This window comes from Solea senegalensis, linkage group LG6 (assembly GCF_019176455.1).
Source record: "Solea senegalensis isolate Sse05_10M linkage group LG6, IFAPA_SoseM_1, whole genome shotgun sequence".
Lineage (NCBI taxonomy): Eukaryota > Metazoa > Chordata > Actinopteri > Pleuronectiformes > Soleidae > Solea > Solea senegalensis.
In genome coordinates, this window is record NC_058026.1 from 6,358,679 (window position 1) to 6,502,290 (window position 143,612).

General features: G+C 41.7%; 7 protein-coding genes and 1 long non-coding RNA gene across 13 annotated transcripts; 4 read left to right on the forward strand and 4 right to left on the reverse strand.

The window, feature by feature from the left end:
• Positions 1–2,473: 2,473 nt before the first annotated feature.
• LOC122771132 (B-cell lymphoma/leukemia 11A-like) lies at positions 2,474–37,009 on the reverse strand. The gene is made up of 3 exons (XM_044028499.1): positions 36,587–37,009; positions 33,504–33,896; positions 2,474–8,011 (listed from the first exon to the last, which is right to left on the reverse strand). The coding sequence occupies exons 1-3, from the start codon at positions 36,639–36,641 to the stop codon at positions 6,024–6,026; spliced, it is 2,436 nt and encodes an 811-aa protein (XP_043884434.1). The 5' UTR covers positions 36,642–37,009; the 3' UTR covers positions 2,474–6,023.
• A 4,622-nt stretch (positions 37,010–41,631) lies between these two features.
• cep170ab (centrosomal protein 170Ab) lies at positions 41,632–56,452 on the forward strand. Of its 4 annotated transcripts, none has more exons than XM_044029321.1 (21): positions 41,632–41,826; positions 42,137–42,215; positions 43,989–44,076; positions 45,551–45,698; positions 45,840–45,929; positions 46,329–46,407; positions 46,625–46,683; positions 47,058–47,229; positions 47,515–47,652; positions 47,834–48,271; positions 48,569–48,939; positions 49,444–49,572; positions 49,715–49,847; positions 50,794–52,269; positions 52,402–52,645; positions 52,754–52,862; positions 52,944–53,096; positions 53,569–53,657; positions 54,059–54,152; positions 55,293–55,344; positions 55,710–56,452. In XM_044029321.1, exons 4-21 carry the CDS (start codon positions 45,594–45,596, stop codon positions 55,958–55,960), a joined length of 4,182 nt encoding a protein of 1,393 aa, XP_043885256.1. In that variant the 5' UTR covers positions 41,632–41,826; positions 42,137–42,215; positions 43,989–44,076; positions 45,551–45,593; the 3' UTR covers positions 55,961–56,452. The 4 variants fall into 4 exon arrangements, with proteins under 4 accessions (XP_043885256.1, XP_043885257.1, XP_043885258.1 ...); XM_044029322.1 differs by having other exon boundaries at positions 45,554–45,698; XM_044029323.1 differs by lacking the exon at positions 42,137–42,215.
• A 4,041-nt stretch (positions 56,453–60,493) lies between these two features.
• On the forward strand, positions 60,494–64,847 carry LOC122770588. The gene is made up of 3 exons (XR_006360533.1): positions 60,494–61,842; positions 62,601–63,012; positions 64,120–64,847. It is a non-coding gene; the product is annotated as an uncharacterized LOC122770588 (long non-coding RNA).
• A 3,064-nt stretch (positions 64,848–67,911) lies between these two features.
• pld5 (phospholipase D family, member 5) lies at positions 67,912–77,930 on the forward strand. The gene is made up of 10 exons (XM_044027528.1): positions 67,912–68,179; positions 70,686–70,822; positions 71,137–71,305; positions 71,515–71,623; positions 72,688–72,815; positions 73,818–74,015; positions 74,617–74,768; positions 75,380–75,545; positions 75,650–75,740; positions 76,413–77,930. Exons 1-10 carry the CDS (start codon positions 68,144–68,146, stop codon positions 76,664–76,666), a joined length of 1,440 nt encoding a protein of 479 aa, XP_043883463.1. The 5' UTR covers positions 67,912–68,143; the 3' UTR covers positions 76,667–77,930.
• A 19,846-nt stretch (positions 77,931–97,776) lies between these two features.
• LOC122771094 (GTP-binding protein 1-like) lies at positions 97,777–109,062 on the reverse strand. Of its 3 annotated transcripts, XM_044028433.1 has the most exons (15): positions 108,995–109,062; positions 108,529–108,725; positions 107,990–108,101; positions 106,126–106,306; positions 105,278–105,461; positions 104,842–105,006; positions 104,622–104,745; positions 103,622–103,736; positions 102,757–102,901; positions 102,162–102,344; positions 101,729–101,864; positions 101,413–101,591; positions 100,577–100,708; positions 99,798–99,848; positions 97,777–98,804 (listed from the first exon to the last, which is right to left on the reverse strand). In XM_044028433.1, exons 2-15 carry the CDS (start codon positions 108,721–108,723, stop codon positions 98,691–98,693), a joined length of 2,016 nt encoding a protein of 671 aa, XP_043884368.1. In that variant the 5' UTR covers positions 108,724–108,725; positions 108,995–109,062; the 3' UTR covers positions 97,777–98,690. The 3 variants fall into 3 exon arrangements, with proteins under 3 accessions (XP_043884368.1, XP_043884369.1, XP_043884370.1); XM_044028434.1 differs by lacking the exon at positions 99,798–99,848; XM_044028435.1 differs by lacking the exon at positions 108,995–109,062 and having other exon boundaries at positions 108,534–108,594.
• Positions 109,063–109,551: 489 nt separating this feature from the next.
• lgals2b (lectin, galactoside-binding, soluble, 2b) lies at positions 109,552–113,189 on the forward strand. The gene is made up of 4 exons (XM_044028468.1): positions 109,552–109,650; positions 111,088–111,161; positions 111,318–111,489; positions 112,781–113,189. The coding sequence occupies exons 1-4, from the start codon at positions 109,567–109,569 to the stop codon at positions 112,925–112,927; spliced, it is 477 nt and encodes a 158-aa protein (XP_043884403.1). The 5' UTR covers positions 109,552–109,566; the 3' UTR covers positions 112,928–113,189.
• A 1,545-nt stretch (positions 113,190–114,734) lies between these two features.
• uts2r4 (urotensin-2 receptor 4) lies at positions 114,735–117,838 on the reverse strand. Its single transcript, XM_044028455.1, has one exon. It carries the CDS (start codon positions 117,047–117,049, stop codon positions 115,976–115,978), a length of 1,074 nt encoding a protein of 357 aa, XP_043884390.1. The 5' UTR covers positions 117,050–117,838; the 3' UTR covers positions 114,735–115,975.
• Positions 117,839–118,194: 356 nt separating this feature from the next.
• zgc:92360 (uncharacterized protein LOC436988 homolog) lies at positions 118,195–134,985 on the reverse strand. The gene is made up of 11 exons (XM_044028452.1): positions 134,358–134,985; positions 132,629–132,759; positions 132,141–132,232; positions 129,666–129,748; positions 129,468–129,580; positions 127,120–127,266; positions 125,751–125,834; positions 125,510–125,572; positions 123,320–123,391; positions 121,500–121,731; positions 118,195–119,956 (listed from the first exon to the last, which is right to left on the reverse strand). Exons 1-11 carry the CDS (start codon positions 134,443–134,445, stop codon positions 119,928–119,930), a joined length of 1,134 nt encoding a protein of 377 aa, XP_043884387.1. The 5' UTR covers positions 134,446–134,985; the 3' UTR covers positions 118,195–119,927.
• Positions 134,986–143,612: the final 8,627 nt, after the last annotated feature.

Sequence of the window (143,612 nt, forward strand, 5' to 3'; positions counted from 1 at the left end):
CTCTTTTTATCCCCTCCCTTGTGCTTCTTTAAAACTTCCTTCTCGCTCTTGCACTTCAACTTCAGCCAACCAAACTTCAACTTAAGCCTTGTCCCTCCATCCATCCCTCTGTCCTTCACTTCTCCCTTCCCCCTTCTCTCTCTCTCTCTCTCTCCTCAGACAGACACAGCTACCCTCCTGGACGTTTCCTTTCTGTCGGCCTGCCCCAACAAAGGTGCTCAGTCATGTGAAACCTAATCTCCAGCCCCCCAAAACCTGACCCTTGACCCCTTCAGTCTTCACACAGCCAGAGGGGGAGGGGAGCCAGGGCAGGAAAGAGAGGCTTTTGGGAAAAGGTCACATTCCCTAAGACACTTTTGTATATGCACGTGTGTGTGTGAGTATGTGTGTGTGCGCGCATACCCAGTCCATTATGTGGTTTGTGTTCCAGCATCAGCATGTGCGTTTGATTCCATGTCTGTGTACAAAATGTGCATGTACTGGATAGTTCCGTGTGCTTAAAAGGTCTTTTAAGTTTTCATGTGTGTGCATGCATGCACGTATGTGTGTGTGTTGTACAGTCGGTATGTGGAGAGTGTGTGTGTTTGCCTGCAGAGACACATTGTATGTGCATTCGTGCATGTTTGTGGGAAAGCACTTTCAGCCCCGGAGCATCGCTGCCCATAGACAAAACACAGACTTTGTTTTCTGGCTGGACCAGACCTGTAAGTCTTGTATGGGCAGAGCTCCTCTCCTTCCACCCTATACTGGCAATCCTCAGATGTCTGTGTGTGTGTGTGTGTGTGTGTGTGAGAGGCACTGGGTGTCAGCTGTCCTGGGTGATTAGTGCTTTTATATTGTTCCAAGGAGCCAGGACGAGGCCCCCTCTTCACTCCACCACAGCACAGCTGCAGTCTGCCTCTCCATCGCTACTCTTCAGCCTTCTTCTGGCGCTCATGGTTGGACTCGAGAAAAAGTAAACCTGAAACAGAGGCGCGAGCGACAGAGTGTTTTTAACAAATCAAAAAAGAAGGGTTTGGAGTTAGAGAGACAATGCACTGATATTTAGGAAAAGACAGTCATGGAAGAGAGGGGAGGGGAGGCAGAGGGAGAGCAGCAGACAGAGAAGTGGCATATTAGAGAGTCATTTCAACGAGCCGACTCTCCTCTGGACAGGATTTCCCCAGCTATGCCTGGGAGGCCTTCCCTGCTTTAAACACACAGGCAAGTCAGGACAGAGAGGAAGGTGAAGTATAGGGGAAGAACGGAAAAGCAAAACCAAGAAAGGGGGGAAAAGGGGGGTGCTTCTGTGTGTTCTTTATCATTTCATGACTATTTGTGAAATAGTTTTGATAGGCATAATGAACTCGTAAATTCTTGCCCTTGAGCAGAGTCGCGGTATCCCCCTCGTGAGACCTGCCCGAAATTAAAGCAACAAAATAACGCTTCATTTTCTTCGACATCTTGTTTTGGAAATAAGAACCAAGTTTGAGGAATAAAGCTGTTCAAAGTAAAGAACTAAAGGGATTATTCCCTGCACAGGAAACAAGAACAACTCTCCTCTCAGTCAAAAAACTATGACTGTTTTCTTTTTACAGAGTTACAGATATATATATATATATATATATATATATACATATATTCATATATATATGTGTGTGTGTGTGTGTGTGTACACACGGAGGAAGGGGAGGGGGCTGGTGGTAGGGTGGTAGGTTAGAGCCCAAATCTGCTATGGGAAAAGTATGCCTGCTATGCATGGGTTGTTTGGTGGCGGGATTTGTGGGCCACAGACATTGTTGCTCTCTTGACATTGAACTTGAGAGAGACAAGAGGGTTGGGGGAACCACCCTCCTAAAACATTGGAAGTGCATATATGTGCAAGAACACACACAGGCGAACAATTTCTCACTCCAAACACCCGCCCGGCCACCCCCCACTTCCTTGCAACTCTGCTTTATCTTAACTGTCAACACCTGGCCTAAGCAGGAACCTCTCTCTATCTGTGAACTTTAATCTGGCCCTGCTAGGCAAACAGCGCCAGGCTCGGACAAGGAGAGCGATTAGTCTGTCACGTTGCCCTCCAGTGCTTCGGCAGGGAGAGGAGGAAACAGGGAAAGGAGTGGTTGGGGGAAGAGCAAGAGACTTGGGGAGGGTGAGAGGGTTGGATAAAGATAGATATAACTAAAATGAAAAAAGACAGGAGAAAAAAGAGACAGAGATAGAGCAAAGGCTGACAGAGTGGTATGGTAAGAAAAAAAGAAGTCGTGGCAAGACGGAGAGAGAAGGAGACCAGAGGGATGTTTGAGATATAACACAGACGCTTAGCTGACCTGACAAGGCCACAGACCAGATATGGTGGTGAACTTCCACCTCCATGACGGGCGACTAAAGCTGAGCCATGCAAACATACCTGGGCACCATACATCCAAACAAATATGCTTGCAGATTGTGTGTGTGTGTGCACATCCCAATAAAGAAGAAGAGGACCAGATTCAAATAATGCATGTAATACTTTTTATTTTTTTTCCAAGACAAAATGGCTGAGTGAAGAGAATAATGCAGACAACAGCTGAAAATAGAGTGGCATCTCCGTAACTGAAAAATAATGACGACGACGACAACAACAACAACAAAAATCTGTAAGTTGAGCAAAAACTCATAAAGTTTGGTCAATGACCTTTGGTCATCAGACAGAGAAAGTAAGCCATCACAATTCATCAGGAGGGAGAGAAACGGGCTGATTTGTTTTTACACTGACTCTGTTCTGAACAGAGCATGTGTGTGTGGGTGTGCATGTGTGTGTGAGTGTGTGTATAGTCAAAATAAATAATGTCAACCAATGTCACAGGTCAACTTTTCAAGTTCAGTTCAGAACAAATAGCTTGAGCGTAAATACAGAACACAGGATGAAATCAGGCTTAAAATTTTAATGTACCTCAAAACCATCAGCAATGGTGACATGTACCAAACTTAATTCTTTCTATGATTTCAGTTATATTTAGAAGATGCCTTTGCGTATGACATGTACCATATTTTAAATTATAAAGCACCATGGTTCATTTGGCAATGACAAAAACAAAGTTCAAAAATAGTGTAGCAAAGGAGGGGGGGAAAAGAACTGCTTTTCGGATTGGTGTTAGATTGATTGCATATGACGAAAGGTCTTTCTCAAAAAACGGCTGGAATGTTATCAGGTGGTACATGTTCAAGGACAGTAAAAAGTTGGCTACCAAGAAAACCCAACAATAGCTTGTATTACTGCATATAAAATGGCAGGAGAGAAAAATATATAAAACAAACTAAAAAGATATGTACAACCACCTGTTTTTACCTCATTGTGGTCGCTCCAGCGGGAATTGCCTGAAAAGGCCATTACATGACCTCTCACCCTTGGGGGGACACCACAACTTTTTTTATTTTTCAAAAACATACTTATTTTCAAGCATACAAATTATTCACACTATATTATCCTGCCAAATTAAGAAAATATACGGTGGCAGCTTGTTGGGATTTTTTTTTCTCACTACAGAAAAAAAGGGTACATTGAAACCTTTTAAGAGTACAGGCAAAAACAGTTAAAAATACAGGCTCCAACATAAATACTATAAGTGCCTACACTAAGTGAACATTAATTTCAAATACCATTTCTAAATACAGGAAAAAAGTAGACCATAAATGTGTTTTGAACATAGGAACCTACATGAGTGTGCATTTTCCTATGCTTTAAGTTCTCTCTATATATTTATATATCATAAATCTCTCCCAGATGCAAATTTTTGTTCAACCTGAAGACTTGTGTATAGTAAAGGCAAAAAAGATGAGAGACATGTTCATCACAATTCATTACATAGTGATCGAGTGCCTGATGTCACCGAGACAGAAAGCAGACACAATTGGAAAAAAAAATAGTAAAAAAAAATTAAATAAGGATCTCCCCTAAAGATATTTGAAGCATTACTTAAAGAAATTGACAACAAAATTTACTTATCTTAAATCAAAATCTGTAGAATGTTTTATCTGTAATGAGCAGTACATTTCTATAGTTGGTTTTGACGCAGGATATTTCTATGGCTGTTCCTGCATTGACACCAAGAACCAAAGTGATTCAGTTCTCAGAAGGAGACATGGCTGGCGACAATTTCTCATTCAACTCTTTTTTTTCTCTTTTTCTGTTTTTTTTTTTTTTTAAGTATGTTTTTCTTGTAATTAATGCAAAGCAATGACACCACACTAACCTGTCAGCATAAGAGCAAGTTTTCCCTTGAGCGTCCAACTGTAAACTGGGAAAATTGAACAGTGCACGTATTTAGTCCCAGATCTGAAATCCGGTTCTCATTTTATACTCAACCACTGTACCTCCGATTAGAGAGACAGATACAGAATCCAAGGCAGAGTGACAAGTGCTATATCATCAACAATGATGAGGGATGAAGATAAAGATGAAACTACCATAATAAGGTCTACAGCATGTCAACTCAAAAGAACACAAAATGTGTACGTTAAAAAAAACGTGTATGTGAGGGGAAAAAACTTTTCTTTCAGTTTCCACTAGATTCCGATTCTTTCAAATTTGAACGTTCATTGAAGATCATTTCCAACGCAAGGTAATAAAAAACAAGGTTTTCAGATTACGTAAGGGTTTCTAAGATCTAATGCAGTAAAGAGAATAAGTACTATTATGACATAAACATTTGAATTGTAGCGACACCTGGTTAACCCACTGCCCATCCACTACTCTGACCCTCTACCCCACCCTTACCCTCATACACCCAGCCAAAACCTCACCCCTAACCCACCCTCACCCAAAATTAGTCTGGCTTAGAGCAACTATAACCCACTGTGTGGTCTTCAAGTGGCTGCTGGCTACACTGCCTGCCTGGCGGACACAGACAAAATTGAAAACTGCAAACTTTTAAATTTTGAAAGAAAATTAACCAAAAAAAAAAACACTCTGGAAAATTAAGAGCTTTACGTTGGTTGAAACGACTCCCTCTCAGTATGGTACACACGCGCATACCTGAAAATAATAAACACCTAAACTGAAAACTCTACACACCGAACTCCTACTCCTTTTAGCATGTAACATGCCAGTAAACAGAATCATAATCTGGAGAATAACAATATCCATGAGTCAGGCAGATAAATGATTTACCAGAGATACACGTAGTATTTTTTTTTTTTACTTTTTCATGTCAGCTGGTTCTGTATGCTCTGCTAAGTCACAAAACGACAGGGTCGTACAGGCGCTTGATGCAAGTACCTGCTTATTCCATATGTGCACAAAAATGTCCTGTAATCTTCGATAGCTGAAACTCCGAGCTTATAGCAAAAAAGAGGATTAATTAATGCAGGTAAAATATTCAAGGCACTCTTTGTTGTCATTTCACACCATATTGTTAATTTCATTGCTGTTTGTATAAGAAATACTTAATGGCGCCAGTGCCTAGCATTTTATAGGCAGCCTAATTCTTTTACATATATATATCTATTTTCTCAACCTTGCATGGAAAGTCTTTCACAAAGATCAGTTTAACGTGTGACCCTGCTTGTTGTGATGTTTGGATAATATGACACTGTCCACTATGTTAAAACACAAAACTGTACATGATATGTAAAACAGTATGGACTGTATGCAGCATGGGTTCTCATAACTAATGTTTTTTTTTTTTTTTACGTTGAAGAAATCAAAAGTATCAACAGCAACACATGTACAACCAAAAACCCACCAGTCAAGGACAAATTTCTCTCTAAGTAGCCAAAACACACCTAGCATGCTGTCCAGTTACAAAAAAATACAAAACGTGTCAATTATTGCACAATAGAAAGGCTCAAAAAGTTTTGCGTTTGATGCAATAGTATTGCCCCATTGATGGATCATGCATTCAGCGCTTTCCAGTCAGGGATTATAACAGGGTTGTACTGTGTACTGGTGTCTAACCCTGTTGTCCTTTCCCCTCACTTATCGGCTAGTTAGCCAGGGTCACTTTTTAGCCAGAGGAGCTGAGAGAGAGAGAGAGAGCTGCCAGCATGCTGCTCTTTGCCTACTCAGTCTTAATGTCATTAGCAAGAGGGCGGTCGCTGTGCCACTTCTTCATGTGTTTCTCCAGAGTGCTGTATACACTGAAAGGCATGTGGCAGATTTCACATTTGTACACGTCCTTGCCCAACTGTCCATGGGTCTTCATGTGGCGGGTGAGCTTTGAGCTCTGGGCGCACGCATAGCTGCACAGCTCACACTTGTAGGGCCGCTCTCCAGTGTGACTGCGTCGGTGCACTGTCAAGTTGCTGCAGTTCTTGAACACCTTGCCACAAAACTCACAAGTGTCACTGCGGCGGCTCTCCTTAGAACTCGGCCTGCCATTCCCGCTGCCGCCGTGGGGAGTGCTGGCCCCACTGCCGGTGCCGCTGCGTCCCGAAGCAGCCCGCTCCCCGTCCAGCTCACCAGGTGGAGTGGAGAAGCGCAGGCTGCCGTTCTCTGACGAGTGTTCAGATGAGGAGGCGAAAGGCGATTGTCTGGAATCCCCACCTGTAAAAGTGATGAAGGGGTCCTTGAGTTGTCGTGAGGCAGCGTAGCCGGCTAGCCACTGGGAGTAGACATTCTCAGTGTTTGGGATTGTGGGCGTGGGGGGATCAAGGTCCTTCTCCACCTTGATCCGCTTGGACATGGGACTGAGCGAGCGAGGGCTGACAACTCCACTCAGCAGCTTCCGGGACAAGTCGTCAGTGGTTAAAGGTCCCAGGCCATTAATGGTGGTTGTGGTTCCATCATCTGCCCGGTCTGACTCCATGGCTGAGTCGTCATCACCAGGCTCCTGCGATGAGCTCCGGCGGCGTGGATGCAGGGCTTCACTGTTCTGGTGGTGGCGGGCCCCTTCTAACCGCAGGCTGAAACGATAGTCATTCTTTCCCTCTACTTCTTCTTCTTCTTCCACTCCAGGCTTACTCTCCATTTCCTCCTCCTCCTCTTCTTCCTCCTCTTCTTCCTCCTCCTCCTCTTCCTCCTCTTCCTCCTCCTCCTCCTCTTCCTCCTCCTCTTCTCCGTTTTCAGGCATCAGGCCATTGTTCTCACTCTTGAACTTGGCCACCACTGACTTCAGGGCATCCGTGGCACTGCCCAACAGCTCACTGGTACCAGGTTCAGGAGAACTGGTGGCCGAGAAGCCATCATCTGACTTGGCGTTAAGAGCAGACGACTTGTTCTGACAGTGTGTCTTCATGTGTCGTTTCAGTTTGCTGGCCTGGGTGCAAGCATGGTTACAGAGGTGACACTTGAATGGCTTTTCCCCTGTGTGGCTACGCCGGTGAACGATTAGGTTGCTCTGGAACTTGAAGGTCTTTCCACAGAATTCACAAGACTTTGCCTTGAGAGGTGTGCCTGGCTGGACTGCATTAGAAATGGCATTGGGAGTGGAACGTGAGCCAGACGGTGACTGAGAGGAAGAGAGGGGAGGTGTAGCTGAAAAGGGAGGCTTGGAACCTGGCTGGAATGGCTGTAGCAGCCGTTGCATAGGGCTGGGCCTGTTAGGGGAAAGAGGTGGCGAAGGCCCAGTTGCATTCCCAGCCAGTTCGCGCAGACGTCTAGAGAAGTCCATGCTTGGAGGCATTTCCAGTGGCACTGAGTTGAGCCTCATCACCCTGTCAAAAGCGCTGGGGTGGTGAGTTGCCAGGGCCAGGTCGTCTGGACTAAGGTGATGGCGCGGTGGAGGGCTGAACAGGGGTGGGGTACGGGGGTAGCGACCCTCACGAGGTGTCGATGCAGAATCCCTACCAGAGCCAGAGCCTGGCATCCGCAGAAGGCTGTAAGGGCTGCCGTCAGCTAAGTGGACAGCATGGAGGGGCGGCTGGGACGAGGCACAGTCACCCCCCATCCCGGGAGCTGTAGCCACGCGGGGAGTGAGGGGGCTGCCAGGCTCACTTTCCAGATAGATGCGGAAGCCGTGAGTGTTCTGGGCGTGCTGGAGCAGGAACCAGGCACTGGTGAAGGGCTGCTTACACGTGGTACACGTGTAACTGCTGGGCTCATCTTTATCTGCCAGAGGAAAGGGACACAAACGGAGAAACACATTTTAATTACACCCTCATTGTAGAGTTGTTTAAAAAGATGTGTGACAAAAAAAAAGGTTGAGGCGGATTGGACAGTCATTTCAAAGTTCTATGCTGTGTCAAAATGCCCTCATTCACATCACCAGTCATTTCTAGTCAAAACATTACATTTAGAGAGAATCTTCAAAATAAAATGAAATGGCACAGAAAAATTAAAATAATTTCGACATAATAGAAAGAAAAGCTCCTTTTCAATCCTGTAACTAAAAAAAAATTTAAAAAACGCATTTTGTAAAATTGCTTTTAAAAAACGTGAGCTCTCATAGTGCAATATATTACATATAGTATGTATTTTATAATTTTATCAAACCCACTCTAAATTCCAGCGAGTATATGCTTAACAAAAGAATAAATAAAGCAATAATGAGAGCTATCTCAGGCAGCAAATTCACAATTTACACAGTTGAGGAGACAGGAATATTTCAAACAATAATTGACTTTCAATAGCACTTGCACACTGACCTGAGATTTGCCTGACAATGCACGCCTAATCTCATTAAACACACTCATCTCCCCTCCAATGCCTTGTTTACAGAATTAGCAAGGCTAAAGTGGGACATGTATCTGATGCTGCATATTAACGCTGAATACAAATAAGAGGTCACATGTTAATAATTGGTACCAGCGTTTATCACAAAAAACACACATCCACAGCAAAGGGAAGCAAAGGGGAAAATTATGTATGTGTGTTTGTGTGTGGGTGGGGAGGCTTCTATGAAAATGCATTTCATGCATTACTTTTCTATTTCTGATATTTCATGCTTTATGGATTTATTTAAATCCTCTCAGGTGAAGAGAAAAGGAGAAGAAGGGGAAAGCAGAAGTGAGAGATATGCAAAATAAGAAGCATCCGCCACTTGCAAATGTGCTCCCTCTTTCATCTTTTGGCTGTCTTATCCTTTCTTCTCTTTTTTCTTCTTTCACTGGAGGGCATTTTTCTGAAGTCATTTGCAGACACTGAGCCTAAAACCATGGCCATACTGTGAGGGAGAACGAGGTAGGAATATAGGCAGAGTGTGAGCAATTGCAGCTAGGAGCGATTCCTAAGATGGTGGATGGACAGTACTGCTGTGGCTGAGAGACAAAGGGGTGAAGAAGGGGGCAGAAAGAGAAGATGGCTGCAGCGAGAAAAAAGGGATGTTGTGGATGACAAAAATAGGGGAAGGATAGGTGTTTTGCTCTTCTTGTCTATCAGGTGTCCTCTGAGCAATCTCACTTAAAGTCCAGAACAAGACACAAAATGTGAACCCAATCAAACCTGCACGCAAACCTTTTCCTCTTGACTGAAAAGAGTTGGAACGGGTGTATACTGGTAAATTATGGATCATTACAATCTGCTAAAATTACAGTTAATTGCTGCCACCTGCAAGGGGCTTTGACCCACTATGGAATTTTTCCATCATAAAAAAGCCATTTGCCCATACACTTTTTGCGCCCTTTCCCATAAGCACAAATAAAATGTGCCCATTACAGTGGTTTAGCTACATGCATGGTTCATGATTATGCGTAAGCCCCCATCCCTTCCTTGTAAAGTGGTTGTAATAACCTGGCTTCTCCTGTTCTTTTCTCTTTGATTTGCAGCCTGATGTGTAAGCAGACAGTGTATATGCATGAGGAGGAAAATGAATTTTCTGTTGTTTGTGAAGGACGAGATAGGGAGAACGGGAGTGGGGGTGGGGGGTGGGGGGCACCGAATGTCGTATTCTCTTCCAGAGACGTCCATCAGAGCAAAGAAAGCACTGAGGAAGTGAAGTAAGAAGGCAGTGAAAAAAGGGAAGGGAGTGAAGGAGGGAGAGAAGTGTGGCGTGAAGGGGACATCCCTAATGACAAGCCACCCAGTTTCTGAAGGACACAAGAGCCACAGCACAGGCACTTTAAAGGCAGAAGTCAATTCATATTCTTACATATCAAAAATAGCGTGTCTTGTGCTATGCAATCACAGGTCCATCTATGGGCATTTGACAAACAGTGCTCATGGCACAAGCAGTGACGATAATTGTTATTTCCATGCAGGCAGTGGACAGATTGATGGGCATCGGACCAACACATGCCCAGATTCACAACAACAGACAAGATAAGTCCACTATTGTTCTTAATAGCTGTCCTTAAAGGGATGGAAAGACATTTGTTCAAACGGAGAAATGACATTCTGGAAAGGCGTTTGACGGCCTTGAAGGTTCTTTTTTCTCTCTCTCTCTTGGAGCAGATGACCGTGTGAGGACGGAGGGATGATCTTATAAATAAGTCTGTCCTCAAAAGGAATAAAGGAGAACTTCATCTCACTCTCTGTCTATTTCTCTCCTTCCACTAACTGTAAGTCTGTGGTGAGTTGGGGCTGGAGAGCTGGAGCTAATGTTGGATCTCCAGGTCCCTTTGAAATAGGATCAGCAGAGAGGAGAAATCACACTGACAACCCCTTAGCTGCCATTTCATGGCAGGGGCTGAAAAGGGGGACTTTGAGGCAGAGAAGACAGAAAGTGAATAGGAGAAGTGAGAGAGAGCAAAGGGATCAGGAGCAGAAAAGTATAGGAGAACAATAATAAGAGAGAAACTATAGAGGCAGAGAAGAGAGGAGAGATGTAGCACAGTCAAAGGAAGAAAGGGGAGGGGGAGTACAGTGGGGAGGCATTGCGGTGTCTAACGGACATAGTGTACTGCTATCAGGCAGAGAATATGATCCAGGGCTCATGCAAAACGAACAAGACCAACTGACGCAAGGCCAGAGGGGAAATCATGGCACCGTAGACAACAGATACGGTCGCCTGTAGCTGCTGACACCATCTTCACACCAATGTCTCAGACGAAGCAAAACACAAGAGCAAACCTAGGAGGCCGAGGCTCTGAGTACATGTCACTTATGCAAATTGGTTTATTGTTAGTGACCCAACCCCCAAAGTCCCCGTCTTCTTCAGTCACCAAACACACACACACACTGACCCTTCCACACCATTGTTACTCTTGAACCAAACCGTCCATTAAACCCCTCAACACCATTTAGGCACATACAGTTGCCTTGTATGTTGTCTTTTGCTGCACATGTACAGTACATGTGGTTTTATTGTTGTATTTTGTGAATGTATGAGTCTCAGGCAAATGTCCCACTGGGACAATTAAGTCTAACTTATCTTGATATTGTCATCTAACACAGCCACAAAACGCCCAACGCCCGAGACAATTCGACATGAATGATGCACTAAGATCTTCTAACTATACCTCTCAATTAAAACCAATCGTTCTTCTACCTGCTCCCCCAAAAAGTTATCAAAAGTTACCAGACTTGACTTGACCTCCATTTTTTCCTGTTTTGTCCTTGACCAACCCAGATAGTCGGCTCAGGCCATACCGATGTGACCATGAAGCTCTCACTGTTATTGGTCATTTAGCTAATGGAAGAACAAGCTAACAGGATTAGCTAACAGGCCTTTCCGAAAGGAGAAGGAAGGAATATAGACAGAAGAAGCACAAGAGGATGCAGTGTGTCACTGCCATTTCCCCAACGCTATCAGCCGCCTGCGCTCATGAGCACTCACCCACACCTGAAAAGTGATTATGCTAATCGCAGGTCTTTGCCAATATTCATAAGTGTTTATAGGTGTTGGAGTGAGTGCCTTGGGAAGACGGATTGTTGTCAATACAGTGCTTCTTAAGAGTGCCTCAGCCATAACTGGCATTAATGTGATTACCACTCTGTGTATGTCATTAAGGAATTCACAGTTAGGGATGGGACAGGGGTGAAGGGTGAAGCAGGGGAAAAGGAAAGTGGGGAAGTAGCACAGGGTCCCTATTAGAGCTCTTCTTCACAACCTCACAACTATTTTTTTTTTAATTGTACACTCCTGTGTGTGACTTTCATCTGACTTAGCTGGCAAAGCTTTGGACAAACTTATTTATCACCGTTCATTTTTTTTGGGTTCAGCATTTAAAGTGTCCCAGGCTCCGTTCAGATAACCAGACTAAAGTGACCTATATCCAATTTTTTTTTTCTGTTGATGTCAATTCCATTTTTCAAATCAGATTTTTGTCATTTCAGTATGTGGTCTGAGCTCAGATGTGCAGTTTACCTAATATGGGGCCATGCAACATGAGTGATAACGGCTATATTACAATCCATATGGGTTAGTGCCTATACACATGCAGTTGTCTGTGGCGTTGACGTTTTCCTTGGCGCGAGAGTCTGCCGTCTGGATGCCATTGACCTGCACCAGCAGTGCAGCAAAAACAGGACAGAGTCATCCTCTAGAGCTAAATCTCACCCACACATCTGTTGACATTGCTTCTGTTTCTCAATTTTCCCAATGGAGGATGTGTCTTATCTTATCTATCTCCCGCTTCCAAGTGGTCTCACAAATATTAAATTTTCTGTTGCTGTTGATGGCATATACAAATAGGTATTTGTGCCTGTGCATGTCATTTGAATTTAGCCTCATACAGGTTATCACCCAAAGATGCTGTGAATGTGTTCCTGAATCCATTTACATCCATGAGAATACCTGATTGAGCAGCTGGCTGACCTTGACCTTCCACCTCCCTCTGTGTCTCACTGTTTGTCTGTGTCTCTCTGTCACACACAGACTCATACACTCAATGCTTTGTCCTGGGCCAGACTTGTTGTGGTGCTCTGAGCCACTGGCCGGAGACAAAGGCCTTGTTTGACCAACACTTGTTCCTGAGACAAAGCCGGATACAGGAAATACGGTTTACTAAACAGAAAGACAGCCAGGGAACAGATCAGGCCTAAATCCCAGCCTTTTAAAACCCCCAGGCTTTTACAGGACCGGGGCCTGTTTCACAAGCTGGTGTTGGATTCACACATTTGCACATTTGGGAGAAGCTGACCACTAACCACTACACACATCACACATGGAGAGAAAGAAGAAAAAAAATAAAATAAATAAAGAAACTAAACATGGGTAAAGGAAGACGTAACTGGCATGAACAAGTAAGGTCTCCGGATAAAGATGCATGGCAGTCTGTGCCCAGTATAAAGTAATCTGCTGGCTGTGGCTTTGTCGCCACTCGGACTTTCACACTTCTTACCTTTCCTCCTTCCCTCTCCTTCTTCTGAAAGTTGATAAGAGCAACGGTGGAACTGAGGCGTTTCTGAGACACTGAGACACTATTATGGACAGATGGTAGCCACACAGAGGCTGATGAATGCATGCACCTTACACAAAGGACAAATCATTCTGCCAGTGTTAGAGTGCGTGTGTGTGAATGTGTGTGTGTGTTTGTGAATTAGAACCTCATTTCTGAGGAACTGGTTAAGTTTAAAGCTAGAATGTGTATTGTGGTTGGGTTAATGTTAGAATAACCATGCAAGCCTGTGCGTTTGTATGTGTGTAAATTTCAATGCAATGCCGTTGCTACAATCATTTTAAAATAGAATCACTCAACATTGCCCGATTCTCTGCATAGCCTTACTCCCTTTGATCTTTTCATAGTTGAAGTGTATTTGAACAGACTGTCTACCGTTTGTCCGTCTCTATTTCTCCATCCATTTACGCTAAGCCCAGCTGGACAGCATTTGTGCTTGGGTGCGGCTGCGTCCGGCAGACCTCATCGTAGGCTGGGGCCAGTCGTGTCTCTGATGCAGATCATTATTTGCTCTCTGCTTACCAGCGACGGTGGGAGGCCGCACTCAGTTGTTTCTCATCCCAGCTCTAATGGTACAGTGAAAAGGACCTCTGGGCTTCTAAGCTTAACTAGTCTAATTAAATGGACCATTGCTTATGTAAGCATCCACAGAGATTATTTATTGAGTTGGGATCCACTTCACAGGATCAAACTGCCGTCAACAAAAGCCAACGCTCAGTAATGCAGGAATTAAATAAAGAAGTGGAATCAAAGAAACTGGAAACTGCCAAGTGTCAGTTTAAGTACACATATCCAGGTACATAAGACGACTTAATCAAGCTGGAGTATTTTTGGACTCGGGCAATATCCCAGATGGGCAAGGAGTCTCTGAGGACTTCAGAGGGGAAATGTGAAAATTGTTCTGTCAAAGAAAAGATACGTCTCAATAACCTGCAGCGTAGGGGGGGAGGAGGGGGGAGTAAATTGGGCTAAAATACAGTAGAGTTAACAGGAACACAATACAACAGAGGAGAAGGCATGGGCATTTTTTACTTCTCAAAACAGCATTCAGATGAGCGCTGACTTTCCTTACAAGCATCATCCCTGTTTGAAGTGCACAGACAAGATAGCCTCAGTGAGACATGAGGCCAGCAGCCTGAGCTTCACTATCTCGACATAGCTCAGCTTATGACAGGCTGGCGTCCCTGCAGAAAGGATGGAGGGGGACCACGGAGGTCGACTAGCTGCACATTTCTGCATAAATCTCCAGATAGATAGCATCAGGAGGAGAGAAACAGGGGAGAGGGGCAGGCAAGCAGCGAGGGATGATAAGGCCCCCGGGGCAGGGCATTCGACACTGTCAAAACTGTTTCGTCTCCAGCTATTGGATGAGTGGAGCGCATTATGAGCCTGCATTCCATTTACCAGGACGCGATTCGGCTTCACCAGAGCATACAGGGCCCTGTATCTGACCTCCATGCTTTTCCCCTCTCCAGTCTTTATAGACATGCAGGGGGATGGACAGAGCAGCACTAACACCATGGAAGGAAAAAACACTACGGTGATCTGAAGTGAAAAGCACTGCAATCACATGCAAAGGCTCTGATTATCAACAGCTTTTCTGGGGGAATAGTTGCGTAAAAGATGCACATGAATCAGGGGCCAACATGCCAGTGGTTTAATGCTGCTGTCGCATTGTCTGTTCTCACTATCAGGAAGGAACAGTAGTGGCAAAGGACAAGTTCCACACACTCATGGCACTGACAGGTAGTGAGACAATTGATAAATGTCACAAAATGTTGACTTAATGGGAAAGACTTCAGTAATAATATATTCATAAACAACAACTGCATTGTATAAGCTTGTCAATTGCCTGTATGCACCACACAAACAGTAGTTTTGGTCCATTCTTTTTGCTATTTTATGCCTTTTTTTCCAACAATGATTTCACATTTACAGATTACCAAAATTAAAAGGATGGACTCTTTTTATGCACTTTTATTTATTTATTTTCTGGACAAATAATTCATATTTTGCCCGCTGGCAGGATCCCTGTACCACGTACAAATTAACCATCTTGCTCAAAGACATTTAAGCCTCTGTTTCCTCTTCACTGGACTGTTTATGGGATGATCTGGGCCATAAAGTGTGATACAGATTTCCACATTCTCTAATACTTAATACTAAAAACAACCATCATAAACTGTGAACATCTACAGAAAACAGAGGTTTGAATTGTTTGACATTTAGCCAGCACCACGCTGGCATGTCCGTTGGAGATTTAACTTACACAAAGGAATAAATATTAAGGCAAATAAAGCATTATTTAAAGCCATGGCAGTAAATTACAGCCAGTAATAACTCATACAATTTGAAAAGGCATCAATTCTGCACCAGACACACATGCTGCACTAATTGTCCCACTCTTTCGGGGTCCTGAAAACTTTGACCCTCTACTCTTGGAAACAGAGACCTTTAAATATTACGATGCAGTTGATTCTTCTCTGCCATGACCCACCTGTTAGCTATGAGCGAACAGCTCAGTTTACACTGACTGTCAGTTTCAGTTTTGCCATGTCATCAGTCTAATATTAGCAATCCTTATTTATTTATTTATTTTTTAGAGAATCAGCTTCCTGTGTATACCAACACATGCATAAATAGTGTACCCGAATGGTACCCGAATGACTATCTTACATTACTTAAGTATGGATGCAAAATATCGAGCTACAATTCCTCGGCGGGACGCAGATTGTTTTTATCCAAAAATGGCATTTTTGGATGGAAATGTGGTCGTATAGATGTAGACGCCTGAGAGAGAGAGAGAGAGAAAAAAGAGAGGAGGACAAGGGGGAGTGGGCAGTGAGGGAGACTGGCGCTTTCGTCTGATCTGCAGGCACAGACCTGCAGTCAGGATATCTGAGCTGATGGAGGTCCAGCCACACACACACACACACACACACACAGAGATTATCCAAAATAAGTAAAAACTTCAGTTTCTGGGGGATAGTCATTCTCTCTCCCTCCTTCCTCACTCCTTCCATCATGCTATTTCCTTAACGTGCGCTGATGACAGAAATAAGAGAGGGTTAAAGTGGGTCTGTGTTTCACAGTCACACACAGACACACACACCCAGAGAGAGTGCTCTATAATACACACAACACACTCACATAGTTTCTTTAAATCTCTCTTTTCCGGAGCTCGAACAAATACTCCCTTTTGGCTGTAAAACACCTGTGGCCCGATACACCTCTCATCTCCTCCGCCCACTCATTTAGTGGCGGGCAGATCTCAGAATCCATCTATCAGGCCAGTGTGTACAAGTCTATTTTTTTTTTTCTCTTCCTTCTCCTACCTTTTGCCTGTGGTGCTCTGTCACTGTGAATAATGTTTCCTGAGAAAATGAGACGGGCAAGGGAGAAAGAGAAGAGGCGAAACAGACAGAGATACATATCGTTATCTCAACTGAGGGTGTAGCAGTTTGGGCGGTTCCAGGTGCACTTGGAAGTAGAATAGCATATTTTTGAGCATGTCCCAGTGCTGAAGAAGAGGTGAGGAAGCATCAGGAAACACTAACGCTACCACTCGTGTTGACCTCTGTTGTTTGTTACCAAACACACTTACTGTGGGCCACAAAGCTCACAAGCATGGGTCATTATTTAGATAACAGCGAACAAGGGCCGTTTTAAACATGCAGTTATTTTTCACCATGTCCTACCACCTCAGGGTGAGAAGACCAGGGCATGTGAGCTTGGGCCAACCATAGCAGCTCGTTATGCATACGAGCCTCAAGGCATTGTGAAGGGACATGGCACTTTAGAACAAGAGGACCAGTGTGCTGGAGTGTCCCGAGGCCCGGAGCTGTGGAGGCTGAGGGTTTAACACGCGTCCCATCTGGTGTGTGTGACTGTGCACACGGTGGTCGAGTGGTTAAGAAAGTATCAATAGCCATACTCTTTAGATCGAGGGGTATCTCAGGTCAGCTTGCAAATCCATTCTCCTCAGAATTGCTGAAGTGAGAGATAGCGTGAGTTATGTGTGTCCATGTGGTGACCACATAACTGGAGGTCTGGTCTTGGGGTTATTTTTTATTATTATTTCTTTTTTAAATGTTCACTTATCCCCAGTTTACCAGGTTACATTCACACCACAATGTCACAATTATTGAATCCAACGCTATGAAGTTCACTGATCCTGTAATCAGGACACCACCACTACCAATGAGACGTCACCGACTGAAACGACCACTACCCAGCCCTCGATTTCCTGTCCCATTATTAACTCATCAAGGGGAAAACTGTGCTGGGCCACTTGTCAACCCAGACACTTTCCAAATCCTGATTAAAATTGCAAAATGGCCTCCTGTTCAGCCTTATTTCAGCCCCTTGGAGACATTTTGACAGAAGCCAGAAATAACGTGGCAGAGCATAGAAGTGGTCAGATATTCAAAGTGACGTGCTCCTCATTTCAATACTAGACCCTGAGACTACCACACATATTATATTATTTCAAACAAATACCCCAAATGGTTGCCAAACCAAATGAGTTACGATTGGACGGTACCAGAGAAAAGACTACAGGGTTAGAATGGGGGTGAAGGCAGCCAGTTAATGCCTTCATGTAATGTTTACCATCAATAACAGCCTTTAAGATGAATGTGCCATATGCTTTGGCAATGTCAGGCCACGCTCCCCGCTATTCTTCATCTGCGAGACTTGCAATACCAGATTCCTGCTTACTAATTGAAGACATGTGGGCCGATCAGCCACCATAGGACGCATGAGAGGCGGATAAGATGGTGGACATTAGGACCTTGCCCAGTCTTGAGAGTTAACACCCACTCCGCTAGGAAAAATCTGCATTTATATCAGTAATATATTTACCTTCACGGCACTAAAGGTCCCTGTAAGAATCATTTGAAATAATATATAACACTCTGACCTGTGTGTCCTCCCATTTCTTCCAGCACACACACACAAACACACATACTGTCACTGGCCTGATAAAAATACAGCATGTGGACCCTTCCGCTTATTCTCCCTTGAGGTGTGTCAGGAACATGCATAGGTCCAAGCAGTAGTGAGCGTGATATTAATTAAGGTAGCCAACCTGTAGGTTCCTCTGTGCCCAGCTGTAGAGCATAAATCAGGCTTTTAACGAGGCTAGAGCCCTAAGATCTCAAACCATGCTGGAATGCTACCTGCGCAGCCGTGCCAAAAATCTGTCTGGGTCTAGGGCTCCTATAGATCACTATGTTTAAAGGGGGGGAGGGGGGCTATAGTGACCTACCCTGGGGAGGGAAGGAGGGCAGGAGCAGAAAAGGAGGGTGGCAAAAGGGGGGCATGAGCTATTTCTATTGGGTCATCAGGTTTAAGTAAACATGTGTAGTGTTGGTGTGTACATGTGCATATGTTCTTCACCACAACAAAACTGTTTTTATGAGGACGCTTTGTAAAAAGCAAAGGGTAACCGAGGAAGACGGACGGAGTTAATAGGAGACGGAGCAATAAAGACTTTAAGACAGAGGAGGGCTGCAGTAACAGGTACAAACTTCTCCAGTGGTTCAACAAAGGTCAAGGAAGCGTCGTATCACAAAAGCGATATTAAATTCCTCTTCTCGTTCTCATAGACGTGGTCCAAGAGAAACCCTCAGACGACTTTTTAGACCTGAGAGAGACTTGACGAAGGAGGATATGTAAAGACATTCTGGGTTCCTGTGGTGACAGAAGGATTTATGCCGCAGACAGCTGCAGGACAGGACCAATGCACATCCACACTGACTGCCTGGAGGACTGGAGAAGTCTGAGTCCAGCCTCCAAGCCACCATTTCTGCACAGAACGGTTCAAGAACTCAGACATTCCACAACAGGCAGTGGCACGACATGTGTACAGCCGACACACAGCTAAAGCTCAAGCCCGGGGTCAACCTATGCTGTGGGTTTGTTTTCATGTGCGCTCACTCCAGGAAAGCTTACCAGCTAACCAACCACACACAAGTAAGTCAGTGTGGAAGTGCGGAAATTTGGATTAATGGCTGATCAGGGGATGGGTAGAGCTGGTTTCTCAGGCTGCACTCTGCCGCACCACCTGAGATTTATGGGCCAGATGTTTGTGCTATTGCTTCTCTAACAGACTATAAAACTTCATTTACAGAAGGCAGCAGTGGAGAAGCGATGTAAAGCGCCAGCGGCATGCTGGAATTTTGCTGCGCCAATGCAAATGTCAAATCCGAATAAATAAAGAGTGTAATTAACAAACAGCCTTGATTACTGTGATTTCTTGTACACTGCAGCAGTTTCTCTTTCGCTCGCTTGTTTCACTTGCTCTTGCTCGTGTCACTTGGACAATGACAGCTCTGACGGGAACGGAGCTCCGCTCTCTGCCACAGTGAACTCTGGTTTTCAAGATCCACCCAATCGTTTTGAGAGGGGCTGACGACCCCTGACTGACACAGGGGTTGCCGTGGCATTGACCCCAGTGGACTGCTTGTGTTGCATTCTGAGAAATGAACTTTGTAAATTTGCCCAAGGTCAAACTGTAAAGACTGTCCAGCTGATACGGTGCACGCCTCGAGAACAGAAACGCCAACCTCATTACTATCTCGTGGACCTTTGACACCGGAGTATACTGTACATATATTAAGAGCGGAAAAAGATATGCGCGGCCTTTATTGCTCTCGCCGAGTTTCCTCACCTTTACAGTTCACAGAGCGGTAGCTGATGACGAGAGGAATTAAAGACGGAGAGAGAACAAGGACGGGCTGAAGTTGAAGGGTGTCGGGAATGGCCTAAAAAGCTGCAGAGAGGAGAAGATGGGGAAAAACAAAAGCGTGGTGGACAGCTTTACAGTGCAGCACCCATTCTAGATTACATTAGTGGCAGCTGCTTCCTTTGTGTGGTTTTATGGCCTGGCCCCAAGAAAAAGCTGCTAAAATTTCATTTAATCTGCTGCAGAAACTCAAGTGTCTGTCAGCCACTCAAACAAGGGGGCCTAAAAGCACTATGCTCTCAGATAACTGAGGCAAAATAACACTAATAATATCTCTCTCCGTGGCCATACAGGGCAGACATTTTGTGTAACCAAAGAGGACTTGCCTGTGTGGCTGGTGCATGGGAAACTGGCCCACTCTCGCAGTCCAGGGGCAGGTCTTTAATGGCCAGTGAGGGAGAGCCAGACAACATCCCCCTTCTTCCCTATTTTTTCTCCCCCCTTTATCTCCACCTCCTGTTCATCCTTCCAAGTCATTAGCTTATGTTAATCGCTAAAACTACCAAGAGTGACCCCCATTTTCATTTAGTATGCCACAACACTTAACAGCAGATGACAACGCAGCTGTTACAGTGGATTTATTAAGGTAAAATAATTATAAGGCCGAGCCTATATTTTGAGCTAATTTGAATTACTCGCAACACGCTGCAGACATGTGACACATGCAATATGTAATCATACAATATCCATTTTTTACTTATACTTATAAATATACTGAACTCAACACTCATTTACATTCATTTGTTCCTTCTCGTGAGAATGAGAAATTTGGTAAAAATGTTTGCCAAATTACTTTTGCCAAAAACTGGTCTGTTGGATCTAATAATATTACACGCTTAAGCAAAGTGAGTCAAATGCTCACGTTTCACATTAAAAACAAATGCTTCCTTGTAATGTATTGCTTAAGACTCCAAATAAATTCCCCAGAAACGTTAAAAAAGAGGGGCACAGCAGTTTGCAGGTAGTATTAGACAGAGATGGTGTTATGACAACAGTGGTAACTGACAGAAATCAGCAGCAGCTCAGGCATCAGTTAAGGCCAGCTTCCTTCCTGGACTTTGGGTTGTCACAGTGACACGTCCACAAACTGTATGTCCATATACATCTTGTTCAGATGCACACAGAGGAAGGGGAGGAGGTGTAATGCAAAAGGCCCCTTTGGACCAATCCGCACACTTGCACTCTTTAAAGCTCAATAATGAATAACGTTTCTTTGAGCCACAGTGAAAAAAAAAATGTGTAAAAGCAACAGTGTGTGTGTTTCTTTTTTATTGGAGTCTCTGCTGGATTGTCTGGCAACTTCACGAGGACCGGACTTGTGGTTTGCTGTTTTAAATCTTTACACTGAGCACACTGCAAACTGCTGCTGGCTTCATTTTCAGACGTTAAAATATTACCTATCATCTCGTGTAATTCTGAACAATAAAGCAAATGAGTATAATTCCCCAAAAAGTACACCTTAATCTTCTGCACTCTCCACTAACACCGGTCAGTTTAATTTCGGTGACATTAATGAGTGTAGTGTGGATCTGAAGATGAATGACTCAGCTTTAAAAAAAAAAAAAAAGAGCACTCAGAAACCACCAGGAATAGATCAAATATGACTCAGGAAAAAAATCCCAATGGACAATCAGCCCTTTTCCACAAGCAAGATTAATTGAAGAATAAAAAAAGACCAAACAATAAAAGAAAAGCAACACAGAAGCACAAATGACTGCTAATGAAGACGTGTCAAGCTGTAGAGGAGGGAATGCAGAAGAGATGGGCGAGGGCAAATTAACCTTTTTAATTGGAGAGTGGTAGCCCTCTTTGGACCATGCAGTTGGATCCAGAGTGCTGACAGATGATGAGAGGGAAATGGCAGGCCTATTACAGGCAATCTGGCCCTGCAACTTGGCAGACCACAGCAATACCAGAGCCTGGGGAGAACAGGGCATGTCCAGCATGGAAAGCACTCCCTGCCAGCTAACCGCTCGCTGGCAGAGCAGGGCTTGCCTCAATAAACTTGGCACTTTGAACTACGGGGTAAAGGGTTGTCATAAGGAAGTGCTGCTTTCTTGTCTGATAACTAAATACTACCTGGTCAAGAAAATGGAGAAGCGTTTGGTTTTAAAGGAGAGACAGAGAGCGAACCAGTCTGACAGGTTATGAGAGAAGACAAGGGCCGGGGGGGGAGGGAGGTTTGAGGGGGAACGCTATGCACACCATTTGAGTTGATATGATTGGAACTCAAACTTTTGGTTTTAAAATGCAAAAGCATTTGTAAGAAAAAGACATCACTTCCTCTCCTGTCTGTGTGTCTGGATGCGACAGCCATGTTTATGTCTGGCGATACAAGGAAAACAAACATCAAGGTCAAAGAAGCTGGAGTCGGTCCAAGAAATAGATAGCCCTTTCTTAGCAGAGCTGTAGGCCTGTTTTATCATACAACTCCAAGGGGATTCAAGGATTCATATTGAATATCAGAGCCTCATCACTCTCTTAGAGTTACTTCCCCTACCTGAAGACTTGTCACCTGACATGTGAAAGACACTTATTTCAAGTCATTTCCACATGCATGGACATGGCCGTGAGACAAATCATTTTGCAAGACTGCGTGCCATGTTCAGCGACAGCACGTCAATCCCTGTCTCATTGTCAAGATTTAAACATAATCCAGATGCGTGGACTTTAATGCTGACCCCCAGTTGTATTGTGTGTACAGTGGTTGAACAAAGAATTGCCATTATTCCGTTTAAAGAAATCATATTTCTACCTTCTTTATCTATTCCTCTAGAACAAGCTACTAAGGTTCTAATTACACCACGCAAACCGAATCAAGACGATGTCTCTGTGTACTATAAGTCTCACATTCTTTAGATATATGAACTTAGACACACACACAAAAACACACTTTGTGCATCTTCTGCCTGTACTGCACGCACACACACACACACACACACACACTCTCACTTGCTAATTTCTCCCTCACTCTCTCTGACTATGTATGTGTGTCCATAAACACACACACACCAGACACATGGCCGAAGAGAGCAGACTACCATCTGGGAGCAGTGGCCGGCTTTGTCTGGGAAAGGGGTGGGGGGGTGAAAACGCCAACACGACCCCCTTCATCATGCAAACACACACACACACATAAACTATACACAACCCTTGCAATGGCCCCCATCACCCTCTCCCCACCCAACTGCTCTAAGTGTGAGAGCGCTTCTCATACAATCTGCGCATATACATATGCAAATTTCCGGGGGGCATTATAAAAACAGCCATCATCACACACACACACACACGCACAGAAGCGAGATATTTTTGTTGGCTTCAGCACGAAAGTCGCCATGCAAGAGTTGTGTAAAAGAAAACATGTTTCTCACAAATAGAGCAAGAGAAGAAAAAAAGTGCAGATGAAAAGACGAACCTCCTTTTATAAATAACAAATTAATGTGAGCACGTGTGAAATACATGCAAATGGGATTGCATGCGTTTACATGGAGACACACACACACACACACATACATTAACTGTGCTTGCCCTGCAGCTTGCATGTGCTTTACCTTACATACGTGAACTCACTCTGTGGAGAATGTTACACAACGGCCCTCACAAATCAGGTCTGACCAAGCGTCCAGTGCCAGCTCTGGACAATGTGTCCAGGGCCAGGTTCCAGCGTGTAAATGAGAGGATGCTTATAGCAATCATCGCATACTCACATTCATAAAGAATTAAACTGCAGAATGTAACCTGACACAAGACTCCGCCGCTGCACATTTGGCCGGTGTTGCATTTCTCACCATCAAAAACACGTCAAGGCCTTGAGTGAAGAGAGGAAGAAAAGCCGAGACGTAGGCAGACATACTGAATAGGAGCAGAGAGGGAGAGACAGACACCTGCAAGGCAAGCTGGGAAGGTGACACCTAACACTCCTCGTGCCCTGCTCACGCACATCACGCCTTCACATTTCTCACTTTTTAACAAATCACTTATCCCGCCTCAGCAGTTCCCCCTTCACGTTCGCAAAAGGAGACGGACACAAATTAATAAATTCTTCACTCCCACAGTGATAAGCTCTAGAATTCCTTTAATGTCCGTGATGTGACAGAGCTTTCTGATCTGCCATCTTGAGGCAGGGCTTGTGTGCGAGCTGAAAGCATTTGAAGTGGAACGGCAAACAGCCTGCTCTACAACTCAAGGGACGCATCTGAGTCGTAATTAGGAGAGGGAGCCGCGTCCATATTTCATGGCTTTTACAAACACAAACACATTCACGGACATGATTTCCATTACCGCCACATGTGTACGTATGCGACGGATGGATCCGCGGGATATCTCCGCGCATGTAAAGTTAACGTAGATCGGAGGTTTTCTGCCACCGCGGCACAACAGCCCATTATGTACATGTTCCATATCAAATTCTCTCTCCCAGTTTTCACCACTCTCATGTTTGCTGTAATGTTTTCAGTACACAATAGCAGCAGCAGTGTTAAGCTCATGTTGCCCCATCAAGAGGAGAGCACCAACAACAAGCAAACACTTTTCCCTCCTCTTCCCACCCTGTTTACGACCGGATCCATTCGTCTCTCGCTGTTGTTCCCACGCTCCCTCGCTTCTTTTTTTCTCTCTCTCCACTGCATTGTCCTGTGCCCTCAGGTTAGAGGTTCTCTCTGTTTCCTCCTCTAAAGCCTGGAAAACAGAGGAGGTGAAGGAGAGAGAGAGAGAGACACAAAGAGCGAGGGAATAGGAGGGCCAGGCAACAAGGCCCTGTCCGTTTGCCTCCTTTGGCCCGACAGGCTAACCGGTCTGAACTGGTTCAGACATAGGTGAACGAGAGACGTGTCCTCTTACACCTCCGGACAAAAACGAACCATGGTGGCATTCCATCCACAGGCAGCAGGTACCAGGGAAGTATGCATCCATGCCCGCATGTGTATGTATGTGTGTGTGTGTGTGTACATGTGTCCATGCATGTGTGTGTGTGTTGTGTGCCTGTCTCCCAAGACCTTTGAGGCCTGGACCATTGCCAAGTTCATCTGTTAATGGACAGCTACGAGGAGAGCCGCCCCATCCCCCTCTTTCCCTCTGCTCTGTGTCTCCAGCAGCCGTGCCTGCTCACGACCCGCCCTTAACCTCCCCAACCCCCAGCCAGGCCTGCCCAGATACAGGCCCTCACTCTCCCTCTCCCCTTCTCCTCCACCCCCTTTCTTTCCCTTCCCCTGAAAGCTATATCATTCCCTTTCTTCTTCCTCTCCTCCTCCTCACTGCGCCCCAAACACTCACTCCTATTCAAGATAAACAGAGTGCTTCAAGTTCAGGGGACACCCTGGGACCCTTTAACAAAGCCATCTATCATGCTGTCTGCTGAGACTCCTCTGGCCATGGCCGGCATTGCTGCTGCTGCTGCTGCTGCTGCTGCTGCATCTCTCAATCTGTATGTGTGTGTGAGTGTGAACACACACAGGCTGGACATAGAGGCTGAAAACTTGTTCTCGCTGATCCCCAGGCTGGACAATTTCCCCATTGTGTTTGTGGCCCCTCCTGGCCCCTTCAAGACCGACCCCTCCTCATCTGCCAATGTAACCCCACTCCCTTCTCCTGTTAAAACGAGACAAAATCCCGACATGAAGACAGGCCACAGAGCGAGGAGTGGCACGCACATGCAGGCCACTCTCTCTCCACACTTCGGAGACGGACTCCACTGACCCCTCTCTGACTCCCCTGCAGTCAAACTGCGGGACGATTAACCAAACTGTCAACAGCTTAATAGTCTGGGAATAAGAGACTGACAGTAGAACTAAGAGCGGTGTGTAAACATTACAGAGATATGAAAGGTACATGAGAGAGGTAGAGAAAGAGAACAAACAGACAAAAGGCCCATTCATACAAACATCCTGCTGCATTAATGGTTTCAATGATATTTCCCATTCAAGCACAGGTTTGTTATTGGGAAATACTATATGTCAGCAAGTAGCAAAGTCAGGACACCACAGAGCAAGAGCATTGTGAACTGCCAGACAGGCAATTAAAGGATTCACTTTAAAACATACACTCATCTGAAACTCATTCAAAAGAGATTTTGATTTAATGTTATGATCGTGTTGAAGGCTGTGACTAGTGGAGCTGCTCAAGTGTAAAGTGTTTCTAATATCAATTCCAGTCTGTTTACATCAGCGGGGGTCAATTATTTCTACTCTTGATCTCGTGCAATTTCCAATTAATCAAACTCTGTGTCTAAATGTCAAAGTTTACGTTAAGGTGTGCCATCTGTTTAGATGTGTGCCTCCTCTACATAAAGCAAACACAACTAATGTAACAGCTATTGTCCGTTTAGTGTCATTTTGTGTTCGGGCTTATTGTTTTGTATTCCACTGGACCTGCGCTGAAATGATTTCCTGAAATCACGCTAAGTGCTGAGCAGGTAAATTGCGTGTCATTCCTGATGAAGCGACTCCAGCTCCTGTTCTCACATCCGCTGGCAAGGACTATTTCAAGAGTAGTTACATGTTATGGTGCATGTCCTTAAAGGGCCAGAGAGAGAGAGAGAGAGAGAGAGAGAGGGAGAGAGAGAGAGAGAGCATTTATTACAAGGTCTGGCTATTCAACTCTCAACACCACCATCTCACTCCTGGGAGAAGGACCAGGACTCGTGTCATGGACACACAAACACACACATACATTTTCCATCTCTCTTCCTGCCTTTTTCACTCCCTCTCTTCCTCCTGCTTTCAAGCCTCTCTCTGACAAAGAGCCACAGCGATGGCCCCAAAAGCCCAGCAGCTGCCGTCCTCTCCTGCCTGCCATAGAGTGGGACCAGTCTGCCGGTTTTAGAGTGCTAAATTATCCATTAGATGTTATCAAGTTGTAGCAGGGTGATGCCACTCTGCTAGGAGCCATTAATCTTTCATAAGTCCTCACGGCGTAGATTGGGACGCACGAGCAGACAACCCGCCCCCCCCTTCCTTCCTCCTTGAATAGCTTTATGCAAACTTGGGACATGTGCACACAGCGAGGTGGACGCCCGCGCACACAGCGACGCTAACAAACACTCGGTCTGACGTGAACGCAGCCAGGTACAAGCAATTGCACTCAAGCTCCCGCAGAAACAACTTGGACAGCGGTTGATTAGAGAACATTCAAACACAATTCTTGCCTCTTTTTTTTTTTCCTTCCAAGGCAAAAAACAGTTTAAGCACGGTCTTGAAATGTATGCTACCTGAAGCGTGCTTCCATACTCGCACACTAGCACACCTCTCTATCCCTCGCTCCCTCGCTCCCTCGCTCACTGCCTCCTTTGCTTTTGCCTCTCGCCGTGGCCTGGCAGGCAGGCAGGGCAGACATGTTCAGAATGCGCTCCGGTAATGGGCTAATCAAAAATGCAAAACAATTGGCAATTACCGCGCAGGGCCCTAATGGTCATTAGAATTTACAACAAGGTAATGAACTGAGAGTCAGCTCAGTCCATGCATATTCATAAAGCAATCAGGCCTTTGAAGATTAAAGAAGCGCTTCAAATTTAAATGAGGGCGCCAGCATGTTATCTGTGAGATTCAGCCTGCAAAAGTAAAGGGTGCCAGGGACAGGAGTGTGCATTTATGAACGCGTGTGTGTGTGTGTGTGTGTGTGTGTGTATGTGGGTATATGTCTATGTATGCCGAGGGTTGGGGGTCAGATTGGTGTGGGTGATGGAGTGGAGCTGCATGTGTGTAGTGTTTGGCTCATCGGCGTGAATTTGTGCCTGCATGCATTTTGTCCAAAGCAAACTGCAGAACGGCAAAAAAAAAAAACACCACACAGCCTAGAGTGCTTCTAATAACCAAATTAACACTCTCTTAAAAAATGAATGAAGGCCCTATCTTCTGAGCATCGTTTAAAAGACATGGGATTTGAATCTAAGATCAAATGCAGAGTTAACTTGAGCTATTAGGAGGCAATAAGCTTTTGGATACAAGCCCCCACACCCCCCCAGGAATACAGCAACCTATTAGTATACATTTATGAAAAAGTGCTGCAGCAGACACACAAGTGCACACACACACACACACACAGAGGACTGTGGGTCTTCACAAGTGCAACGTCAGACACAGGGGCCCATTCTGTGCCATATCTCTCTGGTGGAGATAAGGCTGGCGAGACACAGCTGTTGACGACCACCCACCCACATACAAAAGGTACAAATGGACTTGCACACACCCACTGACATGAACACACAGACAGGCCAAGCCCAGCACTGTGAGCTGCAGCGGGACAGATAGTGGGGGGAAAGAAACTCTAGTGAGACAGATAGTGACCAGAGTCAGTGGGTTCACACTAACATGGGGGCCCTTGTCCCTGTGGCTGTCCCATGGCCTCAGCATTATCACCATGGGTGTGAGAAAGACAAAGCAACACCACATCTACAAACACTACAGTCATAATAGAAATGCAAGAGGTTGAAGTGACATGCTGAGGAGCGCCACAGGGTTGTGATATATTCCAATAAAGACACGCACAAGAGCTAAATGATAAAAAAAAAAAAAGTTTTAATCAGTGACCTGAATCAGGACTAAAAGGAGAAAATCAAAACCATCTTGTTAAGTCTCTGTTCCTCTTTACAACCTGCCGTCCTCACTTCTGTCCATTTTTTTTTTCTTCCTGAGCTGCAGCTGTATCAAAGGCACTTTTTCTTTTTCAGTTTCTTTTCTGTCTAAAAATAAAGTCATTAACCTGCAGGTGGTGAAGCCGGCGTCTGGCGTGACAGGCCCTGACGCTGTCAGGTGACCCCTGACCCTGTGATGTGACTGCCTGCCATGCTATTGACAGGACAGCGGCAGGACACGCTTATTTCTGAGGATACTTTTTCATCCCGCGTGACGCAGCCATGGACAAACAAGGCTGTTTCTGTCGTATAGCTTTGCTTGACAGTGGGCAGAGGGGATAGAAAAAGGCTGTGTGTGCATGTGTGTGTCTGTGTGTGTGTCTTCTGCACTGCAGCCAAATTTGCAAGAGTGAGAATGAGGTCTAGAGTGGATGTTGGAAGCCTTTGAGAGGTGCAGACACGCTAATGTAGCCAAAACTTAGAGTTTCCACTCCCTCGAGACAAACTACTGGAGAGCGTGAGTGAGAGAGGGAGGGAGAGAGGGAGAGAGAGAGAGCGCGCAATGGGGAAAAACGGAGGGGAGGGGGCTAAAATAAGGATCATATGTTTCTGACAGATCTCATCAGCTCACAACACATCACGGGGCCTCTGCCAAAACACATTTATTACAGACAAAACAGTTTCACAGGAGGGGGTTTACGCTCTGTGTGTGTGTGTGTGTGTTTGTCCACGTGTACGGGTGCATGTATCTAGTTTGGGGGGGGGAGGGGTGTACATTGTTGTGTTCATAACAGGTGTGTGTACATTTGTGGGCGGGTGCATGCATTTGTTTAAGCCTTTTCTTGTGCATGTGTGTGTGTGTGTGTGTGCGTGCATACTTGAACTAGCCTCCACCTGAATGGCCCGAGGCTGTCGTACCGAGGTTGTTAGAAGACAAACAGAGACACAGGAAGCCCGCGCTCGGAGCCCCGAGGACACACACACACAAACTAACAGTCTGCTGCATACCTACCCTTAAGTACACATACACTCCCGCTGTCAGTCACACACACAGTCGCCACCTCATCTTAAGTCCTGCTTCCTATAAACCCACTAAACATCACTTTAGCACACAGATATGGCCCCTTCTACCTTGCTCTTAACACACACACACACACACACACACACTTAGGCCCAGCCTGTCCCTCAAGCCCAGCGCTCAGTGCCAAGACTGGCCTGGCATGGTCCACAGAGGGGTGTCCTCAGGCGAAGCTTGCCAAGTCAAAGACCCTTTCATGTTGAGCCTACACACCCAGGGAAGTAAAGCTTTAACAAACAGCCTGATATACACGCTCTGCCTCTGTCTCTCTCTCTCTCTCTGTCTCTCTCTCTCAAACACACACAAAAAGCTATAAATGGTTTGAGTGGTCAGAAACCACACACACACACACACACGCATGCGCGTGCACAAACGCACGATAAGTTAGTTTAGCGCTGCATTCACACTCGACGTCCACTATAGACTTCAGCACTTGAACGCAGCCAAAGCCACTGACACTCAATCCAACAACAAAGGCTGACGAATCTCCGCCGACAACATTTGTGGGTGTTTAGAGCTCGCGTCGGAATACAAAACTCTCCTCTGTGAGAAATCCATCCTCGGAAACCCCGTTCCTGTTCTCCTCGGCGGCCGAAAATAAGACTGATTTTATGAGCGGCTGTAAGATTAAATTAGAGTCGGTTTCTGAACAGACAATGGAGTTTGTATTGAAAATATTAGCCGGCATCCAATAATCACAACAGCATGCATCTGTGCCTTTTCACTGTCAATTAACGTGATCACCGAAACAAAGGCACGCGCCACATGTGAACTCGCACACCGACCCGCGTGTACGTACAGACCCACACTGCGAGTGGACGCAGGGAAAAAAGACATCACTACCAGGGAGCCTCGCACACACACGCACACACACACACGCACACACTCCCTGATGCGCTGCCCAGCCCCCCCCGCCAGTTCTGCATGACAGATACTGAGTGTGTATATGTGTGCTTATGAGAGGGAGGTGGGGAGCTGGTGGTTTGGTTTGGAGAAAGGTGGCACAGTGCCAATACGGAGCCTGCTAAATACCTTTGTCTCCACAACACACAGGGACAAACAGGACAGGCAAGCTGCTGCAAGAAGACACACTACAGCCACAGAGAGGTGTTACAGGAAATACCGCTCCCGCTATTAGAATGTTTTCCTTCTCATAGAGAAGACGGGTGGGGAAGGTCGGCATAATTAACTCGGTATCGATTCACAGTCCACGTTACAATGGAAGCAGCGCACTGGAAAGAGGCAGAAGTGTGCGACGGTGGTTGGTTTGAGCGGCTACAATGGCCTCATTATCACATGCGGCTCCGCTGGTGAGAATGGAAGAGGTGCTAATGCTGGGAGGGATAAATACAGGTCACCGTAATGGACGAACGTGAGCAAGCGAACGTGACACCGCGGCGCGCGAAATGACAAATAGAAATGAGGGACGATTTGTAAAAATACTAATTATGGTATGTAGGACGTGATGAAGCCTATAGAGTGGCGCAGTTGTGCATCCTAAATCATAACAATGAAAAGCGCCTCGCTGCCATTACTCAACGCTGGAGGACCAAACAATCATTTATTGCGCTGATAACAATCGCATTTAGTCCGCGGCATAATGAATGCAAATGTAAATTAAAACTATGCATCCACTTCACCAGCACGGCCCGTTAATAGTAATTATACACTGTGAGACAAATCCAGTTTTACACTACACTGCGATGACATAGTTGGTGTGAGAATCTGTCATCTGCTCTTTTTCTGGGCCATCCATAATCTGGAGACAAGCGACGGTGTCCCTGTGCATATCTTAAATTGTTTATCATGCAAATGATGGCGCACACGGCTCTGCCCTCTCCTAACGGCCCACAGCTCCAGACTCCAGACCTCGGCCCCAGCTGCAGCCGTGAGACTCCCAGACGGCCTCAGCTGTCCCGTAGTCAGACACTGAGAGGCAAAAAGCTTCGTCTCCAGCTCTGGGTATAATACAGACAACTGCCCCCCACCCACAGTTTAACCATCCCTGAGTCAGCTCCCTTTAAGGCCAACAGCGTCTTCTTCCCTGCACCTATCCCCCCCAAACACACAAACCCCAGCCTGTTTAAGCTACTGTCCATATAGAAATCCATCTGCGTCGATTGACATTTCGGGAGGAGGGCAGGGAGTTGAGGGGGGTCACATTCGTTTGTGTGTAGTGTGGAATGCAGCCGCATACACTAAATCTTTATATATAACACACTCCTCTGAGATGAAGTGGACGCAGGCCACTATGGCAGAGACACAGTGAGTGTGTGTGTGTGTGTGTGGGGGGGGGCAGTATGTGTTGAGATGCCTCAGCACAGTGTCAAGCCTCTAACTGAGCAGTGTGAGAGAACATGGCAGCGAGCATATGGAGTACGGGGTGGTGCGCGGGCACTGCCAGTCTGCACCAATCAATCTTGGACACGGATAACAGAGGTGGACGGTGGGGGGTCGCTGACTTTGATGCATATGTGACTAATGTGTGGCTGTACTGCGTCCCCCGTTTGTCCAAAAAAACAAAAACAACACAATCTCTTGCTCGCTGCTTTATCCTCTTCCTTATCTGAAATGCTGACCTCACACACTTGTTTACTTTTCAGCCCCCTTCACACAGGAAGGCATTGCAAACGTTGTGCCACAATCAGGTGTCGCCACAGGACACAACCTCGCAAAGTCAATCCATTATCAAACCAAATAAATCCGGAGTGTTGCGCAATGTTCGGAGACACGAGACCTATGAATAAAACTCGCAGTGACCTTATGATATCATGTGAACTCCACTGCACGATGAAACAAATAAGCAACGAAAAACATGTTCAAACAGCTGACAGGGCCAAGAGGCATGCCGGATGTGTGTGTGTGTGTGTGTGTGGATGTTTCACAAACTGCAGACTAATGAACAGTGGTCATTCTGTGCGACGCAGAGCTAACACGCTAGCGACAGATAACAGTGGTCCCTTCACGATGCCATGTGCAGAAGCTGAAGCGCTGGCTAATGCAACACAGTGCTGCAGATTGTTGAGGACTGCTCTCCGTGCATTTAGTGTCTGCATCACAAGCGAGCAGACAAGTAGGCGCAGCCTGGCACGCGATGTCGGATGCAGTTCAAGGAAATGAATAAACATTCAAATAGGCTGGTGAAAATCGAAATCCCACTCTGTAAAACCATAAAGGACGCGGGCTTGTTTGCACAGCAACTCGTTTTTTGTTTGTTTTTTTCACTCCAGCCTCATTCAGGCCCAGCGGACGACCAACAAACCAAACGGCAGCCTTAAGAAGTCCTTAATTACTCAAATCAGGAAAATACACTGACAATTAGTGGCGCTAGGGTTCCTCAAATAAATGCTTCCTTCTTGACAGATCAGCATAATTACATTCTTTCCTGTCGCTCTCTTCTTTTTTTTTTAATTTTAGCATCATAGCAAGGGACATATTTAAAGAAGAGAGCGATATGACAGTGTAATAAGCCAGAGAGGGATAGAGATACATCTCTCACCACCACATGAGACAGAGAGTGGAGGCCACAGGATCCGAGCACATCTGTGATGCAGCAACAAACCAAAAGAAATCCAATTTCTTCCTCCCTCCCTCCCCTCCCTCTCTTTCTCTCTTTCATAATCCCTGTCTTTGTCTGTCTCTCTGTGTGTCTTTTTTTAGTGTCTGCAAATGTTTCCCTTTCTCACAATCGTTTTCTTGTCTTCCAGAGTGAGTTCATGGCTCAGCTGAGCGAGATTCACAACTTCTAAATGCAGCGGCGGACATTTCGCACCTTGGTTATGATAAACTCTCTGTCACCCCTCTGTGACCCCGAGATAGTGAACCGTACACATTTGGACTTTAAATACTAAACTTGGTTTGTTTTTTTTTTTCCCTTTGTGCTCATTTCTTTACTCTTGCATAACAGACCTCTTAAGCGCAGGTGTGTTTACCTGTAATGTTCTCCAGTTTGGGGATTATTCCTTGCAAGGGAGTGGATAAACAATCCTCATCTCGCGGCGACACCTGAACAGCCACTTCCACAGGGTTACACACCTTCCGCGAGTGCTGATGCTGGGTCCGCGAGTGCGACGAGGAGGTGGAGAGGGGCGAGGCGAGCGGGGAGGACGGTGGCCTGTCCAGGGGTTTGTCCCCACAGAGGCTCCCGTGGCACTGCCTCCGTTTGTGTTCAATGAATAGCAAGATGTCGGCGAGTGGGAAGCGGGAGTGGCACTGGCCGCAGGTCAGCAGGTCCTGGTCCCCTTTTAGAGGCTCGTCCGGAACCACTCCACGCCTGGGGGAGTCCTGAGAGTCTTCTTCGGGTAAAACACCTGACAGCGGCTCAGCTGGAGGGAGACAATGCACAGAGAGAGAGCTTGTAAACAAATGCAATGTAAAAAGGCTTATTACTGGGTTTCTACTACAGTGTATCACAGTATTTAATAAATAGGGAATAAGGTGGGGTGTGTGTACGTGTAAGAAAGAAAGAAAGAAAGAAAGAAAGAACTACTTCGATAAGGACTGACACGTTCAGCTTGCAGGCAGCAGCAGCAGCAGCAGCAGCAGCAGCAGCCAAATGATTAAGTTGCTTGACCCTCTTTATTGTGCTGCCAATCTCGCTTTTTTAATGAACCTAACACCTCTGAGAATCAAAAAATAGATTCTAATTTGAGTTCAAGATGATTGGACCCCATTTCGTTAAAAGTGCTAGGATCTCGTGAACCAAGGTTAGACATTGAGGGGTTGGATGTGGAGTAGGTCCCTGAAGTACTGACAGAGAGAGAGAGAGAGAGAGAGAGAGAGAGCATTTTAAAAGAGGTAATCTAGCCACGCGGTAAACGACACTGGGCGCCCCGACTGGGATGTTGAGATAAGATGTGCTGAATTCTTGCCGCCAGTTCAACCTTTAATTCTGTGTCGGGCCAGATGAGAAGGTGGTGAGGGACTATGCAAGATAGGCCCTGTTACATGTACGTTGGACTGCATTAAAGATGAGGGAATTTGCCCATATTTTACTGGAGCTTATCTTAACCAGCTTATGCCACGGACATAGACGAGGTGTGTGAGGCTGAGTTAGGTGGAGAGATTTTCTTCAAACCAAAAAATCTCATTTTGATGCCAAGGAAGAGTGATGTGAATAACTTTGAAAACTAAAATACAATCCTTTTTTTTTCCCCCCTCAGACATCTGACTGTGCCAGAATTTAAAGTAGTTTAGGCCAATGTTTCCCACCGGGATACGGGAGTAGGTCTGTTCCACTATCAGGGAAATCATTAGGCCTCTTCATTTGCCATTTTGGTTTCCTGTGGATCAATGATCTCATCAGAATCCATTTACACCAAACAGAGTCAGAGGGTATTTTCTTCTTTTGTTTTGTTTGTTTGTTTCAAAAATGATTGAAAATAATTATGTACGTCAAACATAAGCTTATTCATTTCTTCTCTGTTTGTGTCTCTTTGCTCCAGGACAGCTCGACACTGCTCACATGTGTATTGATATTAATATGAAATGTGAAAATGAAAGAAATCTGAATCTGAGACACATACTAAATTACAAAACCTAAGATATTTAAAACGTTTTATAATAATTGTTTCATAAACAAAATCGGGCATAAAGCTGATTATCTGTATATTCCTTTATTAACATTGTATTGCTCCCTGAATGAAATGTGTATTATACACACATAAATGTACACAAATGTGTATTTAGTCTTGTTTTGTTTCTGCCCAAAACCTGCGTGTGTTCAAGCAGCACCGGGATTAAGTGGATCAAGTTCAGGTTCAGAAGTGGACCACGGCACTACAATCATGTTGCGCCCCCCACTGGCACACCTTTTCACAATTACCCACAGAAATGAAGGCATTCAGTCCATGTTGGGAGCGCATAATTGGTTTTAATCATGAATAAAATATAATTAAAAAAGAAGAGCCAGCAGGGGAAAAACAATCATGATACGAATTATTAAAGGGCATACCTGTGTCTAATACTTGAAATAAAAAGAAAATAATAATAATCTATGTTTGGAGACATGTCCACAGTCAGTGGCGCGTGCATGGCTGCAGTGATAAAGCAGGTCCCCGTGGTATGAGACTAATGGTGTGAAAGAAATTCCCCTGTGAACTTTCATCTATTTTGACACCAAAATAAAACCATCACACGATCACATGCAGTGTCCAGAAATGTTACCACACGCGCGCGCGTAAAAGCGACTCTGTTTCCCCTCTCCTGCTCCTAAAAACAGTGCCGCTGCGAGAGTTTCTATTCCGGTGCGTTTATGCAACACATAATGTGTCCACGGCGCAACACGACGCGCACCACACACACACGCACAGACAGTCATTACACTTTTCATTAGAACAGCAAAGCTACAGTAGGAAATCCGCGGGCGCAGGCACGATCCTCCTCCTGCTGAGCGCACGAGGTCTCTGCGCTGTGGACAAGTGGACATGTAAACAGCACGTCCCCTGTGTGTCCGAACCCTCTGCGGACGCACTGTTGCGGAGGTGACGGCGGACGTAGTCTGAGGTGGTGGAGCAGTGTTTTTGGGACTAAAATGCGACAGTTGTAAACTTGTCAGCGGATGTCAGCAGCAGTGAGTGTGTGAGTGAGTGAGTGAGTGAGAGTCACGCTGTCTCCACACAGGCAAAGGTCTCTGACCATAAAGCCCACGCGTGCCCTTTAATGGCGAGAGAACCCGTGAAGGCTTACGTGAAACAGCACCTCCACTAAGACACGTTGACGCTCTGTGTCGCGTTGTTTGAAAACTTTCACCGTAAAAGCAACATTTTAAAGCGCGCGCGGTCAGTAATGTGACTCAGGGGCGGCAGTGAACTCCGTGCGCCGCAGCCGCAGCCGCTGCCGCCGCCGCCGGATCCTCTACACCTATTTACACTCCGCACTGAAGTTGCCCCCACACGGATAAACAAGAACACACCGATGTGGCTCGAGAAGAGAAGGACACAACAACAACAACAACAACAAAAAGAAGATGAAGAAGAAGGAGAAGAAGCCACAAATACGAGTCATCTCCACTTACGCGAAAACTCCCGTTTGCTCAAGTGCTGGGGTTTGCCTTGCTTGCGGCGAGACATGTCGGTTTAGTGGCGGCTCTCCGGCTTCAGAGTTCACATTGGGAAATCCTGCTCCTACGAGATCGTCTCCAAAAGAATAGTCTTCATTGATGTCGTCTGGCATCCAAAATGGGAAACAAGAGAGAGAAGGGGAGGGGGGGGAGAAGAGGAGACGAAACTGCCGATCATACAGCGGCTGAGGCGAAGCGCGCAGCGGGCTGTGCGGAGCTCTTCATGACTTTCTCTCACAGACAGAGTGATGGGGGGTGAACAGCAGAGCCACAGTCAGAGTCGCACAGAGCCCAGAGCCGGAGCCGGAGCCCCCCCTCAGCTGCAAGTTCAAGTGCGGACGTGACGTCTCCGCGAACTTGAACGTCAGGAGATGGACGGACTGAGACACACAGAGAGAACATGGGCAGGGCGAAGCTGGCCAGTGGGAGGGGGGACAAGCCATAATAAAGACCAATGGACACTCATTATACTATACCTATGGAAGGGGAGGGTGCTTTGAGGGGGGGCACACACCAAAGACACCAATGGACGAAAGAGATCAAGGGGGCTGGGCTAAGGAGGAGAGAGAGAGAGAGAGTTATCAAAGGAGGCTGGTACAAAAAAAATGTTATTATGTGTAAAAACTATTGTAGTTTTTGAGAATTTCTTATGATTTTATTATTGTTTTGTTATGTTAATTGATTTAATTATAGTTGGTGGTCTCGGGTGTAAGATTTAAGTGAAATGATCTCCATATGTCAAAAGAACAAAATAATGTTTGCTAGTTTTTTTTAATCTATCTCTCAACATGTTTGTTGTGTGTTCTTCTGTTTCAGACCTCGGGGATGACCTCACTATTTTCACTATATATATATATGTAGTGAAAATAGATGTATGTATACGTGTATTGATCTTTATTGAAATAATAATACGAGTGACAATTAAAGAGAGTGAATAATAACTCATGGCAGCTGATGAGGCCATAAAGGTTATCACAATAAAAACCTTTCAAATCAGTCCATACTGTATGCATGTGGATAATTATAATAACTAGAGCAGTACCTGTTCAATATGTGTATTATTATTATTATTAGTAGTAGTAGTATTCTTTTTTCTACCAGTATTTTATCATCAAAGTCAACACTGCGCACAGTGGCGAGCACAGTAAGTTAACTTGACTTTATAGACAGATAAATGTCAGATGATTCATCATTAATTTGCACTTGAGTGTTATTTGAAGAAAACAATGAAACAATGCTGTAAATTGTGGTTTAAAACTTTTTTTTTATGGACAGAAAACGACAACAAACACGCTCAACATTTTACACATCTGAGCTAAAACATTCAATCCTAGTGTCACATTATATTCCTATGTTTTGAATCTTTTAAAGCGTCCAGCCCTAGTAAGATACTCTACCTGATGATTAGCATGTCACCATATATATAGATACACCAGCTTATTTAGAGGCTGACATGATGATGGGAATGAGTGAAAGGGAAGAAAAGATGTGTACACCTTTAACAAAACATTTAAAGGACTTGTTTTCTGAGTTTTCAGTGTTGTTTCGGGGCACAACTGGCTCTTTAGACTTGATGAGAAAATGATTGAAGACACATTTGTTTCTTTGTGTATTAGTTTTATTTGTTGAGTGGTGTCTGGTTCACCTTCTACTGGAGGGTTCTTGAGCATGTCATATAATGTTAATGTGAAATAAATAAATAAAGTTTATTTATTTCAGTTTGTTGAATTCACCAAAACTAGAGAAAGTAGAGCAGAAAACCTCGGCCAGGGCCGCTCACTCCCCAACTGTGTCAAGGTAAGCGGATGTATTCAGATCCAGAATCCAGATTCTCAAGAAAATCTAATTATTCTTTCTTTCCATAACCCACATCCTCATATAATGTCGTCCAAATCTAACGTTTAAATAGACGATCGATTGTTAGGCTGTAAAAGTTTTTGCTTTGACATCAGAATAATGAAGGATAAAACGCGTACAGCCAACTTAAGAAAGATTTACTTACATTTAAAATGACTCAGTACTGTTATGATGATGTGGTGACAAAAGCATGACGTTAAGAAGTAACGTTATGTGTGAACAATGCATCTGTTTAAATTCACCTTAAATTCCCCCTTATGTGGAACTTTACCCACCCCATTAACACCATTATTGTGTTATTTACTCCAAACGAGTGTCACTTTTGTCTGTTTTTTTTAACCTTGGATGGCAGTAAAATCACAAAATTGCCCGAGCAATCATTTGCATTGTTGTATTGAAAGTAAAGTGTGGTTTTCCTGAACTTGAATTAAACATGCAAACAGTTAAATGGCTTTGGTTTTCAAAGCTAATGTCTAAATATGTACATTCATTTAGTATTTAAATGTTGTTGTTATTTAAATGTTAAACCTATTGTGCAGCCGCTTAGTTCGCTCATGCCTTTGCACATTATACTTATACTTATTATTGTGTGATGTATCATATATGTTCAGTTTACTGTGCTTTTACAGCAGTGTAGACACTTTGTTCTCCAGATTTACAATCACACGCAGCCAGACAAAATTACGGGCAAAAAAGTAAATAATTATGACCAAAGTCATTTGAACTGTGTTGAAATATTACTCCTCCTACAAGCCTCTGATCACATTTTTGGCTGCAGTGTGATGTTTATTTTACATTAAAGCCTTAAAGTGAAAAAAAAAAAAAAACCGGCAGCACTACACCAGTGTGGATTAATGCACCGATGAAGTGTGACGGCACTTTAAATGATAGTCTGTGTAATGGAACGTCTGGCCTTAATACAATGAAAGTCAGTAGGAGCCTGAAGGTACAGGATCTCACCTGGGTCTCCGTGTTGTAATTACATGATTTACATAAACGTCTACAATATCTCAACAGAGGGACATTTTCTTCTTCTTTTTTTAAATATCTCTTTGTTTTCATGTGAGGCTGCACCACACTGAGTCAGAGCCAGATTAGTCACTGACCGTGGACTATGGGAGCTTAATTTCATACAGATGAGGCCACATCAACAACAGTCAGCTGTTGTTTCCAGTGCAGATCGTTAACATCTATGTGCATCTATGACTTCAGTAACATTCATGTCTACTTTGCTTTGCTTTCATTGATAGTTGATTGAAGTGCTGGTGATAGTGTTGGTGCCATTTAAAAGCCTCTGAATTTTATTGATCAGGCTCAGTGACGCTTCACCTGAGCTCATAACTCAATGCTGTGGCGCCATCTAATGGTTCGAAGTGGGGCTACTGCACTGTACTGAACCAGTCAAACGTTTGGACACTTCTCAGTCATTGAATATTTGGAATGATAGTTTGAATATTTGGAATGATAGTTTGAATATTTGGAATGATAGTTTGAATATTTGGAATGAAAGTGTGAATATTTGGAATGATAGTTTGAATATTTGGAATGATAGTTTGAATATTTGGAATGATAGTTTGAATATTTGAAAAGAAAGTTTGAATATTTGGAATGATAGTTTGAATATTTGGAATGAAAGTGTGAATATTTGGAATGATAGTTTGAATATTTGGAATGATAGTTTGAATATTTGGAATGAAAGTGTGAATATTTGGAATGATAGTTTGAATATTTGGAATGAAAGTGTGAATATTTGGAATGATAGTTTGAATATTTGGAAAGAAAGTTTGAATATTTGGAATGATAGTTTGAATATTTGGAATGATAGTTTGAATATTTGGAATGAAAGTGTGAATATTTGGAATGATAGTTTGAATATTCGGAATCAAAGTTTGAATATTTGGAATGATAGTTTGAATATTTGGAATGAAAGTATTCGGAATGAAAGTTTGAATATTTGGAATGAAAGTTTGAATATTCGGAATCAAAGTTTGAATATTTGGAATGATAGTTTGAATATTTGGAATGAAAGTATTGAATGAAAGTGTGAATATTTGGAATGAAAGTTTGAATATTTGGAATGAAAGAGTGAATATTTGGAATGAAAGAGTGAATATTTGGAATCAAAGTTTGAATATTTGGAATGAAAGAGTGAATATTTGGAATCAAAGTTTGAATATTTGGAATGAAAGAGTGAATATTTGGAATCAAAGTTTGAATATGCAGAATGAAACTTTGAATATGCAGAATGAAAGAGTGAATATTTGGAATGAAAATGTAATATTTTGAATGAAAGAGTGAATATTTGGAATGAAAGTGTGAATATTTGGAATGAAAGTTTGAATATGCAGAATGAAAATTTAATATTTTGAATGAAAGAGTGAATATTTGGAATGAAAGTGTGAATATTTGGAATGAAAGTTTGAATATGCAGAATGAAACTTTGAATATTTGGAATGAAAGAGTGAATATTTGGAATGAAAATGTGAATATGCAGAATGAAAGAGTGAATATTTGGAATGAAGGAGTGAATATTTGGAATGAAAGAGTGAATATTTGGAATGAAAGTTTGAATATTTGGAGTAATAGTTTGAATATTTGGAATGAAAGTGTGAATATTTGGAATGAAAGTTTGAATATGCAGAATGAAACTTTGAATATTTGGAATGAAAGAGTGAATATTTGGAATGAAAGTTTGAATATGCAGAATGAAAGAGTGAATATTTGGAATGAAAGTTTGAATAAGTAATAGTTTGAATATTTGGAATGAAAGTGTGAATATTTGGAATGAAAGTGTGAATATTTGGAATGAAAGTTTGAATATGCAGAATGAAACTTTGAATATTTGGAATGAAAGAGTGAATATTTGGAATGAAACTTTGAATATGCAGAATGAAAGAGTGAATATTTGGAATGAAAGTTTGAATATTTGGAGTAATAGTTTGAATATTTGGAATGAAAGTTTGAATATTTGGAGTAATAGTTTGAATATTTGGAATGAAAGTGTGAATATTTAGAATGAAAGTGTGAATATTTAGAATGAAAGTGTGAATATCTGCAATGATAGTTTGAATATATACAGTAATTAGGGTGTAATTTGTATATGCACAACCACTTTCTAACTCACTCACTACGTTTTGTTGTCACTGTGTACCATTACATTACTGTTACATAATGCACTGTGATCTCTTCTGCTGGATGAGCACACAGCGCCACCGTGAGACCAAGACGCAGCAGTGCAGCAGGATCAGGGCTGGGCAGCAGCAGCAGCAGCAGCTCGGTGTCCTCAGTCCTCCTCACACAGAGCGGATATGCTGTTTCACGGCCGATGATCGCGCCTGGTAAGTGACAGGACATTTGTGCTCCTCTTGTTTATTTATGTCTTTATTTGTTTGTTTGTTTTTGAAGAATGGGGCAGTGTTTTGTGCTGCGGCTGCCTCCTCCTCCTCCTCCTCTTCCTCTGATGATGATGTGGTGGTGGAAATAAGCATCACTGTGTTTGTGCGACAAACCCAGGCTCTTTCTCTCTATGTGTGTGTGTGTGTGTGTGTGTTTGGCTGCAGACAGACAGCGTCCTTAACCTAATTTACAGCAGCGCGTGACGGTGATGGTTGTAAAGCTGTGTGTGTGTGTGTGTTTGTTGTCACACAGCGATGAAGATGAACAGTGATGTCCTGCTGAGCGTTTAGGATCTTTACGCTTCACGTGACAGATCAGCATCCACGGCAAGGTAGAATGTTTTTTTTTTATCATCACTGCTATATTATTAATAATAATAATAATAATAATAATAATAATAATATCATTAAATGACATCAGAGGAACTGTGCGGTTATTTAATGGCTGCACGATAAACGCTGGACTCCGCCGTGGCCTAAGATGATGGGCTAATTTCCAGGCTCTGTCATTGGCCCACTGTCAAGCCCACGAGCAGCCGCAGCTCGCGTGCACACACAGTTCATGTGCTGTCATTTGCACTGCTTATTATTTCACTGTATATGTGTGTGTGTGTGTGTGTAAGAGAGAGAGATGGAGTGTGTGTGCAGTCGGTGGAAATCTGGACCAGAAAGGGTTAAGCACAAGCACAGCCATCTCTCCATCTACACTGGGAGAGAGATGACAAGGCTGTCAGGTCTCATTGATGCACAAACAGGAAGCCCGGATATGACAAAGTGTGGTGTAATTAAATCCCACTAATTCATCAATGGCTTCCTCAGAGCATGACTCGGCAATACCTGTGTGCTGATGGTGCAAAGTGGGCCAAGTCTCCCCAGTGACACGGTATATGTGTGCATGGAATCTAACTATAAGTGCATGGAATAACTAATGTCTGTATCAGCTTCTCTTATCGACTGCTTCAGCCTGGCCTGTGTGTGTGTGTGTGTGTGTGTGTCTTCATTAGGACACATTTATGATTCATATTGTTGTGCAGACATTTTAGCAGATACTCACTACTTCAAATGGCTTCTGTGGGGTTAAGAGTTAGTTGTAGGGTTACACATTTGTTTAGGCATGTAAATGCGGTGGGTAAAGGTTTAGGGCAGGGGTCTGCAACCTGCGGCGCTAGAGCCTCATGTGGCACTTCGGCCACTCTGCAGTGGCTCCTTGTAGCTTTGAAGAAAAAACATGTGAAATCGCATGTGTTATTTTTATTTAACACACTTTTTTTTATAGAGATAATGGCTTAAATCAAAGTGTTTTGATATTTTTCTGCGTCACATCCAATGTCTACGTCAAATGCAGTGTTACATAAATGAAGAAATGTGTACATGAAGACATACACATTTGATGTCCGGGCCAATGTTGGATCCACATATTTGGTATAAACAGCAATGAAATGTGAACAGTCTTCTTTCGTTTTGTAGCTCTTAGATTTCATAAATGTGACAAACTGTAGTTCTTTAAATATAGTATATACAGTATGTATAAAATAAACTTTATACATGATATTATCTTAATTTTGAATTGCGGCTCCAGATTAATTTTATTAGGGTGGAGAAGGGATGAAAGTTTAAAACCCAGATATTCTGTTTAGAAAGAAACAGAAATACCTGACATTTAAGATCTGGCAAATGCTACATTTTAAAACGATGAATAAGTTTGACAATTATTATTTTATGATTCCATCAGCTGAAGACTGCAATCTACACGACCATAAACCTGGTACCATCCAGTACAGAAACTCTTTTCATTCTAAAGGTTCCAGTTGCGAGAGAGTTACAGTACATGCTCGATAAATGATTCCCAACGTCATTGCACAATGCTGGAAGAAAAGAAATATGCACATTTATTTAAGCGACCTAAAAAACAACTGAAGGTTCCAATCCAGTCTCTGGGAATCACTGCTCTCTCTGAGTCTCTGTGCGACTTCCTGTGTATCAATATCACTGTCATTCTGACACCGTTTCGAATCATTTCCCCTCAGTCATTCTTATTTCCTCCTTCAGTGAGTCACAGTAAATATCTGATTCCTTCCTTTTTTTCTTCCTTTTTTTTTTTACAGTGGCCTTGGATTCGGTGACGGAGCAACGCGACTCTGCCGACTGAATTCAATTTTGAAATTCAGTAGGATGCCTGGACTTGTTTGAGCTGTGAGTGGACTCTCCTTTCATGTTTTTCTGCTGCATTACAGGCCGAGAGACTGGAGCATGTCAGCGTCCTCGGGTGATGCCCGAAATAGCCGCCGTGCCGTATGACACGCGTACGCGCACAGATGTGGAACTAATGTGTTTGTATGAGGCCGTACGCCTCATTCACACCTGCGAACACTGTAAACATGTATCTTTATAAATGACTCTTAAAGGTCCAGTGTGTAAAAAGACTGCAGATTGTTAACAACAAAGAAATAACACACACGTCGCCTCTCTTTTCCTCTGAAGGTACAAAGTAGAGCACACTGGTCAGTATATAGGTCATGAACCACCTATGTTCTCTATAAATACTGTGCTTCACACATTTATTAGACCACAGTTGCCCTTTTTTTACATGTCTATGATGGTTAATACACCAGTATGTAGAAGCTCTTTCATCAAACTGATATTTGTTAAAATATAATTATTATCTTTATCATTGAATTTCCACATTTACTGTTTTACAAAAAACATAAAAAAAATAGTAAAACACGTTATTATTTCTTGATTAAGACATCAAATTATAGTTATTTAGTGCTTGAATGTATTCTACTCAAGTAAAACTGCCACTATTTTGATAGCATTTTAATTAAGTGCAAGTCAAAGTACTGGTCTTAAAATGTACTTGTTAAAAAGTAAAGTAAAAAAGTAGCTCCTTTAAAATGCACTCAGAGTAAAAGTTACTTAGTTATTTTTTTAACAAGGTTAGGGTTCGTGTAAAAAGGACAAGGGAACACAAATGTCACTTGAATTGTTTTTAAATCACATCCGTTACTGAGTAATGGCATTAATTAAGGTCCCTGAGTGAGTGAGAAAGTTAAAGCACTTTGACCTTTGACCCATGGGGACTGATTATTATTCTGTCAGCACTTTAATTTGTAAAGGTTTGCCTTTAATTAAAACATGGCAAAGTACAGTACTTCCAAACAAAAAAAGCACTCTTAAGTAAAAATAAAATTACAAATTTTAAAAAAATAGTAAGTACAAAAAAACCTACAAAATGACAATAATGTGAGTAAATGTAATTCATTACTTTCCACCACTGGTTATGACTCCTCGGATGTAAAGGTGAATTCAGTTTGTTATTTGCCAGTTTCTAAAATATTTATGTTTTCTCATTTTTATGACTGGTTGTTTTTGAGATTGTATATAACCTTGATAAAATATAGTCTATAATAATACTTACTAATTTTGCATAAATGTATTGAATAATTGTTCTTTTAATTAAAATGTCTGTATCTGTGTAGTCAATCTCCGCTGCCATGCAGTCAGTGTGTAACAAATGAAGGACTCCTTTTCTTACTCCTCCCTTTCCAAAGCGCATCAGGAGACCGTGGTGGCTGCAGCGTGCCACAAAGGATGTTGTTCTTCTCTATTTGTGTTGGGATGGATGACAGCGCAGTCCTGCTAACGCTAATGCTACCCCTGTTTTCAGCAGGATGCATTAACAGCCATAGATCTGCGCTCGTGAGGCAGAGATGAGTCTGACTTCCTGGTTCCTGGTGAGCGGCGGGGGGACGCGTCATCGTCTCCCCAGGGAGATGATCTTCGTGGGCAGAGATGACTGCGAGCTCATGCTGCAGGTACAGTACTGTAACTCCCCTGGATACACACACACACGCACTGAGCTGTCATTCTTCATCCGGCTGGATTACACTGTAGCTGAAAGTGCTACAGATTAGTAGCACAGATTGAAATGATTGACTGGATTCTGTGTGATTTAGTCCCGCAGTGTGGACAAGCAGCATGCTGTCATCAACTACGAGCCAAACACAGACGAACACAAGGTGAAGGACCTGGGCAGCTTGAATGGGGTGAGTGTGTTTAAGATGGGTCTTCACTGCTCAGTTAAGTTAGTTATCCCTGACTTAATAATGGGCATCATGGTTGTTAAACTCAAACTAACCTTATATTAAAATGTCATTCGTGTTTAGAAGTAAAAAAAGAACAAGTAAAAGTTTGAAGTGATTCTAGTGGAACTGACGGGGAACAAAACCAGGCCTTGTTTTGCTGTAGAATAATAAATTCTAAAATCAAGCTTCAGCGGTTTGATTTTGACAGAACAAGTGCTCTTGTCCTTTCCTTTCCTTTCTTTTTGTTTCTTTTCCTTTCCTTTCCTCAGCTGTGGTGGAAGGATAGTTACAGAAAGACAAAATGTCTTATTTCTGTCACATATTGAGTTTACACTGTCACACTCTGCTTTTCGTTTGCAGACATTTGTCAATGATGTCCGAATACAGGAGCAAATCTACGTCACGCTGACAATCGACGACAAACTGAGGTTTGGATACGATATCCTTCAAATGTGGTCTTGTATTGTTGGTCAAACCCAGTGACAAGCGGTGTAAGGTCAGTGAACACGGACACTGTGCCGTAACTCAAGCTGTTATCTTAAACAGCCGTGAATGCTCGTTGCACTCTGCCCACTGCATAATAGATGAAGCCGTCAGCGCATGTTTCTGTGTCCCTGCAAAGAGCTCACACTCTTTTTTACCTTAACCTGCCTCACATACCAACCTGTTCACTGTGGTGCGAGGAGAGCTGCATATTCCCGAGGAGGCCCTCAAGGTCAGTCTGTACAGTGCATGCAGAAAGAAAACCTCTCGCTGAAGTTCTTATTCTAACTGTCAGGGTTGATTCAGATTATGTTATCCAGTTTGTAGAAATATCTTTAAAGGGTGTATTGTAGTCAACAAGAGCAAAAAGTTCTGCTGATCTGGGCGAAGCTCACTTTTCAAGAATTGAAATGATTGTGCTGTTTCATCATAACACGCTGCATGCCCAGAAAGGATTTCATATAGCTCATCTCAGTGTCAGCATTGTAAAAATAAAGGAACGTATTCTGTACATATCACAGTTATTCACCGTAATACAGGGTCGTTTGTTTGTTATTGATCAGTCGTCAGTGTAAACTCTCCTCGCTCTCTTTTCTCCTCCATCAGCATGAGAAACTCAGCAGCCAGCTTCAGCTCAACAAAAGGAAGCCTCCGGAAGCGGGAGCTTCTAAACCAGAGGTGAGACCACCTGCAGCAGCAGCAGCAGCAGCAGCAGTGGTGTGTGAGGCGGCCACCGCGAAACCCACTGAGGCCGGCAGAACTGAGGATAAGACAGCAGGTGAAGCTGAAAATCCACTGGTTACTATAAGAAGGTTTATGGTCATGTAGTTTGCAGTCTTCTGCTGAGTGATTGTTTAGATATAGTGTTGATCAGATTTAACAAATTGTCAAACTTATTCAATGTTAATTAACTTAAATATCAGGTATTTCTGTTTCTTCTTAATCAAACTATCTGGGTTGAAAACTGCTCAGACTCACCAAACTAATCACAATGTCATTTTCCACAGTTTTGTAATACATCATTGATAAAGCAATCAATCTTCTATCCTCTTGTCTTTGCCAGTGGATATAGCGCTGTTGCACAGGGGCACCCCCCTCTATGGTCAGCCTGCGTGGTGGGGAGATGGAGACGCTGACGCCCAGCAACCAGGGAGGCCAGAGGAGAAGAACTCAGACCGCAGGAGAGAAAAACCTGAACCAGGTATGAATACTGTATGGAGATTAAAGAGATAAAGATGCTAAAAGGTAACCAGTGTTTGTGAGCTTGTAATGTAACTGAGGCAGTGAAAAATCTACTGGGGGGTTATTCAGCCCTGCAACTTCAAAACGACCACTTTTTAATATGTTCTATGTTTGTAAATGGCATTTATTATCTGCTTTAGGTGAGTTCCCAAACTCTGCTGTACAAGGAACCTCCAGTCAGGAGCCGAGCTACTTTGAGATCCCAACCAAGGATAATCCCTCAGCGAGTAAAGTGAGCTGCGAGGCGCCAACACGAGAACAAGAGGCTGGTTCTTCTGCGGCGGCAGAGGCCGCTCATGGCCACGCCTCCTTCACAATTGAGTTTGACCCTGGGGCGTCGAGCAAAGGCTCAGTCAAAGACCGAATGGCGAAAGTGGGGCCAGAGACCAGGCCACGTCCTAAGCGACCTGTGGGGGAGGAGCTGAGCCCACTGCAGACGGCCATGGTCGCGGCCGAGGTCAAAGTTGCCGATTGGTTGGCCCAAAACGAGCTGCCACTGGCTCTTAAAGAGACGGTTGCCGAGGACGACGGGGAAAGTGTGAAGAGTGATGTTCCAGTACAACTGAAGAGTCTTAAAGGTGCATATACACACTCATGACCCACTTCTTTAGGTATGATGTGGACTGAGACCTGTGAGTGAGAGAGAGGAGGAGGGAGGGAGAGTGCAGAACAGTGAGGGGCGTGGTCTGTTACTGCCTGTGTTTTAAAAAAAAATGGGAGAATTTTGGGTCAATGAGCCTCAAGTGATGAAAGAGTGCACCAGTGATGAAAACATGGACAAAAATAGCTCATTTGAATGCAGTAGATTCACATAGCCACAGTAAATTTGTGCTTTCTGACCATTACCTGCCTTTCTGCTCCCACTCCCACGGCAGGAAGTAAACACGAGGATGGCACACAGAGTGATTCGGAGAATGCGCTCGGAGAGCAACGCAGGGCCACGGCACTTGATGAGCGCGCGTGGGGCCTTTGGGGCGGCGCGGGGATGAAGATCAGAGAGGGTCGTGCCAACGTACCCGAGGGGCTCTTTGCAGAGGAGGACAGCCCTGCGCGCCGTCGCAAAACGAACACTTCCAAGGTGGCAAGTGGATTTGTGGAAAAGCGGCGTGGCTCTGCACCGCACCAGCAGAGTGGCCGCGAGGAGAGCCATCTCCACAGAGACGATTACAGCGACAGAGGGACCTATACCATAGAGCTGGAGAACGGAGACAATGAGGAGGAAGAGGCCAGGAAAATGATCGACAAGGTGGGGATTAGGAAAGTTGTTATAACTTGTTGTAAATATCCACTGTCAGTGTAAACTGGGAAGGACATAAATATAGGATAATACAGTTAATAATTATATTAAAGACACAAAACTGAAAGAAATTAAGATGTTTCTTGAATGCATCTCGTTTGCATCTCATCATGTTTTCTTGGAGTGGAGAGTTTGCCCTGGGAATTAAAAATTAAAACTGATACTACTGATATAAACTGTATAATGGAAAATGGGCTAAAACACTAAAGCCTTTTTCTTTCAGTGAAGTTTGTTGGTTTGAAGAAAGCAGGCCACTGCTGGACTGTGTTGTAATTTTGCATCCTCGTGGAGGAGAGATATTTGGCCTGTGTGTGACAGCAGGGCAGGATGTGTTGGGGGATTGGAGGTTTGGGATGTTAAACAGATAATGCTATTGAACATACAAATAGCATTTTTACTTGAAATGCCCGTCCCCCATCGCTACATGAATGCTTATGCTTGTGTGTGTTTCAGGTGTTTGGTGTGGATGAGCAGGAGGGTGTGTGTGTGTCGAGGTTAGCAGGTCCTGACCAAAGAGAGGGATTCACCTCTCAGAGGTCTGGAGCAGGAGAAAGAGGAAAAGCTGGACACGTTGAGACAGAGGTGCAAACAGCTGAACACATTTTTTTTTTCAAAACAAAACAAAAAAACGTGCTAGCTGAACTGAAAAAATGGCACTCTGTCTTTTATAGTGACTTTTAAAAGCAACAAATGACTTTCTATCGGTTATGATGTCTTTGTGCAGGTACTGGCTGATGAGCTGGTGGTGGGGGGCCCGCGCTGGGTCTCGCAGTGGGCTACTCTGGCTGCCAGTCACATCAGGACAGACCCTGAGGGGTCAGGAGGGGAGAGTCACATGATGGTGGCAGAGGACAGAGGTACTGAGAGAAAATAATCTCATGCATGCTCATTAATCTTATGCTGCATCGATTGATTCGTTTCATTTTTTACTGTGGACTGTTTTCTTGTTTGATTAATATTTGATTAGGCTTGATTGGACTGTGAAGCACTTTGTAACATTTGTTAAGAAAAGTGTTGTTATTATTTTTATTTTTAGTAGTAGTAGTATAAATCGAGTCCATAAATTGTCACAAAAGGTTAAAAGATATGTTGATCTGTGTTTCTCAAACCTCAAAATGATGACACCCTCAAATATCTCAGAAAACGTATTCTCATAGTAGCAAAGAAACAAGAGCTGAAATGAAATAACTTGCAAACATTGATTTGTCAGCACAATTGTGACATTAGCTCAAATCCAAGCCAGCAAATCAGAAAATAACGTCCAAGAGTATTTAAATTGAGTCACCTTTGTAATGTATTGATAGTTTAATATTATGTGGATTCAAAACAAGGTAAGAGAAAAAATTGACTCAGTCTTCTTGTACAAATGAAAAGTTGCACCCTTGTTCAATTACACTCACTTACTACAGTACTTCCTCACTCATAAGACCATTCGACTAAAGTGGTAAATGTAAGCTCACTGTAGATTAACTGCTGTGTAATCTATTCACATAGTTGTCTCTATGACATGGTCTAAAATTAATTAAGTCTCACTTAGGGGGAGTCACATTAAAATGTCTTCACATAGTGTACTATTGTCTACTATAGGTACACTTATTAGCATACTGTTGTTTAGAGGGAGGTGAACACATACACAGAGGATTATGAAGATAAGAATATTATGAATACAGAGAATAAAGTGAAACCTCTTAGTTCATGTGGTAGAAAGTGAATCAGTGCATCTCCTCTACTCTCAAACCAATGATATCTAATGCATTTGTCTAAGGACTCTCTTTACTCACAATCAATTGTCTCCTATTTCAGCTGAAATAAGTGAGTCCAGACACTCAGCCTCCTTGGCCTCCTCAGGCTACATAGAGCGTAAGAGGAGAACCTTACCTCAGCTGCCTGGTGAGGAGCTCAGCCTGGGAAGGAGGACTCCAGGCTCGGGCCTGCGCACAGACATGGGCGAGAAACAGGACACTGAGCTGCAGGAGAAAGAGACCAAGGAAGAGAAGATGGTGAGGGGGAAAGATAGGCCTGGACATGCTACAGGAGGTATGAGCAGTCATGGTGGGAGCCCAAATCGCTCCTCACCAGCCAAGTCACAGGACAGTGGTGGTGGGAGATCGAGTCAGTCAGGTGTGCTGACCAAGCTTCCCCCTCGTCCCCTGACCAGCGGAGAGAGGAGAATGGACGAGGCACGGAGGAGGAAAAAGGAAGACGAGAAGGTCAGGGAAAGTGGTGGGAAACCGTTGTTGAGGCAGGAGAGTTTTACTGTGGAAAAGCCAAGTTCCAACGTGCCCATTGAGCTAATACCACGTATTGATGGCTTGACAGGCAGCAGAAGTCAGAGTAGGGAGACTGGCATTGACAGCGTCACACTGCAGAAGGACTCTGAGGCTGTGCAAGCCTTTTTAGAGACCACAGTTTCAGATCAAGGTGATCCACCCAGTCAGTCCATCGAAGGATCAATGTCTCCCGAGTCAGACGTGGACACAACAAGTACAGTAAGTCAGGCTGATGGCGCAAGGAAAGTTGTCCAAAGACGCAGGAACCTCGCAGGACAGCACAAGGAGAAAACGGTGCTGTGCTCCTCCGGCAAGGGGCCTACTGGGGCCAGAGAGACCCAAGACAGAAAGTCTAAGACCAGAACTTCTGTTCCACCACCACCCAGCCGCCCCTGGACTTCTCTGGATCTCACTGATGATGACGTCAACTCCAACTCACTCCTTTCAGACTCACAGCCCACCTCCACACAGGGCTCTAGAAGCTCACACACCAGAGCCCAAACAGGGAGCACAACAGTGGGCGCAAGCACAAAGTCGAGTCGAGCTAAGATCACCCAGGCTCCTGCCTCTTCTGCAACCAGTAAAACTGCCATTGCCCCCAAGCCCAGGCCCACCAGGGCGTCCCTGCTGAGACGAGCCCGCCTGGGGGAGTCATCGGACACTGAACCTGCTGATCTCGACAGGATGTCAGTAGCATCAGAGGCCTCCACAGCAAGTTCCACATCCAGGACTGGGATGGCTAGAAGGGGGATGTCCAGGATAGAGGCCTTGGCACAGCCGAGGAGGCCGAGGGTCGGCTCCCCATCAGCACAGAGTGACTCAGAGGCAACTGTGACAAGGAGTAGAGGTCTGGGGGCCCGGAGTGTGGCAGGAGATTTTGCTATCAGACAAGGACTGAGAGGATCCAATGCAGGTTCAGTGTCTGGACAAAGAGCCAGAGCGAACAGCGCCTCCAAGCTGCCTGACAAGAGTAAAGGCAGCTCCACATATGGACATGTCACTTCTGCGTGTGAGTACAGTATTGTATCTTCATGAAGAAATTATGTTCACTCAATATACTTCATTTTTGATTGTCCAAACTCCGCTTTAAGTAATTCATATTTTTATGTCTAAAATCTACTGTCTCTCTTTCCTTTCCTAGCTGGAACTCGATGGCGCCGTGTCCCTGTGGACTATGCCTCCACCTCAGAGGACGAGTATGGCTCTAACCGCCACATGTCCAAGCAGGGCCACCCACAGCCGTTTCTGTCCACTCGAGTTGCCCAGCTGGGAGGTTCCGCTCCGGCAACTCCTCATCCTGCCGGCCTGACGCCCCTGAAGCAGCAGTCCAGGGAACAGGACGAGTATATGAGAGACTGGACGGCACACAGTGAGGAAATAGCCAGGTACACAAGTGAGAGGCAGAGAGAGAGAGAGTGATGAGTCATGATAACGCTATTTAAATACACCTCCTCTGCTACTTTTACATTGGTTGTTTTGTGTTTGTTCATTAGGATTAGTCAAGACCTTGCCAAAGACCTTGCCATGCTCGCCAGAGAAATCCATGATGTGGCAGGAGAGATCGACTCTGTCAGCCCTGCAGCCACCGATCCTGGAGTTTTGGTATTTTCAGCACAGAACACGAAACATCTTCTTTTCACCGAGAAAATAGTTTACATATCTGATGTTTAAATTGTGTTTCAGTTGGAGGAGACTGTGTTTGATTATCCAGGCGGTCCGTCCACAGAGGACAGCAACATTCTGGGATCAAGCGGGCGCTCTGTGGAGCTCCGGCCCCACGGTTCCCGTGGGCGCGGCTCCCGCTCCATCCGCCGCCAGACATGGAACAGAGAAGATGTGAGTCCGCACTTCTCTATGCAGCACTGATCCATACTAAAAAAAAAATATATATATATATATACATGCATTCTGCATAAGGTTGTAATAGAGTGTGGATTTTAGATGTTTTTCTCTATTGATTCTTATAACCAATGTGATCTGTGCAATAATGTGAAATAACAACTAATTCAACGAATTAGGGATGTAAACAGTAATGTACAGTGGTTAAAGATGTCAGCTGTATACAGTTGTATAGTACAGTAGCCAAAGAGTCTGTACCACAGAGAGCCACTAGAGGGAGCTTTGTATGTGCCTTTGTTCCAACTAGTGTCACTTCTCACCACACGAATACCTGAACTAATATTTTAATAATTATGGATATCATTTGCATAAAATTAGTCCATTAGCTTGTTACACACTCTAGTTTCTCTTTAATGTTACACAATCTGCATTACTCAGTCATTACTGAAGTGTTTCTTCACATCATCAGGCGGTGTTAGACAGTTTACTGTTGGCGTCTGTGACTCAACTGTCAACCAGGATACGTCAGTCTGTTGACAAAACAGCCTCCAAAATCAGGTGAGCCCCGCGCCGCATCGCTGTCATTGTAACGTAACAATACATAGTGAACTAAGAAAACGGCAAATGTAAGTAGAGTTGAGTTGCCAAAATAGGACTGCACTGTATATCGTTTAAAAAATCTGTGTTTGTTTCATGTTGGAACTAGGCCAACTAGCAGAGTCTGAGTGGCACATCACAAAGGTTTACTCTGACAAGCGGCTTCATATCCTATTATACCTCAGAGAATAACAACTCAGAGGCCTTTTGTCAGTCCAACACTCTGCACACGCACTGCTGAAAATTAAATCATTTCTAAGTCAGAGACCAAGAGCACCAGTCAAACAGTGGGAAGCTATTATTAAAAAAATATCAACACATCTTTTCACTTTCATCTATTTTTGCAACTGCCTGGCATCTAGGATCCTCTTTAAGGATAGAGAACGGAAATGGGAAGAGATTGAGATCAAACTACAGGCAGAGCACGACTCCTTACTACTCAAGAGCTCCAACAAGGTGAGGAACATGTCTACTTCTAAGTTCTGGTGAAGCACACAACATATCAATACTTAAATGCACACTTGCAGCATGGGTCAGAGTTAGCCTCAGTCTACCTTTTGCCCAGACCAGACAACAGCTATGACATGTAATTACTTAAGTGTATAGTAAAGGTAGGGTTGGAGATCCTGGAAAAACAGTAAGAGCAGGGCTACATTTTGAATTCATTAGTCTTCAGACTTCCCTCCGAAGCTACACCTCCAGAGCAGAGGAACAAGCAACGAACACAGATTCGCAAGCACTGAGCAGCATCTGTAACTTTTAGTACTTTTCGGTGACGCTAAGTTTTTGTTCAACTGTCAATATGATGACGAAAAACAACAAAGGCTCTCAAAAGGATCACAAAGACATAAAGTTATGGCATCACTTTGCAGCCTTTTCAAACGTAGCACTGATCTTACTGTGGAGCAGACAGATAATAAGATAATAAATATGATAAGATAATAAATATGGTCTTGTTAAATAATAATAATACTAAATCTCTCTACAACCATGCAGGGAAGTTTATTGTGAGGCATTTTAATTATTGGGGTCCTGGAAGGTTATTCTTTTTCCCCTTTATTTTGGCGTAAATTCATCCAAGAAGACAACTTAATACATCAGAAGTACTTAACGGATTTATTTGCATAGAAACAGAATAATATCGCCACAAAATCCGTTCCGACAAAGCGGGCAATATCTGATTACTTACTGAAGCAATCACAGTGAGTGCTTACAGAATTATATGGCTGACTGGGGATCAAATCCAAGACACATTTTTGGAGCGCAGCAGATATGGATACTTTGACAAAGAAGAAAGACTCGCGGGCTGTTATGTGGGTGTAGAAAGTCAGAGTCACCCAAATTGTTTGCCTCTCCCAGTGGCAGGGCCATAAATTGTTCCTTTAACTCAGTCTGAACTCATTTGAACCCGGGAAGAGATATGTATTTCCACAGCACAAGTCACATGGATCAGAAAGCAGTACCGAGGCACGGCTCCAAACGTGTTCCTGCAGCAGTGAAGAACTGAAACACGTTTGTTTATTTGTAGTCTGTGTGCTCACTTGCTTATTCACACCAGAGAGCGGCCTTCATTTCTCATTTATGTTATTTTAACAGGAGATTTCAACCGTTCTTCAAGACCTGAAGAGAGTGGAAAGACAACTGCTAGGTATGTGACCCTTCCTTTGAGGATTTAGATTAAAAAATTATTCTGAAGTTCACAGACGTCACCAGCAACCAGGCTCCTATAGGATGATACCAGCTGTCAGTCACACATATGTACCCTGCTCATATTTTCTATTAAATGAAAACATAATTTGCAAAATGTACATCTTCTCTTATTGAAGATCTGAAACTGGTGATTCAGACAACATTTTCAGGAAAACGTGTACTCTACGTTATCTTATGAAGGGATTTAAGAAGACTAAGTCTATTTTTGTACCCAGTCAATGGTCTTAACCAATCATTTTTTCTGAAAATGAAATCCAAACATGCTCATTTTAATGGATGGTATCGTTATTATTTTTGATCTAGTCATCGACACAATGGTGGATCCGGACGGCACCTTGGATGCCCTGTCCATCCTGGGCATCACCAGTCCTCTGGCTGACCACAAGCTCAGCCCCGGGACTCAGCAGGCAGCTTTAGTGTCTGAAGCCTCCACCTGCACCTTCTCAGCCTCCAGACCTGAGGGACTGACCTCTGAACCCTGTGGACTGTCAGGCCAGGCAGAGGTGGCAGAGCGAGACTCTGGGCTTCAACACAGCTCCATAACTAACAACTGACACAGTGTGGACATAAATCAGAATGCATTCTTTATTTATTTAAGACATACCCTGAAGCCCTTGGAGCAGACCTTGATATGAGGTTTTTAGTATCTGATTTAGGTGGAGATGAAGGGAGGTGGTGCCTATCCTGTGGTAAAGACTGACTGTCCTGTCTGTCAGTTCAACTGAATCATGGTGGGACCGTTACAGTCCACACTCTGGACTTAATTGGTGAGTTTATGAAGAAACTATGACATAACATACAGTAACCCATACGTTTTTTATTTTATTCTTCGGCTCATCCTGATTATCCATTTAAGAGATGGTCAGATGTGGTGTACGGCAGAGTATTAGGTCACAGTAAATAAGTCCGAATTCTGATTTTCTTGTCAGAGAAATTTCTCTTTTCCGGTAAAATAAATAAACAAAACAGCATGAATTGGACTATCTTTAATCTGAGAGAAATTCTGACTATAATCTCAGAATTCTGATTTATTTTTGGTAAAATAAGAATGGAAAGAAAGAAAAAGTAAATACAACAGCATAAATTCTGAGATTAAAGTCATAATTCTGAGATTAAATGAAGTCATAAAGAAAGTATCATTCTGAGATGAAAGTCATAATTCTCAGATGAAAGAAAATCAGAATTCTGAGAAAAAAAAGTCAGAAATCTGACCTCGTTTAATGTCAGAAAAATGTTTACTTTAATCTCAGAGTTCTTTATTTCTGGTAAAAAAAAGAAGTCATAATTCTGAGATTTAAGAAAGAATTAAGACTTTAATCTCTTTTTTACATGTGGCCCACATGCTCTTCCATAGATGTGAACGATGACAGGGAGGTAATATTAAAAATGAATTTTCCAAACTCTTGATCTTATCTCCAACTCTTAAAAAATCTTGCAGTTTACACACAGAACTTCAAATATTTAAATACAAATCACAGTCCTAAGACTAATATGAAGGCCCAACCCAGAAATGTGCAATTGTGTCAAAAGGATATATAAGAGGTGTATATGTGTGTGAAGTGGGTTTTTTTGTTTGTTTTTTTATTTATCTTTCCATAGAATTATTTATATAATATATATATTGTTGGCCTGCTGCAGTTGCAATCCCCAAACAGAGCCCAGTAATGATTTTCCTCCAGAAAAGGCCATGTGCTTTTTTGATGTGGAAAAGAACTGGGTATGTACAGTACGTACTTGTTTAAATGTTTATTATAGCTTAATTAAAAAAAAAAAAAATCCCATTCATGCCTTTTTTCCCTTTTTGGTGACGTCATTTGAGACCAGTGTATCAAAGATAGACCCTGTGATATCAAATGTAGCTTCCAAATGTATTTTGTCACAAGTGCCCTGGATCAAACAATCATTATGGGATGCCACAGTGTATAGGAGTTGGAGGTACAGGTGAAACTTTGCACATTACAAAGTGGAAATTATGTTAACACTCATCTCTGAGGGACCAGGACACGCTGTTCCCCTGTGATGCTCCTTTCCCCCCATTTTTGTCCTCAACCAAAAACAAAACAGGGTGTAAAGCCAACTGTCTGTTGATGAATGGTTTGTCAGTTTACTTTTTACAAAATGTTGTGTTTGAACCAGCATAGACAGGGGCTTCCTTTTAAGTCCTGCGGCTGCATTTAACCACTATAGCGATGCAATGGTAGGAAGCACGGTGTTATGACCCCCCAATGTCTTGCCTCATACCAGTGTTTACACATGAATGTAATCTGATCAGAACTGTTGAAGTCATTTTAGCCAAAACAACTTTAATAGAGACGAATAACTGCATTTTTGTGCTCGGCACCTACTTTACGTTCGAAGTTGACTTCTTTTGTTTGTTTTGTATGAACTTTTTTGTTTTGCATTATTACTTTGTAATGATGTTAGGTGCAATGTTGACCTCGCAATACCTGTGTCTCTTTTCCAATAAAACGCATGATAATCCTGTGCCTTTTTAATTTGACAACAGTTTTTTTTATAAAAAAAAAACTTACAGTGCTTAAATGTTAGGGTATTTCAGTTTTTTACTTCATATTCTACAGATAGTAATAAACAGAGGACTCCTCACTTTTCTAAATTCATCAGGGAACTATGGTGGCCCTCTCGCATACCAGAGTAGGGATGAGAATCAAGAACTGACAACAACTGACCGATTCGATCGGAATTGTACGCCACCAACGTTATCGATTGTTCTTAACGATTCTCTCATTTCACTGCACGACGTTTTTTTCCGGTTTCCCCGAAATTTTGCGTCGCGGTACATTTACGGTAATTCCCACCCTGCAGAGGTCCTTGAACGCACCGTCGACGTGCCGCTCGGCTCAGAGTGAGCGTCTGCTGAACGATCTCTGCGGTGTGTGTGTGTCCATGAAGCCGTGAGTTGCAATGTTTTGCTTGTGTGTTGCACTTTGTTGGTGTTTGGGTTTGTCCATGGGTCTGTTTGACGACCTGGCAGTTGTTGTTTTTCCATAAGTTATGTGGTGTGATGAGTAAATAGTCACTAATGAGTGACGCGGAGCTAGCTGCTAACTAGCAATAATCAGAGAAGTTTGTGTTGCTGTATTGCTAATCCCTGTTGTTTATATGTAGCTGTATTTCTGTTGTTATCGGGATAGCTCAGTGTATTTCTATGTCTAAGTTGTGCTTTATTTTCTGATCAGTCAGTTTTGTGTTGTGCTTGTATTGCAGCAACCACATACCCTCTCACAAACTTCGATAAACAGCTTGAACTGTATTAAATGACTCTGCCTCTTATCAGAACAGTACCACAGTGTCTTGCTTCCACCTAAGATCCATATTTATCTAAAGTGGATGTAGTTATGTTCACTGCTTCATTTTCAATTGTCAATTTCATTGTTTTTTAGACTATATTTTCTTTTTACACCAAATCTTGTTGTTCAATATGTTCACAGTCTTGTGCATACATCATTTTGGGAATGATGTACCAAAATGGTTGCATTTGGTGCAGAAGACTGTGTAGAAGTCCTTTTTTTCCATTCGAATAACGACTCAGGAATCAATAAGAGAATTGATAAGGAATTGGATTGATAGGCAGAATCGACAATGGCGTTGATATTGATAAAAACCTGTCAATTCCCACCCCTACCAGAGAGCATAGAATTGTATTCTCATAATATCACGATTAACATATCATAAGATTCCAACTTTATTCTATTAATATTACAATTAATGTATCATAATATTATGACTTTATTCTTGAAAGATTACGACCTTATTGTCAAAGCATTACGACTTTATCCTCAAAAGATTACGACTTTATTCTTAAAACATTACAGCTTTATTCTCAAAGGATTACAACTTTATTCTCAAAAGATTATGACTTTATTCTCGAAATATTAAAACAAATCTCAAATTTTGGCCCTAATACTTCTAATTTTTCTAACATCCTAATTCTATACCTATGGAAACCAAATAATTGCATTGAAGTGATTAGTCACCATTATATTCAAACTCTCCTCACTGTTACACACTTGACCTTTAAACAGACAAAATCAGATCAGACAGGAGATCAAACCTGTTTAGTCTTAGCTTTAATAAAAAGTTTAAGTTTTCCCTTCTTCACCTTCACAGACTTTACCAAGCTGCCATCAATCAGCGCTCCACCACTGTCCTCCCTGTCTGGCCTTGCTCTCACTCACAGCAAGTACACATGGCAAATTGGCTTTTAGAGGCCACACTGCTGGAGCCGCCGCTCTACTAACAGTATGGTCTCCAGATATTCTGCTCCAGTTTCTTAATCCTCAGAGCTGTGTCAGGGTTTTTCCTCCCTTGTGAGCAACATTTATGTGCTGGTACACATCACGCTCCTACGGGTGTCCACCTCGTTGGGAACAGTTCATGTGAATTGTTAGCACTTATTCTTTATTAAGTTCACGTCCCCTGATAGCTTCGTTACCCCCACTCAAATTGCTGGAGTTTATTGCATATAAATAAAATATGAATATCAGTGCTGTGAAACCTCTGAGATATGAATCTAACCCTTCTCTGACTAAAATGATGTGAGTATTCTCCTATGTAGACATATTAAAAATTAATATGAATATATTATAATATTGGCCAGGTGATGCACAACATCATGTGCTAGTCGGTGTAATTTCAGGTCTTGGGGGGAATAAGATGTATGATGATATGCCCGGTGTGCATGGAGGATACTGGAGGGGGCGCATTTACATATTCTACACCTCCTCATTAGTCCGACTCACCGGATGTAGAATGTGGTTATGTCTCTGGCGTTGTAGAGACAAGTCTGGTGATGTGAGACACCCGAAAAATACTCCACTGTGACAGACAGTGACAGTGGCAGACGACAGAACTTTTACAGTAGCACCCGCACACTAAATTATACTATTAACGCAAGAGTTCAACATGTTTCCCATATTTATATATCTATATACATATATATACTGTATCTATCTATCTATATGTATATAGATAGATAGATACAGTATATATATACTGTATCTATATATAGATACAGTGTATATATGTGTATATATGTATTTATATACATATATGTATATGTATATATATATATATTTATATGTTTATATATATACACACACTGTATATACCTTTTTGCGAACAGTACATAGGGTGTACAACAAATGTACAAATGCACAATAAAACAGACACAGTTACAAAGACGCTAAGTTCACATTCATCTATTGCTGTGTCTAAACATGCATCTAAAGCAGATGCACATAATATTATGTATTTTAATAAGTTGAATATGTCCATGTTTCATGCCCACGCACGGCCAGTGTTTTCTTCCCCTCTTTCAGGTCGATTGGTGTGATTGACAACCACCTGTGTCTGGCCACGCTGCCTGCAGACTGGCCAATCAGCAGCCGGGACACACTCTACAAGAAGAGCAACCTGGACTCTCAGATCCTTCCTGTAGCTGGAGGTTCATGTTGAGAACGTTGTGATAAGAGGGTATGGACTAGACTGGTTTCAGGATATCTTTACATACTGTTACGTGCCAGGGTGCTGTGTGAGATATCCCCATTCCTGTGTTTGCTGTGTGCTTTGTGGGTCTGCCCATTCTGCTTGTCCCACAGGTGCCTTCAATTCCACAGTCAAGCTGTGGACATAAAAAGCTGGCGCCACACTGATAGCCTGTGAACCTGCAAGCTACTTTGTAGCTGCATGTTTTCTCCACTCAACCTTTTTCTTACCCTTTGTTGGCAACAGTGCGTGTGATTTTTTTTTACTTTGGTGGTTTAAACTTGGTTTGATCTGGTTGTTTTAAGTTAATGGTGTTTTTTCCCTCTTTTAGGCCGATCAGCTACTTTTGGAGCAGCTGGCTTTAAGTTTACATTCTGCTAATTCATTGTAACTAAACTTTTTAGACGGTTCTGTTCCTCTGTCTCTGCCTTTCTTTTAAAATATCTCGAGGTTTGTTATACGTTGTTATGTAACAATACACACGTAGGGTTTTGCCACTTCATATCACTTGTTTATGGGTTGTGCCACTCCCTGTATTTTGAGAGATGGGCCCATTTTTGGTTTGTTTTCATTAGTTTGGCACAAACCCTTGGCCCTACCCTGATCCACCTTTTTTGTTATCCTGTTTTGTGAAAACACCTTAAAATAAACATTTGAGTTACTTGCACCTGCACCCCTGGCTTTCTCCTTTCTTTGCTTGCTCCGTGTTGCCATCTCACCCCTACGTGATGTAACAGTCCAAGAAAACAAGTACCTTACCTTCTTGTTAGTCAAGTTTTTATGATTTGTGCAAAACATTCTCATGTAGATTCTCATTCATCCAGGTCATAGTTACCCAAAAGTCCCTCAGTCAGCAGCAGTCCTCATCTTCAAGTCCAGTTTCTTCTGAGTGAGTGAACTTTGGATATTTGTGGGCACTGTCAGGTCGCAGGTAACCTCAAGTCAGATTTGTTTTGCCTCTTTCTTCCTGACGTTTGAGTCTAAATACTGAGATAAAGATGTTGCCTATCACTTTTCTTGCTCACATCAAGATACAGACCAGTCCCTCTACAGTAAAACACATGATTGAACTTATTCAGGCACTTTTTTCTTATTTTATTTAACAAATTCTCTTAAATATCCATTATCTGTCATGCAGTGCATTTGTCATTATAGATTCCATCTAGAGTACAATGTGGCAAGTCTCCAAGGTGTTGAATTGTCTCTTTAAAACTGTTATTAGACTCCTATCTTATAATGCAGCACAGCGTCTAACTTAATGAATGTAAAGGACGACTGGCGGTATATCATTCTGACACAGTGGCCACATGGGGATCAGTGTTTTCTATTGGATCAGTCAAGTAAAGTCTTTTTATGTTCCCTAAACTGAGCAGGCTATAACAATCTCCAGTCACCTTGATGGTTGTGTGTGTACGTGCATGGGCGTGAGTTTTATAGCAGACATATGGCAGCTTTCTCGACCTTTGCAAAAGGTTCTCTGAGGTGAAGTTACTGCATATCAGTATTCTTTATGTGAAGTGCGACTGGATGAAATTGGATTCCGTGCACTTGCATGTGTTTGATGTAGAGTTAGTGTGTGTGCACACGTGCATGCGTGTGTGTGTGTGTCTCTGACAGTCTTCTCACACTTTCCACAATCTGATTAGTCTCCATCGGTGTGTCTGCTTTTCTCCATCTTGTCCGGAGCAGCGGCTCCTGTTGCACCTCCGCCCTGTCCTGAAGAATTGACTGCTCCTCCCCTGCAGCCTGGGAAACTCAAATATATGCACACACACACCCTCCCCAACAAGTGTGACAGGATGCTTTGGCCACAAACAGTCCGGTCCACACTGCACAGAGACTAACAGCAGCTGATTCAGCTGCATGTACAGAAGAATAGAAAAAAAGAAAGCCACAAGTCTGTGCCTGTGCCTGTGCCCAGCAGACAGCTGCACACAGGTTGCCAAAGGAACTGTTCGGTGATCCAAGGTCGATGGGGCAAGAGGATGCTCCCCGAGCACTGCCCAGTGTGTCCCTGGGGAAAAGAAGCAGCTCCAGTGCTGTCCAACAGCAGACCTACTCAGCGTCCATCTTCCTCCGCCGCAAAGAGAAGCGGATACAGGTGAGCCAACTGTCAACTGTCCAACTATCTTTTTTGGAGAGTGATGAGTTAAAACTTTGGAAAAGGGTCAGCCCTTCACTTGATTGATCTAACGTTATAGTATCTACAAGTTTATTCAACATTCATAAATGTATATTTAATAATGTACCAGACTATGCAATAATGGCAGGCTGTGTGCGTTTGTTCCTTCTGTGGCCTCAGCACTCGAGAAAAGCTGCTGGAAAAGTGTGCGACTGAGCTCGGTCGCCTCAAATGAGAATTGATTATCGCTTCCTTGACTGCTGCCACGCCCTCGCCCCACACATGCACTAATACAAAACAGAGACGCGCACACACCGAGGATCACGCTGGGAACTCTGTTTGCTTGATTATATATTTATAATTTTTTTTCTCATTTATTTTTCAAGCAAAAGTCTCACAACTCCATGAGGATGTGCCCGTCTCTGTGTGCATGAAGCAAACACTATCACCTATAGCTCTGGGAAACGTTATCCTGCATTTTAACACTATTCCCCTATGTGTCATCAATGACACTGTTTTTGAAGTGAATTTTGAAATCACTGTTTGTGCTATACGTGCCACTGTATTAGGTACAGTAAGGATAGAGTTCTGACAATGCCACCCTGGAGATGTTAAAGCCAGGGAAAATATTTCATCTGAAAATGAATTAAAGATTGCAATAAATTCATTATACCAAGGAGCAAGAGATGTGGCTCCATGCAACAATAATCTTTATTCCACTTTGCACATATGAAATTAAAACACCATATAATAGCTATAATAGGGGAAGGGGAAAATGTAGAGCTGAGGCTTACCGGTGGTGAGGAGGGCTAAGGAGGGAGGAGAGCCCAAGGGAGTCACCCTCATTCGCACATGCACACACATAACAGAATGAAGATCAAAATCAAATTCGCAATGAGTCGGTCACCTCTGACCTCTGGTGTAAAGAAGAACATTTGGTCCAGAGAACTACCACATTTTCTCTTTTTCGGAGCGTTCTCTGCAAAACTTTACAGCAGTTTTTTTTCTGTGTACATTCCGGTTGATCAGCTCACACCAGCCAGTGTGGTTCTTCCCGATTCTGACGCTTGCTTTGATCTCCCGCAGGTTTTTCTGTATGACTAAATGCACCGAGTTACTGTCAAGTCATTGGATGATTAGATCTTTGAGTTAACAAGCAGATGATCACGTGATGGTACCTGATGAAGTGGCTGGTAAGTGTATGGTTTTCACTTAAGTGACACTTCAACTATACTGCAGTGGAGCGTATGTATCCCTTTCTGAAAGATTTAATGCCATTTCACTCTGCACTAATGCCTTGGTTGGCTGCTCCTTTCTCTTGTACACACGTGACCTATTGGTTTGAGGGGCTGTGCTGCTGCTGCTGGTGGTGGTGGTGGCGGCTCTGCTCACTAATGAGGTTGTGTCTGAATGAAACAACTTAAGAGGATCACAATTTTCACGACTACATCATCCACAAACTTGCTTTGGCATGTGGCCCGGCTGTCTCATGTCCCCAGTCAGCCATCACTCAGGACACAGCACCCATTGGAGAAAAGGAAATGACATCCTGTTCGTGAATGAAAACCTGCTGCTGGGCTTTCGGTGCTACATCGTGGCGCCTTTCACACTGACACACAGGGGTGTGTTTGAATGGGAGGAGAAAACGGCATCAGTCATACTTATATGGGGACTAAATGTCACGCTGAATGATGATTATTGTGCGCCAGAGCAGAGCGTGTGCAGGGCAAACGCATCTATGCAGCTTCTGTGATGTTTCTACACCTGTTTGAGGATGAAAACATTCCTAAGATGCTGTGCATTAAAGCCTTTACCCAGTGAGGTATGATGATTGGTTTTATTTGTGTGTAGAGTCTAAGTACTGTTTGCTGTTGCTTTGCAATGTGAAGATGATTTATAATTGGTCCCCAGTGTTGGTGATGTTAATGAGTCAGGAGGTCGTGGAGATGAACTATCATCAGCTGCTGTGACCTTTGAACTGCTCTCCTCTGCGCGCAGCGTGGTCTGAAAAATGCACACATCAAAGAAGTGTTTTTAAAAAGGAGAGACTAGAAAATTGACTCGTAAGCATTTTCTCCATGAATATTCATCGCTGTACGATTTCAGTGACTGTGCAGTTGGTAAATTGTTGATGTCATCAGTTTACTTGCATGTAACCAACTGACGTGTCTTCATGTCTAAAATTTGAAGCTCTGTGCTCGTGGTGTTTGATTAGAGAAAGTATGATCATCTCTATTGGTTTGTCATTGTTGTGGCAAATGTAAGTTTAATTCCAAAGCCACCCAAAGTCGTTAGCTGTAGGCATGGACTTGACTCGTAGGTACTTTTTCAATTCCTCAATCACCAGGCAAGGAGTCACGTAAAGGGATTGCACATTTATTTCCACATGCCGTACATCCAGGTTACAGGTTACAACAACACATAGAAATATGCCCTTGATGTTCCAGGTTGTGAATGACGATTTACAGATTTAACAGCAACATAACGGTCTTAAAACCTTTTTACACCAGACCTAGCACAGCTTCTAATGGACATTTCCACCAAGGCAAATTGCTAGATATTTTCTAGTACATATCTACTAATCAAAGGTATCAAGGGTCCACAGTAGCCTTTATCTAATAAAATACAGGTTTTATAATATCAAAGCCACGTTCCTTTCCTTATAAGAATACAAAAAGCTTAACTACATTAACTGTTCACATGTTACACTGTAACAAGTAATCCTAAATGAATCATTTAAAATACCTCCAAGCTAAATTAACTCAATACTGGCTCCTACAGTCACTTTGATTTTCAACCACTTTAAACAAGTTTTCTTCCAGCTTTGGGAAATTTCACCTTATCTGACTCCCCGCGCTTCTCTCTCTCAGAGAGAGGGTGTCGTGCAGAGGGCAACTTCCCCTGACAGACACAGCGGGTTTCACTGCTATGACTTTGTTTCACTGCATCTGCCCTGCGTCTCACGCTGACTTCATCCAGTTTCATAATTAACTCGAGCAAACTTCTACTGCGGCTGCTCAGTTTATCACCGCACACACGGAAACCGTTTCAGGACGAAGTCACCAGTCAGCAGGTTCTGTGCAGTACAGTATCAAGGTGTCCTGATACACCTGACTGACCATTCACAAATCAATCCCAGTCGTTCGTCATGTTATAGCATCAAATAAAGCACACAAAAATTACAATATGATACATTTTGAGGACATTTTGTGTGACTGTTTAGTTGAGTCCCTGTATCATATCACCAGAGGAAGAGGCGGGATTTATTACCTATACTGCATCTAGCCACCAGGGGGTGATCAAGTCAGTCAAGTCATCATGGATGTTCAGCATCAACTGGCTAATGTTGATTTGTTTTGTTAGTATTTGGTCATAAAAGTTGCATTATTGCAAAATGACCCTTTAACACCGAGCGTAGCACTGACGACACGTTTGCACAAGCGCACTTTGCGTCACCGTAGTTACGCAACTGTTTGTGCTTTCGGAAAAATTCCAACCGTATCTCAAAGTTGCACGTGCTTTGACGTGTGGTTATTACGGTAATTTCACTTGTGTTCTGTTTCAGAAAGCAGGCAAATCAGCGTATTTGTCGCCAGAGAAAAGCGAGCGAGAAGAACACCACCAACATAGTTTCCGTTTTTTGGCCTGTTTTTGCACATTGAGAGACGAAGTCTCAAAAAAAGTGTTATCGTAAATATGTTTCATGCTGTTCAAATTTCAATTCTAACACGCAGTATGTTGTAAATTACTGCCAGATATAGGTTTTAAGGTTGGTTGATAAGTTATTCTGGAAAATGGGCAAAAGCACTAAGTTACAGGACATTCTATTACGCAAAAAATGTCCAGACATGTGTATAAATACAGTATACACTGTTTTGTTTCTTACTAAATACCATCTAGAGTCCCATACAAGTTTCATTTACAGAAAAGCCACCTCCCATTCAGCTGGACTCATACACAGAGCAGCAGCTTGCCTGGAGTCAGCAGCATATGTTGTTTTCTGCTGTTAGGCAACATCATATTCATCTGTGCACAAACAAAAACAAAAACAGTGGGGTGAACAAAAGGGTGGAAGCATTGAAAGGATGAAAATACTTTTTCATATTTTTCATTTTAATGCCACCGAGGCCCTTTAATGCGCATTACTTCTGAGTGACTGGAGGCAGAGCTTTACATTTAAAGCTGTGTGTGGTGTAAGTGAAACACAGGAGTCTGCAGCATTACTAAAAAGCACATTTACTATCATGATTTAAACAGTAGGAATGAAAGCAGACAGTACTGCTGACTTTACATCTAAAGGGTTACTTTAAAGTCTTTTGTGTATGTGCCTGTGTGTGTGTGTGTGTGTGTGTGTGTGTGTGTGTGTGTGTGTGTGTGTGTGTGTAAAACACTGACTTTGTCAGGACCAGTAGTCCTCGTGGAGAGCAGAACCTCATTTCTGAGGACCTGAGATTTGAATTGTGGTTAGGTTAAGGTTAAATTAACTGATTATGCTTAGTAATAGGGATAGTGTTTTCCAAATGCATATAATTGAGTGCAGTGTCCTAAGAAGAATAGCTGCACAAACATGTGTGTGTGAAAGAGAGACAGAAGATACATCTGCTCTAATGAGTTGAGAACAATTTCTGCAGCTGTCACACACACACACATACGATCACATCCCTTCACCTTAAGAACAAAAACCAACTGCTTTCTACGAGATGAGCTTTGTTCAAAAAAGCAGATAAAAGAGGGAGATACTGAGGCAAGAGGAAGAAGAGGGAGGATGCGAGGAGGAGGAGGAGGAGGGGATGAGCTGCTGGGGCTCCGTGCTTCAGCTCTGTATTGGCCATTTGAAGGAGAGGGTTCGGTCTATCTCCATCTCTCCCCCACTGCCTCCACCGAGAAGCACAGGGTGAACCCACAAACGCAGCTCACACAGCCACGTCAGGACTCGGGATGGACCAGGAGGCAGCAAGATGAGGACGGTGTCAGAGAGTGAAGGCATCAGACAGGTTTGCTGGGGAGCGAGGGGTGGAGGAGAAACACAGAGGCACGCACAGGTGATGAAGATGAGTGACTGAGCGGCCACTTCCCATCTGTCAGAGAAGTTTGAAGGAGTGCTGCTCTCATGGCGGGACCGACTGCACCGCAGGAGCCTGTGAAGGTACAACTACACCTGCTTCACTCATACTTCATATCGTATTATTCTCCCTTCGTGTATGGGACATTTTTATGTGCATGTTTGCCTGAAGCTTTCATTTCTGAGTCCTTCACTGAAGCTTTAAATGAATTCTCTTCAACTTGAAGTTATTTTCTTTATCTATTATCTATCTTTCTATAGAAGATGTGAGACAACAAAAAAATACAATATTTCCCATATTCCACTGGGACAAAATACCCATTTTATTAATGATCGCCAGATAAACTCCAAGGTTTGATAAAAGGCAGGCAGAAGAACAATGAGTGGATGTCGTTTTCGTCTCACAAAAGAGCAACAAACAAATTCAGTTTAGCTTTATACAACAGGAAGAGGGAGAAGGAACATTTCATATTATCTTTGAAGCACAAGCAAATTAGCCTCTTTTTTTCATTTCTGCAAGAGAAACAATTTCGAGTGATCCTTTTGTCTAGAAAACAGCCAGAAGTAAAAGTGTTTGTGCATAAAGAAAAACCTGCAAATGGCCTCTTTTGCCCAATAATCAAATCAAAACCCCAGAAAAACAAGAAACCAGTGAAATGTGTTGAACGTGTCAGGTTGTCATTATATCTGTGCCCAAAAATGTCTTATTACTGTGGTTTTGGAGTGAAGGAAAATGTTGTCTCATTCTGCATCACTTGCTGTCTCACTCTGACAGTCTTGCTGAGGCTTAATTTCCTCAAGGCAATGTTCACGTCCTCAAGTGGAGCATTGCTTCTTGATTCTGCTAAATGTAATGAAGAGCTCACAGCTCTCAGTGGACAGCAAAGGGGTGCAGGGTGCATCGAGCTGGCACCACTCTTTCAGCCTCATTGCCTGAGACAGACAGCGGAGAGGAGACAACAAGCATCCTCCAACGCCCCAGTATGGTATCGTGCTCAACACACTTCTTCTCTTGTTATAAATTGGATATTTCATAATGACTGGGAGGACATTTCTCTCAGAAAACAAAGCTGCTGCTTACCCTCTACCACAACCCTGCCACGAGGCTCAATTTGTTTGATTGATCAGACAGAAAACAAAAGAGCATACATAATGTGATGTTGACGGCTAACAGAAGCGACAAAGCCTAACAGCGCAGGGAATGAGGCGGAGTGAAATCTGCACTCATAGGCAAAACAAAAGTGCATAACTGCACTTTTAAAACAGTGGAAATCAAGACTCCTCAGGCTGCTGCTGCTTCATAACCTCTGACCACGCCAACTGTCCGGCCACCACTGATACAATATACAGCACACACATGCATGCACGTATACCCTTTAATATTGTTTGTCATATATATATATATATGTGTACTGGGTGCATTCCTCCTGGCACAGAGGTCATAAAATCTCTTTCAGGCCAGGATTTGCTTCAACAACAAAGCCGGCTGTACATACAAAAGCATAAACCATGATGCGTTCCAATATTGCTTATAGTCTGGGCTTTAGTGTGTATCAATCTGCCTTCTGCTGGGGAGCGTTCCAGTTGGCTTGTCCTCTGCTCTGTGGCTAAAAGTGGGATTTGTTGTTTTTTTTGTTTTTCTTTGAACTTCCTCAGCAGCCTGGATGTCAAATCAAACATTTCCAGTGGAAAACAGATGCACTGCTATTGTTGCATTGATCAGGAATCCTAATCCTCAATCAATGACATTGACCGAAGCACTTGAAAACGATAGTTGAAAACGTACGGCTGATTGCAGTGTAGGGACCGCGTGGCGGTGCAGTGGGTTGCACTGTTGCCTTACAGCAAGGCGGTCAATGGTTTGAATCCTGATTCGACCAAGGGCCTTTCTGTGTGGGGTTTGCATGTTCTGCCTGTGTGCCTGTGGGTTCTCTCCTGGGTACTTCCTTCCATAGTCCAAAAACATGCAGAGGACACTTTAAACAAGGGGTGTCAAACATACAGCCCGCGGGCCAGAACTGGCCCACCCAGTCTTATTCGATACTATATTTTTCAGTTCCAGATAGCTGTGACTAAATGTTTTGTGCCTTTGTAGATCCACTGTGATCTGTCAGTCACATGTGTAAAACCTGGGCATGATATTGTTGAAATGGCACTTATTCATCTCAAGTATTATGCGGTTGTTCATTATATGTTTTGTAAAAAAAAGATTCTCCATGAAATGTAAAACAAAGGGAAACATTTGGAGTTCTTGTTGTTTATAGGCTATGATTACACATTATTATTACTGTCTGTGAGTCGACCGTAGGTGTAAGTGTGAGAGTGTGTATGGCTGTTCGTCTCTGTGAGTGTTTGCCCTGATGGATGTACCCTCTCCTTCCACCATATGTGAGCTGGGATTGGCTCCAGCCCTGGAAACAGTGAGTGGCTGCAATGCGTGTCTTCACTAACCTGCAGCAGTTCACGTCTCTGTAGCTGCTAATTAGCCATCTCTCGAAAATACTCAAATGAAAAAAGAAATGAAATAAAAAGAACAATGCCTCTCTCTCTCTCTCTCTCCCTCTCTCTCCCTCTGTGTGTGTGTGTGTAGACCCAGCAGAAGTGCATTGCCATCTTTGCCCTTTTCTCCTGCTTAGCTGTACTGGTGGCATTGATCTGCTCCTCCATGGACTTCTGGTGGGACGATGAGGACGGTATCACAGAGGAAAACTGCAGCAGGAACTGTCGGTATGACACATTAGCTTATTAAAGTAAGGGAGAAATAACATCCCCCACAAAGCTGATGATTGGCTTCCATTTTATGACTGATCATGGAGTCATTCATGAACCTTGAATAATGTGAGTGTAAACTTATGTTGTAGGTTCATCAACACAACAGTAAAACCACCAGTTAATTAAGCGGTTGATCAAAGTAACACATTTTCATGACATTACATCAACATAGAGTAAATGCACCAGTCGTATCACAGTGTCAGTGTTACAGTTATCCTGAAAAAGTAAAGCAAAAAGGACAGATTTCAAAAACAATGTGTAACTTTCAGCGTCGCGCTCGTGGAGAACATTCCAGACGACCTCTCTCTCCCTGGGCATGACCGACCTCGCCTCGCTCTCTCTGTTGGCTTTCACACACTGTTGGAGCGGGCAAAGCACTCAGTCGAGGTGGTGTCACCTGTCTGGGACTTGGAAACAACGCCAAGCGCCGCCAAACAGGTACAGGTCTGAATACAGTCGTCTGCATTCCTGCGCATTTCCCAGGTGTCCCTGTGAGAAGAAAAGCAATTATTTTTAAGTAAATCTCTGTGTAGTCTGTTAATGAGGTCGGTCCTGCTGAGATATAAGAATTGCCCTTTTAGAAGACATCTGGAAACACAGCTCAGACGCCTGGCTCCATGAATACAGAACACCACTCTCTTCCTCAGGGTCAGCTCTTGTTCCAGCAACTGCTCAGCCTGAAATCTCGTGGGATTAAACTAAAGATTGCCAGCAGCCTGACTAACTCTGCTGAACTGAAGACCTTGACAGCACATGGTGAGTGGCTGTCATATTTTTTATTTAATAAAAGCGGATATTCTGCCTGGCCGCTCTGAGCACTATTGCCTTTGCAGCAAGAAGACCCTGGTTTGTGACCCGGTGGGAACAAGAGCCTTTCTGCATGGAGTTTGCATGTTCTCTCTCTGTGTGTGTGTGTGTGTGTGTGTGTTTTCTCTGGGTTGTCCACTGCCCAAAAACATGCACGTTCGGGGATTAGGCAAATTGGATACTCTACATTAATAAGTGTGAGAGTGAATGGTTGTTTGTCTCTATGTAGCCCTGTGATGGACTGGCTCTATGTCAGCTGGGATTGACCCTCACGACCCTCATGTGGAGGATAAAGCAGCAGTATAATATGAGTGAGTGAGATTTTAGGTCAAAGCAGCAAGTCAGAGCAAAGATTTATACCCCCAGATGTACCATCCAGTGTCACTGGACAATATCTCTTATCCCTTTAACACCTATAAGCCTCAAAATGTCTGGACTTATTTTTTGCTTATTTTAACCATAAAAGGGCTATACAATCTTACATAAAATATTTACAGGAACTGCATGTTGAAATAGTGTATTAACAATTTAAAATGATGAAAAACAAAAAAGTTTAGTGCCGTTGTACAACTTGAACACCAGATTGTTTGTGTTAAATCTGAAATTTGACCAGTATAAAACGTATTTAAAATACGTTGAGACTATGTACAGAGGTTTTCCCAACTCGCTATGTAATTACAGTAATGCAAAGTGCCGTCTTATTGTTACTTTTAAAGATTTCTCATCATTTTATTTTAACAATTATGTGCACATTCCATACAGTAAAGGAAAAGAAATGCATCATTGACACATTGCAGCTTCCACAGCATGTGTCACAAAAGCATCATGTCAGCCAAACTGCACAATCAAGGTCAAAATATAATGAATATGTGAATCTATCTTGCTGGTTTTACTTCACAGGCGGCCTGCTCACTTTTTCTGTTCCACAGTGCAAGGCCGTCTGGCATATTTCCACAATTCTGTCCATCTCCTTCTTTCTAACTTGTCATGCATCCACCCCTTCTCGCCCATAGGTGCAGAGGTTCACTTTATTAATATGACAGCTATTGCCCGAGGAGGACTCCACTCGTCATTCATGATTGTGGATCGGAAGCACATTTACATGGGGAGCGCTCATATGGACTGGAGGTCGCTCTCCAAGGTAACATAAAACAAACATGAGTGTGCACAATAATACCGGCGTCTTTTCATCTCAGGGGGAAAAAAGATCTGAATGTAACCACATTTAAATAAAAAAGAACCTCTATACACCTCTGCCTTTCTATATTTAGTTACTTCAGCAGCTCTCAGTGGGCATCAGCGATGATTTAAGATCGCTGTCTGAGTTGGGTCCGAGAGACGAGTAACATTTCACTTTGCATTTAGCCTGTAATTCACAGTGGAGGAGGAGCCAGGGGGCAAAACTTGAAATGATTACCTGGCACTTTTCATGCTTGAGCACCTGCTGGGGGCAGAACTACTGTTGAGTGTAATTAACTAAAGAGCCAGAGGGACAGAAGGAACAGACACACACACGTTTATATTAATGTGTATAATGAGCACGCACGCCTACAGTATACACACACATGGAGAGTAAAATGACACGCAGACATGAGAGGACAGAGACAAACAGCCACTTCATGCCAGGTGTTGAAAGACATAATATGTCTTTGGTGGGACATTAGTACCTGGTGTAAATGTATTTAGGTTCAACTCTGGATATAAGTAGGTTATCAATACTCAATACTAAATCTTCTGGTGCAGATTTAAATACAAGCTTGTTGGGAAAAGTTTAAGAAATGTGTCAAAACCAAAAACAGAAGTATGGAGGACCAAAAGGGCCAAAATTAAATAAATAAATACACCATTAAATCATTCATTAAATGTGTCATTAAATAATTAAATACATGTAATTAATTACATATGTTTAATTAATTAAAAGCACATACAAAAGAAAACAAGTTAACCAAGTTAACCATAATCTAATCTTAAAATGACTATAAGATCATCAAGTTCTCTTACAGTGTGCTACTGTGTCAGCATAAATTTAGCTCCCATTAACTCTATGCTAAACCCTTGTAAAGCATGTGTATTCAGTGAAAATAACTTCTTTTTTTTTGCTGCATCACCTCTTCCTGTGTGCTTCTTTCTGACCCCCCCACAGAGGAAGGAACTGGGGTTGGTGGTGTATAACTGCAGCTGTCTGGCTTTGGACCTCCACCGAGTCTTTTCATTTTACTGGCAGCTCCATGACAGAGACTACATCCCCTCCATCTGGTCAAAGAGAGTTACCGCCCTCTATGGGAGACACGACCCCCTGGAGCTGCAGTTCAATGCAACCCACGCCACGGCCTACGTGTCTGTGAGGAACGATACAACCCAAATCATCAATCATCCATCCAAAAAATGCACACACTGATGTTAGCATATATATATATAAGTGGTTTATATTCATCTAAAAGCAATTTCCTGGCTTTGGAGTAGCCTATAGGGTGTACGTCTTTATTAAATTTATCTCACCCACTAATAACAGACTCACACAGTGGGTAATTAATCATGTTAATATCACACCGAGGAACATTTTGGGTCTGAATATCTAAACACCTTAGCCTAATTTGACATTAATGAATCCTGTGACCCTCTTAGCGACGTGATGCTCACCAGTTACATGTGGGGAATTTATTATTCTCTAAGAGTTAATGGAGCAGTGCTGGATGCTGGCAACTTCACTGCGCTCTTGTGCATGACTCATTCTAGTCATGATAAATGTGCCTTGTTGTTTTTGCCCTTCGTCAGAATGGTAAACCACTTTCAGCAAACTGGGCATTCAAATCCATGTAAATCACATTTTAATGCCTGTCTGGACTGTGCAGTTTTTGTTTTGGGGTGCTTTCGATTTTTGTGTTACTTTTATTATTTCAGGTGCAAACTTGTCTTGTGTGATATATCCTTCTTTTCTGCAGACCTCGCCTGAACTCTTCTGCCCGAAAGATCGCACTAGAGATATTGATGCAATTTATCAAGTCGTCCAGAGTGCAAAGGCATTCATCTTCATATCTGTGACAGACTACCTTCCCCTGGTGAACAGGAGTTTCCGAGGAACATCAGTCACAAGGTACACAGCCCGGTGTTTGTGGAGCTGCATATTTCTTGGTCTAAGTCCAGTATTACACTGATTTGAGGTGGAGGAACATACAAGGGTGCTTCAGAAAGTTCTTCACCTCAGCCAGAGCATTTAGAGTTGACTGAGACAGGGTTCTTTTTTGGGTTGTTTCATTGATTTTTGAGGTAGTTTAGTTCCTTCTTTTGAAGAGTCTGCTCATTTTTTAATGTTTTTGCCACCATATATTATGTACACTACATCGTTCACTCCTGTGCGAAATAAATCCTTTATTTGAACAAACGTACACCTTGTCATTATGTTGATTACCTTCCCCCGAAAGAGCTGGGTCATAACAATCATTCTGAATGGTGACTATAGAAGTGGTAAACAGGTAGAAGTCAGACGATGACAGATAGGGTGCTTCTGTTTAGGTTTCCCTCTCATCTGTTGATCAAAGAAACAACGTTAGAAATAAAGCTTTGAATGAACTTTGAAGCTTCATTCAAAGCTTCGACCACGTGTTTCTGGGTGAGGCTGAGGCCCTTTGTACCTTTGAAGTACCTTTGTATGTGTATCACTATCTCCACCTCAACACTTTTTACTGTTCATGCTTACATCACAAGGTACTGGTCACCTCTCGATGAGGTCATCAGAGAGGCCGTGGTGCTGAGGCGAGTCAGAGTCTGTCTGCTGATCAGCCTCTGGAAGAAGACTAACCCCCTCACCTTTAACTTTGTCACCTCCCTCAAGTCCCTCTGCATGCACCTGCGCAACTGTTCCCTGGAGGTGGTATGTGAGTTTTATATGAACAGTGGATTTCCAATTGTTTAACAGTCAGTGAGTGTGTGCGCTGTGTTTCTCACACGCTCGTCTTTCAAATGATTCCCTCGCAGAAGTTCTTTACTCACAGAGAGCAAAAGGATGATCTTCAACTTGGACTCAACCACAACAAGTACATGGTGACCGACAATGCTGTCTACATAGGTAGGCAATGTTTTATTTATTTTTTTGACTGATAAATGCAGCCACCAGGAGTGTGTAAGTGTAAACCTGGTGAAAATGTGTGTCAGTAAGAGTGTCTGTGGAAAAAAACAATCTGCTGTGGCCTCCCCAGAAAACTGGGAGAAGCCAAATTAACAAAACAAGCAAACAAACAAAAAACCCTCTCATTTGACTCATTCCACTCTGGAATGTGTCCAGTAAATATGAACCTACTGACGGTTAGTTAAGTCGAGCATAAAGACTGTAAAAATGGGAAATATCTAGAAAGAAAAATACTATGAAGTTTTGCAGAGCAGCAGAACCCTCTGCAGGCTCAAGAAGGAATTGATTGTTGTTCCTTGACTTGGTCAAATTGGTCTTCTTAAACAAAACTGAAAGTCTCTAGAAGAAAGAGTTGAATTTGAGACATAGAAACAAGCTTTTGAGATGACAGCTTAGTCTTTTTTTATTTTTTTATCTCATTTGTATTTCTATTGAAACGTCTTTGGTGCTGCACTCCAGCCAGAAATACTCGAGCATGTTACAAAAAACCTCCACATGTCATTTTCTTAACTTTATTTTTAAGGACTGGACAAGTAAGAGGTTCTACTGACACAAGTGACACACATTTCCTCCAGGTGCAATGTCTGAGGTTGTTTATTTTTTCCTCCACAGGGAACCATGACTGGGTCGGTACTGACTTTGCCTTTAATGCCGGGGTTGGACTGGTGGTCCAGGTGAAAAACAGTCCCGTGAACAGGGAAGTGACAATCCTGGATCACGTCAGAGCTGCTTTTGAAAGAGACTGGACGTCGCGTCACGCCAAGAGCCTACAGGGAGGCAAAGATCAGCAGGGCAAATACAGAGGCTGGCAACAAGAGGAATCACATAAGAAGGAGAATGAGTGGAAGAGCCCTTTATCTTTATAAGCACAAACTGTCCTTAAAAGTTCTAAAGCCTTATAAGCCTGAATAACTTAAACAAGATCGTATAAACATGTACGTTATAAGAATGTATCCTCAGACTAGATCAGATTTGACTTTGATTTAATAGATTTAGTTTTACATCATCAACGTTGAACTGATACTTTGACTCAGTTGCAATTAAGACAAAACAGTAAAGGAGACAAAATTTCATTTCCAGACCAGAAATCTGAACACTGGATGAAGTCAGCTTCAAAGTACAATGTCGCTTTTCAAAACAAAGTCACGGCAGTTTGATGCAGCCGTGCTGTGATGACTCCGCCCACGCTGAGGAGGCACTATATTGTAATGGAAAACCAACCAAACTCTGTAGAGTCGAGCGAGGCGGTACTATGTAGTGGAAAAGCCCCACAAGTCTCGTTTTGTTGACATTAAAAGTCAACTGTTTTACTGGAGGGTTAAAGATAAATGCTTTACTGCTCTATAAGTCAAAGAAATCACTGTCAGTAGGCACTAACAACATGAAATATTATATAACTCAGGTGATGTAAAAACAAACCTTTCCATAAAAAACCCTCCAGAATGAAGACTGAAAACTCAAGTTATTTTAGTTGAATGTAAGAGCTGATCAAGTGGATTGTTCAAGCTCATCTTTAGGAAACTGAACCAAATACAAATAATGAATCAACAATTAAAAATTACATATTTTAAGAAATATAAATTCTATATGCTTTTATTGTTAACCATTCTTTATCATTAATTAAACAGTTAATTAATTAATTTATTTATTTTATTTACCTGTAGTGTCTTGCCCAAATTACCTGTTGACTGTTACGAGAGCATGTACTGTTGCATGAATATTGAAAGCAATATTCAAATACAAAACTATATACTAAGACAAAACCGTATAATATCATATCTATGTTTAAAAAAAATATAGGAACATCACCAAAAAAAAGCAATCACATTCAGCATTTAATGATGATGCACTGTTTTCATTTACACTTTCAATTTGTATTTCATAAACTTTGTAATGCACATACAGCATGGGGGCTTGATGTGAGAGTAAACTGCCTACCAATCATTGAATGTTCTTGAATGACAAGCACACACACACACGAGTGTGCAGTACTGTAGCTTTACAGTTATCACCTCATCTCATTCAAAGTATTTCATCTGTCTTTATAAAAATGCACCTTTCTGCCTAACTGATGTTGTGTTTATTTCCATATTCAAGCAGTGGCAGAGTTGTGCATGTAAAGTCCAACAAAACAAGGTCAGAAGCTTCTCTGCAAATGTTAACGGCAGCGTTTTGCTCTACAGAAAATAATGAGTATCAACTAATGCAGTGCTGTTTTCCTTTTACCTGTCAGTCACTCTGATTGGAGACGTTTGAGCGCTGATTCAGACAGGGTTCCAACAGCTTAAGGCAAGTTAAATTCAAGACTTTCTTTAAATGTCACTTAGGAGGGAAATTTAAGACCAATTTGGTTTACGATAAACAAAAAAGAACAAAGCTACCCAAAAGATTTCCTTCAACATAACACATGACTTTTTGGTCCATGCAGTGCAAATGTTAGAATATCTTCTTCGCCCTGGCCCAAAACTGTTTTATTGATTCCACTGTCCTTTTTAGATTTTCACTTACAAAAGAAAATAATCAGAAAATTCTACTTCCTATGTGTTCAAGACATTTTAATACTAATTAAGGCCTTGAATCATGTCGTGTGCATCTGTTGAGACATGCAAATGAAGAACATACACAAGCAGGTTTATCTTCACAACAGAGCAAGACTCCTTTACATAAGTGTGTATAGTTTGATATATACTGTAAAACAAATGTTCAGCAGTGGAGTCAGTAAAAAGGAAATAAAGTACAGATACAAAATACAAATACTCAAGCAAAGTAATTAAGTGTAAATGTAGTTTAATGCCACTGAGCCCCGTATGTCATGCATATTAACCTACAATTGGATATTTTGCTCTTTAAAATTTAATTTGCAATAACAGTATAATACTTCTAAACGTTTCTAAATATTAAATGTTTACACTGAGGAAATTGAGTTTATCTGAATGATATTGTATCATATATATGTATACTGTATATGATAACATTTATCAGAGAGGTGAAACATCTTCAAACTCAACTCAAGCAACTCCAGTTACCTGCAGCGAACTACTTAAGATGACTACATGACCTCAATGACTGAGAAAACCTCTTATTTATCATGATTAAAGCGAATGAGCCAACTTTGCAGCCTTTTCTTAGCCTTTTAACTGAACGTCCTCTGCTCTGGTCCTCACATTGAAGTCATGAGGTAAGATTCAAAACTGTATCACATAAATTCATCATTCACCCATTCACGGTTAGATTGTGTAGCCCTCAATTTGATTTGGAGCCTTTATATTACATCGTAAAGGTTTTTGTTCCAGGCTCTACCACAGGGAGGCGCTGCAGCACCATATATATTACCTGCAGCACCAACTTCAGCCTCATGAGTGTGAGGCTGCAGCTTTAGAACTCAGAGGGAAGAACCTCAGGGCATTTAGTCTCTTTTTTTGAAATATGAACAAAATCTAGTGTCAAGAGGTTTGGTTCTATCACGATGCTGAGGCTGGGATGGATTAGACGGCCAGTTGGCCCCTGGGCACACACACCCACAGTGGTCCAAAGGTTGTGCTATTGAGTCTCACAGTCTCCTCCTCCTCTCTCTTGCTAAATGTGCTTTCTGTCAGGCAACACCTAGCTAATAATAATATAATTATGATAATATGATTGAGGGACCCTATTACAGTAGACCTATCACATAACTTAACCTTCATTATTTGACTGAGGGCCCCGTGAAGACATCAGGGGTGGATAAAATATTGAGATGAATAACATAGCAGTGAAGACAGTTGTGATGGTAGCACAGAGGCCCTTGGGCCCCTGAGCCTGGGCCCAGTATAAACCAGTTCATCCTTCCTAATCCATCATTGTCCAGCCAGCATGTCAATGTGGCTCCCATAAAAGTTATATTTGTGGCTGACAATATGGCTCTCAAGTGGGTTTGTTCACAGTGGTGGCCTCAACCCTGTTTGTACACTTTAAGTTCACGCCCACCTTGTGCCCTGTCCAGGCTTTACGTGGGAAAGAAGTCAGAATCAGAATCGGAATTAATTTATTAATCCCTGGGGGGAAATTATTTATATCACAGGTGCTTCTGGCAGAACAAATGTGTAAAAAGTAGTATTATAAAATAAAAATAAATATAATAATATACAGGATATGCATAGTAAATAAAATAGTGCATTGTGTTTCAAGTTTGTGACATGACACACTGACAGTCGGATGGTCACTTAGTGGGCAAATGATGCAGATCCCATAATATGGTTTCAGTCACACGAGAGGGAGGAGCCACCATGGGTGAGGGGTGAGGGATGAGGAACACGTTGATAACTTCACTAAAAGTTGTGGTATGTTTGTGTGTGTGGTTTTATTGCTGCTCCTAATGATGCTGATGATGACGATAATGATGATGGGGAGGGATGGTGGGACCGTCGTCATGGTAACAGATTACGAGCTAAGATAGTTTCACTTGGCTCTGCTGCAGTGTCGAATAATTAAACATGTGCATTCACGATTGGGCTTCTTTTTTTATTTACATCTTTACTCATATTTCACATTTATCATAAACATACATGTAACACAAATAGATAAATAACTTGTTCTCGTGCCAACTCTATGACGAGCAGAGATGTTGGGAGGAGGAGGAGGAGGGAGGAGGGGAGGGTGTGTGTGTGGGGAGGTGGGGGCACTGGCGGCAGATGCCTTTGCAGCAGAGGACCAGGACCAGCAGAGGATGAGTGTGCTTGTGTCGCTTTGCGGGACGAACTGTGAAATTTTGTTAACACCGTCCGTGGATTCACTTACAAAAATAGCCTGTGTGTGTGCGCGTGTGTGCGCGCGTGTAAAACGCCGCAGTGACCGCAGTCAATTCTCAGCTGTATAGTTTTAGACGAGATGGATGTGGGACGATTTGAAGTGATGCGCTTCTGCAACACCGGCCCTCTTCTTCTTCCTCTTCTTCTTCTTCTTCTTCTTCTGAACATGTAGTTCCTCTGTGTGTTGATCTCTGTGGATTTTCTGTTGAGATTCAGCGCGACAAAGATGGAGAGTGGAGTGTTTCTGTCCAGTCTGGGTCAGTTCATGCTGAGCCCTCTGGTCACTTGGGTAAGAAGTCATTGAGACAGATTCGTGATTTTCTGTTGAACACTGTGTGTGACATTGATCTCTCTCTCATCACTGTGTTGTGATTGTTGCATTTACTACAGGTGAGGACCTTTGTGCCAAATGATGAGGGCATGCATTTGGACTTTGCTGAATTACTGGATGGAGTCTTTCTGAATGACATCATGACACAAATGTAAGTGGCCGTATGTGGTTACATTTTAGCTACATGTGTCCAGTCTCTGTTGTGAACAGACTCCAGATGGATATTCAGATTAGTAGCCAGTGTTTTGAAGCTGCTGTCGTTTGTACACAACATCTGTCATTAACAGTGAGGGACAAATGAAAGTTTGTATGAAAGGTCACTTATTGTTCTATTTAATAAATTGAACAATAATTACTCATTAATTTAAGTTTACACGTGTTTTTTAATTGGATATCGTATATTGTTTCGTCATTACATTGTGTATTTGAGTGAAGTTTTTTTGATTATCTGTTTCAATTAATTAAGGAAAATAATGGACTAAATATAGTTCATTTTGTTTATCATTATTACACTGTTAAGTTTCATCATATGGAAGGGGGAAAATCATATCATATCGTGTATCATATATCTAGAGCTGCAACTAACGATTATTTTCACAATGGATTAACCTGTTGATTGTTTCATGATTAATCGAGTAATTGTTTGGTTCATAAAATGTCATAAAATGTTCTCAAATGTTGCTCAGTGTTTGACAAACCTGGAAATAATGATGTTCTCAAATGTCTTGTTTTATCAACAAACCAAAAGATTCACTTTTAACGATTTCTTTGTTATCTGGAGCAAAGAAACATACATATAAATAGTCACATTTAAAAACAATCAGAAAACTTGTTTTAATCATGGAAAAGCTTCTTCAAACTGATTAATCAATTATCAGAATAGTTGACCATTAATTTAATAATCGATTAATCGAGTAATTGTTTCAGCAGTTGGCTTCCCTGATTTGCAAAGATGTGTATCGGCTTCAGAAAAAAACCCATGTTGGCTCGACTTCTAGGTTTAAAGGTACAGTGTGTAAAATTATGCAACATGTAGTGGTGAAATTGCATGTTGTGTAATATTACCTCACCTTACAATAGTGTTGCAGAAACTTTGTAGCCTTCAGTTAGCATCAAAACTTTAATAAACCAAAAAGATGTTAGGTTTGTCGCTTAGGGACTGTTCCAAAATAGCGACCTAAAGCCATAAAGCTGATCCAGCTCATTCTGGGTTATTGAAAAACAACAATTCGTTTTCAATTTCTGCCAAATGTAAGTCATTTTACTTAAATTTCACACAGTGGCCCTTTAACATTAAATAGTCTGGATATGTATTACTTCAGATATCCCGGACAAATCACTGTAGATGGTTGTCATCATAGATAATTCATTTCTATCACTCCTCACTGCAACTAAATATCTGGGATTGTGAGTCGTCAGAATCAAACTGTAGCTCTGTCAAACTGGAATTATGGATATTCATCATTCGTCCCAGGAAGAACGAAGAATAAAGGTGCGGAGATTTCTCCCTGAGTGAGAATAGAATTACAAATATCTGTAATACACATCCAGACTATAGCTATTAAATGTTAAAAGCTCTTGCCAAACCCCTCCTTGTTCTGTCTGTGGCCGTGGCAGCTTCTGATACAGTATCACGTCTGCTCGCATTCTGACCCAGACGGCAACAGTACCGTCTTTGTCACGTCTGTGGCAGTAAATAACATCTTTGTTGTCTGTGGAGACCTTTTTTTTTTTGAACGCCACTTCCTCATGACTTACAGGTTAAGGTTTCCTTCAAATGAATGTCAGAATTTGCATGAAACTTGTAGAAGCACAGTCTGATCTGAGGATTGGCGACTCTGGGGGCCATCATAAAGACTGTCAAGATGCTACTTAAGAGATTATGAATTGGTTGCCCTTATGTTCTTAAGGGGCGACTACCCACCCTTACCCTTAACAAAAACTGACATGTGGTCATCTGGCACTTTGCAGTTTTATCAGAGATATATCTTGATAACTTTAGAGCTTCAGATTGTATCCTTCAACTAAAGGGGGTCAATTACACTTATGGTATTTAAATGAATAGTTTATAAATGAATAAACTTGGTGACCCAGTACACTTGCCATCCTCCTTGGTCACAATAGCCAGCTCTATATGCAAAACAATGCTGCGACGAGGGGAGGGGAAGAAGTGGGATAATCTCATGGATTGGGAGACCCTTTGGGATTAGGGCCTTGCCGCTGCTGTTGAGAGGCAGTGGGACACAGATGGGGGTCAAAAGCAGGACAAACAGACAGGCAAAATAATATTTGATGCACAGACCAGCATGGTAGCATCTCAGGTGGTTTATAGTGTCTGCTTTACTGAGCAACATGGCTGATAGGGTTGTTAGGCTGGAATCTCGATTCAAATTAACATACTGCTACTATCTGACTCAAAACCCTGGCTTGCAAATGACATGGATAAGCTTCCAATAATTAAAGGATAACACACAAGTTATTTCAAATCAAAATTTAAAAGTGAAGCAGAGAAAAGTTAGCAAGCAACGTTGCCAATATAAACATGGTGGCAAGTAACAAGCAGCAAAGAAAAAAAACAGTTACTGCAGTTAACGGTTTTGCATTATGTGATACAATCTAAAAATGGTGTTGTTATTAATGTTATGATTTGTTTTATAGAATAAAAAGTGCCTGTTCATTATTTGATTTTCCCCCAGTGGTTTCAAAAATGGCACAGAGTACGGAGTATTGTCTAGGTATCGGTATCGAGTTTGAAATTCTAGTATCGAGACAACAACACAAGCTAAAATTCATATTCCTATATCACATCATTCATCCAAAAAGTCACTGAAATATAATTAAGTATGTCATCCAAAGTTTGACAATAATGTCATAGTTTATTATGTCGTCCAAAATTTGTCAAAAATGTCATAGTTTAGTATGTCGTCTAAAATCACTCAACAAAATCATAGTATAGTATGTCTTTCAAAATCACTCAAAAAAGTCATAGTATAGTATGTCGTCCAAAATTTGACAAAAAAGTCATAGTATAGTATGTCGTCCAAAATCACTCAAAAAGTCATAGTATAGTATGTCGTCCAAAATCAAAAAAAAGTCATAGTATTGTATGTCGTCCAAAATCACTCAAAAAAGTCATAGTATTGTATGTCGTCCAAAATCACTCAAAAAAGTCATAGTGTAGTATGTCATCCAAAATAACCTCATGTGTCACGTCAACAACCAGCTCCAATGGCAAAGTGGGTAAGACGTGTGCCTCCTATGCCAGGGGTTGTGGGTTCAAGCCCCATCTACACCATCTCTGTAAAAGTTTAGTATGTTGTCCAAAAAAATCATAGTATATCGTCCACAATTTGACAAAAAAGTCATAGTATAGTATGTTGTCCAAAATCACTCAAAAAAGTCATAGTATTGTATGTCGTCCAAAATCTCTCAAAAAAGTCGTAGTATTGTATGTCGTCCAAAATTGGACAAAAAAAGTCATAGTATAGTATGTCATCCAAAATCACTCAAAAAAGTCATAGTATAGTATGTGGTCCAAAATCACCCAAAAACGTCATAGTATAGTATGTGCTCCAAAATCACCCAAACATGTCATAGTATAGTATTTGCTCCAAAATCCACAATCAGTCAAAAAAGTCCTAGTATAGTACGTCGTTCAAAATCTGTCAAAAAAGTCATAGTATAGTATGTCGTTCAAAATCGGTCCAAAAAGTCATAGTATAATATGTCATCCAAAATCGGTCAAAAAAGTTATAGTATAGTATGTAATGTAGTGGAGTATATATAAAAGTCGTCAGAAATATAAATAACGAAGTAAAGCACAGATATGTGACTATTTTTTGTCACAGTTTGGACGACATGCTATAGTATGACCTTTTTGTCAAACTTTGGACGACATACTATACTATGACTTTTTTTTGGTGATTTTGGACGACTTACTATACTTTGACTTTTTGGACTGATTTTGGACGACATACTATACTATGACCTTTTTATGTGATTTTGGACCACATACTATAGTACGACTTCTTTGTCACATTTTGGACGACATACTATAGTATTAGTAGTACTTTTTATTATCAGTATAATTTTTATCAACAATCTCTGCTTCTGCTTATATAAATGTAGTTCTACAAATATGTCATCACTGACTGTCCTGCATAAATTACAACAATTGTTGTGTTTCTGCTCCTGGTCTTTTTCTTCTGTCTCTACCTCATCTCCCTCTTGACCTTTCTCTCCCCCTTTCTGTCCCCCATCTCTCCCATGTCCTCCATTTTTCTTTTCACCCTACCCGGTCGAGGCAGATGGCTGCAAATCTTTGAGTCTGGTTCTGTCAAGGCAGTTTTTCTCCACTGATGGGTTTGCTGCTCTCCATGATGTTGTACAGTACAGATGATGTACAGTACAGATGTACAGTGCCTTGAGGTAATGTATGTAATGATTTGGCGCTATACAAATAACATTGAATTAAAAAGAATTGAATTGAATTGAATTGAATTAAATTGAATTGAATTGTTGTTGGTGTCAAACAGGTTGGTCTGATTATTTCAGAAACTACTGGGATTTTTTCCACACATAAACACCAACAGTCAAAACATCAATAATAAAAATATCCAATGAGCTGCAGTTCTTTGGCTGCACATGCCTTGTTGGTGTTGCTGCTAAAAACAAGTAGACAAACAGGCATTACGTCATCAACTTTTATTATGTCGTAACGAATAACGAAGATGGTTAAGGGAAATGTATCGAGTAAAAGTGCACATTTTATTTCGGAAATGTAGTGGAGTAAAAGTAAAAGTTGTCAGAAATATAAATAACGAAGTAAAGCACAGATATGTGAAAATTCTACTTAAGTACAGTAACAAATTATTTGCACTTTGTTAAATTACAACACTGGTTACAACCAAGGAATTACAGCAGTTCTGAAGGCAGTGAGCCTTACACTCATTCACAACCCTAATCCTACACTGTTTAATTAGACAACCAGCAATGAGGCTATAGTTGTGTTATCTCATTGTCCATTGCTATCTCAGGATTTTATTATATCGGCATTCAAATTCCATATCCCTGCACTGAATGATTCTGGGGGGAAAAAAACCATCTCATTAAACTGTGATGAGTATTTAAATAATGCAGATAATTCCGTCTTATTACTGCGACTGTCTGTACATGTTATGTTTTGTTTATAGGCAACTTGCTAACTTTACGGATGTCTGCCGGTTCGAGGGTCGCCAGGCCAGGTAAATGTTATTTCTGCTTGGTTTGTCTAAAAAAAGCAGGGCTTAAGTTGGAAGTTGTTGTTGTTTTTTTATAAAATGTTGAACGTGGGGTGGAGTTTTGAAATTTTTCATGGGCACTTCTTGAAATTAAATGAAAAACAGTTCCTACAAAGTCACTTATTTACCATTGTGGTACCATGGTTCCAAACGTCACGGATCAATGCATGCCGTCATTTGACAAGTACCCACAGTCTATTCCAGGGACAGTTGTGCTGTTTCCCATCCACCATAAAAGAACAAATGCCGCAGAAGAGAAGTTCACACAGAGACGACACATGGGATTATAGAAGGCCCCAGATTACATTACATGTCAGATTACAACCATTTAGTATTATTATATGACCATTTTTGGAGTTAGAACTACCAGTGTCAGTATTTTTTTTAAATCATTGTATCTCAAATATAACAAAAACACCCAGATTACCCAGATCGAAAAGAAGTCCCAAAAAAAAAGTACTTTAAGTAGTTTGTTGCTACATTCAGGAACTCATTTCACAGATTAAATATTTGTAATATTTCACTGGCAATCATTCATTCATTTACACATTGAAAGAGGACATTAAATCTTTACTTTCTAATTTAAAAAAATAATAATAATTGAAATTGACTCAGTAATGCAGTGCTCCCAGAAGCTGAAAGAAAAAATCTTGGCTGTTGTGCAGACACGGAGAGAACTACACATGTTGGCCAAAGAAGAGACAAGGAAGCTGAAAGATGCCAGAACACGAGAGATAAAAAAAAAAAAAAAAGTAAAACATTCAGACATTGGCTCGGACACACTCATGCATACTGAGAGCTGGATGCAGAGTCACATCTTGGCTGGTGAGTCGAGCTCCCCCGTGTCCTGTCTGGAAGACGAGAAGAGGCACAGAACAGTGTGTGTGTGTGTGTGTGTGTGTTTGTGTGCGTGTGTGAGCAGTTGGCACAGACGACAAAGCTGAATCAGGGGAAACTGGGCCAGAAGTTGGAGCTGCCCGCACCTACTGTAGCATGATAAATACCACAGGAAAGTTCCCTTTCACTGTTGATCTATTCATCTATCTATCGGTCTGTCTGTCTGCCTGCCGATCTATCGTTCTATCTATCTATCTATCTGAGAGCACTCTATGTTGAACAGATTCACTCGCTGTACTTCAGTGGAGATAATATTTCCCAGTGTAAACATGTCAGCCTCGTGCCCTCACAGCTGCAGCTCCCCAGCAGACATGACTGGTTTCGCCTCCTCGTGCAGCTGCACTGGCATCCTTGCACAACGCTGACACCTGCTGGCCGTTCCGACACCCTCCGCTTTACAGTAACGCGGGGAAATCAACTGACTCGGCAACAGGAGCAGTTTAGTTTCACTCTTTCACACCTCGTTAGCACAGATGGAAGAGTGAGGCGAGGTTCGAGAGGTGAGATCACGTCAAATTAAAGCTTTCCTATAAACAGCAACATCAGGAGAATATTACTGGATGGCAGCCAAAACAAATGTCAAAGAATATAAAATCGTGGTTCCTGGGGACCCCCCTCTCAGCTCGGGGGGCCCCCTGGATATTGCCCGCCTTGTTGCAACACTGCTGCTTCCTGGGATTTTATGCCATTTACTCCCCTCCTCCCCCTCCTGATGAATGAATCCTGACATTTTGAAACGGTTGCCGATAAAGCAGCGGTTAGGGAACATTTCTTTTACTTCCTTGACTTTGTCGACTCGTCAGTATCAACATTTTAAGACCGCGGACAACAAACTGCTGTATCTTTAACGCGCGGCAGTCATAAATCCTGTGCAGGAGTGTTTTTAAGGACAGTGACAAGGATGTCTGTGTTAACTGTCAAGCAGTTGAGCCAAGAGCTTTGAGCGGCATGAATTATTTAAATTCTGCCAAGCCCCATCTTTTAAACTTAAGGAGGATAAAACGAGGCGATGTGTAAAGTGTCTCATACAGCAGAATAAGTAAATAATATAGAAACGAAGCTAAACTCCTAACACTGTGTGTGTTTGTGAGGATATCGGATCATTCCGAGCAGAAGCACAAAGTGGATTTGATCGGCCTTTTATCCTCTCGTGTTGAACTTTCACATTCTACTGTTACGGCCCGAAAGAGAAGACGTTTCTCAGGACATTTAAAGGTCAGAAACGATATTGGTCGTCAGGTAGCTGTGGATTTCTTTTTTTGGCAAAACCTTAAATGAATTCACCCTAATAATCATATTATTACTATATCTGCAGGTTGGGAAAAGCTGCCAAAAGAGGGTTTTGAGTCTGAAATGAGACCAAAAGCAATAAAAAACGCACTCCGGTTATCAGCTCTGTAAAAATAAATCTTAAACTGTAAAGTGCTTTAATAAATAAACATTTTCTGCTCTGTTAAAGAGTCAGCCTTCACCCTGTTATTGATTGGCCTCCAGAATCAGCAAATATAGCTTTTATTTACAGATGTGAAGCAGAGAATTTTACTTTCCAAGATTCAAAACTAAGATGGATGTGCTAGGTTATGGAAAATTAATTGTATACGGATTTTGGAGTAAAAGATGGTGCCCTTCCGTTCCAGAATACAGTTGGTCACGCCCCCTAACTTAACCCTTTAACACCTAAGCCTCAAAATGTCCTTCTGGACTTTTTTTGTGCTCATTTTAACCACAAAGGGATAGAAAATTACCCATTTTTCCAGAATAACTTTCAATATCTGGCAGTTATTTACAATTTACTGCATGTTAAAATAGTGTCTTAACAATTTAAAATGAAGAAAAAGCAAAAGAGCAAAGTGCGCTTGGAAAATGTCAATTTCATAAAAACAAAAACAGAAATTAAATATATCTATTTTTTTTTTACATGAAAATCACCTACAAAAACATGTCTAATAGCGTTTTTTTTATACAATTAAAAGGACTTAAAATTAAAATGGTAGTGTCCATGGACAAATGCTTCTTGCCCCGCCCATTCCTGCATCGTTAAACACACTCAGCTCTGATAGTTTTGCTTCACAGAGCCCATTCGTTTAGACAAAACACTGTGATCATGGACTGTTTTAACAGTGCAAAGGGTGCATGATTTTCTCATTGTTTAACAACTGATGTCAAGTCTTTACAAAGTTCTGTTTGTTTTTTTTCCCCAAACTTCATCCACTACCTCATTGTCTCTCTCTCTCTCCCTCTCTTCACCCACCCATGTTTTGAATCAATACACCATTCCCTCTGCCTGGACTGCTGCCATCCCATTTCTCTCCATCTGTCTATCAGTCTGTTTGTTCTTCCTCTCCGCGCCGTTCACTGTATGGGCGACCGTGCGCTGGCTTCCAGTCCTGTTGCTCCTCGATGGCAGATTGTCGTGTTTTGTAGTACCTAAGGAGCCAGAACTCATTCCGCTGCATGGATTAAAACACTGATAGGAGACAAGTGACTCAATGTGAGTGCACTGAGGCGTGATTAAGAGAAGAAAATAAATTTAAAAAAATAAGCGTGCGCATGTCACTTGTGTCATCGGGGAAAAAATATGATCGCGTGACGAGTCGTGCTTGTAATCTCAACTAGAATTAGGAAGTTTGGATTCCACAGACGAGCGCCAAAATGGCCAAACGTGTCTTCTCGGGTCATAAATTGAAGCCGCGATTACGAGCCACCACCCACAAAACATAAATTGTCGACTCCTCTAAAGGAGAAAGTGCAGGTAAACAAGTGCTTCCCTCTACAATTGAACGTGTAACATGCTCATGGCAGGTGATGGACAACGTGATGCAACCATACCGAGGAGCAGATACTGATCGCCTCGCTCTCGCGCGTTGGGTTGAAACCGGCGGCGAAGACGCGGCTCGTGGAAATATTGTGAAATGAAACAATAAAAAAAAGAGCTGAACGCGGCAGCAGCGACACAGAGAGAGTGCATGAATGAAGGGGGGTAAAAAAGGGAAATACTGATTGAGAGAGTTTTTTCAGAGTGTTGCTGAGTCGGTTCCCGGGGAGTGTGACTGAACATGAATATTGGATGAACCAAGATGGCCTGCGATGAGACCACCCTGTGAATTTTAACAAGGGTCAACGTTAGAGGTCGTGTTGCCGAATGCTGTGACAACACCACTGTCTTAGATAGAGAGAAAATAATGGGCTCCACCCACAGACCATGTGAAAGAAAAGTGAAGCCTGGGGAGTAAGAGAGATGTAGCAGTTGGCCACCAGGGGGCAACTTAGGAGGTCTAAGGGAATATTTGTTAATGGTTTCAATAAAGGTTTCAGTTCTTCAACAGAACACTATGCAAATTTTGTAAATCATGCTCCCAATTTGAAATAGATGATAAAGCAAGGCAAATAAGAGCAGACACCAGTGTGATTGACAGCTCGTACCATCACATAAGGTGAGCTCGTACCATCTGATTATGGAACACTTGTTCCCCGCTCCATTTATTGGAGTTCAGGCTGGAGCACGAGAACTGGGAGAGCCGGGGAGGGAAAACTGTTGCCAGGGAATCAGGATTCATTTTGCCATGCTTATGTAAGAAGGCAACAGCAATAAGCAGGTAAAGTTCTTTACAGCCTCTCTTCTGCGACAAAACATGTTAGCCTTCTCTCTCTTAGCCATCCATGTGATACTGTTGCATCGGTTAAAGGAGAGAATTCTGAATTTGTAAAGATCTGGAAATCTTTTCTGTCATTTATCAATAAGCCTCACGTGTTTTCAGTTTGTCCTCCAGGTATGGATCTTATTGAGGCTGACAGGTCACAGCATAAAGCAAATCCTGCTTTAGGGACATATTTTACAACAAAGCAAGACTTGAACTAAGTGATTGAGACCTTAACCTCACCAAGAGAATGCATACTGATGCTTTAACTCATTCTCTCACAGACTTAAATTTGCTTTCATACAATAGAACAGAAGAGCTGCAAAAGTTCTGCGGAATCATCCATTCCTTTTACGCCATGCTGACAAACCAAATTCAAAAATAAAACTTACGTATTCAGTGCCAGTTGGTTTATTACTGATTGGATTCATTCTTGTAAAAAAAAAAGAAAAGCCACAGGGTTGATAACACACACACACACACACACACACGGACTAATTAGAGGAGTCGGTCTCCTCTTTTCCAGAACATGGCTGTGTCGACATAAAAAAATGAAAAGCTCTTTAAGTCGTGCGCTCAGAGTCATTTAATGGACTTTATTTTCAATTAACTTTGCACAATTACTGACATTTAGCAGTTAGACGTGAAGTGTCACTTCTGCTTTAATGCTGTCCTTGTTCAGTGGTGTGGGGAGGAGTGTCAAACAGTTCATCAGCATTAATTATGCTATATGTAATTATTCCAATGGCGCAATTGTCGTGCAGTGTAGCGGAGCAAACCCAACCTTATTTGGTGACAATATTTACTTTTCCTTTAAAAAAACAGCGTTTGCAAGAAGGCGAAAGCTTAAATACACTGTTGTCAGAAAGACGTGTTGTTGAGCTCTCACCTCTATGTTATTTTAATTCCCTCTGTTCTATTATTTCCGTCCATTGAAGAGTCGGAGAACCTCGCATACACACACTGCAAATGAGATCAGAGGTGCTTTGTGTTCAAGCCTCGGCAATAAAATAAAATAACTTATATTCGAATGGTGATTACAGACATCGTTGCACAGCGAGACAGTCTCTGGTTTTCTCTCCACTTGTAAAGACGCTCATGAATAAATCAACTGTTTGCTGCGGAGGCTCCTTTGACTCGAGCACGTTTAAGAAAAATACTTACAATAATGGGATTTTATTTTCCTCTTTAAGGTTCAGAGAGACAATCACAGCTGTGCGAAGAGACCGCGCGAGAGAGAGAGAAAAGCCACTGCAGTTTACAAAATAAATCTCATTTATGTTAGCCGTCTGCTGGTTTATTTGAAGATTATGATGATCATTGTGATTGCACATTGCCGTACTGTTCCAAAGTGAGACCAGTGTTGTTTCAGCGACCATAACAATCCACCCGTAATATCAAAGACGCTACATTACTATAAGTGCTGCAGAGGTCTAAGACTCTTTTTAACTCCACAGCAGCAGCAGCAGCACAGAGCAGAACGCCGTCATACTGTCCAAACAAACAATTACAGCAACCATTCACCTGTATTATTATTATTATTATTATTATTATTCATCCAGACTGTATCATTATGAATCTGTCACTGCACTTCTCTCTCTATTGCATTGCAAGTATCTTACTTACTATTTCCTGAGGCCACATCTACACAGAAGCGGCAAACAACGAAAACGATCTTTCCCCGCAAAAGACGGCATCGTGCAAGTTGCGCTGTGACGTTACATCAAAAAACAGAGAATTGTAAACATTAGATATAAGAACAGAAACGGAGACAGAGTGGACCGAGCCAGAGGAAAGAAAGGGAAGTAAGGTCTTACGTTTAGTCCCGACTTTAGACCTTTTTAATTTTTTAAAATAAGCGACTATAGCGACAAATCTAGTGGCTTTCTGTCATAAACCTAAATACTATACAAGAATGCACAATTCTGCCGCACGAGTGAGATCCATCTAACTGTATTTACTGACACTCACACACAAAACCACTGTGTGAGCGCAGAGCAGCGCACACACACACCAAGTCACAGACGAGGTGTGGATGTGCAGTGTAGCCGACTGTGTGTGGAACAATTATTTTACGATTCAACCCCATCGTGTGTGAAATCTCTAAAAACAGGACGTGTTCTTGTGATATCTAGCGTCTTTTCAGACTGACTTCATCGACAGTAGTTGGTAAAACTGTCAAACACAAAGAAAATGAATGACAGTAAGTATTTATATGTTTTAGTCTATTATAAACTTTGATTATTATTGTATTTTTGACACGTCGTGTCAAAGAATTCTCATTTTCAATGAGCACATTTCAGTGCTCCAGGTGTGTTAACGTGAGTATTTTTTATTAAATATGGCATTGCAAATAAGAGAACAATGCATACAAACAAATGTTCCTACTAATCTTTCACATATTGTTATGAAGTATATTAAAAATAATGCATTGTGTTTTTTAGACTATAAAATGAAGGTGCATCATTCATTCATTTAATGCAATAAATGCATTCAATTTAACAATTTACGGGTGAAATTTGTTTTAAATTCTTTAATATATGTCCTTTATGTATGAAAAGGACTGGTGTTGGTTTAAAAACAATTAAAAAAATAGTGCTGTAGGCGCATTAACGTGACTTTTTTGACGGTGCATAAAAGACGAGATTAAATTAAAATCCTATCACAAAACCAAACAATGACTCATAAATACGCTGGCAATAAACTGCTTGGGATGACGTTGGTATTCTAGTCATACGTGGTCTCCAGACTGTGCTGGATTATTTGTAAGAATCCCTCAATATAACTAAAATGAACAAGGATGGTCATTACTAAAAAAAGTGTTTCCATTCACAAATGCTGTTTCCCTCCTTATGCCACAGTCTGCTGACGCACACCTGTCAACAAGACTTGGCAAATTCCACGTCAGTCAAAATAAGGAAAGTTACAGCATATTGCAACACCACATATATCAGTATTTTTAAAAAGTGCAAAAAGAGCTGTAACTGTGGCTGGACAATGGACATTTTTTTCTTTTCTTTATCCAAAACAATTACAACCCTTGGAGAGATTTAGAAACTCCTGCTTCTTATTTTGCCATCCTTTTCTCTTTGCAGACTGTGCTGTCCGTCAGCTAATTGGCACAGCCATGAATAATGCTGTGAACTCTTCTCTTTCCTCTCATCAGGCCCGGGAGCCTCCTGAGGCCACCGTGTTGTGGTCAGAGATAAACAAAACAATGCCTCGGCCAGAATGCCGGGGCAGGAATCCATTCTATTGAGCACGCAAATGGGAGTTAGGGTGAGAACGGGTTCATCTGTTAACTCCTTCTGTGTGTGTGTGTGTGTGTGTAGAGACATACATAGATAGGATTCACGCAAAAAAAAGCTCTCTACAAATGTGCCGTCAGACACATAAAATTTTTTTCCCCCCAGGAGGCAGATTTTATCCCGACAAGATAATTTGCTCTCTCATCATCCTCCTCTTCCTCACATATACTTCACACACACTGGTGTAGTGAAGTTAGATTAAGTTGGAGCAATAAATAAGGTGACTTTAACTATTATTATTTAATTTCTTGATTGTATGCACACTCCAATCAAAACGTACCACAGTTTGAGAACCATGACACTAAATGAAGGAGAACAGAAAAAGGTTAAATAAATATACACACGTACACACACATGTATACATATATATATATACACACATATATATATATATACATATATATATATATATATACATATACATATATATATACATATACATACATATATATATACATATACATATGTATATATATATACATATACATATGTATATATATATGTACAGTTTATATAAAGATTTTTTTTCTAGGTTCTTAAAATGAGGCCGATGCATTTAAATGCTTGCAACCTTAATTTAATTAATAGACAATAAAATACGGGTTTATTGCTACAGGTGATTCTCATGCACCAAGCCCACTCTGCATAATATGTGGCAACAGGCTAGCAAATGATGCTATGAAGCCTCGTGAAACAAGCCCAGGGCTCCCACTAATTCAGCTGTATGGTGAGTTTTATTTTTAAGCACTTTGTTTTGAGTTGTTTCTATGCCGTTTCTATGAATGATATTGAAAAATGACTGCTACGCTAATAGACGTAAGATGAATGTGCATCAAATAGTTTTCCCTCCCGGCTCTACGCAGGAGGGAAAGCACCAGCACCCTCTGCTGGACCACACAGCAATTACTTCAGGCGGTCTGATGAGCGTTTATTAGGTTGTATAATTTGAACTCTGCACAGCGTCTTCAGAGGAACGTGAGGTGAATCAGAATTGGACGATTAAATGTGCAAAAGGGGGGATAAACACAGATACGGTGGAAGTGGATTGTTTTCTAATATTTTCATAAACCATTCAGAGTGCAACCTTGAAACGCTCCACCGCTGCATTCATCAAGCCTTTTGCTTATCTCGTGCTCTGCATCAAACACCACTCCTGTTTCCATTTCGATGCCATCGAGGCAAAACAGCACCTGTGAAAAAAAGAGCCCACAGGTTCACGGAGGGAGACTTTGATGGAAATGCTTCCAAAGCGCTCAGTTGTTACTTCTCCAGAATTAAGGTCTGGGGTGTTTGAAAATAATTATGGCTGGAAGGCTGACTTTTTCTAAACTACTGAGCAAGTTTGATTGAAAGGCCCTTTTCATCAATAGCAGGCTGCCAGACGAAGTGGCCTTACAGCCATAAAAAAGTTGTTTTTTTGCTGAAAAGCAATTTCAAATTTGTTTTTATAGCTTTTTATGGTGTTTACGTGTCTAACTGACAACAATAGAATCACTGCTGTCAGGCAGAAATCTCCATGTTGGTAAACTTTTATTTTCATCAGTGGGTTTTGCAAATGTTACCCAAAAAAGGAAAATATTTGTGCTTTCCAATGTCGTTTTATACAAGGACATGTATCAAAATGTATATGTATGTATAAAGACATATATACTGTATATCTTATATGTCTTTATGCTGAAAGAGACAGCTTTTTTGTGTTAAATTTGACATTATGGTATTAAAGCTGATAGCACAGCATTTTTACCCTAGTCAGTATCTTTGTTGAGAGAAAAACGACACGCTTCACATTTATACTTAATTTACGACAGTAAGTGTTCTATTAGGAGCTAGTTATGAAACAAGCATAGCCTGTATATAAAAATGGATGTAGCCTTTCAGTTGTCTTATTTTAAAGCCTCAACATTCGCAGTTAGACCAACGGCATGACACGTGTCCACTCACATGTGCCATGATTTATCGTCCGTTTTCCTCTACATGGGAACATACGTTACACAATTATCCACGTGGCCGACCACCGGCTACCCTTAGCCGCTCGCATCAAATTCAAATCACTGATGCTAGCCTACAAAGTGTTTCATGGGTCTGCTCCCACCTACTTAAATGCTCTCCTAAAGGCTCACGTTACCCCACGACTACTCCGTTCATCAAAGGATTATCGCACGAGACAATCCAGACTTTTCATGTGTCGTTCAACACCGGTGGAATGACCGACTGAGTGCTACCAGAACAGGGGGCGTCCCTGTCTATCTTCAAGAACCCAGCTCTTCTGAGAGCATCTTCTGTCCTAGCACTTACCCTACACCCTCTCCTGCACTTGGATTCACCTTAGCACTCTCATCCTTTATCAGGTCACTGTTCCCATCTAGTGGATTTCTTTCCAAGACGACTTCTATGTCGCTTATTCCTCTTTTGTCGGTCACTTTGGATAAAAGCAAAATGTAAACAGGAGACAGGAGAGCTGAAACATGGCGATAAAGACTTTTAACTCCTCAGGACACTATTGACCGATGTTATCATCATACCAAATTTGTTTTGCAACCAGTAGAGCTGCCCCCTGGTGGCTTCTACTATAGTTCCCGGGCTTCACTTTTCAAACTGTTGAGACTTCTTCCATTATTGTGTCCGGCCTATGGACAAAAAAAAACACAGCAGCAGTTTTGAGGTAAAAGTACCTGCTTCTTGCTACTGCAGCGTCTTCATGAAATACCAAAAATTTGCCAAAAAAATTGTTGTTTGTTAGCATTTTTTATCTCAAGAATTGTAACAAATATTTTCCTTACAATGTGTCAGTTTCTAGAAGATCTTTATTTAAAACGGATTTACACAAACACAAACTGGCGCCACTTAATTTAAATGGCACTTTTTTTTTTCCATCCTCAGTCCTTCTGCACAACTTTTTGCATTATTTTTTTGTACATACATACACACAAACTGTGTCCCTTCACAATGAGCCCATGCCTTATCAATTTAGACAAAAAGAAGGGCAATCTGGGTCATTCACGAGCCTTGAAGACTCTCGAACCAGATCAGGATTCTGAAACAAACAAACCCCTTAAGAATCATGATAACCACCAATAACACACTCAATTCAATTTCCAATGTAAAATTCAAAACTAGAAGACGGGTCATCAAACTCTAGAAAACCAGTGGAAAAATGTTCACTTGTAGCAACTTAGTTTCTTCTGATCAGTGGCTTATTAAAGTACAATATGAGAAGACCTGCATTTTTATAAACGTGTGCCGCATCAGCCGCTCTGTTCACACACATATCAAGAAACACCACACCGTCTGTCTCGTGATTACTCAACAGTCCAAGATGAATATCATATCATGTCAAATCATAATACTAAACACCCTGAAAAATAATTGCACCTCATCGTACGAAAAAAATACTTTAGCTTTGAGTGCACAAACATTCATGTCACAGTAAAATATAATCTTTTTTTGTTGTAAATGACATGTTCTTACTTGGCTTTTTGACATTGGAGGTGTAAAAAAAAAACACACCTCTCTTAAAAATACTGGATTCATCTTTTTTTTTCTGTGCATAAAAATGATCAATTTTCTTCATTTTTAAAGATCAGACTGTATCAAAATGAAAGGAAAGTTGTGCTTTTTCTCCGCTTGGCTTACGGATTATTATGGCAGCACTTCACTATGTTCAATTACTGTTTTAAGAGGTGATGGATTTTTCATTGATGGTGAATCAAAACGCAACCTTAAATGAAACGATCACACATTTGAATCAACACCTAAAAAGTATATTTAAAATTATGTATGACTATGTACATTTAAACCCTCGTGTAGGCTGCCAGTTTATTAGGTACAAAATACAAATAAACTGGCAAACTGAGTGCACTTTCCAATAAAAAGTAAACACTATTTATTTTTTCTCTTGACAATAGACAATCTGAATGAATATGCGAGAAGTTTAACATGTGTTTAATGTCAAAATGTCAGACTTTTCTCTTCATCTTTGAGAAGATAAATGTTTGATAGAGTGTTAGTTAATCCAAGGGCAAACACACAACTGTTAATTGGCCGCAAAATATACCCAAAGTCATCTCTACTACGCTTCAGAGGGTGGATTCACCAACCAGAATATTGGTTTAAGTGAAACAAAGTGGTGTATTATTAAGCTGATGTGAGACACTCATAGTTTGGCATCAATTCCATTTGATTTCAGTCAGTTTTCCACAATGAAAGGGTGCTTCTTTTTTTTCCTTTTTCTTATTTTTAAATAGTCGTAAACACTGTGGACCACCTTAAATCACTGATGTGACAGCCCAGAAAAAGGTGCATTCGTTTTAGTTTCAGTTGAGCTGGTCATGAGAGGATGAACAAAGAGAAAAATGGTAATGAGGGGGAAAGTGACCGACGCCTCTGCTCGCTGAGGAAAAAACTGTTAATGCTGTCAAAGAACTGCTCAAACACCCTTTAAACATTTGTATTAGAGAAGGAAAATGTTATATAATGTCACCTATAAATTGCACTTCCCTGCAATAAAACTAAGAACAAGAATTGTAACAGTGTGTTAGTGTGTTTACCGCAACCAGAGGACCCTGCAGTCACTTTTCCTCTCTGTAACCAGATGACATGGGCTGAAGAGAAATTTTTTTTTTTATCTACTTGTGTGCGTTGTTTTTTTGTTTTTTACGCTGTGCCTGCTGCTCCTGCAGCCACCGGTGTGGAGAGGTTTGCAGCGTTCAGGCCTTTCCCTCGATGTTTCTGACCGCCTCTCCTGCGTCCTCCGCTTCCAGACTTGAGCTGCGGACAGACAAGGAAGTGTCACAGTGAGACGAATGTGAACGGAAACCAGCTTTTAAAAGCTAGAGAGGTTTAGAGGTTTAGAGGGGAAATGTGAGGTGAAAGTGGCTCCAAGAGGAAAGAATTACATCGCCATCTTGTGCTGGTGACATTATTATACGGTGAGTTGAGCCAGAGTAATAAAGTCCCACTGATAAAGAATCACAGTGTCAACGCAGCTGTTATAAGTCAGTGTTATAAGAACTGACTTATAAAAGAAGAAATGACTGAATAAATAAAGGAGTTGCATATGTTATATACATAATTCTGGGTTTACTGTAGTAAACCCGATGTTATGTACCATTCCCCAGGGAATTAGCCATGAAGAGGTTACTGTCACCAAAAATCCATGATGGCCATAGTAGCTGCCGCAAAAAAATCAGGAGGCATTGGAGGACACAAATCCTCGTTCTTAGATACGACTGATGAGCATTTAACGACAAACTGGATTAAAACAGGTCCAGAAACTGGTTCTGCTTCACAAAGACAACACAAACACCAAAACGAGACACTTAAAACAACCAAACCTACTGTAAATAGTAAATAAAGACTGGTCTGCAGTGATATGAATGTTGTAGTTGATGATTTAAAAATCTGTGCGTTGGCAGGTTTGAGTAAGAAACCCACCTGTGACAGCTAGCTAAATGCACTCATATTATGTTATTTGACACCAGATGTGGAAAGAAAGGCAATTTTTCTTTTCATTTTTTCACTCCTGTGTGGCTTAGATTTGATTAGAGTTCCATTTAAAAATGATAATTGTGAAATTGAAAATGAAATGTTTAGAAAACAGTGGGGGGGGAAGGACCAATGGCCCTTGCAAATCTTCACATTATCCAATATGGCCCTCGTTTGGACACCCCTGGTTTAAACAAATAATAATAAAAAAAAAACACCACCAAAACAAATGAGGCGCTTCACCGCTGCTGCGGTCATCGGCAGAAACCTCTTTACCTTGTTTTCTTTGTTGCCATCTTTACATAGAGCCTCCTCCTCTGCCACTGTCTGACGCAGCATGCCAAGACAGGGAGAGAGGGAGGGAGGGAGGGAGGGCAAGCAGAGGAGACGAAAGCATATAAGGAGAAAATTACGTTAAGTTGAAGGAATAGACGGATAGGAAAAAAGAAGCAGGTGAAGAATGTTCGGATCAAGGACAAAGAGTGATGATGATGATGATGATGGAAAGAAAAACATAGCCACAGGCAAGAGATACATGTGAGGAGATTGAGAACAAAGACATTGAGCGCGGGAAGAAAAATCACAATTGGGTGAAACAGAATGGGGATGAGAGAAGTTAGTGACTGAGAACATGAACTGATGACACTCAAGTGGTAAAATGAGGAAATAAGCGTCAAAGCGAAATGGCTTTTTAACAGTTTGAACATTCTTCATGAACATTACTCAAAAAACAAAGCGTCCCAGTCGATGCAGCATGACTAAGACTTGTTTGGATATTATCTCGAGCTGCATTTGCTCAGTTTTCACCAAGAATCTATAGTTGCAGCAGCTCTAATACCGTTGTTCTTGGATGATAATAAAGATGTTATTTAAAAATATAATCAATAATCCCATCCTGAGTTAGTACTGTCGTCCAATATGTAAGAAAATTGTCATCCGTTAAAAAAAAAAAAGCGTATAATTATTTTTGTTGCAATAAAGTTAAACAGTACTGGCTACATAAAGAACACCAAACTCTCTATAAGAATGTTACAGGGGTGGATGGGTTTACTCACTGGTAGCTGCGCTGCGTTAGGGCTCGGCGGTCGTGCTGTTGTTCCAGCCTCCTCGCTGCCCGGCGTCTTCCTACTGGCCTGTATCTTGGACTGCTGGGCCTTGGCCGCCTGGGTGCTCACTGACTGGAGAAGCTGAAAGTGCAGAGAAGTGTAAATCCACATTATTCGGTGATTTCTGAGCTAAATCAAATGACTGTAGTGAAAAATCACACAGTGTGTTTGCCCCTTTTAGCTCAGTGTTTTGGTCTGGACATGACCTTGTGAGGCTGAGAGGTTCATAGGGGTAATGTTGATTAGGATACATCACTACAACCATTTCTTGTCCAATAATGATACCACAACCCTGAGCATCTACCATTACTAATGTCAGTCCGATATCCTTTCTTATATCCAGTCTTTTTACCCCTTTTAAACCATTTAGAAGGGGTAAAACAGTTTTGACATTCACTAACACTCACACAACACATTTATATTCACCATCTTTCACCCGCTGCCGGCACAGCCATCAGGAGCAACGTGGGGTTAAGTATCTTACCCAAGGACACATTGGCATGTAGACTAGCTGAGCTGGAAATTTAACCCACAACATTCCAGTTGACTCGCTCTACCGCTGATCCACCACAGCGTCGAGGGCTTGACCGCTCCAAACCGTACCAAACTGTACCAAACCAAAACCGTGCCATAATAAAAACACGGCTTGACACACTTTATACTCTCACACTCTGTAAGCTCTATTGTATTTACCTGTAACTTCTATTAACTGTAACACTACATTGTTATTTCAAGTTCAGAAAATGCTCTCCATCAACTACAGAAGTAACCAAAAGCGCCAGTACCTTAGTGACAGTGCCCACAGCTTTTGTGCGTCCTTCCCTGAACACCAGCTTCTGGTCACAGTGCAGGTACTCTGGGGTCTTAATGAAGCGAAAGGTGACCAAGGCCTTGTCGCCTGTCCTTAGACAGTCTTTATTCATGGAAAGGATGGTCGCTGTTTGCCTGATGCTGCCACAATGAACTGGTAAGATGGAGAAAGATCAGTCAGTCTTGATTCTAATTAAACATATATTTTTTTAGAATGCAAGAGCAGCAGAATATGTACTCAAAAATTGGTTAAAATGTTGGGAAAGGGGATTTGATGATATCGTCACAAACCCATGGCCTGGTATCTCGGGGATATTGTAGTCGGATGATGTAGCACCAAAATCTCAGCCTCAAACTCCCAGGTGGCCTGTGGCATCAGCTTTGGGGAGACCATCACCATTCCTTTCCTTATAGATGAACGTTTGATCTGAGATAATTGCAAAAAAGTAAAGAAAGTACAAAAAAATTTTTTAAAAATCAGCAGGAAGAGAAAGAGAAAAATTAACTTGGTGGTTAGTGAAGCTAAACAAGAATTAGAGACAGAAGACTACCTGCGCCCTCTCTCTGGGATTTACATGCATTACAAAACTGATTATACAGTTAGGAAACTAATTTATATGCTTATTGCACTCAAAAGTTTCAAAGTAGTCTCAAGTTCTTACCTTTGTTTAAGGTCAGAGGATGAAAAGGTGTTTTGAAATAGCAGTAATTCAACCAAACATACCTTTTTGAGGGAGAAGGATGCCGTCTGTCCACCGCGAACCTCTTTAACCGGCATCCTTTTGCGGTGAATGGATTTAACCGCGATGGGGATGAACACGCCCAGAGGGTCTGGGCCTAAAAGCAGCGTGTCGTTGAGCCGTATCAATCCACGTAACGTCGTCCCCGAAATGACTGTGCCGACACCCTGTTGAGAGAAGAGCGGCATGACTATAAACATTGCTAGAGGGAGTCTTAAGTCGCCAACAGCTTGAAGCCTCGTGTGTTTGGTGAAGTTGTGTCTCTTTTTTTGAGGATTAACCATGAAAGAATGAAGTAAATAGCTGAGGCTATTAAACTCACATAAAGACCATAAACCTCTCTTTTCAGTTTCACTGAAACTAGCACTATACAATTAACACTTGATTCATTGAGATTCCTTTTTTATATTTAAGGCAACTAACACAGATACCTTTTGTTTACGTTCTGTGGCGACTGACTCTCATCCGAAATTCAGACGCAGTATATGATCGAACTTGGCGGGGGGGGAGAGAGAGTAACTTGTTGACTTTTGACCCCAATGACTCTAACATTACTGCATTCTGTATTTGATGTCATACCGGTACTGAGTATGTGTCATCTATTTGGAACTCTGCTGGCTCATCCACCCTACAGGTGGTTCTAGAAGACAGCAAATTCAGGAACATCTTCAACAAGTCCATGTTCTCCCCCGTCACATTTGAGATCTGGAAGATTGGACACATCCTGGAGAGAGAGAGAAAGAGAGAGAGAGGACATCAGACAAAAATTACATTCACCTGGAGACAAAAGACAGCAAAATATTTAAAAAGAATGACAGGCTTCCAGACTGTTTACTGCCCATCATTATCCCAATCGTACCTCTGTGGTTCCCGTCTTCCTCCCCAGCCCACAGTCCAATCAAGACAAAATGCACATTTAGAGTACTTAAAAAGTTTAAATTCTGGGACTTAATGTGCACTAGCGATCCCCTTCTCTGACTAAATGCCCCGAGAGTTGTCACTTTCAATCAAACAAAGACACACGCGGCAGATGGAAACTGGCCACTGATTTTCAACGGCATAAATCTCTGAGCTTGTGAAGAGTGGCTACTTGCTGCTGCAACCTACCAACCTGCCTGCCTGCAAATTAAGGCAATTTTTTTTGGTGGAGCTGCAAAGAGAACAATCGACTACGGGGAAAACTGCACCTCACAGAAACCACTCACAACATGTGGCACTGAAGCTGGGGTTGAGATTTCGTTGATTAGATAATGACAGTTTTAAGAACCAGTGCCTTTTTGGAACCAGGCTTCTATGCCAAACCCTAATCACACCAACTACCACTTTTTCTCTGTTGACTCATGAACCAATTCTCTTTGAAAGCCCGTGGCCTGATTTTTGATTTTGTGCTTTACTGCTGTCCAGACTGTCATTATCCCTTCTGTCATCCTCACTTTGCTTTTACCTCTCTGAGCTGAAGTTGGAGGCTGTGACGATGACGTCATCCTTGTTCTGGACCAGCACTGGGATTTTCCTGCAGCCTGGAGACTTTAATAACCTCTGTAACAACTGTAACGTCTCTGCAGAGAAACACACACAAAAATATCAAATTGGTGAGAAGCTTTTCAGACTAAAATCATACAAATGAGACTTTTAAGACATTAAGATTCGATAGAAATTTTCCATTTTAAAACAATATTAGCTCCCTGTTTTCAAAACGGCTCTCATTTGCTATAAATGTATCCATTTCAGTTACTTGTTTTTCAAGTAACTGAATCAATTAAGCTGTTGATTATTTTCTCAAATAATCAATAGTTCTTGTTAATATCTTGTTTTCAAACTATTCAGTTTTTATGATTTCTGTTATATGGTGCAAAGAAACAAAACAAAATCCTATTTAAGAAGCTGAAAAATCATGAAGCTTGTTTAAATTATGTAAAAAAAAGCAACACTCAACGGAATGAATCATTTAAACCTGCTCTCATTTGCTATAAATGTATCCATTTTAGTCATTTATTTTTCATGTAGACCAAACTTTCCCTGGTTTCATTTCACAATAAAAATCCTCTTCCAAAAGAGAACTGGGAATTATTTGTGACAATTTCATATTAGTTTAGTTTTCGTAGTTTTTTTTTATTATTATTATTCCCCTTAGGGAAAGTATTCCTCTGCATTTTGACCCATCCTAGAATTAGGAGCAGTATATATTTGTTAGTTAATGGGGAAAAAGCAAAAAACTGCAAAATGCAAAGATGTGAATTTTGCATCATTCACATCACCCAGCACAAGTGACATGAATTTGAAAGCCTTTCAATGCAGAGATTGGAACAGAAGGCTGGAAATGATCCCCCCCACCACCTTTTTTCTGGAACACAGTTTGTGTTCAACTCATGTAAGTACAAACACATAAACCTGTGACTAGGTTAAAACGTTAACGTTAAACATAGCCATTCACGTCTCTTTACCTTGGAGGATGTTGGCTGGACACATGTCTATCTTAGTGACCACAACAAACACCGGAACGTTAAGGGCCAGTGCCAGACCCAGGTGCTCTTTGGTCATGCCAACGATGCCAGCGTTACTGCCAACCTGAGAGCACAGAAGAGGTACAGAAATATAATGTCAGAATTCAATACTGAGAGAAAAATCACATAAAAGGCGTTGAATTTTGCAAGTCTTTCTCACCATGAGCATGCAGAAATCCGGCAGGTGCCCAGTCATGCCGAACACGGTGGTTTTGAGGTACTTCTCGTGACCGGCCAGGTCAATGAAGGTGATGACCTTAGAGGATTTCTCACAGATTTTGGTCCAGTCAAGGCTGCCACCGTGGCTGTCTGGCTTATTCACCACCTTAACAAACAGAGAGGTAAGTGTGACTAGAGTGTCCTCTGAGGTTGATGCTGTGATAGATACATCACACCTATCTGGAATAGGCCTGTCAGTTTTATCTGTTCGAACTTGGGGGGGAGAAAGTTTAAACTTGAATCTTAAAAAACTTGTTAGAGTGAAAAAACATACAGCCAAGAAGCACATCAGACCGTTTAAAATGATCTGAATATCTTCAATGATACAGCATTTGTAGCAAAAGTGACGGCCCTGATGTGGAAGTGTAGAAGCTCACCTGTCCCTCCTGGTCGAAGCCCAGGATATCGTTGCCCACACTGCTGGTCCTGCCACTCTCCATTTCATGTTTGTGCCTGAAGAGCTTCTGGCGGGCGAAGCCTCTGCCGTTGTCCAGCTCCCCGTGGGTCAACACTCCCAACAGAGTGCTCTTCCCAGCATCCACATTCCCTACAACTGCCACTCTGGAGACAAGAGGGAAGAGGGAAACAAGAGAAATTACACAAGATACAGACGGGGACGGAATCACAGGGTAACTCTCACTATAACACACAATAAGTGGCCTAAAATAACAACATTGGGTAATGTATCTAATATAAAATGCTACTATAAATGACACACTGTCTTTGAATAACTACAAATTCAATCAAATACATATATGAAAACGCTTATGAATTAATCTTAAAGGCATTTCAGTGTGCGGTGGTTTTTCACTTTTATGTGCATATAACAAATAACCTTTAATAATACCTTCAATAACACAAACTAAAGGTTTTAGAGCCTCTTGAAGATAAGATTTTATTTGTATATACACCACCTGAATAACCATCAGTATCTGTATCAGTAAATGTCATATTATTTGCTGATAGGTCAAATAAAGAGTATCGACTGACACTGATGTACAGTTGATGAATCAGTGCATCTTTATTATGTACTAAATTACACACACTGCTGATTAAACTCTTTAGAAAAAACACCTGAATGATAATATTGAAGAATTCTTAAACATGCATCCATACAGAAACTTTTCTATGCTGTTGGCGACTAAGCAGTTCCACTGGTAACTATTTCTTGCAGTATTTCCCCCAACTAACACTCAGTGTTCTCATCGCCGACTCATTTTCTTACCTAACTTCCAGGAAATCTTGCTCTTCCACGCGGCGTCGGATGAGGTAGTCCCTGATCTGTCCACCAGCGTCTGTCCTCTCTCTTAGCAGGATCAGGTCGGCCTCAATCTGTTCACACAGCAGCTGCACTGTGGCAACCGACGCCTCCATGTCCTTCTCATTCAGCCCATAGTCGCCTCCATCTACACAGAGATAAGAGTTGAGGGGGAAAAAGAAAATCTTAATTCAAACTCTAAATTTTTGATTCAGCAAACCTTATAAATAAGTTTCAAATCAGTTAATATCGAGTTTTGTTCCCAAGTTAAAATTGAAGACAAAGTTAATTGTCAGTCTTTGTTTGATCAATATTAAAGAAAATTAAACTGGGATATATATATATACAAACTGTCCTCCAGTCGGGCTTATAATTGCATCTTCACAATTGGTATATCTCAATTGTCAGCTTATTTATTTGTAAATTTGTGCTTTTTTTCTATTGATATCAGATTGATTTGATTAAATTGCTGACTTAATTAAAGGAGAAGAGAATTTAAATGTATTTTTACAAAAAGTCACAAGAATTACAAAAGCGTGAATTGAAACAAACAAAAGAGTAACAGGCACAGTGTATGTTTTCAATCACACTGTAAGACAAATATAATGGTGTCTATGTTATAAGAAGATTCTACAGGTGCAGAACATGGAAGGAAAGCATTGAAAAACATGAATATAGAAAGTGTATATAGAAAGTTTAGAAAGTGTACATTTGCTATTGAATGTGGGCTTTTATTTTAATCACAGAACCATGACAATATACTTTCCATATGTCAGCATTAATGTTAAGTGCAACTTGTTATACCTGCTCTATGGCAGGGTGGTGACCAGGTATAGTAGCAACTCACTGAATGCAGCTATAGCAAAACAAATCTATGAATAAATAAACAGGTTATTTGTAGGAGAGATTAGAGTGTGTGTAATGTGAACGTGAGAAAACCTGTTTAACCACAGTCACCACAGCGCTCCCTCCCTAAACGACTGGATGTTAAACAGCAATGCGTATGAGGAGCAATGAGGAGATATACAAGTAACTATCAGTATGTGTGTCAATATGTCGACAACCAGTCGGGGTCAGTAAGGCAATAGGGCTGCAATTTAAGATTATGTTCATATTCAATTAAACTGTTTATTGTTTGCTCAAACAATCAAGTTATATATCCATACATTGACAGAACATTTTGAAATATACTGCTCAGTGTTACCAAAACCTCAAAATGATATGTTTTTTTTGGTTATATGGTGCAAAGAAACAAAAAATAATAGTTGATGATTCATTTTTGTCGAGCGATTAATTGTTGCAGACCCACAGTCAAGCCAGATGCTCAATCCACCAGGCAGACAAACCATGAACTGGCGCACCAGTGACAGTCTCTGTGCTGAGCAGGGAAAAATGACACCCTTTCACACATGCACTCTGACCTCAGCCTTCAAAAGAGCAGACACGTCACCGTAACAGACAGAAAATAACTCTGGTGACCAACAAAAGCACAGCTTTTTGTGATGAAACCGAAACACAATAAATGAGGGTTAGCTGCATGGGACCTCTTCCCATGTACACCTAAAAACTACTCACCATCACCATCTAACACAGATAAAAAAACAACTATATTTTCTGTTGGTCAGCGTGTCAGTAGATATCAGCTATGATCCCATTTTCTCTCAATTGATATCGCTGGTTTTACTTTCTAAACTGCACAAATTGTCTTGTAATTAAGTTTAATAAGGCAAATGTTCATTGTAAGGCCAGATCCTGGCTTACATTCAATTTAATAAGATACACTCAGCTGATGACTTGCTCTTTAAGTCCCAGGAGAGTGACTTTTCCTTACCTGAGCCCATTCCGACCAAATAGATTGTCTCTCCGGAGCCCTCATCTATCCGCTCCCTCAGATGTTGTAGTAATGAATCATACTGTTTCTCACCTGGACTCACAAGGACCAGCTGAAATTTGAGGGAGAAAGAAACAAAAAAAGACAGGTCTGGAGAGGTCAAAACACAGTTTTTCATCTTAAAGAGATCATTTCAACAGCTGCTCGTGTTCCCTGATACAAATGTGCTCTCCAAATCACTTTGAGAAACAAATGACAGTAACTTATTTGATTTGTTATGGCAGCATGAGTGCCAAAAAACTGCAACGTCTGCAGATACAGTAGACGTAAAGTATATGTGTAATCCCATGCAATCCATACGCAGAACAACATACGTGTCACTTTCTTGATTTTGCAGAGCCGGTTTGCTATGAGCAGCTTTAATGCAGCAGCGATTATGTAACGTCACACCATTACAGTCAAAACAAAAACAAACGAAGGCTGCGTGGTTGGGGACTTGTTAAATGTAGTCACTTGGTGCAATTTGAAGTGAGGCCCACCTTACTGCTTAAGTCTAAATGATCCGCGGGCTCGCCGTTTGTGCCCTCGCCGTCTTCAAAGCCCTCTCCCTCGGATGGATCGTCAGCACATCCTCGGTCCGGTGCAAACATGCATGCGGGTACTATGGACTCTGCTGCCGCTGCGGCTACTGCAGCCGCACATGCTGCTGGTTCTTTCGCCTTTACCGAGGCCATTTCTGAAGACAAACAAAAGTTGCAAAAGTAAATAAACAAGCTAACCCCGCCGGCTAACAACCGTGCAGCCTTCACCAAAGACAGAAAGTTTCGTTATCCCAGAAAGCTAGCTAAAGCTAACACAACAATCAAACTTGCAATTGCAACATTAAAAATTAGAGGCTAAAATGAATAAGTCGGCATAGTTGGAACATGTAAATTACATATCAAGTCGAACGTCTGAATAACTAAATATCGAGGTTATACAATCTCTAATTAGACGCGGGTATACCTGAGGATGCTAGCTAGCCGACAAGCTAACTTAGTTGTTTATTCTGGTTAGCTTCGGTTTGTGTGGACGTTGACTGTATGACACGCCCACAAAAAGGGAGGCAGGGGATTGGCTAATCAGTTGTAAGTCACGCCTACTGCCCAAAAAATAGTCAAGTCAGTATTTTGTGACATACTTTCACACGAAGACGGCTGTGTATATTAAAATAAAATGGAATACCTTTAAATAAAGTATAAAGTTTGTAATAACAAGTAATGTTGAGCAAATTATACATCTATGTATGTATAAATACAAAGAATGTGTCCAGCTTGGGTCACTTGGTAAAGGGCACCAGTGTGTGCAGTGCCAGCCTTCATGGTGTTTGGAAAAGAAATGCAAGACAATGGACTAATGGCTGTGAAGTATGGATTATTTTTTAATTAGATTTAAGGGGATTTTTTCATATAAAGGTGTAGCAGCCATTATTCTGTAGCAGAAATAATGACCCTCACAGTACAGTTTCATTCTGGGGCAAATATCACTGCATGCGAACAGTCTTTTTTCCTTTTCCTGTTGGTTGCTCCCTCCTCCCAATGTTATCACTGTTATATAAAAGCACTCACCTTCCTGCAGAGCTTTGTCACTGGCAACACAACCCACTGAAGGCAGCCACGATGGTGAGTGGTGTGAAAACCTTGATTTATGGGGCATTTCTTCAATCTCCACATGCATGGACAAAAGAAAATCTGTATTTAATAATAATATCTTCTTATTCCCATAACATTGGTGTTTTGGTAACTTTGATGTTTTGATGTACTGTATGATGTTCTGACTTTAATCCTTACAAGTTCACATAATAGTTATTCTGTACACGGATATTCATATTCGGAGTGTTCTTAAAATGACATTAACATTCACAGGTCGGATATTAGTGAAGTTGACATATGTAACTTTTTTGTACTTTGTTTGTACAGACTTTTATATATAAAAAAAATGTTCACATTGGTCACCTCTTGCTAAAAAAATCGCTGCCTGTGTGTTGTAAAGTAATTTGGGAGCTGAAATTTAATTCCCCCTCCAGGATGGATAAAGTTTAACTGAACTTAATTATTCTCCAACACTTTGCCCTGTTCAGTTAATGATAAACGAATATTGATGTGAGATAGCGGGCGGATAAGACATGACTGGGAGCGTACAGTGGATGACATAGACTGAGGGTGGGGTCCAGCTATAGAGAGGTCATGATGTTAAAGTTTATGTATAACGCTCAGATGATGCAAGGACAATAGAAAATGGAATTTGTTTGTTGTTTTATTGTTTTATTAGGCGGATGAGCCTGGTATGCAAAGAAGAGCTTGAGTGATGTCATTAAATTGGTACATAAGCCCATCGTGCACCATCTGGAGCATCTGCTCATCTATAGCCATCTATAATGCTGGCTGCGTGGGCGTCTCTTTATGGTTTTACTGTCTCCTCGTGATAACCAGATGACAATGAACAAACACCACCTTCCTGTTTCACTACGTTTACTGCAGTGAATGAATTGATCATTAACAGGGAAGAAAAAAGTGATTATGGATCCTTCCACACAGTGCACGATGCAAACAGCAGAAAACTCGTCCTCTTTACAAAAATCACCCGTTTATTTTAATGCAGATGTTGGAATTAGGGAATGTGCTGATTTTACATGAAAGGGATTTAGCTGCACTAAGTCTTCTTTTTTTCTTCCTGCTTCTTCCTTCAGGGAAATAAAGGAATTAGCCTCACAGGTTTTTTTTTTTCATTTAAATTCCACACATTGCCTCTTTTGTTTGACTTTGAACAAACTAGTGTCACCCCCACCCTGAGAAAGTCTTAGCAATTACCAAACCACTCTAGGCACATTTTTGATGATGTGATTTTTGGGGTTTTTAGCAGTAGAATCTGTTTGTCATGGGTGCCTTTTGGTGTTTCCAGCCACACTCCAACACTTCACAGCTGTCTCACTTTACTAGCGCAGTGCTGGTGTTGTGCCTCCACTTTGCGTCCATCAGTCGTGTCATAAAAAATGTCTCCGGGTGACATGGGTCTCGTCCATCAATACCCACTTTCCTCTTTGTAATTTGTCTTTACAGAAAGTCCAAGAGATGACATTCAAGGAGGGGCAGGAGTTCAAGATCCGCGTCAAACCCAAGGATGACTGCAGCTGGTGAGTTTGCCCCAAGTGCTGATATATAATGTGCGACTTCCTGTAGTTTCAGTTCGTCAAGAGGAAGTTGACATAGGGACACAGATCATTTACACCTTCCCATTTCGATGCAACTCTCTTGACCTCTTTGTTCCCTTCCTCAATTCTCAATGACAGCTTCTCTATCAACATCGGTCACGACTCAGACAACATCGCAATGCACTTCAACCCCCGCTTTGACTACGGAGGCGATTCCCACACCATCGTCTTCAACACCTTGTCCGGGGGATGCTGGGGTGATGAGATCCGCGAGGGGAACTTCCCCTTCCAGCGTGGGGAAGAGTGCAAGGTGCGTTGGTGGAGTATGAGGGGACAATACAGGTTTATGGTGACGTGAAGACCTTCAAGTTCAAAGCTGTAAGGTCCAGTATGAAGAGAACATGTAGATGACCCCACTGTCCAGCCCTCCTTTATAATTACAACTCATAATCTCAGGTTCACAGGGATTATAATTCCTGGTTATACTTCAAAGCCATATCCGCATAATTCAAATGAAAATATAGATTATCATTGTGTCTGAATTAGGGGTGAAACGATGAATCAATTTGCGTCAATGTGTCATTTCGTAAGATAAGAAATTTACATTGTCACAGCAGCAACGACAGTAAAGATAAAGATAATAAATATAAATCCTGCATTTTTAAGAAAGAATATATAAAAATATTAACAATAAGACTATAAAAAGTTAAAATAGAATGAACACAAGCAATAGTATACAGTGATATATTGACGCAAAAGTGAAAACAGCCTCCATTTTGAAGATTTTGTTCCATTTAAGTAGTGCAACAGTCAAAAATGAACTCATATAAAATGGTGAAATCACATTTAAGCCGCTGTTGTGATTGGATATAAGTGCAATTGTTTAAAGTGAGCAAATAGTCTACTTTCACATTAATGAAATCCTATGTGGCGCACTGTGATATCGGCAAATTATGACATCCAAAGAATAAACATCACATTGTATTGTGATTAAATTAAATTATTACAAGTTTACTTGGCAACAAAATCGGGAACACCAATACCCTGAAAAATCCACAAAGAATTAACTAAAGAATGAAACTGTCAGCGTACGCCAGATGCAAAGTTGTCAAAAGCTCTGATTAAAGAATGAACTCGCTTTTCTTCAGTGTCTATCATTGTTTACACAACAGAAGCCTTAAAGCCGCCTCTGGGTGCGATTAAAGCTCACACAGAGCCCCGCTCTATTTGAAAGAATATTGTTTTTACAGACCATTGGCGAAGCATTTTATATGTCATTTGGCTCAAGCTCATAATTCATAACGTCTGTGTCCACAGGGAGGTTATTAGTGGGCTCGGTATCTGTGCTGCGACTCTGTTGAGTCAACAGACACTGAGCTAAAGTCTACAATCATGACGGGGTTTAGAGGCTCATAAAAGTTAACGGCCTCAGAAATAGATAGAAAGTCTTACCTTGATGTCTCTGGTGTGTGTGTGTGTGTGTTCTTTTTTCTTTCACACACAACTTACTTTCTCATTTTATTGTGCAATAATTCAAAATTAACTGTCTGACACTGGAAGATAATTATTTTTTTCCCTCTTTACTTCTCTCTGTTTTTTAGTTTCACATCAACTTCAACAATGAGCAGTTTTACATCAAGCTGCCCGACGGCTCCATGATTAATTTCCCCAATCGTCTGGGAGACGTCAAGTACAAGTACTTTGACGTCAGCGGCGACGCCAGGATCGTCGGCATCAAGATCAAGTAGACGTCAAAACCTCGTCTTGACCCTTGACTCAACAGCGCCGCCCTTGTACTTGCTGAAATTGTTTATTTCACATTACTGAGCCCAGGCCTGATCGATTGTCTTGTTGAGGCTCATGGCTACAATGACAAATTTTACATCAACATGGAGACCTGATGTTGTAGCCTATGGCCTGAAGAGGGAGCCACAGCTCATCTATTGAAACTGTGCGCCTGTTTGACATCTCATTGGTCACTGGGTTGATTAATAAATGCTGTGAAAAGTTGTGGGTTTTTTGTCTTTATCCGTCTCTCACATAAAAAAAACCCCAAAACAAATGTCGTCTTACAAATTCAATATTTACAATTCTGGTGATTTCTTTTCAAGTATGAATATAATTGACACACACTGAAGATCAAACATCAAACTTCTGGTTTTGAGAGAACAGAATTCGTCAAAACGTCCTCTATCCACCTTATTATGTTTTGTCTCAGGCCAAATGTGGATAGTATTTAGATAGGGCTGCTCCATCAAAAGCCTACTAGGGATAGAAATGGCTGTATCTGTCCCCACCCGCATCAGCATAGATTAAGATTAAGAACCCTTCTCAAATTGTGTAAAGCCTCTCCGTCTCTAATAAATCCATTCTGAGCTACATGTATGAGGCTTGGGAGAAATTTCTCTAACCTCTGTGCTAAAACTTTGGCCAAGAGCTTAGTATCTGAATTAAGGAGCGATATTAGTCGATGAGATTCAAATTAGAAAGGCGGTTTATTTGGCTTTATGTTAATGACGAGGGCTCTGGAGAGAGAAGGTGGCGGGGAAAATAGCAGCCTTTCTCTGAAGGTCTTGTAGTCTTAAATAATCACTTGTGTTCTCTTCACATCTAGAAATTGAATAATATTCTAGTATCCAAACCAGCCAGTATATTTTAGCATTAATATTAAAAAAAGAAAAATCATCATTTTTACACACTTCAGTTCAGTTTAAAAGGGCCATCCCATTACATACTATATTGAATGTCTGTCCACATATGAAATAAATGTAAATTGGAGTAAAAGATACATGAGCATACAGTATATTTCAATATACATACAGGTTACATTTAATATGGCAGCCCATGCTCTAGCACAACGGATTTTGGGCCCATAACCAGAGGGTCAGCGGTTCAAATCCCGGCACAGATCAGGCACGGTATGTAACCATCATTGCTTCCCAGGCACTGCAGATAAATGCTGCCCACTGCTCCTGTGCCTGGTTGGTGAGTGTCCACTTGCATGTAAAAAAGGTACTGATGAATGAGGTCCATTATGAAAAGATTTTGTAGCTGTTTTTGATTGTCACAATCCAGTTATGTTTGGAGAGGATTCTTTTTTTTATCACTTTGTTACTTAAAATGTGCTGACACATAAATCAGATCACTGAAGCTGTGTAATTATCATGCAGGTGTCTGTGATACTATTCTTTTTCAAATCAATCAAAGGCGTGACTTGTTTAAAAGTCATTCATGATATTATTGCTACAATCAGACACTGGCCACATAACACGTCAACTTCTTCTGCATGTGTCCCGTGCAGCAGAAGGATATTCAGGACAGAGCAGGTTCATTTAACAACAAAAAAAAAAAATATATACAAAAGAGGTGAGATGAAGTACAATCCTACTGTGACAATTTACAGGAGGACTCCAAAGAGCTGTTACCCGAGGCTGAGGAATGTTACACGACGCAACCACATTCCCTGTAGGGATGATAAACTGTGTGTGTGTGTGGTGTGGTGTGTGTGCAGATTGAGGGCTTATAGGAAAAATTATAAAGCTTTTTTAACGGCAGAGTTATTTAATACTATCATATTTTACAAAATATGCTCACAACATTTGGAAATACCTAATTTGCAGGATTAGAGAAAAAAATAATACACTTTGTAGATTTCCACAAAACGACACTTTCAAGATATCAGACAATAGTTTTGTCTATACTGAAAGAATGACATATGGGGGACATAAGAATCATATATTGGGCTTTAAAAAAAGAATTTAATCTCATTGTGCAGTCAATTTTAACATTTTAATGACAAATGCAAAGAGTAGGGCATAGCTATAAAGCTTGATTGAATTCAAGGGAACTGTCATATCTTGGGTGAGGTATGCTCACTACTTGTGTCATTAGAATTCATATTTTCTAGTTTGCATGTTAACCCACATTTGAAATCATTGGGTATTCTGTATGAATCCAATAATCACAGCTCGTGTTGTAGAATTCGAAACTGTGAGAACATGCATATTCTTCAATTCATGAAGGGAGTCATGGTGCTACTTCATCCAAGGCCTGAGGCCAGGCTTTCATATGAGCAAACGAGCACCTGTGGCGATTGTCTCTCCTTAGAGCAACTTTATAAACCTTTTCATAACAGCGTCAAAATAACTTTTTCTAATAAAAAATCCCATTTCACTATGTAAGGTACGTGAACAGGTAGAGCAGCTGGAAATACACTGTGAGAGTGTGCAACGTTATGATCGTGAGAGACTCTAACAAGTTCAAGAATATTGAACTGAGGTCAGTGAAAAAGACTAAAGACCACGATGGTCCCAGCTCGGCACGGCACGGCACGCCACAGCACAGGTTGCCACTACATAAAAGCGCCTGCATGGTTGCATGAAACTGCCGTGACTTCGTTTTACACACGACACACAGTGGCTAGTGACTTGCAAAGCAGTTGTTTCCAGTGTAACTTCATTGCCCTCAAACATTTTGCCACAGTTTAAGTTACACGGTGAATTATGGGTGCGTCCCGTCACTGAAGCAGAACCAGTATTGTTTGTTGCCACTGGAAAAAGTTTGTCGACTGCTGCTTCCGTTACTGCTCCAGAAGTTCTACCCAGCAGCAACTCCAGGAATAAGGTGGTAATGTTTCCAGCATTCATAAAGTTTATAGAAAGTGCTGCGACAGAAGTATGACATTCTACAATTTTGTACAAAATGACAAGAACAAATATGTGCTCAGTCTATCTGATGACGAGGGATTAAGACTCTTGATCTTGAGCAACTATGATCCATCATCATTCATTTTTCTGCTAAATGTCCTGCATGGGTGTCGTCACAGCCGAACATGGGTCCCCCCGACTGGACCCCACAGACTGACTCTTCTGGGCCAGGTAGTCTTTATAGTTGCGTGTCAGAAGAGTGTAAAGAAATGGGTTTATGCAGCTGTTCCCATAGGTCAGACATGTGACGACAAAATTGACATAGTTGTGAGCAGCTGGCGACAAAGCTTTCAGAGACTCCGGAGAGAAGAGTTTAGCTAACTGCCATCCCCAAAAAGGCAAGAAACAGGCCCAGTAAGCCACCACGATGCTAAAGATCATCGAAACGACTTTATGCTTCAATTCTTTCCTCCGGGCAGAGCCACCGCTACATCCTAATTTAGCCTGTGCTGTCCAGTAGCGCTGGGCTAGGCCAACATACAGCCCAACGATTACTAATCCAGGCACTAAAACACTTGTGCAAAACAGCACAGTGATGTAAGCCTTGAAGGCCTCGGGTGTCCAAGTCGGGAAGCAGATCCTCTTGACCAAACCAGCAGAAGTGGGTTTGCGCTCGCTAAGTCGGATCATCACCATCATGGGGAGCGTCAGTACGAATGCTATCCCCCATATAATTCCCGCCACTAGCCGCTGTTTGCGCGACGAGAACCTGTGCGCGCTGAAGGGCTTAGCCACAGCACGATAGCGCTCCAGGCTCATGGCGACCAAGATGAAGACACTGGCGTGCATGGTGACGAGATCCAGACTCAGCAGGATGCGACAGCCAACCTCGCCGAATAGCCAGTCGTGGACGAAGTAGGTGCAGACCACGAAGGGGATGGTGGAGAGGCAGAGTAGGTCGGCCAGAGCCAAGTTGATGATGTAGACATACATGGAGCCTGTTCGCCGCAGAGCAGCAGAGCGAGTGATGATGAGCGTATACGTGTTGCCCGTAAAACCAATGACACACATGATTATCAGCGTGAAACCGAGCAGCGACGTCACCCACACCTTCCCACTGCCTCCAGCAACGCCACCACTTCCCTGAGGACCTCCATCTTCAGCCTCTGCGCTCAGGACAGGTCCCAGCTGCGGAACGATGGTGGCATTATGGGTGCAGTTCATGGCAAGTCAGAGCGTGAGAGGTCAGGTGTCAAAATGCAGACTTATACATGCAGTTTTCGGCTTGTTGGTTTGATGAGTTCAGGGTCTGTTCAAGTCCACAAAGGGTGAAGAACGCAAACATTGCTTCTACAGGATCTGGGATTTTTTAAGAACTTAGTTGTTCCAGGTGAATCCGAGCCGAATCATCAAAGGCCACAAAAGTGAGGGAGCCACAACTGCAGCAATCTGCCAACACACTACTATCTGTGAACTGCCTGTGGCTTACAAAAGGCCTCAACATTCCCTCATACTTCTCTAAAATCAAAAACAGCGATAGAGCTGCGAGCAAAAATTCAATCCATCAAGAAGCCACAGACATGGAAGGCGGTCTCACTCACAGAGGACAGTGTTTTCTCCGCTGCGCTTCAGGCTGAAGCAGATGTGAACAGGGTCAACTGGGAGCAGCAGAGAGGTACAGAGAATCAGGACGCTGCCTTTCAACTGGACAAACTGCTCCAGAAATCTCCTAATGAGCTCCTGCAGTTCAGAGAGAAGACCGGCATCTCCAGAGTCCGTCGGCAAGATTAAACATTTAAAACTCGACAGACGAAGCAGGACTCTTCATCCGTGCAGCATCTTCAGAATCCTTCTTCTACTTCTTCGTCTTGATGGAGTGACCTAATCAAATGAAAATCCACGGCGACAGCAGACAAACTGTCAGCGTCTCTTTGATTTTGCAGCCCGTCTTTATCTCCCCGTTTTGATCCGAGGCGGTTGTGTCTGTGCTGGGCAGCCTGTTTTCTGGGCAGCGTCCTCTCCCTCCTCTCCTCTGTCCTACCTCTTTCTCACCTTGGTGAAAAACTAGCGAGACCCTATAGATTCATGAGGTAATTCTTCACAGGCCTCAACCGGCTGCCTCTGGACACCGAGGTGTAGTTTTGGACACAAACTCAAAAAACACGACTGTCCACAGCTACACAGACACAGGTGCAGGTGTGTCTGTATCTACAAATGTTGCTGAATTTTACCTTTCATACATTTATTAGTTTTCTCTGTAGCTTACAGTAAAAGTACTTTATCTGTGCATTTGGCTGCTATAAGTTGACTGTGCACAAAAAAGTGTTTCTTCTTGGAAAACACAGAAATCCAAGCTCCAAATCGAAAAATATTGTTGAATACAAAACATGTTTTTATTAGTAATGAATCGTTCCATGTGTGATGCCAGTCAGCCATGGTCAAGCATAGGAATGCTTTTAAAACAATATATGGCACCAAAGGTATCTCTTTTACAAACAAACTTAAAATAAAGAAAGAAAATAAAACACCTTTAAAATGTATCAGCTGGTTGGTTGATGTACAAAACAAGGGTAAAATAAGTTATTAGTGGATTTGAATGCTTTTGCCACATGGAGGTGCTGTTGGATCATGTACTAACCTCCAGAATTTCCACCCTTTTTAAATTCAGCTGCACATAAAAATCTCATTCACTGACTTTATTAACTTTCTAATGAGTCTTGAGCAGATGTAATAACAGCTGGAACTCTACAAACATAATCAACGCTTGCCTTTTCATTGATGAAAAAACACAACACAATTAAAGTAATGTCGGCGCCGTGACGTAAACTGAACTGCAGTGTGTCACGAGAACCTTAAGTTTGCCCTGGAAGTTGAGCGAAAGACGGCGTGAACTCAAACTGCGCATGCACATGCACCCTCCAGCCCATGAACACTGAGAAGCAACACTCTTTGTAATAGTTACAAAGTTCACACAAAACAAGCAATGATTAACAATGAATAACAAACAAAAGTAATTCTGAATCCACCAGTGATTTCAACAGTTTTCTGTACCAGTTTCACCCATTTAATCCGTGTGCCTTTCGTTTATTTCCCCTCTCGTCATACTTGTTTTGTTCAAGAGGACCAAGGCACTTATCATCTTAAAGCTAGGGTAAGTAAGTGTGGAGAAGCTAGCAACAGCAGGCTAAACCTAAACATCCCACCGCTACATTATGCCGCGTTCCATTTAAATCGAAACTCGGTTCACCGCGTTCCAGTTGAGAAGTTGGAAAAGCAAACGTATCTCAGGTTAGCCATTGTTAGCCACTGTTAGCATAACAACACAATCTGTGGTTATGAATAACACACTGCCATGTGTACGATGGATTTACTGTCAAACAAATCCGACCAAGGAGGTATTAAAGGTAAAAGTATCCATGTCCGGACGCCCCGTGACCTTGGATATTCCGAGTTCCGACTACAAATGGAACGCACCATTCGTCCCTCCTGTCAAAGCTCTGCCCCCCAAAACACTGGAAGTTCGTCCTCTAAGGTAAAACTGTGAAAGTGGGCTGCACTATCGATGACTATTACATGATAAAGAGCATTTGGCCAATTAAGCTAAGTGTCTCGGAGACAAATTACAGACCCTAGCTTTAACAAAGCCATTTTATCTAAAAGTATATCGAATATCTATCCAACAATATCAAGTTAAATCCACTTACAACTGCTCCATCTATATTTATGACCACATTTTGTTGTTAGCATGAAGCACGAAGAACAGACGCAGAATCTAAACACGCTACATAGAAGAAAAAAAAGATAAATTTAGTTTCAATAATATTGGAAAATAATCCCTTTAAACTGCAAAGTGCAGAACCACTGCGGCAATACATGCCAAAAAGAATTAACACTGCAAATGTATTTATTTATTTATTTCGGTCATGTGTATTTCGAAGCGATCAATGATTTTTGCCTTGGTCCTCTTGTTTCACAAGGGTTACTGCCCAACAACACTCCAGTGTGACCAGGACAGTCAAGTGTCCCCCAAAAGTATTAAAGGAGCCATAACTGACGTGGGTCCTGTGTCAGACTGGTGATGGTCCTGTAGTCCTCCAATCCGTCAGTGTCTGTGCTTGAACATGGCCTCCACTGAAAAAAGAAAACACACATCTATGTTAGAAAATGTTGAAAATAAAGCTCTTTATTCAACATTTCAAATTTTATATATGACATAAAAACCTTTGTCACCCATGACAAAGGTTAAAGAAGGTCCCCTCCTTTCTTAAACAGAGGTAGTAAATCCATAGCTTCCCCAGTGAGACTGGCTGGATTGTTCACAGTGTCCATAAATAAGACAACTTCTACAGAATAAATACATGTTTGTGAAACCTAATTACGTTTCTTAAAAAAACAAAACCACAAAAAAAAAAAAAAAAAAGGGTCTTGTGAATTCACCCGTAAACATTTGCAATACAGTAACTCCAGTTAACAGTTAACAATGTTTCCTCTGCCTTTATTCTTTCGTACAGAAATGTTACACTTGGCTGATTCTTGCCAATTTTCACATTCATAAACAACACTAAATAAATAAATAAATAAATAAACAAATAAGTAAATAAAACAAGCAGCCACATCTGTTGGTGCTCAAGAAAGAAATGGAACTGTATATTTCAACAATTGGCCCTGAGCAAAACAAAAAAACCCAGCTCAAACTATCAATATATGCAGACTGTTTTAATGTCTTTACTTGACTTGATGTTATACGGTGATATTGCATTTACCGTCTTATGTTTTGCATTATTGACATGTGTGTTTATGTGTTTATTTAATTCCTCTTTTTTTGTATTTCCTATTTAACTATTTAGCACTAATGATTTCAATGTTTGTAAGTTTTCTGTTTGCAATACTGTGTTTATTCACACACTCCCATCATTATCAGAGGTTTCTGTTGTTTTCTTTGGTTTGAATTTACATCATTTGCTGTTCTACCACTTTAACCTCCACATCCTCGCAGGGCAGTACAACCTCGACAGGTCGCCAGTCAATCACAGGACAAACATACAGAGACAACGGCCATTTACTCACACCCACAGAAAATTTAGAGTGTCCAAATAACCACTGCACATTTTTGAACATGCAAAGGCCACACAGAAAGGCCTGGCCCGGGACTTGGACCAGCAACCGTCTTCCTGTGAGGCAACAGGGCTCGCCACGTGTGCCACTTGTTATATTCTGTAATTTTACAGTGAGTGTCCTTCGTTCTGGTTCGGCCAAAGCTGAGGCTGAGGGTGGCGCCTGGTTAAGTGGACCAAACCAAGAGCTATTTCAGTGTTGTGTGTGTGTGTGTGTGTGTGTGCAGGGGTGTTTGTCAGGTTACTTAGAATTAAAATCTCCATTTAGAGATAGTGAATTTGACTTTTTTAAGTCATTTAACCCATCCCTTTTTTACACACCAGCAGTGAACCAACACAAACAATTAGGGAATTGGGACCTTTGAGAGCCTGGGATTTGAAGTCCAGTTCCCTTCTGCTAAGCCAGTTATTTTTATATTAGTTGACCTTTTAATTGGCCTCAAAATTCTGAATTTTTTGGACAAAGTAAATTCTGTTTTTTTAACCCCAACTACATCCTGACTGTTTGGTCAACAACCGTGAGAATGATGGATCATCAGCTGCTTGGTGTAGCGACTTACTCGTGTACTCCTGAGGAGACATCGGAGCACTCATGACATCGTTGAAGAGTTTCACCCACTCCTGCTGGTCACTCTCCGTCTCGCAGGTGAACAGGAAGTAGCGTTCGGGTGTTTCTATGGTGATGCCGTGTTGCCAGGCGCTGTTGCAGTAGGTCCCAGTAGGTAAGCCTGTGTAGATGCTGTAACCATGGTCCCGGTTCCCCAAGAAGACCTCACCTTTGGCAAAGGCATCCTTCAAGCAGAATGAGGATGAGAAGTTGACATTGACAGATGATGTTGTCACAATGTCCCTCACATAAAGAAGGAACCATTGTATATACATAGTGTGACCCTTTGTAAGATAAAAGTCCACAATCAGCTTCAATAAACATCCTTTTCCTTTCATCAACTAGTCTCCTTCATCTCCCCGGCTCAGTTGGACTTTTCGGGAAATCCGACACCTATAATTATTGCTCTGCTCCGCTGAACTGTTGCGTCAGCGATTTAAGCAACGTGAGCCTTTTAAGAGTTTCAGGAATGTCTCTGCGATAACCACTGCAATAAAAAAAAAAAAAAACCCACTGTAATCATTGACTGACGTTCACAACATCTCAAACACTGTTATCTGGATGGTTCTCTTAAAAGGTTGCGCAAACATGGGAAGTCCTGCAGAAGTGTGGCATTAAAGGGGTAGTTTGGGGTTTTTTAAAGTGTCGCTGTGTGAGGTACGGACACATAAATTATGCTGTGTTCCATTTACACTCCAAAGTCGGAGCTTTCCAGAGAGAAATCGGGACACAAACGTATACCGGACTAGCCACTGTTAGCAGTAGCGGCGGCTAACAACCTCTACACTGTATTTGAGGCACAGAACCAGCATAGCAACGTGTAAAACGGATAAAACCTAAACAGTATCATGTGTACAAATGATTAAGTGTGAATCAAATATGACAGAAGTACTATTAACGGGAAAATAAGCAGTGTTTCTATGGGGGCAGCTACGTGTGCACCATGTGCCGGGAACCACCTTGACATGCTTGTTCAAACATGGCTGCCGTTGGGGACACAAGAAAAAACAGATTTAAACCACTTGGCTAATCAGCTAATACTGTAACTCTACTCTTAATCTATGTTTGCTCATGTCGACGATGTCACGGGAGCACGTTTGCCTCTTAATCTCACCATTATCAACCGTAAGTGTGTGTCACCACAGCAAAGTCCATCGTGTGAAATCTGAAATAGAGTGATTCATCGACTGCTGCCTTCACCAGTTCGTGCAAAAACATGCTATCCTGTGGATTTATTCCTCATTCAGTTTTACTTTTAGGGACATGAAATGACTAAATGAGGCAGCAGTAGACCAAAAATGCACATTTTCTCGAGGGAGTTTGGAAGCGTGAGCAAATTACAAGCTTCAGGTATCAGTCAAAAAAGTGGTCTCATGGTGAGATAAAGAGATTACACACCTAAGCATGTGAGTTTGTGGCTAAAATCTGTAAAATGTCCCTTGTGGCCCTGCTTCATGGAGGGTAAGCGTTCTTGTCTTATGAAAACCCGAGCTTCCACTCCTCAGCTGCACACTATGAAGAGCCATACAGTATGTACACTTACACTGGGAATGAAAGTACCTTATATCGCACTGAATCATGGCTTCATATTCCCCCACATCATCTACTTAATGCAATTTACTTGATGGAAAAACTAATAACTTCTCCCTCCACTCCTTATAGTGGATTCATTCATCAAAGCGCTGCCATTGGGTGCAGGAAACAGACCTGCTGTCCATCGAGCAGCAAATATAAACGGACGATGAGACTTGAGCGCGTGTCGTAATGTCATACCAGCGGGTCTTTGAAGTACATGAGTCGTCTGTGGTCGAGGGTGAACCAGCGCTTCTTGAAGCCTTCCGTTTGCTGCACAGACAAAAACACGACAAGAGTCAGGTTTGGTGGTCGAAAGAAGACCAGGGGAGACAGAGATGAACGAGGCGATGCGCAAGGCAGCGTTTTCGATCGTCAGATTCCTTTAAATAGATTGTCTGGTTCATAAAGTTCTGAGTTGTGTGTTTTGTGTTACAATTTAAAACCAAGGTGCAGCATATTTCATTTTAGCGGCACAAGAGTGACACATCAGGTTTTCAAATCAGGAAGCTAAACTACCAACCCAAACAGGATTTGAACTTGTGTGGGGGAAACCCCATTACATTTACAGTCCAATGTCTGATCCTCTTGGCCACAGTAACAAGAAAATTAAGTTTAGTTTAGTGGAAAGTAACTTATTTATTTATGTAGCATCCACAATACTAAATAATGAATGTAAAGGTTGTACAGAGAGTGATATAGAATTAGATTTAAAGATCTAACCCTTAAAACTAAACACCTGCCTATAGATGTCACCTATGACAGCACCACTGAAAGATCTATGGAAGTGAATGAGACGCTTATGATCTTTTCACTCAAGCAACACTTTGTCAGCAACTCCTTTCACATATGAAGGAAATGAATCATGGCATCCGTTTATGCTGCAGATCTCTTTCACCCTGACAGACAAAACCGGAGTGTCGACAATTGCGCATTGTGCAGCAGTGACAATGAGGATCAGGTTACTTGTGCAGGTGCTTGAGTCTGAATGTGACGCGAGAAGATAAACGAACGAGTTTGCATACAAGTGCCAGTGCGCGACGACGCATGACCACAAATTTGAAATTTGTATGAATGCCTTGAGTGTTTGTGAGCTTCTGTAATCCCGACATATGTCTGTGTTCTGCGAGTTTATTTCTGGGCTTTGACACTTGAGGATTTAGTGGATTTAGTGGCGGAGTGACAGACGGCGAGGCGGCCACGGCACCCGCTCGGCTGTCAGTCAGTCAGCCCCGTCAGGCTGCAGTGGCAAGCAGACGCACTGACAGCTGGGCTAGTTACCCTCTTGGCCAGACTTCCATTCAATTAAAACAAGGGAGACAGTGAGACAGGTTCACAGAGCAAGCTTTAAACTTGTTAGAATTAAATCGAGTCTGTGACTGAAATCACAATAAACCTGGAATAAATGACAGGTGGTGTTTTGTTGACAGGGAAAATGTGCAATTAACACTACATTCATACGGTGACTGTACGAAGGCAATAGAGTCTGAACATTTGGTGTGAAAAAAATACATTACAGTACATTATTGAATACTTCATGTGTAAGCTGACTCCTTATTTTATCTTCTGATAAGTATTGGACATTTGACAAATTCAAGATTCAAAATAGGTAGAGTGGCTAAAAAAAAGTGAATTTCCCCAGTGTGGGATCAATAAAGTCAGATCTAATCTAATCAACCCTTTTAGACTGCTTTTTTCAATTACTATGTTAAAACATAGATACAGAGGCTATAAGAATGTGGAATATAGAGTGTCTCATATTATTTTCACCAACTTTAGAAACACACCTGAGCAAAAATTCTGAATTTGTGAAACTTTGTAGAACTACGTCACATTTCAAAGTTTGCTTGGTTCGTTTTTAGGAACAAAAATAAAAGTCTTTTTTAAGACGTCCGCACAAATACCGCTCCTCCCGATTTTTTTAATAAAAAAAAAAGTATTTAAAATTACTCATAACTTTGAATCAACAACACATAAGACAAAAAAAAATGCATTTTGGACATCCCCCCCAGGATGTCCAAATAAGGAGCTCTGCGCTATTCCCACAGCAATTTACAAAGGATGCGGATTAACGTTTGCCTTTTTAGATAAGACATCATTCTGCCACTTTAGAAATATTGCCTAACCCAAGTGTGACCATTTATAAATCAAAAAGATGCTGAAAAACCAACACATGCCTTTATCTAATGTACTTTTTCACTGGCCTCCCAAAGAAAACCACTGACAGACTTGACAGCTCATCAAGTGCAAACACAAAAGTGTGGGTGAGGGGGGATTTTTCCCAAAAAGAAAAAAAAAAAAAAATCAATCAAACACTCTAAAATACACTCAAGTATAAATAAAGGCGTGAATCGGTGTGTGTGTGCGTGTGTGTGTGTGTGTGTCATTTACCCTGGGTCCAGTTTTTTCCATGTATCCTTCCTTAAGAAAATTGCGCGTGAGTTTCGGCACCAGCTGAAATCAACAATGGGACAACACTGGGTTTTAGACTCAGCCGGCCTGACGACACTAACGCAGCTCCATCCATCACATTATCAGTGCCTCACCTCACAGACATAAAATCAATAGAAAGAAAACTTCATTTTAAATCTCAACTATTATTAGCAGTGGGTGTGTGTGTGGGTGGGTTCACCTCAGCATTCGTCGCCCCAGGAAACGCCACCTTTAGATAGTGAAGCTGAACCGCACGGATGGCATTGAACCAGTCTACGATCTCCTAATGTACAGAGAGAGAGAGAGACAGGTTAGGATATAGAGAGTGAGGAAATTGCATGCATTGTTCATTTATTCATTAATTAATTCATTTAGTATAGTTTTTAAAACACATCATGAAGTGGGTTTTCCACCCATGGTTTCATGACAATTTGTTTTGGTCACGTGACGATATAGTTTCATCATTTAAGAAAAATGTCGTGCATTAAAAACAAAGGTTTTTTTAACTGTTCAAAGCAATATTTTGTCTTCGTTTTACCATCGTGCCTGTTGTGCGACTTGAAAACTAAATTCCATTTTCATTTTCATTTTAATTACAAAAACAAAGTCTTTGTTACTTATTTATGTGAGTTAACACATATTTTTTTGTCTGAAACAATGATTCCTAATAAAAAAACACCCGTCGGTCGAATTCTAACATATTTAATGGTTATAGACAATACATTTGCTAGTATTACAAAATCTGCCATTACGTCATGATTTATATGCTATTATATAATTTAAAATTAACAAGTTACATTAGGGGTGGGGAATAAAATCTTTACAGTGAAATATCACAATATTATATAACTTTGGATACATCAAGTATCGATTTCTTTTTTTAGCATAAAATGTTTTAACTGATGCTACAAATAAACATGAAGGCTTTTGTGCATTAACATAACCAGATGCCAATATACAAATTTCTACTATAATATACTAATATACTATTAATTTCAACATTGCGATATCGTGATAATATTGTTTTGTGACTTAAATATCATGATAATATCGTACCGCTGTGTCTCTTGTCATTCCCAACCCTACATTACATGTACATAAACGCACAAATAACACCTAAAATATGATTGGACAATCTTATTTGACTTAAATTTCACTGCAACTCCATGGAAATTAAACAAATCTTTTAAAATAAGGACAACAAACGACATTGTTGCTCACCGAAACAAGTATGATGTCTTCTTAGAAAGTGTACCCTCTCATATTGTCTACCAGATAAAAGACGAGGCACCGTGATGCTATATTAATAATATAATGATGTCGCTGTCAGACCACCAGGAATAGCTCGACAGTCTGACAACAACAAACTCTCTAAAATGATGGATGTGGAACTTGAATGCCACGTGCTCATAAACTCCCATCAGTCAATAAAACTGCTGTAGATGATTTTAAAAAGGTTTGGGAGACTCGCCCACAACAACATCAATCCAGAATATTTCAACAGACAAAACATCCCCCACTGGAACCTGTGCTGCAAACTGAAATAACTTTATTACTTTGAAACAGACCTTGCCATTTTCATGGTAGAGAAAGATGTTGCGAGTGCTGTAGTCTTTTAGGTACGTGATCTGCAGGCCGTTGGGGTTTCCTATCTTCTCCGGCTGGAAGGTCGCGTTGACGGTGTCCACCTTGATCACCGCTTTGGGCTCCTTAGCCTGCGTGAAGGGGAGGGGGGCGGGGTCAGTCAGAGACGTTAAATGACTACAGATCCAGACTGAGAACAATTAATTGCGGGTTTGAAAAAGAGGACATTTGACATTTGTTGATGATAAACTGTGACTAGAAATTAGAGCTGAAAGAGCTTATTAATCAATTTCTGAATTAATCAACAACTATTTTGATAACTGATTAATCGGTTTGAAGCTTTTTCCATGATTAAAAGAAGTTTTCCAATTGTTTAAGCTTCTTAAATGTGAGTATTTTACTCATTACTTTGCTCTGGATAACAAAGAAATGATTAAAAGTGAATTTGTGGACAAAACAAGACATTTGAGAACATCATCATTTCCAGGTTTGACGAACACCGATCAACTTTTTCTAAGGTTTTCTGATATTTTATGGACCAAACGATCAATCGAGAAAATAATTACTAATCGATTATGAAAATAATCGTTAGTTGCAGCGCTACTAGAAATTATTCTATTCTGCAACCATTTTGACCGTGAATTAATTGGTTTTTATTATGATTATAACAAGTAATCAGATCTTTCAGCTTCTTAAATTGAAATATTTTCCGGTTTCTTTGCTCCACATGACTAATAAATAATTAAAAAACATGTGGACAAAGCAATACATTCGAGAAAATAATCACTTTGAAACGGATCTTTTTTCATTTTAAATATTATAATTTAAACCCTGACACTGATAATACTCCATTACACACCTGCATGCATGCGACTATAGGATAAAACGTACATTATTTTATCTTCCAGGATGATGTAATTATTAAAGTAGTTATCAAAAAGGTCCATGTACATGAGCTACTCATATAGTTAAGGAGAATAAATCAAAGTTATGTTAAGTAGAATATTTTTAAAGTGAAGAGTCACATGGCTCGGGGGCCAATTTATAAATAGCCAAAGTTTTAAATACATACATAAATATGCAAACAAGAACCGATAAACTCATTAAGTGTTGCGCATAAAAGTGAATTTATGAAGTGCAAGCGTGTATGTGATTCAGGCCGAGGGCTACAGTATATTCTGTGCTGTCTGAAACCATGAAACCACGTTTAATAAGATCTAGAGTTGTTATCTGCACATCAGGCTGCGTCACTGATAATCATCGTGTCAGGAATAAACACTCATGCATGGAAATGAGTTCGCGCATCTGCGTCCTGATGTGAATTTGAACAGGCTGTTGTGACGGATTACTCTGACTGTATGAAACTCTAAATAATAACACGTCTTGTGTCCATCGCATACAAATATGGAAAACACAGTTACCATGATGTCATTTAGTGTCTGTCTACACAGTATTTATCCTTTTATTGAGGTCACAAGTCCTGTTTTTATAGCTTCAAATGTCTAATTCCCTCTGATATCGCGACTCATATCGCAAAAAATAATTCAAAAAAAATATTCAACATCACTCAGCCCTACCCGAAATCAGTCCAGTTACTCGAGTCATCCATTATTAATCGATTACTAAATTAACCGTCCACTATTTTGAAACTCGATTATTCGGTCTGAAGAATTAGAACCAGTTTCTGTGATTGTTTTCAGCTTCTTAAATCTGTTTTTTTTCTTTGCTCCATATCACAAAGAAATCATTTTATGGACCAAACGATTAATGGATCAATCGAGACAATAATCGACAGATGAATCGATTATGAATCTTCACTTCCTTGAGCTGACATCAAATGACCTCCATCGTTTCTGCGTGATCTGGTGAATTATTAAGGTATGGCCAAAAATATGTAGTCATGGTGACCTTTGACCCACAGTTTATCTGTTCCCTCCAGGTTTTCCTGAGATACTGATAACCTAATGCCTCCAGGCAGCAGGAGAAGGTGAGACAAATTGACTGAGGGACCTGAATATTTTACCCACTTCAAGTCTCTCCGGAAAACCAACTCACTCTGCTTGTGTGGACAGTATCTTGCTCCATATGATGCTACAGCCCAAAACCATGTGAAACCCATGATTTATTGATATATGGACATCATCTCTCAGATCACACTTTCACACATGTGACGATAAACAGTTACAGACGTGTCCTTTTCTTTAAACGTGTGATTATGTAGGTTAAATACTTTTTAATGAACGCATTTGTGGTTTGTGGGCTGCGTGTCTGTGACCGGCGACCTATAAAGTTCATTACAGGAGGTTGCGCGTAATTAAAAGCCGCCGCTTACGTCAAATTTGGTGAAGTACTTCAGAGTCCCCTCCCTCTCCGAGAGGACGAATCGCCTGCTCAGGAACTGCCCATTGTCCCGCCCTCTTTTCATCAAGATACCGTCTCGGGTTCCTGTAAGAGTCCAACAAATGACGTTCATTCATTTGCGTACGCGTGCGTAACGTACGTACACGCACGCACACACACACACACTCACCTTCCTCATATGTAAAATTCTTCCCCGGCTCAGTGAACTCTTGCCTTTCGTACTTTGCTCTTATCCACTGCTCCCTCAACACCCTGAACACACACAAAGAGAGGGCAGGTCAATAAAAGGTGGCTCATAAAAACCGAAAGGAAAGGAGAAGGGACAAACCACAACAACCTCACTTCCTGTCATGATGATAACAAAAAATATTTTAGTATCATATCTCAATGTAAATATGTCCTATTATACTGATGTGTATGTTTTGATGTTTGCTTCTTTCGGACGTGAAGAAGGCTCCTGAAAATGAAAGGTCTTAAAACTCAAGCCAGTTTAGTTGCTCTTGATGTTTCAGGACACTTATTTTCAAATACCTGGTAATAAGCTAACTTATAGTTCCTGTAAGCCGGCTCATAAAATAATAGAATATAATAATAATTATAATCAATTAATCTCTCGCTCCATCTCAATCTAATCTAATGTCACCATACCAGTAAACTAGTGAAGTTCATGTGAGGAAGAGGAATAAATCTGCCTCCCGTGAAAAGTCTGTAGGTGACTTTACAATAGAGCTGAAACAATTAATCGATGACTAAATTAATCGACAACTATTTTCATTCATCATTAAATGTGAATATTTTCTTCATTTCTTTGCACTGGATAAAAAAGAAATCATTAAAAGTGAATAATTTTTATGGGCAAAACAAGACATTTGAGAACATCATCCTTCTCCTTCATCCGCTCGGCATTTTTGAAGGTTTTCTGATGTTTTATGGACCAAACAATTAATCAATTATGAAAACAATCGTTAGTTTACAACACTGTATTTTTAATGTTGGCGATAATTGTGTTACTTTGGTGGTACTTGGTATAAAAAGTTTGAGAACCACTGTTTTACCGTAAGTTATTTTTGATGTTGTTTGAATTGAATCTGGTTCTTTTGCTGTGTTGGATGGATCAGGAACTATATTGTGTGGCGCGCCTCGATTTGCACCGCTTGTGATCGAGATGGGCGGAGCGACACGATGAAACGGTGACGAGGTGAGAGCCGTGTGCACGAGAGCAGGGATGGAGAATAAAGTCCGCCTTTTCTCTCTCGCCGCACGTTACATTTCAGCTGTTGGAGCCTCCTCCTGTTGTCAATGATTTATCCCATCCTCGTACAGTATGTTATGTATACGTGAACACTTGCAGCACTGTTAATAGAGTAACTATCTTTTAACAGAGCAATTCAATCTGTGACATGTAAGGAAAGGTGTTTGAATTTATACATTTGTGGAAAAAGTGACAGCCCTACTGTGTACATTCATATTCTTATAACAACACTTTGTGTGTGTGTGTGTGTGTTTCTTGCTGTGACCTGAGACTTTTGATAAATCCAACATTCATATAATTCCTCACATTCCTGCCTGTCGGCTGCCCACACAGCGTCAAGCAGTCATCCCACTTCAATTTAATGATGATTTTATATTCCTTCTACATTCCTTTTATATTTTTATGAATGCAAACAGGCCCGAGTGCCCAAAGTAAAGACGGCGCCAACCATCACCACGTGACACCACGCCGCCCAAGTCCCCGGCAATTTAAAGGGGCCGCGGTCACTAGGCAACCATATTTGCCATATAACACAGCCGTGAGTGCCCCAAACACACTCATTTGAATGTATTAACCTACACGTACAGATAATGGTGATGGAATGGTAATGGAAAATAAATAAATACCTCGTACAATCATTTTATTCGTATATGTAAAGGAGACTGCAGCGTTAGAAGTCTCTTAACTAGGCCTAAGCTTGCCCTTTTCATCTGTGGCCCCCAAAATATCTTAGAACAGCCCTGGTGTAGAAAAGACATTTTCTACACTAGAGTCTCCTGAAGTGAAAAGATTCCTCCACCAGTTTGGTATCTCATGACTCCTCATTTTGGTATTTATGACGGGAATGAGGGCGACTTTTCAATCACAAACATGAGTAAAGAAACAATGCACAGTAAATCCTGCAGTTGTTCTCTGTCGAACAGTATTTTATGTTCCTTATTGCAGAATCCCTGGGTCATGGATCGCATTATCGCCATTGCCGGTGTTATCAAGGTAAAACGTGTTACTTTTCATTGTAAAATGCACAAAAACAGCAAAAAGTGTCGGAGAGCAGAAACAAAAAAGAGGGTGGGTTTGCAGATAATGGTGAAAATGACAAGAGAGTTAAAGTTCTCTCTCTTATCTTATCTCCCTTATCGGTCATGTTGCTTGTCCATATTTTAAAAAAGGTCCACCATGCAACGTTCAGCCTCCCAAAATGCCAGGAAACAAATATTCGCTATGTAGTTATAATGTACTGAGTCACTCGGAGTCATGTGATAGTGGCAGAAAGTAGATCATAATCTTCCAAAGAATGCCCTTTTCCTCCCAAACTCAAAAGTATGTATCTGTGGGTGGGTGTATGTGCGTGCGTGAGTGAGTGTGTGTGTGTGTGTTGCCGTGGTTACTCACTGACAGTCTTTGTGGGTGGGTTTGTAGTAGTAGATGGGAACAGCAGCCTCATATTTACTCTTCATCAGCCTGTTTCCATTCTCAGCCATGAACTAAACACACACACACACACACACACATGCAGACAAACTTCAAAATGTTCATTGTCATTATTGCCGTTATCTATTCGCGCTGATTTCCTGTGGGTGGAAAAACTTTAGCATAAGCAACCGTCGTCCATCAATAGACTGATAAAGTCGTGTAACAAAACATCAGTTTCATTTGAAATGTTTTGCCGTTTCTTCTCAGCATTTTTACATGGAGGATGTTATTGATTTTTGACTAAATTAACATTAAAAAGAAAAGCTGCATTAAACATGCAACCACTAACTACAGATACTTTTTGGTGTATTTTATGTTCTTCGTGATGAAATTATTATCCAAAAAGTGTATGCCATGCAATTTAAAGGGCATTGTGTGTGAGCAGCAAAAAGGGGGCGGGGTCTTACCTGCATCTCATGGTCCTCCCAGCGAGACAGGCTCAGGGACTTAACCTTGCTGATTTCGGGGATGTTGCGATGGATTCCTGAGCATGCCAGACAGATGAACACCCCCAATGAGCAGGAGCCCCAGTCAGGATCTACAGAGGGCAAGATTGACAGAAGACGTAGAGTAGAGTATCTGGGGCGACACTAGCTCAGCGGGAGAGGTCATCAAGACTAGAAAAATGACCAATTACTATATTTTATTAACAGAATAAACAATAGTCCACAGACTCAATAGATACAGTATGTTTTTGGTTACAAAAAAAAGCAACAACTCTTGTTGAAAATGCTCTAAATTATATTTTAATTTACTGATTTATTTGGTTGAAAGTTGTAAGTGTTGACTTGCAACAACACAAGACTGGCACGCTTGCTTTTAATGAAACAATGGCTAACAGTGACACTTAGCCCCTCAACAGTAGGATCACTTGATAAAATCCACATCTGCAAGAATACAGTCACCGCTTTATCTCACTGTTGGAAACAGGAAGCTGAATTCTATAAACCAACGAAAAAATCAGGGTGTCTGCTGCCATGGACATGGGAGCTGATCGTCGATACGTTTGTGTCAATAATCTGAACCACTGCAACTTATCAGCTAATCATATCATAGTTTTTTACGTCAGTTTGCGTTGTTGCAGACGACCGTCTCCTTTCATCTTCACATTCCCTTCCCTTTAAATGGTTTAATGGTCTGAATATATAGAGCACTTTTCTAGTCTCGACCCACGTGGAATCGAACCCACAACCCTTCCAGTTGAAGGACAAGTCGCTCTGCCACTGACCCACTGTCGCAGAACACGACATTTTGTTTCAGTGCTTCAATACACCTCACGTGTATTTACATTCTTTTGAATACAAAAATGGGAAAATTACACATTGTTGTCGGCTGGTAAAGCAGGAAAAGCCGCGTGGCCACAGAAACCCCGCCCCCCCCCCATATCCATGTATCCAGGTCTGCATCCATTTTGGATGGTTTCTGTGATTCTCAGGCCGTCGAGCTTGCAGGGCAGGTTTTCCAGAGTGGACACAACCCCCCATTCTCCCCACAATAAGCCAATCAACCATCACTACTACGACTCCAAAGCTATTCAAAAAAAACTTTAAACATATGATGCCGTTATTGATAAATGGTAATAATATCTGCCTAATTCCACCAGGCTAATAAATGGTCGACTCCTGATCGTAGACTTTAATAGAAATATGACAGAGAAACTGTGATTGTAAATCACTGTCTTAAACCACTGCTTTTCTTTGGAGCTGTTTTGCTTATTTGGGCCAGTGGAGAAAAGTAGCAGCAGATGAGGGCGTGTGCACTGACTGCAGCCCGAAACTCCCCGCATGTCGAGACTTGCTTGCACCTCTTGAAAGTGTCTTCTGTGGCACAGACGCACACCTCAAGCTCGAGGTGTTTTCGCTTACCTTCAAGCTCCTCCCCCTGACTTCTTACCTCACCTTGTCACACATTTATAGTGAGAGAGAAAAAAAACAAAACAACAAAGGCTGAAGTTTTGTTTACGAACAGATAACAAATACTTTGCGCTGCAGTTTGTTAAACCATAATAATTAAACGAGGAAATAAGGCGTGTGCTTCAGTGATAAGCCTACTCCTTTGACAACATGGCACCTTCACGTCTCCCACCACGGCTGGACAAAGTCTGATTTTCGAACACATTTCAACTCATCAGCCTACCTGGTGCGCCACAGTCCGCGCAGGTGTCATTTCCAGGGTTTTGCAGGATCTCCCTCAGCGCTCGAGTGGCTCGCTCGTTTGCCGACATGTCAGCAGCGGTGATTCCTTCACTCTGTCGGGAGAGAGAAGGGGTGGGGGACGCGTAAAGGTGTGTCCTCTCTGCGCGCTCGACTCCCCCCTTTCAAGTCGTGTCCAACGGGGCAAGTGCGCACAGGTACGGAGCAGTCAGTGCGCTCCGAGCGCAGGGGAGGCGCAGCTTCTCAGCTCCGCTTAAATAACTAACAGTTCGTGGCCTCTTTAGCAACTATTCAAACTCTCTCTCCTCTCTTCGACACAGTTCAGTTAAAAGCAAAACGACGCGCTGCTTAAATCTGGTGCCAAATTCTCCACAGTCCCCGCAGCAGCAGCAGCAGGGATCATGTCAGCAGGAGCGCCTGTCTGTCTGTCAGTCAGTCAGTCTGTCTGTCTGTCTGTGCGGGGTGGAGGAGCGGCGTGCACTGACATCCAACACTAAAGGAAGTGAAATGTTCGAACTTGCTTTTCCGCATAACCCCAATCCGCCAGATTGCGATGCATGCGCTGCAGCAGACGGGATTTAATTACGAGTAACTTGCCAAGCGAGTGTGATCTCATTGCTGGACCGACCCAACAACAAAGGCACCTTAACTCATTCAAGAACCCCCCCACACACACACACACACACACACACCTCACTTAGTTTACATTAAAGCTGCAGTGCGAGATTGTTGAGTATGGAAGCGTATTACTGCCTCAACCTGCGCACGAAACCAGGGGGTGGGGGGGAAATTGAACTTTAAAAACAGGCCTCTTGGTTTGTAACCACAGATTGTAACGCTCCAAATTGGAGGGTTGAATTAAGAACGGCATCCGGCGTAAAAGTACAGTTTTAAAGTCGGTGTATTACAGGTGGTTTGGATTTAAACAACCCTAACAAGGCGTGGTTGATTGTCAGTGCTGCCACCATTTCAACACCTTGAGTCATCGAGTCAGAAAAAAAAGTTTCTTTCCTCTTACGTACTGATCAAAACCAAGGGAACAAGCAGTAATCAAAAGTCATGTCTTCAAGTAAGTCTATTAAAGGTGAGGTGTTGTTTTATTGTAAAATCTAAATGTCTTCTTATACTTCATACAGTGTCAATGCTGTTGCAAATAAAACACAACGTTGTTGTTTCAGTGGCAGCCATTTGGGAAAGACACTGTCCAGGTAACGTCTCTTCCTCTGGGTCTCTCATTTCAAACCTTTCAAATCTACAACAAACATTGTTTTTTTCAGCAGAGTAACTTTACCTAAAGAACATTCAGTCGCTTTGTGATGGACATAAACGTTGACAAATTTAGTCCTTACCTCCCATCAACAGTGTCTTTACTCACTAACTAACTGCTGTTGCTGGTGAATGACAGAAAATCCCCTAAACTTTCATGAAACACGGTCACAGTTGTGGTTATGCAGCTGCTGATGTGTGCTCACGGTTCATGCGTTCAAAAAGTGTTTGGCCCCACACACTATTATCCGATTAATCGATTAATCGTTTTGGTGTTCAGAATATCAGAAAGCCTTAAAAATGGTTGAACGGTGGAAACGATGATGTTCTCAAATGTCTTGTTTTGTCCACAAACCAAAATCATTGACTTTTAATGATTTCTTTGTTATCCAGAGCAAAGAAATGAAGAAAATATTCAAGAAGCTTAAACAATCAGATATCTTGTTTTAATCGTGAAAAAAGCTTCAAACCGATTATTCGATTATCAAAACAGTTGTCGATTGATTTAGCAATCGATTTAGAATAATCGATTCATCTCTACATGTAATGGTACGATATTCAACTGCAACTGTTAAATAAACACAGGGTTCCCACGGGCCCTTGAAAGTCTTTGAAAATTGCCCTAAATCCTGTACTGTAGACATGGGTCATTGAAAGTGCTTGACTCTTGAGCGACGCCGACGTGTCCTCCACTGTCTCCACTGGGAAATGCAAATTCCAAAACCTCTGGTTCGACCAAAACAAAATGACAAAGACTGACTTTGACCAAGTTCCCAAGGACAAACACTCGTCCAGGCGCTGAGACGAGCTGCAAGTCAATAAAAGTGGACACCATGGGTGAAGCGGCTCTTACAAGTTGCCCTCCCATCTTAAATCTGTGTCAGCACATTTGGTCCTTGGATTTGGGGGGGGAACTGGTGTCAACTAAGGTGTGGGAACTCTGAAACAGTTTGTTTCGTCCTGTCAGCCTTCTCTTCTTCTTGTTTTATGTTTGGTCACTAGGTGGCAACCCATCACCACATTTCTTTTCCTAAATATCTCTGTATTGCAACCATACATCACTCTCCTCCTTATGAGACTCGAGAGAGAAGAGAGAAGGTTATCACTTCTGCTGAAATATCTGCCCTTAGAATAGATAGACTGTGTTCTCTACAGCCGCCCGTCATGCCTGAAGTTTAACTCCCACAAGTCACTTGAACCTGTAAGGCATAACTTTTAAAGATATGTGAATGTCCACGTGTCAGACGAGCTGACACAATGCAGATTAAGTATATCAGCGACACACAACCCTCCCTGTATAACTCAGTATCACAGTGTCTTGAATCCGTGTTGCCAGGTGACATTTCTGCACCGCACACAGGGAGCGATATGTCAACACTGACGGAGGCGAGGAGGAGGCACAGCAGCAGCAGCAGCAGCAGCACTGCGGTACCAAAGGGAGACGGCTGCAACAGCCAACCTGTTCAGTCTGGCTCAAATTACGCAGCCATGAAATGTTTCACAAGTGTGTTCCACTGAAAAATAATAAGAATCTTTAAAAGAGACAAATGAAGATGACACAAGCTGCGTACTTAAGTATATTCTGAAATATTTGGGTCACGCTCTCCAGATCCGTCTGGCAAAGATGCACTTTTTGGCTACAACAGAACCTCCTCTTAACACAATGACAACAGAGAAGTATAACTTTTCTAATCTGTCAGAGATGTTGATGACAAAAGTCGTTTGATGCCATGCCTAGATCAATAAGTTTTTCCTTCGCTCTGCATATGTCATCTGGATCAATGGTCCGATGAGATCCATAATCAATCTCAAATGAGACTGAGTTGCCACCTGGCATTATCTCATTTGTGGAAATCCTCTTCATGGCTCGACAGCCACCACTGGATAATGGAATAACATAAAACGCTTGTGTCTGCAGCCCTCTCATACTGTTCTGTATGATCAACCTTTGAATTCAGACCACATGGAATGACTGCAGTCTTTCAACAACAAGCTGGAAGATCGACAACAGCCAGAAAAGTGCAGCCACAATTCGCAGTTCAACTACAGGCAACAGTGTCCCGTGTTTCGAAGGTTATTTACACATACATTCTTACATAAATTCTGCAAACAACCAACTTGAAGGAAAAACGATAATTATGTAAAACTGAAATGCTCCTCCAAGCGTCCGCACCGGCCCACTGCTCCATTGACTCCCAGAAAAGCTGAGCTTCCCTGGAAGTGACGCTTTTAGACGCATTTGACAAATCAGTGTCGAGTTCACCGCAGTGAATAAAATAACTATTCTAGAGAACAGTTGAAGCCGAGTGGTTTTCGAGTGGTTTAATGCGGAGGCTGCTACGGGAATACGGGAATCACGCAACGCGATCCGTCGTCCCTGCTAAACAAACTACAGACACATTCTAATCATGTTCTAGCGCATGATTACATATTTGATGACATTTTAGAGGAAGCTGACCTTCCCTTGTTGTCTTCGCGCAATCGCCGCTGGTTGGCTATCGTCATTGTGTAGCCTGCTACTGCCATCTTTTCCACACTTACAAACGTGAGACAGCGTCTTTAGGCTGATTTGAAACACAGCTAACCGCTAATTCCCGGTTACCAAGCTCATTTGTCAGCACTTATCCAGCAGACACTTGCTTGTCTCTTCTGCCTCACACCCCAGGTTCACTAAATCTCTTGTCAGTTTGGGAGTTGGACTTCAAAGCTGTGAGCTTGTGGCACTTAATTGATTGAGGCTGAAGTCGACGTATTGTTTCATTGATTATTTAACAGACATGAATAAATGAAGGTGACAGGCAAACTAATAAATGTGTTGCTGCCGTAGTGTGGCTTGATTGTCTCACTCTTGCAGTCACTGGGTTCATCTTTTACTGAGTTAAGTCAGTTTGCTCATGCTTAAAGCTAAAGCTAACAAACTCCATCCATCCAGTATTTATACTACTTATTCTCTAAAGGGCGCAGGGGAAACTGGGGCCAGTATCCCATTACCACTGGTCAAAAAACAGGTTAAACCTGTGTTTAAAGTGGTTTGACCAGTGGGAATGTGTTGATCAATGATGATTCTGCAAGGTTGTTATTGTCTTCAGCTCAGACTTGCATTGTTGGAATTGAAACTCACTAGTTTCTTCTTCTTCGTCATCATCATCATCATTTTTGGCAGAGTTGCAAATGCCTGCGTAATTTCTGGCCAAACACTGTGAAGCGCATTAATCTCATGGCTCATTAGCATAGCTTTTAGCGATTAGTGTTTGTAGCAACCCTTACTTTTTCCCAACTTGGAGAGTGCTTAATGGTTTTTATTTCATAATTTGGACCAATTCTAATACTGATTGTAATTGACACCAAAGTAAAATAAAGAAAAAGGAAAACAGTAATCAATGTAATAAGGTAACTGAGCTTCATGGTGTTGTTGTTGTTTTCTTCTTTCTTCAAATCGCTTTGTTGCCCGTGTGTTTGTAACATCAAAAATCACTGACGGGTGACACAGCAGCAAAGGAAATATGAAGTGCGACCCTGGCTCTCTTAAACCTGGAGAGGAACCCAAATCAATGTTATTGGTAAAACGTTCTTCGACTATATCATGTCAACTAATACTTTATTCATTAAGATGTAGATATACACAAATATAGTCTTTGGCAACAGGAAACACTGGGGGAACATGCAGTCTCCACACAGAGAGGCGCCCACCCAACCGTGATTTGACCTGCGAAAGATTTGCTGTGAAGCATTAGAACTAACAACTGTACTGTCATGTTTTCTGCCGACAGACTGAATTATACCAGTTTCCTTTCCGCACAAAATCAACTAACTTTTGACAGCCCGATGTTCGGCTGCATATCCCCCTCTATTTGTAACAGTCTGCGACTAAAGATGTGCACCTTCGCCTCTATCTCTGTCTCGCTCTCCTGATGATTTATATTCACGCAGTTGTTGGCATTTTGAAGCTTGGGAGGTATGACAGGGACTAAATGGCAGAAAGTCCAGGCCATTAGTATGTGTCTTGCTGGGTGACTCTGACATATCATGCAGTGTGTGCGGGCATACCCTATTCTGGGATATAATACCGATAAATTAAGCTGCGGGAGCAGTCAAACAAAGTTTAAATCGATCCCCCAGACTGTGCATCAAGTGGTTGAAGTTGTTTTGATTTAATTACTTCTGGCAACAAGTCTTAGGAGATGCTGGTAAAATCTGGCTGTTGTGGTTTCAAGTGAGTTACTGTAAATTGTGAATAACCACAAACTGCATGACTTGACATTAACAGCAAAGATAATGCAACTAGGCTTTAATATAGTTACTTTGACATGGCCATCAAAACAAATTTTGTGTGATGTCTGTGTCCAAGTAAAACATAAAAGCTGACTAATGTAGTTCAGGCAGATACAATATAACTGAAATAGAAGCCTGAGCGCATGAGCGGTGGTACAGTGTTCAATCTACTGAATCCTCTTGCTTGTAAATAAAGGTTATGAAGGCATTGCATTTGAAGTCAGAACTCAGAATTTCTGAGGTTCCTCACACAGGAACGCCGCCCTGAACTCAGATTTCCAACTCAGACACACGGAAGATGGCTGCCACCATGCAAGCGCTGCGTCTTTTATAAGCACTTTGTCATATTTGATTCACAGTAGATCAGTCATACACATATTATAGACCAAAAACAGCTGCAATTTGCAGTATTATTGTGAATATTATGTGCAAATAGGATACATCCTTTTATGTGTGAAAAAGTATTAATTGAATTAGATCATAATAAAGTCATGAGGAAAGATGCAGTGCCCCCTTGTGGCACACTTAAAAAAAAAAATCTAAAAAATGGCACACTTAAAAAAAATTAATCTAAAAAATAAATCTATTGTAATTGCTTTTTTTTTTAGCACAATTAGTAATGATATCCTATGTTGTCCCATCACTAGTGGGCATGTTGCTACACTTACTAACATTGTTATCAACTGGTGTTGCTAACAATAGCTAACAATGACTATTAGCCCAATGATATTGGAACACATTGCTACACTTGCTAACGTTATCGACTGGTGTTGCTAACAATAGCTAACAATGACTACTAGCCCAATGATATTGGAACACGTTGGTACACTTGCTGACGTGGTTATCGAATGGTGTTGCTAACAATGACTACTCGAATGGTGTTGCTAACAATGACTACTAGCCCAATGATATTGGAACACGCTACACTTGCTAACGTTATGACTGGTGTTGCTAACAATGCTAACAATGACTACTAGCCCAATGATATTGGAACACGTTGCTACACTTGCTAACGTTGTTATCGACTGGTGTTGCTAACAATAGCTAACAATGACTACTAGCCCAATGATATTGGAACACGTTGGTACACTTGCTACGTTGGACGCTAACAATGACTACTACGATTTTGCTACACTTGCTAACGTTGTTATCGACTGGTGTTGCTAACAATCGCTAACAATGACTACTAGCCCAATGATATTGGAACACGTTGCTACACTTGCGAACATTGTTATCGGCTGGTGTTGCTAACAATAGCTAACAATGACTACTTGCCCAATGATATTGGAACACAGTGAACTTGGGGATGATGTCACTCCCAGTTCTGCAGTAATAAGCACTTACTTAGCAACGATGTAGGAACCAGTACCCAAACTGGTTGAAGCTTCTAGACCAGAAACCAATCCAGCTCTAGCTGCTGTGGGAGAGATGAGGAGGAGATTATGCTGTAGACGTTCTGACGACAGGAACAGGGCAGCAGAAAGTTAAATGAGGAAGGATAAAGCATGCAAGATACAAAAGGAGAATAAAAGGGAAGAAAAAGGTGAAGAGATAAAAAAGAAGAAGAGAGACGGAAACATGGATGGGAAGAAGGAGCTGAAACTGGAGTGAGACAGGAAACAAGGAGAAAGCGGAAGAGAGCATATTACTCGTGGCAGACTCTGTCATGGAGTTAATGGGTTTTTGCCATTTCCTATCATCCTATCATCCCAATGCCTTTTGAACCGTGGCCTTTTGCATAGAGAGAGATCATTAACTCTCCGATCTGGGCCTCGTCTCCTCTTAGACGGGAGGGCGACTTGTCAGCGCGAGCCTGCCTCCCTCTGCACTGATGCTACACTTAATGTAGCAGCTCACCTGTGTTTGCAGCAAAAGACACACAATTAAAGAGCGGAACATTGTCAGTAAGACGAAGAGAAGTTATAACTGCTCTTTGGACGAGAGTGTGGGGAAAAGAGGGCAAAGAAGTCTTCATTATGCCGACCTAACATGACCTGAATTGGGGCCCCACTTCACGTCTACAGCTGCAAAATTTACCTGATTATTTTATTTACCTGAGCGACAAAAATCTTGGTGCAGCAGGTGTACTGCATGCCTGCTCCCTGCTGTGTGCACATGTGCCAGAGCAGAGTCACTGATGGAAATAAATATGCTCACACGTGTTTTGATTTTTGTTATTTACACTTGGACTCTTCCAGCAGAGGTTTTCTTTCTTGTGATGGACATTTCATGCTTTATTGGAAATGATGAAAACACATTTTGTTTGTCCAGTCGGTTGGGAGACAAATGAGATTGACGTGCTTTTCATCTAATGTTTGAAAATAAAGGCCTCTTCAAGTCTCATGTTTTCAGTGTTTCTTTGTTTTTCTACTGCTATAAAGCAAGATTCATTTATAAATCTCTGTTGCAATAGTTTGCAATAACCCATTATAAATCTGTATTAAAGCTACAATGAGTTGGATTTTAAAATATCTATGAAATGTAACGTAAAGACATATTAGAGTGGTAGTCTTTTCACAAACAAGGACAATTTGGACGAGATGACGACCTGAAGGCCTCCCATTCCACAATTATTTCGGCATTTTTCATATTTATTGTTTTCATTTTACCACTGCTCGCCTCAACACACAAGACCACTGCAGCTTAAACCCAATCTATAATATGTTAATGGCACATCAGCTCTCAGTCAGATCATGTTCTGCTGGCATTACTCATCATGCATTTCCATGGTTACTCACATTAAAGTCTCACATTTCATGTCAAATTCACTTCCTGCGTTTTCCAGCAAATGATTACCTGCTCTTCCCAATTACTTTCAGCTGTGTTTAACTTAGTATTTAGCCACTGCTGTCATTTTCTGCCAGTTTGTCTTATTGGAAGTATTCAGTGAGCATTCCAGCATTGTGACCTTTTGTGAGTTTTGGATGATTTTTTGATGAACTGTCTGTGGTGGGACCCTTTTCATCAAAACACATTTGCCTCTACCCTATTTTTGTGGTAAAAATAATGACTTCAGTACTTCGTGAATGACTTGAGACAGATCATCAGCTTTTCGAGGTTCTGTCACTAAATACACTGTTAAATATTGAGATTTTAGAAATGTCCTTTTCTAAATGTTGGAGAGCAACACATGTTTTCAGGAAGGGCTGAAACAATGACTCGATTATTAATCGTTTACTAAATGAATCGTCAACTATTTTGATAATCAAATCGGTTTTTAGGTTTTTTTTCATTATTGAGACATGCTTTCTGATTTTCCAGCTTCTTAAATCTGAATATTATATTATTATATTTCGGATAGATTAACCGATTGTGAAAATAATCGTTAGCTGCATCACTATTTTCCGGATCTTTTTAACCGACCTACAGTTCGGCATTGTTTCTGTTCAATTCGTGCGACTCTTCCATTGACGACACTCTCTGCCAATCAATCACGTCGTCAACGTCACATTTTAATATCGGCTCAGCTCGCTCGGAACCTCACCAAAGCAGGTACCAAAAAAAACAAATCACCAGGTACAAAGTACTATCACTAATGGAAAAGCAAAACAACAAGCTACAACTGTATAGTGGAAAAGCGTCCATTAGCGTGTATAATGAAGCGGCACCGCTCATCAAAAACAAATCAGCATGGAGCTACGTCACTAAATAGCCACTTACATTGCGACTGTAAGTACTGAACATGAAATGCTTTGAATGC

What these genes read in the sequence shown, in the direction of transcription:
- zgc:92360 (XM_044028452.1), bottom strand. Translation starts at nt 134,445, where the DNA reads ATGTCGGCAAACGAGCGAGCCACTCGAGCGCTGAGGGAGATCCTGCAA. An exon ending in GGGAGGACCATGAGATGCAG is followed by an intron (nt 132,233 to 132,628) that starts GTAAGACCCCGC and finishes GTGTGTGTTTAG; the next exon opens with TTCATGGCTGAGAATGGAAA. An exon ending in TGGAAAAAACTGGACCCAGG is followed by an intron (nt 123,392 to 125,509) that starts GTAAATGACACA and finishes TTGTCTGTGCAG; the next exon opens with CAAACGGAAGGCTTCAAGAA.
- uts2r4 (XM_044028455.1), bottom strand. Translation starts at nt 117,049, where the DNA reads ATGAACTGCACCCATAATGCCACCATCGTTCCGCAGCTGGGACCTGTC.
- LOC122771132 (XM_044028499.1), bottom strand. Translation starts at nt 36,641, where the DNA reads ATGTCTCGCCGCAAGCAAGGCAAACCCCAGCACTTGAGCAAACGGGAG. An exon ending in GAGCAAACGGGAGTTTTCGC is followed by an intron (nt 33,897 to 36,586) that starts GTAAGTGGAGAT and finishes GTCTCCCTCCAG; the next exon opens with CTGAGCCGCTGTCAGGTGTT. An exon ending in CAAACTGGAGAACATTACAG is followed by an intron (nt 8,012 to 33,503) that starts GTAAACACACCT and finishes TTCCTCTGGCAG; the next exon opens with ATAAAGATGAGCCCAGCAGT.
- LOC122771094 (XM_044028433.1), bottom strand. Translation starts at nt 108,723, where the DNA reads ATGGCCTCGGTAAAGGCGAAAGAACCAGCAGCATGTGCGGCTGCAGTA. An exon ending in CAAGATTTCCTGGAAGTTAG is followed by an intron (nt 105,462 to 106,125) that starts GTAAGAAAATGA and finishes TCTTGTCTCCAG; the next exon opens with AGTGGCAGTTGTAGGGAATG. An exon ending in ATGACACATACTCAGTACCG is followed by an intron (nt 102,345 to 102,756) that starts GTATGACATCAA and finishes TTCTCTCAACAG; the next exon opens with GGTGTCGGCACAGTCATTTC.
- cep170ab (XM_044029321.1), top strand. Translation starts at nt 45,594, where the DNA reads ATGAGTCTGACTTCCTGGTTCCTGGTGAGCGGCGGGGGGACGCGTCAT. An exon ending in CCACCGATCCTGGAGTTTTG is followed by an intron (nt 52,863 to 52,943) that starts GTATTTTCAGCA and finishes ATTGTGTTTCAG; the next exon opens with TTGGAGGAGACTGTGTTTGA. An exon ending in TACTCAAGAGCTCCAACAAG is followed by an intron (nt 54,153 to 55,292) that starts GTGAGGAACATG and finishes TTATTTTAACAG; the next exon opens with GAGATTTCAACCGTTCTTCA.
- pld5 (XM_044027528.1), top strand. Translation starts at nt 68,144, where the DNA reads ATGGCGGGACCGACTGCACCGCAGGAGCCTGTGAAG. An exon ending in CGCCAAGCGCCGCCAAACAG is followed by an intron (nt 71,306 to 71,514) that starts GTACAGGTCTGA and finishes TCTCTTCCTCAG; the next exon opens with GGTCAGCTCTTGTTCCAGCA. An exon ending in GAAGACCTTGACAGCACATG is followed by an intron (nt 71,624 to 72,687) that starts GTGAGTGGCTGT and finishes TCTCGCCCATAG; the next exon opens with GTGCAGAGGTTCACTTTATT.
- lgals2b (XM_044028468.1), top strand. Translation starts at nt 109,567, where the DNA reads ATGTTATCACTGTTATATAAAAGCACTCACCTTCCTGCAGAGCTTTGT. An exon ending in CACTGAAGGCAGCCACGATG is followed by an intron (nt 109,651 to 111,087) that starts GTGAGTGGTGTG and finishes TTGTCTTTACAG; the next exon opens with AAAGTCCAAGAGATGACATT. An exon ending in AGCGTGGGGAAGAGTGCAAG is followed by an intron (nt 111,490 to 112,780) that starts GTGCGTTGGTGG and finishes TCTGTTTTTTAG; the next exon opens with TTTCACATCAACTTCAACAA.